At 41.2% G+C, this 136,787-nt stretch overlaps 2 protein-coding genes across 2 annotated transcripts; both read left to right on the top strand.

Annotated features, from left to right (window-relative positions):
- The first annotated feature begins 28,621 nt into the window (after positions 1 to 28,621).
- STON2 (stonin 2) lies at positions 28,622 to 88,685 on the top strand. The gene is made up of 6 exons (XM_050897315.1): positions 28,622 to 28,808; positions 29,255 to 29,509; positions 35,740 to 35,937; positions 78,007 to 79,842; positions 86,129 to 86,331; positions 87,475 to 88,685. Exons 1-6 carry the CDS (start codon positions 28,721 to 28,723, stop codon positions 87,556 to 87,558), a joined length of 2,664 nt encoding a protein of 887 aa, XP_050753272.1. The 5' UTR covers positions 28,622 to 28,720; the 3' UTR covers positions 87,559 to 88,685.
- A 17,500-nt stretch (positions 88,686 to 106,185) lies between these two features.
- Positions 106,186 to 130,752, top strand: GTF2A1 (general transcription factor IIA subunit 1). Its single transcript, XM_050897316.1, has 9 exons — positions 106,186 to 106,334; positions 113,716 to 113,817; positions 115,562 to 115,769; positions 118,233 to 118,297; positions 120,476 to 120,551; positions 122,388 to 122,521; positions 123,397 to 123,717; positions 125,870 to 125,959; positions 130,332 to 130,752. The coding sequence occupies exons 1-9, from the start codon at positions 106,305 to 106,307 to the stop codon at positions 130,437 to 130,439; spliced, it is 1,134 nt and encodes a 377-aa protein (XP_050753273.1). The 5' UTR covers positions 106,186 to 106,304; the 3' UTR covers positions 130,440 to 130,752.
- The last annotated feature ends 6,035 nt before the right edge of the window (positions 130,753 to 136,787 follow it).

Here is a 136,787-nt window from a genome sequence, read left to right as displayed (position 1 = left end):
CAGCATTTCCCCAGCTGCATTTCTAAGATATCTGTGACTTCTGAACACTCCCTCTGAAGTATTTTTGCCTCTGTCACTTAATAGCTCTTTTTAGCTTGGCATGAATAAATTAAAGATTATATCGAAAATGTTTTTCAGTTAAATACCATTGGTTCATTGGTATTGGGTCTCTTAGGATGTTTAACAATTTTGTTACTGCGTTATTAAAATGTTTTGGTTTTTTGATCTACTAGAACTAAATTCTAAAAGCTCTATCCTATTTGCATGAGACTCTCTCAGCATTGCTGCTGTGTGACTGTCTTATAGCTGACTTTCACTGAACCTGATGCATTTTTACATCCAAGAAACCAGCAGAAGAAAACAATTGAAGATCAGCAAGTTATTTCACTTTAAAGAACTGCTTTTTGAAGAAGCAATAAGGAAGTCTTTCTCCTGCTTTTTCCCTTCCACCAAATTACTACTGCTAACTCTTTCAGATGACATTCATTTGAATGAAGTGGTAGTAGTAAAAAGGTACTTACCATAAGTAATGATGAGTTAACTCAGGGATTAAAGAGATTAATAAGTTTTCTAAATCAGTTGTCTACAACATGACTTAAGTTTTTGTGACAATCCCTTGCTACTCTGTTCTGAAACTTGCATTTTGAGGGAAGTATATTTAACTCTTACTAGCAATATGTTTCTTGTTGTGCACTCAGTTTATCAAGCAGCTTTCTTCCTAAAGGAGCTGGGTTGCTCAGTTCAATGCAGTGAAGTACTATTCCATTTTGGTAGTGCACAGGTTGTCTTACAGTTTATGCAGGAGTATTTTAGAAGGGAGACTTGATTTAAGAGAAGCCTTTCTGGGTATGTGCAGCGTGGTTTGAATGCAAAAATTGTATTCTTTGTCTGTAGTAATGTAGGCCAGAGCCTGCCTGTTTGACCTTCCCGGACACATGCTCTCTCCCTGCATGGAGAATGGAACTACAGAGCAGTAACTGTTGTTGGTGGGAGTTTTATATGTAGGAAAACTGTGGAAAGATATGGGGGAAAACATTGTTCTGCATCTCAAATTATTAATCAAACACACTAGCTGTTCTTGCTGGTTGCAAGTAATGCTGAACTGGTGAGAAAACAGGATTCTGGTTTATCACTCTGGTGAAACTTGTCCCAGAGCTGTCTGTTGAAATAATTTTCCGTGCTTTATATTGTCCATCATGGGACAATGTAATAGAAGATAAGGCCTTTGATACAAACTTCCCAATGAGACTCTTATGAGACACTTTTACTCACTTTTTAGTCATCTTCCATAAGTCAGCTGCTCTTATTAAAGTAAAAAAAAAAAACCAAAACCCAAAACAACGTATCAAATGTTATTCTTTTTGGAGAAGAACATTAAAACATGGATTGTGAAAGGACTTTTAAGACTATGCATTATCTAGTTTCCACCTCTTATATGCTAGTTTTGGCCTATAAAAGGGGATCACACTCACCTTTGCAAGTTGCTTCCTTTTTAGATAGGCAACAATGAACTGAAATTCTATTTTTGTTTCAGAGAATATTAAACTAAAAAGATTTAGTTTGATTTGAACTACTGCAAATGCATATGGCAAATAGGGACTATTGGGGGGAACCCTTTGTTTTTATCAGCTGCAGTTCTTTAAAGGGTCTTGTAGGAGTTTTGTAAATTTATTTTGTATTTAAAATCAGTATAAAGGCTGGTCAAATGTAATATAATTGTGTAAACAAATTCTGTTAATAGAAAGTTGTACAGATTCATTTTGTACTGTATCTTTAATCTTGTGAAATAAAGATACCACCTGTGTGGTTACCCTCAGTGTTCACAGTGGTTATGATAACAGAGGATGTCAATTGTTAGTCGTATGCACTGCTATATGCCACTGCTAAATGCATCCTTTCCTATAAGGATACTCACACTTCTTTCACTTCTATTCCTCTTCAAAAAAAATAAATCTGTTCATTTAGGAGGGGCATAGAAAGGGGAACAGAAAGTTATGCATTGTATCTTCAGCTGTGCTAGATACTTGCCCTCTGTGTGTGCACGTGTGTGACCCTTTCTTCAGAGTATACAGCATCTGTACTGTGTGTGGCAGACACAGAACTGCTGTGTGATTTGAGAATAGCGACCAGTAACTTCAGGATTACTATTGCATTTCCAATACTAATACAGGGATAATACAGTGACTAGAAACAGATACTGGGGGAGGGACTACTCCAAGCTGGCAAGTTTGCTTGCTTTTCAGGCCTTTTTCCACCCACTCATCCTGTCAGGCTCCACCTGTTGAGACTGAGTCCTCCCTTGTAAATGTTTTATGTTGGTTTGTTTTCCAATGCGCTTATTAATTTGGAAGGAAACAATTAGGGAGAAGGAAAGTAAGGAGAGTGAGGGAGCAATGATAATGGCTATGGAAAGCATCAATAGGTGAACTGTCTTGGGCATCAGCCCAAGTTACATAGTTTTCTGAAGTATTTGGAGGCTTCCCACATTGTCTGCTGCTGCCAATAGCACTTGTTGCAGGTAAGAAACAGATCTGCTGGTACTAAAACCAGCTTGAGTCTGACTAATGTAGCTCAAGCCTAGTGAGGCCATCCCTCGCCTTCTAAAGGAGCCTATGGCTTGAGATGCAATTGCTGATGTGCTCAAGTGAGGTGCGGTCAGAAGCGTACATACCTTATTTTACTTGTAGCCTGTAGTCAAAAGGGAGTTGTTTTCTGTGGTGGGAATAGAGTACCAGGTATATAAATGATTGGGGGTTGGGGGGGGGGGGATTTGTTTGCATGTTGGTTTTTTGTTTGGTGTGTGGGGTTTTGTTTGGTTTTTTTTTCCCCCCCCTTAAAGAAAGAGCCACTGAATAATGTTCATCAAAAACTAGTATATTTGTTTTCATTTCCTGGCTTGGTTGGTTTTGTTTGGTTTTTTTATGTTGCTTTATTCTCCTCAGTCTAAGACTAAAACACTTCATTTAAAATGAAAATATTAATAGAAAGTATAGTTTGTAAACCTGCCACACCTGTTGCATTAGAATGTGTTATTTGATACAATACCAAAATGTTCTTCCTTATCTCTAGATGATCATGAGCTTAATGGCATTCTGAATCCTGACTTTAGTTCCTATTTTCATAAAGAATTATTGAGGAAAAAATAGTCTACTCTAGTCTACTAGTTGCAAAAAAATTCAGAAGACTGTAAGTGACTTCTTCCAAAGCTAAGTTGTGGGGGTGTACCATCTATCCAGGTAACAAATACTTTAACATCTAGTCTTAACTTTCATTTTCAGAAAGAAAAATAAGTAGAGATGGAGCACCACTGTAGTTGCATTTCAGGTAGCAAGAGGTAAATGTGATTTAACTTCCACAGCAGAGTAACTGGATTCTGTAGTGAGTCTCAGACAGAATGTTTTTGCACTGAAAGGTATTGGTGCCACCGCTGCTTATTGTGGTAAGCTTTTCTGAGTGCAGCAGCATTTCAGGCAGACCTCCACTTAAGGGATAGGTTGCTCACATTTTTATTTCTTTGCTACCCAACTTTTTGGGCTTTCCACATAACACAGGTTGCAATTCCTGATTTTTGAAAATAACTTAGAAGAATATTAATTTTTGTGTCGCAAAACACTTAGATTATATTCCTCCAACTCTGCCGTCAGGCATTTTCTGTATTTCCTTCCTTTTTTCTATACTTGTTTTTCTTCATACTTATCTTTCCTCCTAAACACAGGTCTAAACTGTACTATGAAATTAGATGTTCCAGTTCCCATCTGTTATTTATGAAGGTGGCTCCATTTCTGTACAAGATTCATACTAAAATTTTTCTCTTTTTATTGCTTCTAATTAATTGTTTTTGCTGCAAAAAAAATTGTACCGGGGGGGGGGGGGGGGGGGGTGTTTGCAGCCACAAGGGGGCATCAGATATTAAATGGTGACTTGGACTTGTTAAAAATATTTTAGGTCTCAAAGATTAGGAAGGAAGTGAACTTGCACACTTTCAGTCATTGTCGCATCGTGTGTGTATATCTACACATATATGGATGTGTGTATATATACACATATATACTGAGAGAGAAAAGTGTGTTTGGGTGCAGGACCTTCAGAAATTTATCAAAATGAAATAATTCAGTGCTGTTATTTCTTTCATATTTGTAGAACAAAAGTCCAAAATTAAAAATCACTGTAGCTTCTGGAAAGACCCAGTAAAGAATTACCTTCCCTGGACTGTTAAAGACTTTTAGTATGTATATCCATCGACCTGCTGTTGTACTAGTCTGTCTTGCAACATCTTTTGGAATATTATGCACATATAAAATGTGGGCTAGTTGGGCACAGCTTGCAGGACAGTGGCTATTTTTGCAAAGTTAAATACAGATTTTCTTAGAGTACAAATTCTTTCCCACTAAAGCAAGTGAAAATGTTTAGCAACAGATGATGGAGATTTCTTTTAAACTCACTTTTTCAATGAGACCATCTGGTGAAATATTTGAGCTATCCAAATAACTTGAAATCTATATTTTACAGTATTTGTTTCTGTCCAATCTTACTTTAAAGTTTGGTAGGCTCTGGACTTTGCTATATAATGAAATTCCATTAATTAATGGCATTTTAGGTGCTTCTAAATAACTTTTTTTTTTATTTGGAAAGTTTCCCCAGATCTATTGAACAACAATTTTAAAGGAAAAGCTTGTTTGCATTACTAGTATTGAAAATGGGGGGGGGGGGGATCAAATACACTTCATAGACTTTAAAGTCATTATTATAGCTGATGTTAAAACTACCAAATAAATATGTGGCGTGTTCCAGTTTAAGGCTTATAACTTTGGATTTTAAAAAGGATACTTCTTGGAGAATCATCCAGCTTTGAATTCATAGGCTAAAGGCCTGAAAATCTGCATGTTTGGTGAGTTTTCCCGTAGCTGATTACCTTTGTTACTGATGCTGTGAGATCAAGAGGACTTGAGTTAATTCTTTTCAGGTTGTATTTAGTTTAATCTCTGGTTCTCATCACATTGATTATAGAACTGGACAGTTCATTAGGAAGAATAGCCACACCAAAATATGTATACATTTTATTGTGGAATCCAGAGTTTAGTGTTAAATGTTCCTCTGTAATTGGATAACTAAAGGATTTCATATCTTTTACAAATAATTTTGAGTCTGACTTGATTGTTGAAATTTGGGAAACATTGCACAGAAGGGAGGTGACTATAGTAAGAGAATTCAGACCCAGTGAGATAAATGTGGTGATCTCACTGCACGCAGCTGTGTTGGCTTTTTCTGCCCCTTTGCTAAACAAACAGCCTTACCAAGTTTCCTACTAGGAGTCTGATCTTTTACTCCGTGGAAGGCAAAGGGTGCAAGTAGGTAGGAACTTCTCAAAACAGAGCAAGAAAGAAGGGTTTCTTCATTAATGTATTATCTCTCAACTAGCAAACATTTTCGTGAATGCTGTATATTAACTATGTTTGCCTACTCTGGTATCTTGCATATTTGGTGGAAAGCTCCATAGAGATACAAAAAATATTTAAATTTTTTTGCACATGTAAAATTTCTTTCTGTTACTGTTTTGTTTTGGGGCCTAATTATTACGTTTGAGTTTACAAGCTCCCAAAAGTTTGCTCTTCACTACATTTGTCATTCTTACTTCAGCTCCAAAAGATAGATTGATAGGAAATACTTTTAAATGTTTCTGGTGATACTAGTTCAGCATCATAAAACACAGCTCTCATATTTAGACTAAACAGTTTTTAAATAATGCTTTGGCTGAAAACTGAAAAACTCTATGGTAAATACTGAAAATTAACAGAAAAGTAAACTAAAAATAAATCCCCTTTTTTAACACTTGAAATCTAGTGGCTCATTAGTCCTCTCTTTGGTACTATGAAAGGTGCTAGAACAAAAGAGAGACTGTGCCAATTTAAAATACTATTCCTTATCTAAACACAACAAATAAAATATTCATTTCCACTGTCTCCTCGGGATTTCTAGATGCCAAATCATAAAGACTTTCTTGCAGCTACAGAAAAGAAATTTTTCAAATTACATAAATTAGCATGTTTGGTAAGTCTTTAACTCTCCCTGTGCTTGTTATATGAAGCATTTGATGCTTCCAAATTCCTCCAGTAGCCATAGCACTCCTAGCACTGCTATTCCACAAACTCTTCGCTTGCTCGAATCGCAGGCAGAACACGCTCTGCAGCTACTGAGTACTTTGGTTTGCTGTTACATGGCAAAACAAAGGTGCCTGGGCACCAGAGCAATTTCCTTCCTTGGGGAAAATGCCCAGTCTATGAATGGGAAATGAAGGTGATGGCCTACCATGGTGGAAACAGTGCCTTTATCCCAGAGCTATTGGTTTTAAACTAATCTTGCCATAACTGAGACATACAATTACGCATATCTCTCCTGAAGGATGATCTTTCAGGCTTGCTGGTGTTGGCCGAAGCAAAGACCATTCACGTGCATCCACATGTGTACAAGGTAAGGAAGCTAAGCAACAATCTTTTGGCACAACACATTTATTTTCTCTTACTGCTCTGTGTGTTGTGTCAATATCAACCCATGGGCTGAGGAGCATGCATGAACAAACACTTCTGTGAGGCTGTACTTTGTGATACGGTATAAAGAAGTATGTGAAGTACAGACTTACTTAATCGTGGAAGCAGGTCCAGATGGGTAAAAAATTCTGCAAGTGCTTCCGTATGCTTCTGAATTGGGCCTCTGTTGAGATACCACTAAGGGTTAAATCACACTTCCTCACTTCACTTTATACAATGAAACATATTTAATTCTGTTAACTGATGAATTCAGTTAAATCTGCAGTAAAGCTTGCACAGGAATAGTTATTTTTATATTGGAATAAAATAGCGTAACTAAGAATTTCCCAAGGTGTAATGAATAATTAATATCATCTTTATAATGAAATATTAACATTAAAACCCCTAATTATCTGCCAAGTTGACAGAACAAAAAGTCAGGTGATGTGTATATTCAAAATAAATTAGAATCAGCATTGTTCTAGCCTTTAGTTATTCGGTACGTGTGTTTCTAGTTATGATCTCACATGTTCTAACCCTGTAGAGTCTCATCATAAATACGTTTTCAACATAGGTCAGAATACCAGCAACAGAATGCTGCATTTTTATGATTAATATGCAACATTATGTCATATTCTAGAAAATGGAAGGACATAATCTTTGTTCTTCAAACCCAAACTATTTGAAGTAGGTAAACCAGACTCTCTGGAGTGTGTTTAATTTTTTTTTCTATTATTTTTTTTTTTCCTCCTTACATTGGGGGGAAAAAAGTTCAAGTATTTTCTAACTTCTTTCTATTGTATGAATAGCAGTTTTCAACCAGAAATTTAATGTGTAATTATTTAAATCAAGTCATTTTGTTTCTGATTCTCTGATGTAATAGAATATTTCAGTGGAAGGGACCTACAACGACCATTTAGTCCAACTGCCTGACCACTTCAGGGCTGACCAAAAGTGTTCTCTGTGTTTTTAATTCTGAGAAGACTCAGGAAAACATAAGAACCTGTAACAGGTATGTTACCTGCTAGTCCTTCCGTTCTAGATCTTACTAGTAAAAGTATTTTGGAAGCAAAAAAGTAAAAACTTCTTACAAGTCCAAATAGAATAATCGTATTAAACAGAGCTGTCTGATGCTGTAGTAATGGTGTAGTAACTTTGATGGAATAAATGGTTTAAGAGAATCAAATGTTATAAATCACCTTCCCCCCCCCCCCCCCCCCCATTTTAAAAGGATGTTGAATACAGGAACTGCAATTTACTTAATATCAGAAAAAGTAATCAGTGCTAGAGCCAGCTTAAGCCTATTAATCAATCTACATAAAAGAGGGAAAAGTGCTAAAAAAGCAATAAATTATATGCAAGCCTTTTTTCTTTAATGATTTTTTTAATGGAAGAAACATCCCTTTCCTCAATCTGTAGACCATCTAAAGGCTATCAGTAAACACACTTGGGGGTGAAAAGGACAGCTAAGATGGAAAACATAACTTATACCTCTGGTGCTGAGTCTTAATTACAACCTGATTGATGAAATTTCATGCTGTGTCCTTTAGCAATGCAAGATACGGCAAGCGCTGCCGCTGTTGGACAGCATTTGTAGCTGCCTTTGTGACTACAGGCTCATAGTACTGTTGTGAAAAGTTACTCTGTAATGGCTGATCCTGATGCTGTTATTCAGAAAACAATCAAGGAAAAAAGAAAAGAAATGGGGTTCAGGACTTGACCAAAACTAGGAAAGGACTGATGGCCTTGGAGTCTTTTTCTAGTCAGGATCTCTCCCAGGCCAGTACATCAGAGGTCAGTGATGTTATTCTGGATCCTGGCTTTGTTAAGGATGAGGAAGATAGAGGAAAACAACTGGAAAACTAATCTGTAGTTCTTTTGGCTCATAAAATAATTGTGAGAAGAAACAAAGACGCCAGTCGTATCTGAGCAGAACAATCCTGTGTCCTTGTTGTAGTTAACCCGTACACAGGTAAATGAGTATGGCTACCAGCCTAAATCCGGCTTGGCCCATGAGCAGTATGTGCAACTCAACATATTTTTTTTTTATGACTAGTTTTGTTTGGGAAATCAACATTTTACACTGCTGGATAAGACTCTGCATGACCTGCGAATACTGTTTGGACGTGTTTGAGTTGTGTGTTATTTTCTCCGGACCACCTCTAGTTGGCACTCGTGTCAACGTTCTGTGCCAGAGGATATCCCCCACTTGGGTCACAGGGGCTTTGGTTTTTTGGTTGAGTGGCGGTGTACTTTTTAATGCATGTCCCCAGATGAGTATGTACCAATAGTAAACCTTCAAACCTCTTTGAAAGCTCCTTCAAGACAAAATCAGGTGAACCAGAGATGCTAAACTGCCAAGCGTAATGTCAGTTATCATAATTGCATGGTTATATTGCACTTTTCATTTGAGATTTTCCCAGTGTTTTACACGAGCACTTTAAAAACTGTTAGTTCACCTGGAGAAGAGTTAAACTTGTGTAATTTTTTTTTTTTAGTCAGTCCCTACTACTAATTAAGGCTGTTATGATAATGTTTAATGCAAATGTTAAGGTTATTAACATTTCTGAGCTTGCAAGGTTCAATTTTCTAGGAAGCTCTTTGGTGACTGGATACTTCCTCAGCTCTCCAGAGTCTTTCTCTGAATCTGCTAATGGGTGTATACGTACACATTTGTGCTCACGTTTTGTATGTGTGATGCACATGTTCATTTTCCATAACTTGCCTTTCATCAGAAGCCTTGAAATTGTAGTAGGGTTACAAATTAAAGCCTCCATAAAGACATTTGCATATGCGAATTGCAGTCTTAAATCTTTAAAGATAAGATTAATATTTTAGATTTGTATTATTAGGTCTGTAATGCTACTACAATTCAACAGCTTACAAACAATTTGTTTAATAGACATTGCAGTTAACTTTATTAGTTCTGACTAGTATATAATATGGGGATATTTGCTGATCTGTGAAATTCATCAGGATCTAACAAAAGAATTGAGACACCTATTAATTTATTAGAAGTGGGTACACAAAATCACCGGTTACAAATAAATGTTGTCATATTTAAGCATTTAAGAATGGCAGTTGCAGGACCCAAGCAGAATGATTTTTTTTTTTTGTATTTTTTATCTACACGTTTATATTTATTTTTGCGTTTCTGTCAGAGGAGGCTACCCCGCGGGCAGGAAATCGTGTTTAAAAACAGGCCACGAAAATATTTAACCGGATTAATTCCGGGAACAAGGAAACGAACGCCCGCTTCGGCCCCTCAACCGCCACCTTTCTGAGGGCTGAACCGGCAGCTCCCCGCCCCCAGCCCTCGGCGCCTGCCGCTCGCACGGGCACCAGCCCGGCCCCGCGGGCCGCCACCGGCGCGGGCGGGGCGCGGCGCCCCCGGCCAATGCGGCGCCGCGGCCCCCCGCGCCGCCGGGGAGCGCCCAATGGCGGCGGCCCCGCGCTGCCGCTGCCCCGGGGGGGGGGGGGGTGGGAGGGGAGCGGGGGCGGGACGGGGTCCGCGCCGCCGCCTCCGCTCAGCGCGCTGTCCGCCAGCGCGGGCGGCGGCAGCGTTGCCCCGCGGAGCGGCTCCCCCGCCGCCGGCAGGTAGGTCCGCGGGGGCTCGGGGAGCGGCCGCGGAGCCGGCAGCGAGCGCGGGCCGGGGAGAGCTGCGTGCCCGGGGCCGGCCGGCCGGCCCCCGCGGGGAAGGAGGGAGCGCGCCCCCGTGCTCTCCCTTCCCGACAGCCAAGGAAGGGGTGCCGCGGCTCTGGGTTTGCGGGGAGCGGGCTTGCGGGCAGCGCTAGCGCAGAGGCAGGCGGGGGACATCCAGAAACTGGAGCCGAGGAAACCTAAAGGGAAGGCAGGTGGCCGCGCTGGCGGAGCTGGGGCTCCTGCCTTCCCCTCGGTGCGTTCGCTGCTGCTTACCCTCCCTGCGAGGCAGAGGAGGGGCCGGCCTCCGCCGCACGCCCTGCTGGAGCTGAAGTTTCCCCCCGGCGCTCCGGCCCCTTTCCCTGGCCGGGGCTGATGGCACTGCTCCCAGCCGTCACCATCTGGACCGTGTTTCAACCTGTCCCCCCTTGGTCCTTACGCCCTCCTTCATGGCTGTTTGCGATGGAGACTGTTTATGACAGGCAGCCTAGCAGCCCCCCAGCCATCTTCTCCCAAATGAGCGCTCTCCTCTATGATTTGTAATAACGCACGCTGTGTTTCTGTGTAAGTGCTAGCAGTTTATTAGTCTGCGTCTGTAGAAGGGTTAATGAGTCATTAACAGCAGCATGTGGAAGCTGCTTGTATCCACCTACCCCTCGGCTGCTCTGTGCAATTACTCATGTTTTGGATTTTTCCTTTCTCGAGTCTACTGAATTGTGCTGCTTTTGAAATGTTTTTCTGTGGTTAAGATATTGCAAGGCAAAGAAAAATCGCCACTCATCTTTCTGTCGTCTTGTTTGAATACACTATGTAAATTATAGGTTAAAAAAGCTCAAATTACATATTTCTATGCAAAGTGGATTTTTATCTTGACATATGACCAGACAACCCCTTCCCTGCAGATTTGCCTAGTTCATGTGTTAAATATCCTTTCCATACTGCAGCTCCACTTTTCTCTGATTTTTGTTAATTGTTTTGTTGACTAATTGGCTGTAATCAGACTCAACTTTTCTGATTTTTTTCCCATGGTTTAATCCTTTTTGAGACTTCCATTTTTCAGAGAGAAACATGTTTAAAACAAAGCTCAACTGCTTGACTAGATCAGGTGATGCTTTACAGCTCACGTCTTCCCATACTTAGTTGCACCTTTCGCTGGGAATTATCCTTAGAATAACTTCACAGTATTGGTTTGAGGGCGCTTTTAGTATTGTCAAGGCAAAAATTTGGCAAACATCGGTGTTTCTTTACTTGTGAATCAGATATGAATCATTCTTGTCTTCTGTGAAATATGCTTTTTGTAAACTTACTGGTTTGGGCAAGTAAATTTCAAACTACAGGTTGATTGCAAAACGCTTGTGTTCACTAATTGTGGCACGTGACTCTTGATTTCTTTTTTTCTGCCGAGATGACTGAAACATACCTTGTGTTACCCAGATGAGTGAGCTCTGGACTTTGCCTTAATATTTTTCAGATAAACAGGTTTATGTTAGTAAATGAAGTTTGTGTTATCACAAGGAAGCTCGAAGAGCAGTTTCCCTCATCTCCAGTGAGATGTATTACATGGGATTATGCAACGCATATAACTTTCCTAAATACTTAGTTTCCAAATGGCTAGGTTCTCTCTTCTGCAAGAATTTTCAGATTTGATTGATTATAACATAAAGTGGTATTCGCTATGAATTATGTTTAATCTGTTGTATCATGCTTTTGTCAGGCAAATCTTTGACTTCTTCTGTATAACATTAAAGGCTTTTCGTGATATTCCTATGGAGATCTCAAGTACAAAGCAAGTAGCAATAACTCCCAAGCAGATCTAACATACCGTTTTCCTTAGATACAGGAATACAGCTGGTAACTTTAGTGATCGCCGCTCTGTTATAGTTGTAGCTTTTAAATTATTTTTAAAATATGAATGTCATCGAGAGCATGACCATTAAACTTTCCAATAAGAGAAAAGGTCAGATTTGTTTTTTCTCGCGCGTTGCATTGTATCTCAATTCTGACTAGCTGTACTCTTTTATGATCCATGTCCTTGGTTATCATTAAGGACTTAACAGCATACCTTAGACTTTAACTGCAGATCTCTCCTTTACAAGAGTTCCTTGGATCCCTCATTACATCAGTGGCATAATTAATCATTTGCTGTGTGGTTGGTTTAGATAACAGTCCAAGGGACACAAGGTAAAAAAGCAACAGCTACCTCTCAACAGTGGCCAGCTCACCATCTCGAATCCTTGTTTGTGCTACCTTACCAGCTATCTTGTTAAGAACTGGCAGCTAGTACAGTTCCCTGGTTGAGAAACCCAGACTGTGTGGGGGTTAAAACCGTATTGTGAGTGGGCTAAATACATCATGTTTATAGAGTCCTTAATTTTCAGCTATCTCAAGTCTGGCATCAGCAAATGAAGATGAGAAATGGTATCTGTGTGTGTTACAAATCTCTCAAGATGTTCTGCTCTGCAAGGCTTCTGTTGCCCCTGTTGTAGAAGTGGTGACTTTTCCAGTCAGTGAGGCAGTTGCCAAGGTGGCATCAGCTACAACATTGTGGCTTGTGGATTTTCCTGCTCTGACACTTTGCTCCTGGTAGTACCCTTTCTTCATGCAGCTTTTAACCCAAGCATTGCACTGAGGCTTTGTGCAAAGCACCTGTCATGATCTTTGCCAATAAACTAACAGAATAAGTGAATTTTGAGTTGTTGAAAAGCCCTATTCTTAAGGCAGGCTGAAAGTAAAGGTTTTAGCCTCAAAAGCTTTGCAACAATGTTAGCTTTCTCTTTGAAGGTTGGAAAGCTAAAAAAACATCATCAGGAAATAAGATACAGAACTATAAGGATTCCTGTGGTTGTGGCAATCTTCTAATATAATCTTGGCCATCTAAAAGTTGGATGTAGCTAAGCTAATCAGTTAAGCTCACTCTGCAGTCAGCTAGGAAAGGAGAGCCTTCAGAACGTAATTCTTGGGCAATTTGTCTGAATTGTTAGTTGCATTACCAAAAAAAAAAAAAATAATCCATAAAGTACTTAATGGCAAAACCAGATTTTTTTTGTCCTCTGATTTCTTAATACATTTTCTTTAGAGTCTAACCATGCTGGATGGTTTCTTAAAGGATTGCGAGTTCTGCTAATGGATGTAATAACTTCACAAGTGGTTAACCTCAAGGAAGGAATGCCTGTCTTTGTATGCGTTGGGTAGGAGCATGCGTTGTCTTCAGGATTATGGCTGTAATTGTGACCAGATGAATTTGAGTCCTAGGAAACACAACTAGAAGCCTTACAGCTCAGCTCATACATCTGGAAACATTAGGGATTAAATCTTTGCTCCTTGTAGATGGTGAAAGTTTTGGCAGGACCTTGAACAGGGCCAGAAACCCATCTATATGGGTAAGATTGCTTGCCAGGTAAGGATTATGAATGCACTATTGACTTCTGCGGTCAATTTTCACTGTCTTTTAAATGTGCAAATAAGGTGGATGGTGTGGAAGGTCCTATTTCTTTCAAAACTTAAGGGTGTCCTGTGGAGATAGCAGGGGCCAAGCATCAGGTTTCCAGGATTCCCTTCTTTTCTGAAAAACTATGGATGCAAATATATTAGTGCATTAGTCAGAGCAGGAATGCACTTTTGAAATGAATGTCCTGATCATCTGCACTTACTGCACTTCAGTTTGCATCTCAGAGCACATAAACTGTTTGGGATAAAACTGAGTCAGAACAACTCCAGGAGCGCATTTAATGTACTCCAAGTGCTTATACAAATTCATTCTACAGGATCAGATTGGAGATAATTAGAAGTAAAAGCCACAAAAAAGTAGTGTGAAAGCTATGCCCTTAATGCCAAGTATTTCACCCTACAGCTCTGCTCCTGTTGGTAATGTTTTACACTGCTTGCTAAGTGTAAACTTAGCATATAGCGTCTTAACCAACTTGTTACCAATTTTTAAATGTAACATAATCCTCATTATGTATTTACAGAAAAAATACAAGGGAAAATACAAACATCATAGCATAATGTTAAAAAAGTTAAGAGAAGACATTAATGCCTGTGTCCCTTAGATAACTATAGAAACAAGTAGTACTTTATTAATAGAAAATGCTCTTAAAGGAGGTAGGTTACTGAAATGTATAGGTTTCTTAAATATCAGTTCTATAGAAATACAGCTGGTGAAAGGGAGCCATAAAATTAAAGAGCTTTTTCCCTCACCCATCCTGAAAATCCTTCAATAGGTACTTTTCTGACAGTAAATACTTCCTAAAATGTTGAAAATTTTTTCTCAGCAGTGATATATTAAGGTTTATCAGTCCACTGCAGTGACATGTCTAGAAATATGTGTGAGACTTTCTTGAAGTTTACATTTTTATTTATTGGAAGAGGTCATGCTATAGGAAGGTCTTGATTAGTTGTGCCATTACTTCAAATCGCTGCTTGATGATTTCATCTCATATCGCTAAGGGGCATTCATATGAAATGAGAAATAACTCTCTGAGTAACAAACCACTGCTGAAGTGCCTCTTGTTCATTCTTTGCAGAGTAAGGCAGTTGTTCTGTGTTTGAAACTGACAGGGAAGGTGGGATAGACCGATTGCGATCCTACTGATAAGTTTTATTGTATAAAGTCATTTATCTTGACTATTAAATATGATTTTTAAGCTTTGTTGCAGACATTTCCCTCTGGGAAGACAGAACTAAGTGAAACTCCTAGGGAAGTGTCCTGGAAGAAACAAATAGCAGCCCTAGAAGTAATGAAGGAGGGAGCCAAAAAGCAGCATGGGAAAAAAGCTGAAAATTTGTGTGTGTGTAGATTATCTAGTAATAACAATAAATACCTGCATAGAAGCCCTGTGTGAGCAGGAGCGTGTGCTGTAGAGTTCGGGGATTTAGTTAGACTCCCTGGAAGAGGGGGGATCTACGCTAACACAGCATGTCAGTGAAAGGGGAAATAGAGTATCGGTACAACATTATTTTTGGCTGTGATTCAGTTGCCTTAATTTAGGTGTGAAAAAGACATGTAAGCCTAAGTTAGTTGCCGTAGTCTTTCTGGAGGGGGATTCACCTTGTTCGAAAATAGATCAGAAGAAGGATCCTCTGGAGGTGTTGTGTTCCTTCTGTTGACTATAAACAGAGCATCAGGTGGCTATCTCAGATGTCTAACTGGGCATCCGGAGTTAAATGAGATGTGATTCATCTTGCTTTATTAAGGTAACTGAATTCAACGTCTCGGCACAATTCCTTTGGCTTGAAACAGAGGACAGAACTGACCGGTATGCTTCAGGATACTATGAAGGTGCTCTGGTAGCACAAAACTATCCTAATATTCAGAGAGCAGGCAGTGTGCTCCAGAGCAGAGATTCAAAGCGGAGCTCCTGGTCCAAGGGCAGCAGACCTTCCTGGTGAGCTGGAGAGAAAGGATGTCTTTTTGCTGAGCTGTGTTTCTTGTTTCATTATGCTCTCTTAGGCCAAGTTTTAGTTGGCATTTATAGACATGAATATTTATAGAAACTAATTCTCTCTGTGGGCTCTTGGGTTTGCCAGCTGTGAAATGAAATGAAAGAATTATCTTTAATTTACTTTTGAAAATGGGGGTGGGTATACGATGTAGTAATTTTGTTCTCTTGCTATCTGAACCGGGGGCCTCTTGTGAACAGAAGGTACCATTTTGCAGAACTGCATGGTGGTTTTGTGGTTGTGTGGGTGATGGAAATGCATGGAAAAAAGCACTACTAAGCATTTTTTAAGAGAAAAAGTATTACTAGCTGCATAACTGAAACTTGAGCTGGTCAAGCTCCATAGCACAAGGCCAGTTTATTTTCTAATAAAGTAGTTTCAGTGGAGCAGCTGTAGGGAACAATTTGGCCTATGAAGTTTAATGATTAGTTGCTGTTTAATTGCTAGCTGCTCCTGAGGACAGAAACTTGCCACCAGAAATGCTCCTTTCTCTCTGATCTTTGCTATGTTGTTTCCAGTTCACCGGAGTTCAAATATTTACCTGGCTAAAAATTATATCCCATATATAAAAATTACATATGGTGGAAGCGTCAGGTGCATGTTCCTAAATCTCATTCCAAATTATAAGGTACATGAGTTCAGTATGAGGAATAAGATCTCAGCTGATACATGCATGGATTTTTTGGGGATATTCACTGCAAGAATCTCAAATGTCACTGAAGGGGATAAAACTGAGGTAGAATAGATTGGGCAGATCTGGGCTTTCCCCTCCTAAATAACTCATCTCTGACCTCTGCAATTTAATTGTCAAAGTCTCTCTGAATGGAGGCAGCTGTATTAGTTTACCATACTACATGTGTGCTCGGAGTTAGGCACCAGCATTCAGGTTTTTTCCAGAAAAGATTGCAAATTCTCCCTGTATTCAGTCCAGGCTGTGGATATGAGTATGCTTGGAGCTAAGACTGATTGAGGGTGGCCACAGACCTTTGGGAGCTGCAGCTCCAAACAGCTGCATTAAGCTCTTCAGTGACACTGAAACAGGCACTAACTTTTAAGTGATAATCCCTTCTTTTCAGGAAGTTTGTCTTGGAAAAAATCTGCAATTCTTCTAATTCTGCTGATTTTCATGTAACATCCTTTTGTTTGTGTCTGTGTGAATTATGCTGGTGTCAAATTTACAACTCTGCCACAGTGAGTCACTGCCAGTCTTGGTGACAGAAACAGAGTCCCAGTCCCTTTATGGGTCTGTGCCTTTATGAAAGAGGGAGGTAAATATCTCAAATATTTTAAAATCTACTTGTCTGCGTCCCATTTCCAAAACTTGTCCACTGAGTAAGGCAGTCTTTGCCAAAGGTTAGCTGGACTCAGCTTCCCCAGAGCTGGCAAGAGAGCTCTAATGCTGCATTAACGTTGCCGTGAACTGGTATTTCCACATATCATAATGCTGTGCAACTGAGACGTATCGTGGGCTGAGGAGCAGAATAACCATGGTCGCTTAGGGCTGCATGAGGTTGGGTGGGGAGATGGGGTGACCTGACTGCATTACTTCATTTCCAGAGCAGGCTCAGTAAGCAGCCGTGCTGTCAAACATGCAGCACTGCTGGTAGCGTTACCTAAGAGGGACTGCATAGAGGAGGATATTCAGATTCCAAACTTTTTAATGAAAAAAGGCCTTGCCAGTATTATCTGAGTGCCCAGCATCGATCTCCATGTCTGCAGTGCTTTATATTGATTTTTCAATGAAGTGACTGAAGTCTTCATAAAGTTGGTTGTGCTTTGTTTTCCCGACTAGACTCCAGAGTCTTCAAGGCAACAGTAATCCTGTCTTAAACTTCTGGAGGCTTGCGTGGGAAGGGAGTGTTGGGGTTCAGGGGGTTTTGGTGGTTTTTGGTTTTGTGTTTTGTTGGGTTTTTTTTACACTGTTGCTCTACTAAAGCACATGGATAACACAAAACAGGTCATGCATAAACCAGACCTGATGCCTTCCTTTAAAGAAAATTACCTTTGGGTTACACAATGTCTGACAGCACCCAGAAATGTAACATGAATGAAATTCTTGTCTAAAAATTTGGGAGGCAAGATATCGAGTTACCCAAGTCCAGTTGAGAGCTGAAATATGTTCATGACTTCACTTGTCTTACCATGTGACTTTCATCTTACTCTTTTTAGTTTCCACATGCATGATTTGAAAGTGTAGGTAAGTAGAGCATACTTCTAGATATATACAATGGCTGGTCACCTAATGCAGTTAAACTTTATGCGATTTAATGATAAAACAAATGTCTGCTATTTGAAACTGAAGTTAGTTGTCTGAGAAGGAAAGAATAGTGAAATGTCTCACTGTAGGTTTTTCTTTTTTCTTTCTCTCTTTTTTTTCTCTTTCTCTTTCTTTTTTTTCTCTTTCTCTTTCTTTTTTTTCTCTTTCTCTTTCTTTTTTTTCTCTTTCTCTTTCTTTTTTTTCTCTTTCTCTTTCTTTTTTTCTCTTTCTCTTTCTTTTTTTCTCTTTCTTTTTTTCTCTTTCTTTTTTTCTCTTTCTTTTTTTTCTCTTTCTCTTTCTTTTTTTTCTCTTTCTCTTTCTTTTTTTTCTCTTTCTCTTTCTCTTTTTTTCCTCTTTCTCTTTCTCTTTTTTTCTCTTTTTTTTTTTTTTTTTTAAGAGCATTGATTTGGTGTGGTCAGCTAAATTATTCTATATCCTCAAAACATGGAATTTGGACAGATCAGATCACATTCCTATTTCTGTGTGAAAACTGGAGATTTTTTCATGCACCTATAAATAGCAGTTTGTTTAGTTTTAGATTGTATACCATGTGCAAGTACATATACCTACAGCACTTGTGTACCACTGGCTCAAGCCAGGCATACAAGGAGCTGCCATCACGGAAGCTCCCCCAGCAAACAGTTTGGTCTACAGGGAACCTTCTCCCGAGGGTGTCTGCACAGCTCTGTCAGTGTACCCAATGTGCAGTGCTCCCTGCTATTCCAGTTTTAACAGTTTACTTTGACAATAGTGCCCCAGCCATCGAGTGATTAGCCATTGTCCATGTCTTTTTTTTTTTTTATTCTTAATCATTCTGTTTTATGATCTGTTGGTTGATAGCCTCGCAAATGCATTGGTGCAATGACTGTTTGAGCCATTCCAAGCACCGTGAAACCAGGGACTGTGACACACTCTGTGGGAGCCAATTCATATGAATTTCAATGTGTAATACTGCATATTTGTCAACACCCTGAATACTTCATAACTAGGCATTTGTGTCAGATTGGAAGATGACCATCTCATGGAAGCCATACAATAATGTTGGTGTTAACTATTTGATGCTATTGAGCATGAGGTGCAACTGGTCTTTCTTCCTGCTGTTGATACTCAGACTGGCAGTGGCTCCTTTTGTAGCTTCCTTAGCAAAATACCAAGTGTAATAAAATATGAGTGATTTGCTGCCTCCATATGCCACAGGGGTCCGCCTCACACCGTGTACTCCCGCAGCACTTGCATGATCTCATGTAGATAGATGGCAAAGTATCTTGGATTCCTCTTCTGGAATGCACAAGGTTGCCTGCTGTCTCACAGGCACAGCTAACTATCAAAGGGGTAGTACCATAAAGATGAGCAGCTGCTGCTCGCAGAACCAGACCATGCCAAAGCATTGGTAGTTAGAAAGCAGAGTATTCTGAACTTCATTTTCAGCAAAGGGCTCTACCTCTTTGCACCAGAGGAAAGCCACCTCTTGTCTTCTGTTCCCTGTGAACTTCCTGAGGTAAGTAAGCAGCACTCAGGCATGAATATTATCTCTACTGTCATTTTACTAATCCTACTCTCTGGGTATGGATCTGCTGACAGAGATACTAAAAAACAGGTTCTTTTTTTTTCTCCTCTGAAACATGTTTTATTTTTACTAACACCACTTATTAGTGTGTGTTAGTAAAAACAAAACAAACAAACAAAAATCCCAATAAACCCGAAACCAAACAACAAAAATGAAGAGTTTTCTCATACCCTCTGTTCTGCATCATGCTAGTATACCATGCATTCTTATTTCATGTTTTGACAATTAGACAAATACAATTAGACACAAATGTATTAGTAGTGTTGCAAACGTACTATTTTGTACTGTGTATGAATTTGACTTGTCAAGATCTTCGCTTCTACTTCATATATAGTTTTTTGTAATAGTATATAAAATACTGGGTCCCTTTAAATTCAATTTTTGCTCGAGCATTTTTTTTTTTGCTAGAGTTGCTTTTCATTCTCTTGAAACAGGAGTAGTCATGCTAAACAAACAGCACCATCAAGTCTAATGGGCCTATATTTAGAGTGTCTAAAATAGAGAGTGACAACAAACATGATATTTGTAGGTTGCCCTGAAGGGCTGCAGTGTCCTGGCATCACACTAAGTTGCATAATCTCAATTGACTCTCCAGACACTGGAAACGAGGAAAGACCAGTTGGATCATCCAAGGAATTTTCTGCCGGGGCAGGCTTGTTCCCTGTGATACCTCTTCCAGAGTATTGTTTTTTGTCTGGCTTTAAATAATCTAGCAGGACTTCCTTAAACTGGGAGACAGCCTCACATTTTAAGGTTGCCTTATATATAACCATCAAACAGGATGTCCCTTATAATGAAAATCCCTTTTTAAACTCTTCCTTGGAAAGGTGCTGCTGATACAGCTTAGAAGTTACAAAAGAAGTTACATAGCAGTACAGTTATATAGAAGTTATTTTTTTTATATATATAGTTGTTAGTTATAGGAAGTACAGAGAAGGCTTGAACAGAAGATGGCTTTCTCACTCAGTGTTCCTAATCTCCCTTTCCAGCCAACATTCAGCACAGGAGAACTTCTTTGCTTTCTTTCAGGGCTGCATCACTTCCTCAATGGTCCTTGTCTTCCTGATGCTTTCACAGTTGGATTCTGTGTTTTTCCCTCACTCTGAATCTGTTCTCCTGTTCTGTGCATACTCACAGCTCAGCTAGATGAATGCCCATCCTCTCTGTAGGCATACAGCCTCCAGTGAAGCATCTCTGTCTACAGAATCCAGTTTCTCCCTTGTCTTGAATGTGGCTAGTGTTTGAGGGCTTGACTTCTTTCTTTCTTTCTTGGTTGATTTTTTTTTCTCTCTTCCCTCAGCTTTCTTAGTCCAAAATGAGTTTAACTGATATTGATTGATGGCAACTAATTATACCCACCATTTTCAGTGAAGATTTTTCACCTAACTTCTAGCATGAACTTAGTTGTAATTCAGAAGATAAAGCCCTGATTTCGTTTGTGCAATTGAAACCAGTCCTCAGGCACAGGAGGAATTATGCTGGCTCTCCTTTTTACTAATGGAGGCAGGATCAGTTTTTGACTTGTACAGTGAATACTAGTAAAGCAGTAATTTGTTGCAAGGCATATAGGCAATGCGGGAATGTTATTACCTGGCAGAACGGGATGGCATTTCATACAAGTCAGGATCTGTGTTTACTAGAAGAGTGTTTATCACCCAGCACAATATTCCAGTAAACTTATGATCGCTTACTCGCTTCCCTGTTTCTTTCATCATTATTCCCAGTTTAGAAGAAGGATAGGTACAGACAGGGCTTTGTGACCTGTGTTCACCTCTTGACGGCTGTCTTCAGTGATGTCAGGCTGCAATGACGTAGTTGGTTCAAGGGTGATTAATTGTAGAACATTATGCTTTTTACATCAGTGAGATGATAACTTCAAAACCACACCTTGACAATCATCACAACAGCAAGTAAAGTACAATAGCTTTTGGAGGGTTTGGTAAATGGAATACATCTGGCTAGCTTGTCAGTGCACAATTCAGAGAAGAACATATGAAAGTATCAATATCAGATGTGCAAACCAGGGTGCTCAGTGGGAGCTTTCTTCTGAAAAACATGTTCCTTGTATGATTCAGTTTTTCAGGTTTGAAAGAAGAAACTGGTTTTTAAACCCCGTTCCCTCCCCATACTATGGATTGGAATGTCACTTATTGTAGCATTATGTTGTGGAATAGCTGTGACTGTTGCAAATTCACCATACTGAAGCAGGGAAAGTCTGCAACACATGTAATGGTCAGATGTGGAAGTCTGGGATCAGGGTGCTGCTTTGGAGTTCTGCCTCATGGAAGAGTGGTAAGGACAGTGCATCCGCCCTCTCCTAAGGGGATGCTGCCAGCCTCTCCCCCCTTACTGCATTTAGATTTCTTGTTGCCTACTGCTATTACCAACAGAATTTCATCGAACAAAGAAAAACCTGATCTGTAAAGTGATTCTGCATTAGTCTAGCCCTTGGGAAGTCAAACCCTTAAATTAGTGTTTTGATTATTTTTTCTCCTATTTGTGCAATACTAACTGGAAAAAAAACCCCCAGATTTTAGAGATGCAAATGTTCTGCTAAGCAAATTGGCATGTTGCTCTTTCCTGTGATCTTTTCCCAGTCTAGTTTTAAAGCGCTGTTGCTCTATACGGTAAGAGAAGCATTGGACTGATCTTTGCTTCAGATTCTAGTTTGAGTTGGAAGGCTGGCAGTTTGGGAAATTATCCTTCAAGTTTTAATGCAATTACATGATTGGAGGCTTCAGTTACACTTTGAATGCATCATGGACCCACAGCGAGCTATATTTAAAGTCCTGAAATGCAGAGCTGCTACTTTCTCGATGTGACTGGGGATGTGAGCTATCACTGCCAAACATTTTGTCTGGCATGCTCCTTTGGTTTCTGCCTGTTATACATTACTTCCAATTGTAAAAAAAAAAAAAAAAATTAGATTCCCATTCTTTTTCTGTATTGCTGCTCTTCTGCAGTGCCTTTCTACTTTTCTCAAGTTCTTGGGAGTACAAGGAATAGAGGAAGAGGTTATATGATTTTCCTCCAGTACCAGGTTTTGAATCCCTCTAAACGGTATCTTGTCTGACTGGCTCTCATTATGAGGCATCCAGAACCCACGAAGTATTTCTAAGGCATGGCCTTGGCAGAAGGAGAGAGGCCATTGCCTTCTGAACTGCCTAAATATCCTGGTGTTGCCTGCAGGAGAGCATCTTAGGTGTTTTCTCTCTCTCTCTCTGGAAAATAGAGGAACTTCTCTGGCAGATAAATTGTGGTGTAGAGAAAACAGCAGCTGTTGACCTTTCAGATATTAGCCTTGACGCAGATATTCCTGAGGGAGATGCTTATGACTTTCTTACCAATGCATCCCCTACAGACTCTCTTCTCTTACTGTCAGGAAATGTGAGCTTCCAGCAAAGCCGAGATGTGTATTTGTGGGACATGGTTTTATGTGTGGTGGTTGGGTTCTTGGGGCCTAGAGAAAATAAGGGCATTCCAGGTCACCTCAGCTTTAACACTGCTGCCACTGACTCGCAGTGTGGTTTTAGACAGATCGCTTCATATCTATTGGAATAATTGGGTATGCCCATTAATTAGTGTGGCTGCACTGGATCCTGTGCTCAGGGAGATCTCCACTGCTTTTCTGTCATCCAACGTGCCAGATGGCTCTAGTCATCTTCAGTATCGCTCTGCCTCACTCCATCTCTGTCTAAAATTGCCAGGGGACAGTAGTAGTGACCTACCTTGTAATGGCACAAAGTGGATTTGACCAGGCTCTGAGGACAGAGCACTATCAAGACTCTTGTTACCGTTCACTTAGATGTAATCTGTAATGGGCAAAGCCATCCCTGCTTCCAGAGAGGCTGCAGGAGTTTCACAAGGGACGTCTGTTTGGCTCCCTTTGAGCCCTAATTCTTCCTTACATATTGAGGGCTTTCATATAAGTGAGTGTTACATGCACCAGGTAGTGACTGAGCTTCTTAAGCTACATCTGAAGTCATGGAGCTCATGTAATAGCATGTGTGAATCAGAATTAAAACTGATGTAAATTCTAAAACCTGGTGTTACCAGAGATTTTCTCGGGGCAATTTAGAAGCTGGGAGAGCTGTATACATGGAGAAAATAGGATTGTCAATATAAAGAATACAATGATCGAACACCAAATATGACTTTATTCGTGTCATCACCTAGGTAATCTTACCTCAGGCATTTAGGCAGAGGCTGGTGCAATGATTTTTTCAGTAATAGTAATAAAATCCAAATCCAGTTCCTTTATTTCACTGGGTTTCTCAAGTTTTGGGGTTTTTTTTCCTGTCGTTTATCACGGGGTTTTGTTTTTACTGTGGCACCCTGAAGTACTTGGGACTTTCTTTTGATGCTTGAGAACAGATTTCCAGTTTAGGGTTTGTTTATTATTCAGGTCATGATGTGCTGATGGTCAGTGCTTGTTACAGGCCAAGTTGAGAGGAAGAGCCATGAGCTCTCTCTCACTTGGAAATTTGCCCAAGGCAGCAATCATTCCTCAGTTCATGCTACTAGAATTGTTTTGTCTGTATAGGTTTGCCAAACACATGGTCAAGATAAAATTACATATTTTTCCTTGAGACTTTCCTGGTGTTAGTGAAACTTGATTGTTACAACAAAAGCCATGGTCAGAGTCTTTCCTTTTTTACTGTCCCTTTGGCTTAGTTTCTTTTTCTGCTACGTGGAACTTAACAGCTTGTCTGGTTGTTTTCCCTTCCATGGTCTCCTACAATAACCAAATGCAAAGTAGAGTAACCAGTTAACGTTTAGGTCCCTGGTATTGTAAGGGAATGTATAAGCAAGAAAAACAGCATCACTGTATGGATTATGGGACTTTTTCAGTGGTGCTGCCATGTGAGGCAATATACTTAGAGAGTCTATAAATTTAGCACAAAATTGCTATTGATACTACATTTGCAAAACCTTGAATTTAATCCTCTCAACTTTTATTCTAATTTTTTTCTCCTTCTGTTTTCCATGTGACTGTAATCTAGTAACTCTGAGCAGTGGTGATAAAGCCTACTGCAGGATGCATCATAGGTATGTAACTTGAAGCAATTGGAGAAATGACCCTTAGTGCTTAAAATGATTAACTGTGCTAAGCTGTTTCTTTTGAGCAGAGTTGAAATGTACTAAGAAACAATGTTGGAGTTTACTGTCCAAACACATGAGTAATTAAATACTTCGAATGGTATGTTTACAAAAACACCGTTCCATTACAAATACTTCTCAAGTGTCTCAATAGTCCTATGAACCATTACTACTGTTGGTGTTTGTACTCACGTAGTGTGTAAAAGTCTCACCTAAAGTGAGGGTTCATTGTACAACGTGCTGGGTGTGAGACTTCTGGCACAAGATAATTGTGTCACTTGCCCAAATATATGGTTTTGGCTTAGCAAAATAAAAGGAGAAGGATGAAGATATTTCTTTTCATCTGTTGCTAGAGCAGAGTTGCAAAAGGGCAGATAGGTAAGCATGTCACAAGAAGAAATGGCGATAAACTGTGAATTTACAGAGATTGAAATGAGAGAAAGTTTCTAGTTGTCAAAGCAGTGTTGTCATTTTAGAATGAACCTTCATCAGTTTTAAAAAGGGATTATGTAATGTGATTGATCAAAACATTAGGAGGACTAAACAGGCAAGGAATTTTGTTCCAGCTCTATGACCTCTGCCCTTTGGAGAACTGGAAATAACTGTCACCCGCTTGTCACTCAGATTTATATGTCCCACTGTGAAACTGTAATGAAAAAAGGGACACCTGAAGCAGAAATTTCAGCTTCTTAGAGTTTTGTTGCCTCATGGTCAAATCACTGCACTGGTGGTAAGGATCTTTGGGGTCAGCATGTATAACATCTGCTTTACCTTGTATTTACTGCGTAATAGTAACAAACTTACTTTTGAGTCGCAATTTTTTTACCAAAAATCTGATAAATTCGTTCGTGCTTTTTTTTAACCAATTCAGCACCAAAAGCTTAATGCATGTAATAACACAAACCCAGAAGTAACAAAATCTAAACTGATACAAATCCCATTCATGTAGAGAGGTGCAATGCTGGCCTAGCCTGGGAATATCTTGTTCAAAGAAATGTGTTTCCATCTCCTTTTGCTTGGGCTGTACAGCATAAACTTTTGCTTTAACTGTAGCTCACTTGGAGTATAGAGGATCCATTTGTTCCCTTAGTCCTTGTAGGCTCCGAAATCCATTTCTCTAGGAATAGCCATGGATGTTTGAGAATTCTGAAGGACAGGGAGAAAAACTCCAAAATTTGCTTGCAGAATATTCGCTGTGGTGTTTAAATAGTGGGTGCTGATTGCTTTGCTACAGAGAGGATTCAGGTTTATCCACAGTGTCAAATGGTTCCTCTGGAGACGTGTACCTCTGTAGTAGTTCTGCAAATTGCAGCATCGTTGTGTTAACTGAACGCACAATGGCATTGGTATTGTGCTGGCTAAGGCTCCTTGGTTCCCAGTGGGGTTGGCTTAGGTTTTTTTCTAAGGAGGATTTTGGAAAGTGAAGAGAGGTGAAAAATAATTTGGGGATGAAGTTTGTATCTTTCCACGTAGTCTGCACGGGAGTTAGCTGTACATGATTCCTAATTCTGTACAGGCATTTAGGTCAGGGTGGGATTGAGGCTTTCTTGTGAAAGCTGAGAGAATGCAAAATTCTGTCTTTTTAATATTTTTTTTTCATCCTAACATATGCATCCTCAGAGTGTCTCTATTCTGAGAATCTTTGACATTATGATCTACTCAGGCTGACTTTCCTCTCTTTCAGGCTGCTTGTCTAAAAGTTGTGATAACCCTGATAAGTCAACACAATCTCCTTTATTTACCAAACTGGGAAGTCTGTAGAAAATTCCAGCCATGGGGAAGTTGTATAGCTGGAGTATGTGCTTCATGCTGCACTGCATGGTACTCTGATGCTTTTCTGGGCTCATAGTGCTCACTGTCCATTTTAAGGTGTTTAAGTTTTGCTGTCTGGTACTGAGTGGATTTAGAAAAGTATGCTTGTTACGGGACAGTAAGGTAAAAGAGCAAATCCATCCTAAAATAATGGTATAACTCTCCCACATATCTACACAGCTGAAACAGTCCATTTTCTTACCTTCTTTCATGGCTTTCTTTCCTCGACATTTGGAAAAAAAAAAAAAAGAGGATCTCTACTGGAGTCTCTGTGCATTAAGGGCAAGATAAACTGTTTTCTTTTTTCATTTCCTGCCATTTCATGCTTCCATCAGAACTTTTCCAGGAGAAAGGAGAGGTCAGTATTCATTTGTCTGGGAGAAGAAGACTCAGTTACAGATATTTAAACAAGCCAAAACCAAACAGCTTAATTGGTCACACGAGCAAAGCAAGATACCGAGGTCATCCTTTCCTTCCCTCGTATGGCGTCGAAAGCAAGATACCAAGGTCATCCTCTCCTTCCCTCATGTGGCATCCAAGTGACCCTAAACATCTGATTGTTCTTTTTCTCTTAGCTTGCCTCTATGTTTAGCTTTGTAGTTTCTATTAATAGCACCCAAAATAGATGCTGTGTAAGGCAGGCAAAGGTATCTGCCTTCTGCGTGAAGGCAGGCGTCTTGCTATGGGAGCGGAGGAAAAGGGATTGGGGCTCAAGTGCAGCTGTTCTTCCAGCATTAGGGAACTGGTTGTGTAACAAGGGAAAGATATGCAGGGTGACTGGCTGTGGGGTGCCAGTTAAATTGCACTTAACCATCAGGATTGTCTCTAGGAATCCTTTTTTGTGTTTGCAGGAAACTGTATGCTTTGTGTTCAGTTCTGCTTGGAAAGATTAATCTTCAGACAATGAGCATGGACCCATGAATTCTCTCTGGGTGTCAGGCTGGTTTGTGACTTCCAAACTTTTGAAGTTTTCAGCTCTTTTATGCAGCTCTTATTTGCTGACCTGCCTTCAGCAGACTAATAACTTTGTGGCCCTGAAGAGAATAATTATATTGGAAGCCATTTAATGATCTACTTCCTGCAGAAAATGCTTAAAGAGTGAATGCAGTTAAATATCGGTCTGCTTTTTGGACCTGAACGTTGTTAATGTAGGGTAAAGAGAAGTCTCAGTAAAGTATCTGTTCTTGTACACTAATATGAAGTTTCACCCCCCAAACCCCTTTAGTTAGGTGAGAGACAGCAGGCCAGGAGATGCCACTTAAAGCTCTTTAAAATAGCCAAGTCTGAGTTTTAGTATTTTCAAGTACTTGAATACCATGGCAACAAGAGCTTCAATGATTGAGGGATTGAACTGGGGACAGAATTCACACGCTTCCCTAGGAGGAGGCCATAGTCCTCTGAGAGTTTTGAAGTGGCCTGCAAATCTGAGGCAGTCATGGGTGCTTGTCAAAGAGAATTTCTTTCCCCGGACCTGACCTTCCCAGTTACTAGCCAACAACCAGAGCACTCTGCAGTGCCCCATTCCCTCTAGCAGATTCCCAGATCTGTGTGGGGTACATCCTGTTGGAGTACATCCTAATTAAAGTTGCCACATCTGTGAAAACATTTGCTGGGCTACAGCAAAATCATGCTTAACTCCAGACAAGATCCAAGATGTTGGTTTTTAAAATTAAAATGTGAAGTTCCAGTCAAGCAGCAGAGTTGAAAGTGCAGCTAACTGGGAGGGCATCTCTTCATACCCAGACTATGATGAGAATCATGGGCAACCCATCCTGATCCCAGAACCAGCTACATAAATATTATTGATAATGAGACATGCAGCTTATTGCTTGCTCTTGAGAGAGATCAGACAATGTAAGTAGCAAGATGAGCAAGGACATACTGACATCTTGGAACTGGGATTAAGTTACATCATAATCAAAATCTACTAAACCTGTGGGAATCTCCTCATCATCTCTCTTGCTGGGGTTATGAGAGGCATGGCTCCCTGAGTAAGGAATCAAACATTGTTTTTGGTGATTGACTGTTTTAATGAGGATGTTTGAAGACCCTCAGATGCTTTAATGAAGGAGTTGCTCAAGTGTAGCCCTTGTCTAGACACAGGTGACATTCCTGTCTCAAAGGTGGCAATACTTTGACAGTACTGTGCCTGTGGTACATAAATTGGTTTAACATTCTGTATTATTAAAATGGTGGCACTCATTTCTCCCATTTAATTTTCTAAAAGACATAATTTACTCCTTTCTTATCTTAACAGCACTTGAAAAGAAAAGAAAGTGCAAAGGAGGTGTTTCCCTCTATTGGCTCATCTTCAACATACCTCCCTCCCATTCTGCTTCCTCCTTATAATCCCCAAGTGAAGATGAGTAGCCTGCTGCGAATATGGCGTCTCTGACTAGTGTCATTGCCTCCCACCAGTCTGAGTGGGTGTCCTTCACTGATGAGCTGCTCCTCCCTGTTAACCCACGAGGTAAGCTATCTCTGATTTTCTCTGAACCTTGTGAGACTTTCTTTGTTTGAATTAGACCAATTACTGTCATATATCTAGCATCACAGAGCTTGCCTTCTAAGTGGAAGCAGTATGTGCAGAGGTTGAATTACCTGCTGCTACCCCTATGTAATAGGAGAATTTGCGCCAAAAATGTAAAATACTCTCCTAATGTGAGATTTCCTTAGCATAGATCTATTACAGGGTTTGGATCTGTCCTTCGAGATTCAAGGCAGTATCCAACTGACCATGGAGGAACTCTCACCTATTATAATTGAGTGCAAAACTATGCTCAGTGTTAGTCTAAAAACTACATTAGGTGAAGGAAATTTTTCTACCTACATATAGTGGCAAATTTTACATATTTCAATAAAAACAATGAAGTAATGGTGAGTCCTACCGATCTTTCTATTTTGTCTCTATTTTAGGTAGCACTGAGGAGCCTCTGGAGAAATGTTTTTCTTCCTCAGATACCTCCTCAGAAGAGAACCACAATGCAGATGGAGAACTTCAAGACCTCTCCCACACAGAGCTGGAAGATGCAGCTGACCAACCCAAGGTGGATTTTGCTGTGCTTGGGAACCATGTGTGCCCCAGTGCTGATCTGTCGTCATCCATCAGTGCTTGGGTTCAGTTTGAAGATGCACCGTGGACCAGTGCTCCATCGATCCACCCACAAGCAGGTGAGGCAAATGCATGCAAAGGTCCATTCCAGTAACATAACAGAATACAGTGAGAGCCTACAGGATTTTTTCCTTGCTCTTTGATTTCTCAAAGGTTGAACTTTGATTAGTTTGTACTGTATTTTAACATAATTACTGTTACCAGAGTTTCAAAAAAGGCTCATAATTTCGTTCTGAACTAGCAGTATTTTCTTTTGTAAAGAAAATGAAAGGCTTCTGTGATTCATTCTACCTATGTCTTGACTCTGGAGACTGCCAAAATGCATTCATGGGGAAACAGCATAATGGTGTTTTCAGTAGTGACATTTCTTGCGTACAGGTATGAACAGCCATCTAAAAAGTCTGAGCCGTGTTTGCCTCTGTAATCTGGAACTGAAAGAATGGTGATCACTGTCCTCTGTGGTCAGAGTCTTTATCTACTCATAGTCCCCATATGGTTTTTGCCAGAAGCTTAGTGAGACCAACAACTAGTGTGCCAGTGCCCATCAGTACCTTCTGCTGTCTTTTGATGCTATGATTTAGCAGCTGGAGAATTACAAAGACAACCGAAGTTGACCCTAATGCCAGGACTGCATGTACTTTTCTTCAAATGTAAAAGTTCTTTCTGATATACTTTAAACATGCATGCAAAGCCTCTGGCTTGCCTCTTCAGCTTATGCTAATTGATATGACTATATGAGCTTCTAGCTTTTCTGTATGAACAGACTTCTGTCCCTCCTCGCAGGAGGCTGTGGAGTAATTGCCCAAGAAAACATTAATTTACTTTTTCATGTTTAAATTGAGATTCTCTCTTAATAATTCCACTTTGCTACTGCTAGTTATTAAAGCAGTTTAAAGAGTTTTAGCTTTACTTTTCTCACTGAGTCCATCAAATACTCCCTGTGACGTGAATAATACTTCTGTCAGAAAACTTGGATTGGCAACTTTGGGTTGGGTTTTGGGTAAAACCCAACAGTTTTCCATCTGCTCTTTTTATGGGTGCTACAGACTAGTCCATTTGAGACAGTGGTTAGACCTTTGTGCAGGAGAAGTGCGTGAATCTTCAGGCAAAAAGAAGTTTCTCTTAAGCTCTGTTTAAGACCTTTTTATCTTTATATTTATTTGTTGGTAATTCTTCTTAGTTGTAAATACTTACTGATCCTGGTGATGAGGAGAGAAGGAAGAGCACCCGTAACTGTAAATCTGTAAAACTGAGGTGCTCTACGTCTCTATTATTTAATTTCATGGTTAGGTGATTCTTACTCATACAGATACTTTTTCAAATGGAGCTGTTGGTTGCTCTGACACCATATTTCCTGCCTAATGTTGTGATGTCCTTGTTCACTGGAAAACTCTAAGTGCACCTTCTTATTAGATAAAAAAAAATTCTTTGCTCAGCCTAAATAAAGCTAGCCATAACGACGAGACTTCCATAAAACTAATTTCATAGTGTATTACTTGATTTCCTGTCCTTAAAGGGATGTGGCCCAGTCTTAAGGTATGTGCTTAGCAAAAGCACTGCCTCTCGGTTTGTGTTTTCAGTCACAGGGGCCACTAGGTTGTAGGCAGAGGTCTAGGATATCCAAAAGAGGTGATCAGAGAGGACTTTCCAAAAGCATTGTGGTTTTGAAGAAGGCACCCATTTGTTCCCCTGTAAAGGCTTGTCCTAAGTGATCCATGCCACTGGAGGGGTATTTACACACTAACTTTTAGCATCCGACTGAGATTCATGGAGAAGGATGGTTCCCCAGGCAGTCAGATCAGGATGTACGCCATGTAATCCTTGCGTGGGAGGCTGTTATTCTTCAGCTGTATAGGAAGCCTAAGGAGGTGATGTGGATATTTTAAAATCCTTATTTATGAGCTAGTCCCACTCCTGTTCTGGACCCTGTATTATAAATGGCCAGCCCAGTGCAGCTGACAGCCTCTAAAGGGAAGGTCATGGGGCAGAAGAGACGATAGCTCTTTGTCTCTGGCCCTCTACTCTGAGGGGTGTTTGACAGCAAGAGGTAGGATAAACTTCAGCCTTGTTGTTCTCGATTAATCTGCAGGTCACGTCTTTTTTCTGTGGGCGGCAGCAAAGCTGGAGACTTTGTGTTATAACCACGATACGCTGACATGCTCAGTGGAAAGCCTGTGGTGACAGCAATTATTCATTTCCAGTAGCAGACAGCCCGCATAGGAACAATAGCGAATAGTCAGATGGGGAGGGAAGAGTATAAAGGCCAAGTATGGACAGACGGATCGGTGTGAGAAGGATGGAGATGTCTGAAATCTGTTTCCTGTGCAGGCAGCTGTGAAGAGCAACGTCCTGAAGGCTCAGCACCCCCGGCCGCATTCCTGTCAGGGCTCCAGCGCTGTTAGGAAGTTGTCTGTCTGTCCATGCTGAAGCAGCTGCACAACTGACTAGATAATTACCCACGCTAATGGCCAGGCTGCCTGGAAACACACTGTAAAAAGGGCTTGCAGAGTGGCATTTCCAGAGTGCCGTGACAGCAGAGGGGATGGGCCCTAGGAGAGAGAGATGCTGGCTTACTCTGGCCTTAGGGCTACAGTATTTTTGCATAGGTTCCCCTGAAAGCAAATCTTTGTCCCAAAGTGCTCGCAGTCTAAAAAAATAGTAATTTAAAGACAACTGCCATTTAGTGATTATCCTATAGGAAACACGTTTAAAAGAGAACCAAGGCTAATGCTGGACCCTTGTTGTCCTGGGAAAAGTGAAGACATTATTGGGGGAGCAGAAATTAGGGAGACTGATAGCAAGAAACAGGGATGAAAGCACAGGCAAAGAATTTGGAAGGTGAGAAGAAAGGTCAAAACCTGAGGTATAGAAATGAAAAGCACCCATTGTGAGCCTCATTGTGGAAATTATTTTTATTTAGGACATTCTTTTAGACCCTTCATTCTACCAGGTTCAGGCAGAGTAAATGCTAGGCAAAATCTTTCTTTCAAAATATTTCTGCTTTTCAGGTTTAGGCATAGATAACTGACGGCTGCCAAATCATGTGGATTTCTCCCTGGGAAGGAGTAACTCTTGAGCGAGGCCACAAAAATACTTAGTCACAGAAATGATGCATTGTGGTGCTCTCTTTCCCACTTTCCTTTTGCTGGGAAAAGAAGAAATTTGATTTTTCTCATAGTTACTGTCAGGCTAGTCAAACTCATCAAACTGATACTGCAAAAGTGGAAAAATGAGATTTTTAGGCTCACCCAAATGCTCCTATCACAAACATTACATAATCTGTAAATAATCACAGCCAGATGGTGACATAACATTTGCATTTGTTACACAATGGGCCTCCAGCTCGCAATCTCATATTCTATCGGTGTTAGCTGCACTCTTGAATTCAATGAGGTATTCAGCAAAGCACCAAAATTAGAGCAAGGCAAGATCTGTTACATCATGTTACACGCCCCCCCTGCTTCTTCCCTAGAGCTTTGTCTGGTTTTAAATGGCTCAAGTAACTTGTACTCCTACCATCTCCCTTGAGAGGCTGTCCCACAGTAAGGCAAATCTCAATTTAACCATTTTGTGCTGTTCTATCTGAAAATAGGAAGTAAATGCAACACAAGATCAGCAGCTGAACACTAGACCAACTGTGATGCTGTCCTAAAATCAGAACAATCTGAGGTCTTATGTGATAGGAAAGGAAATTATGCTAACAAGGTTGATTGTAATACACTGTAGGGATCAAGGAACGGGTCCTCAAAACATCAAAGAGGAATGAATGCTTAAAGGTAAATCTGCATATTAAAAGCCGATCCATTGTATTAGGAACAAACACGTCAAGAAAAGTAAAATGCATGTGGAAGGAAACATTTTTCAGTTTGGGAAACAATGAGTTGATTTTCAGTATCCTACACATGTTACAGGATTTGCATGTTAGGCACAGTTCTGGCACTGGTCTTCCAACATAAACAGATATCTGAGAAATTCCTGCAGCTGAAAGGCCATGACTCTGCATCTATTGACGTTAGAGACCAAATTCCAAATTTGTAGGAAAAAAACCCTACCTCATTTAGGAATTTGGTTTCAGCACGTCCAGGAATCTGGAGAGCAGCAGGAGCATCTGAAGAGGGACCTAAACATGTGTAGATGTTTACTTTTGCTTGTCTTGCTTTTTGAGATTGATAGATAGTTGTTTGGCTCAGCATAGGGGAAAATGCGCTTTTACTAGTTCCAGGGGTTAGTGTTGGGGAACATAGAACAGTCATAGGTGGAAGTTGACTGTAGTAAGATTTTAAAAAACATCTGTTGCAGAAAAAGCTCTCTATGGTTATGGTTTTCCAAAGTACAAGTCTCTTTCTTTAGAAAAAACAAATAATTATATTCTTCCAAAGTGGCATAACTTATCTGGAATAACATTAATTTGCCCTTATATAGAAGTATTCTGCAACACTATTCCAGTAGTCAGTCTCCCTCTTAGACAAAAATTTTTTTTGGAAAGCACAAAACAAGTTGACAGTATATGAGTTATTACATCTTACGTGTTTCTAAATGAGCTTGTGTTTTTCATATTGCTGACTGAAAAAAAAAAAAAAGAAACACTTCAAATCTAAGATCTTATTTTATAAAAAACTCCACAATTTCTAGAATTCCAGATATAAAACACACTTAAAAAAACCTTGGCTCTTGCTACTAGTTCACGTATGGAGCTCAGCTTTTCAGCCTGTCCTGTGTGTCCAAATAAAGCACTCTGTCCGTCAAACCAATTTCAGGTGAAATTTTAAGGGTGGCTTTTCAGATGCCCCATGCCATGTTTAACAAAAGGGCTGAGAGAGGGACTGACAGATGATAATCATACACTTGTCATCCTTTCTCTACAGGCATCAAACACAACACAGTGCAGAATTACTGGAAGGAGAAGTGGGGAGTTTTGGTCATATCACTCTAACGCAACAACTGTCAACGTGTGCAATAAGGAGACAGATCTCCTGACTTTCAGCTCCTCGTCCTTAGGGATGACTCTACTCAGAAGCAGCTCAGTACATACGCTCACAGCTGTACAAATATAAATATATTAGTGCCTGCTTACCTGAGGGTGCAGTTACATAAAATAAATTTGCGCTTCTCACCTGGCAGGGCAGGGATCACTGTTTGGATATTCCCTCTATGCACACAGCAAGGTTTCCATAATGAGGTGGTGTCCCATCACACCACTTGGATGGATTAGAGAGAGGTAAATCCTCTTTAACATTAATTTGCCATTCTCTTCCAAAGTATCTGTCATCCTAATAAGGGTTGTGTATGTATTACATGCTGAGAAGAGAACCTCTGTGTCAGTAGTTGTTCTGTAACTGCAAGATTTGGGGTGCATTGAGATCTTTTTTGGTTTAAAAGATAAACATAGATGTACTAACTTAGAAAATAGTTATTATGCTGACATTAAATTAGAATTAGTCTCTACCAGTACACCTTTCCTTAGTTCAGGAAGATTTTTTTACCACTTTTTTTTTTTTTTTTTTTTCCTCACTGGAGTCACCCATTGTTCCTAACATTCGAGTGATACTGTGGGCAAAGAGTATACAATACAAAGAGTATACAATACAAATTCATAGCAGTGGATGTATAAGATTATGTTCTGAACTCTGGATGGTGGTTAGGCAGGACTTAACTGTTTGACGTGCAAGTCTGGCAAGTGAGAAGAACAGGATTTTTGGCCTACACTGAGCAGAAATGTTATGCAGTTTATTCAGATTGGGGCACTCCATTCTGCATGTTCAGAAACAAACGCCATTTCTAGTGCACATCAATAGGTCAGTTTTGGTTTACTTTTATACTCCTCCTCCCACGTAGAGCATTCCTGAGATGACGACTACATTTGAGTGGGTGTCACAGATAGGGAATGCTTAATTAAATATAATAAAACCACCTTATAAAAATCTGTGGTACTATAAAAACTCCACTGTGTTGCACAACACAGATATTCAGATCTTGTCAGCAGTGGCAGAAACATGAAATCTTCCTGTTCTGAAAAGTCACAGCTTCTGCAATACTTGAACAACAGGAAAACATACAGCTGCCAGCAGTATGGGATCTAAGGCAGACAGCTGAGTAGTGCTGGAGGATAACAGTGCCAGGCACTAGTTAAGTTGCTGTGCGTTTGTTATAAAATAACTGCTGTGGATGTTGGAATTTATATTTACAGAGTCTCAGTACACTGATATAGCGTGTCATTGGCGTAGTTGTGATCTTCTGGAAGATTTCCCTATAAGTCTCTAAGCAATACATGTTTGTTTTCTGCATCCAGTGTCTCCATCGAAAGCACCCAGCTGGACTTCCCCCTCCTCCAACTCTTCTGAGAGGCAAGCCCATGCCTCGGAGAGCAGCTGGACAACCAACTCAGAGGACACCAGCAGCCCAAGCATTGCTCCCTCCTACACAGATCTGCAGTCAATTAATACTGAGGACTTGACCAGTGGTGGAACGTCTGCAGCAGATTCAGCTGGTAAGAGGGAAGCCTTCAAGCTTCCATCTCGATCTTTTTGATGCTCCTCAAACTCACTGCTCAGAAGAGAGCTACAGGGAACGGATCCAAAGCAGAACAAAGTCAAGGATTAGGCAGACTAACACTTTGTTCTAGTTCAATTCCCAAAACATCACACCTGGATTTGACACACCCCTGATACGTGCAGGCTCCCAAAGTAACAGCCAAATGCAGCTATGTACCTGTTGGTGGACTTGTCTGAGTGAATTGTTGGAGCATTTCTGGTTTCCACATCAGCTTAGGCTGATCTAGGAGCTAGTTCTCAGTATATTGTGGGAGAAGCTGCATGCCGTTCCTGAACTTCTGTGCAGAAATTTTCTTAACTCGCCAGTGTATTCAGCTGAGGTAGGTCCAGCTCTGCATGCCCCTGTGAGTGCCAAGACACAGATCCAGGCTGCTGGATGCATTCCTTGCACGCTGTGCTTTGCACTGTTACTGTAAAGTAATGCAGAGAGAGTGTAGGAGATGACAGAGGGTGGTTCAGTAGCAAATTTTGATCATTTAAGGATCCTTTATCTGACCTTGTAGGAATCTATTCAGATGGCATCCTGACTGTGGAAAAATGTGCTGTGTGGCATTGTAGCTCGTTGCTCCTCAGTTGTAGTCTAGATAATCTCTGAAGCAGGAGAAATAAAGCAGAGTGGTGCTACCTGTGTCGTGCAGAGTTGGGATGACGAGAACTCCTGAATGACAAAGCAGACTTTCAGAGAGCGTAAAAAGAGGTGGCATGTCAGGACACAAAAAGGAAGAAAAATACACAGCTCCAGGAGGAAGCACCTGCAGTATGTTGGAAGCTGTTCACTCCAAGCTGAGGAAGGTCCGTAGCTACCCAGTTTGGTGATGAAAATTGATTTGCTGGTGTCATGATAGGTCAGACGTGAGGCATGTAATGTGTTTTCTCTCAGGTGGTGAATGTAACAATATGTGTCAAATAAGATCTGTTTTGGGAGAATGGACTTCCTAAGCCCCACTGAGGTCATATGTCCCTTCCATAAGAAACGTATACGTACATCATCTGAAAAGAGTATTATTTGATGGTTCAGTGAAACTGGGTTGGACATCAAGGCAGGTTCATAAACAGCAGCATGGTAGATACTGGCTGGGTGCTTAAAGCAAAGGATTTGTGGGGAAGTAGTATTTACTTTGGATAAGTAGAGACCTTCCTTCCTTCAAATCATACAGTTACCACAAGTCTGTCTGACCGTTTTTATTTTAGAATACTCTGCTTGTCTGTACCTCTGAGTTTGGAAACCACTGGTAGAAAGGTAGAATAGGCAAGCTGGCATAGTGGGCCAGCTGTTTGGATGCCAGCGTGGGCATCAGTTCTGTTCTGATGATCACATGTCTATTAGGGTGAAGTGTAAGAGTTTTCACCTAGAGTATGTGCTGGCTATTGCTGTTTTGTTGATTTTGTATAGGTTGCCAAAGGGTGGCTGTTGTCATTGGGACTGTCTCCACATGAGCAAAGGAAATGAGGGATGCCCAGTTCATATATAACTTTGCATCATATAGAGAAATGAAAGGCAAAAGTGCTGCTGTATATCACTGGCATACATACGGAATTATTTGCTATATATGGCCAAAAGAGAAGTTGATACGTCAGTAAAAGCTTTGTGTGCGACCTTCTTACTCTTCTTTCTTTCCCAGTCAGTCACAAACTGACATAATTATTAGCAAAACAGGTACAAAAAAAATCATTCCAATCACCTATAAATTTTTAAAAGTAAAAAAGTAGGTAATACAGGCAAGGCTGTGTCATTAGCTAAAACATAAGATACACTACCTTAGTGGTACTGGAACTTGAAGTAAGAAATACATTGAGTCTTCCTGCCTCCAGGTATGGAGTTTGCAAAAGGGCAGCATGAACAAAGCGCATCTGTTTGTTCCTGTTCATGGGATGGCTCACAGCCCACCCCTCGAGGTGCCTGCTGGCATCGGGCAAGGTTTGTGGAGGTGAGGGAGCTGAGGACCTGGTGGCCATGGAACTCTTGTACAGTTCTGGCTGCTTTTCTGTTGTTCGTTCTGCCTTCATCCCACCCTCACAGTGCATAAGTGGACAAAAATGCATGATCACTTTCTTCTCTCTTTCCTCTCTGCCCCTCTCCAGAAATTCAGTTATTCAAACGTGACTTGATTCAAGCATTTGATTTGCATTTCTCTTCTCAAAAGACTGGCTGCCTCAGTCTGTAGTGGAGTTTGAAGGCTCCAAGGCTTTTTCCAGGCTGAAAAAGATTTGCTTTTCAATCAAAAAGTGCAGCTGGAAGATGCTGCACTTTATTGCCTGTGCTAGTTTGAACTCTGGCACCAAGAAGCCTTTTATATTCTCTTCATCTTTGTCAGCATGGGGGGCTATTTTGGCCTGCAGCAGCTAGCCAATAAATTCGGGTCGAGTGATAGCAGACTGCCCATTTAACGTGGGCATGTATCTATGGTTGTAACAACAAGTGCTTTACAACAGCTGGGGTTTCACAGTGTGTGTGAAGCTGTATTTGGTGCTGGTGAAGTGGCCCGTTGCCTCAGAGCTTCCTATCATGCATCGCCATGTCACTCAGCTTGTATCAATGAGCATGGAAAGAAGTGGGAACTTTCGATGTTTGTGCTGTACTCTGCAAGGTAAGTAACACAGGACATCTCTGTTACTGATACAATAGAAGTATTTATTCATTCTGAAGCAGATGCCTGTCTCAGCTTTCAAAAAAGGTTAAATCAAAAAAGGCCAAATACCTACATGTCGGAGGAGCAAGGGAGAGGCCTTCTTGTAGCTATGATTACAGACCTGGAAGCTCTGGGATCTGTTCTGAGGTTGTGCACAAATACCTCACAGCTTGATTTGGATTTCTGCATTTCACCATTCATCTCTAAAATCATTTTTATTTATATAAATTAAAATTAAATATTGACTTGTATACAAAATAAAAATAATTATATATACATTACATATATTATATATAATACGTATATAATAAAATAGATAAGATATATATTTGCATAGATCATACACCAGATATTCTATTATAAATTTAATAGCATATATAATAAAATCTATCAGTATTATATAATAATGTTCTCTGTGTGTGTGTGTATATATATATATATATAAAAAGCTGATTAGCCTTGTAGACATAAGTTCCCTGATAGCTATTTTAGGTGCGTTGTTGCTAGTTCTGTTGTTGTTTCTGTTATGATTTGTGTCTTAGGAGAGCTGCAGCTACGCCGTGTTTGATGTTGATGGTTCAATTTGCTGACCAGTTGTTCTGTTTGGCATTCTCCTGAAGCTCTGGGACTATTGGGGTACTGAGGAAATCGCTGTTATTATTTTCTGAGAACATCTGCATGTTTGGAGATAGAAGGTTGCATGTGTGACTCCTAACTGCTCAAAATCCAGAAAGTTAATAAATAACACAAGGAATTAATTCCGAGAATGTTGTTGTTTTCAAAGTAAATTGCATGGTTTAAGGGGATTCTGCTGCTTCTATTTTAAAACTTGGAGATGACAGTTCTGGCAAGCTCAGCTCCAGCTATTTCTTGAAGGTAATGGAGGGCAAGCAGTAACTTTTCAAACCTTTTCCTGATGTTTTTCTGCAGTAGTTCTCTTACAAATATTTTTTTCTGTAACTGTAGTCAGCTAGATACTGAGTCCTGGTATGACGATTGCAAGAATGGCATTCTGTATGTTTCAAACAAGCAACTTTGAACAGATTATACAGCTGTGCAGTGTGTTTGCACTGAATGCCAGAAACAGGCTACAAGTATATCTGAAGATATTCCATGTTAATTACCAGAGCAAGGGGGAAAATAGCATATGCTGATGGTTACCACCTTCCACCCAAAACTGCACTTCAGTTATGCTGTGTAACTATTAAGCAACTTGTTCTGGTGTCCCAGACACATGAAAAAATTTGTATGTGAGAACCTGCCAAAGCCAGCTGGAGAGACTGCAGAGAGGAACATCGAACCCGTGCTTCAAGGAGGAGGGGACTCCACAACACCATGAGCAGATAGCACCTAACATGTTCTTGCACAACTCCAACCTGTAAGGGCTAAATTCAGCACCAGAGGCAGGGGTTTTTTTTCTTCCTCATGTTCGATACCAGCCACCAGCTAGCAATTCAGGAGTTTTATATCCTAGTTGTCATCCCATATTTTTCTCAAGGCATTTCTAATTTTTTTTACGAGTAATGCATTGGTAGGGCAGAACTGGGAAGCTAGGTCTAGATAATTCATAGCAGTAGAAAAGTTTTGATCCCAAATCAGACCCTGTGTATTGGAAATCGGCTCCTCTTCAACACTTCATGGCCACTTTAAGGAATCCACAGTATCCCAGTGACCTCTGCAGCAGTGTTGAATCCTCATCCCTGTTTTGCAGTGAGGGAGCCTGCAGCTCAGTTGTGCAGGGTGGACCTAGGTGAAGCAGAAATGGTCTTTGCCGTATAGGCTGGCAGTCTTGCTCTCTGAAGCAGCTGAAGATTGCAGGTATAAGCAGTGGGCCAGAGTCACTGTCTCAGTCCTTCCTTAGGCAGGAAGGAAAGGCACAGAAAATCTGTCAGGAGGAAGGGGAAAATGTTAGAATGAGGAAAGAACAGGTACAACAATAGAAATAAACTTCTGCTTATCTATTGAGTAGAGAGAATTACAAAATAAGCTTGGTCTGCAGTCATCTGATTCATAGACTTTAAGGTCAGAAGGGAGGACTATGATATCATTGTTATCATCTAATGGCCTCCTGCATGTCTTAGGCCAAAGAACCTCACCCAGTCATTTCTGCACCAAACCCATAACTTCAGTTTGAGATATAGCATATCTTGAGCAAATATCTCCATAATATTTTTCTAATTAACATCAACTGCAGCAAAGTTTGCCCCTCTTCAGCCATCTCCAACCCTTCAAAACTTCAGTTTTAAAAAGGACTGTCCTAGTGATGATACTTAAAGCAGAATTGAGATGTCACTGAGCTCAGCTCTGCCAGCGCTTGTGTCCTCAGCTGGAGCTAAATGCGGTCTCCTAACCTCAAAAAGTTCAATATCTGCCTCATCTATGCCCCAGAAAATAACACTGATTAGTTATCTTCTCTATTACCCTGCCTCCCAAAGAAGAGTGGTTGAAGCTGCTGTAGGACTATCAGATTCTTGCTTTTTCTTCGGAACGATGAGGAATTTAAGGGTGCAGGAGGAGGGGATATAATATTGCTCTCATAGCAAGAAAGGAGTTAGAAGAAAGCTCAAAAGGGTCTGCTCCTACTAATTCCTACCAGGCTGAGTCTTATGCTGCTTACTCCTGTGAATTAATCAGGCCTCCCTTGCTCCTCCGCATTCTGAGAACACCAGGTCTAAGACAGGGAAGAGGCAAAGTGTGAGACGAAAAAGTGGTAACATGAAAGAACTGACTCTGATTTTCATTATAGCTTAGAAATGTTTTAATTAAAAACATTTTTATTAAAAAAAAAAAAAAAGTAGTTTTGCTGTTTAATGGAATGTTTTCTTGCCTGCATGCCGGCATAGAATCAGTTCTGATCTCATCCATGTCATTGGCCCTGTGCTGCAAACAGCTAAAGGAGCATCTCTTAGTTCAGATGCTGAGTTTTCTCCTCATGGCTATTCTGAAGTGCAGGCTACAGTAACTGTGGATTTGTAGCAGGGTTATACTTTGTTATAAAAGAGCTAAGTGCTGAGCCTACGTGGTATTCTTGATGAATTTCACTCTTTCCACACCTATTCGCTGATGGTTTTACATAGTCAGATCAGCTGAAAGGAAAGCGGACAGAATTCCAGCCCCAGTCATGGGAATGACCTGCTGATCTCCCCTTATGTATGCAATATCCCAGGAGAATAGATGTGGGTAGTTGCTTTGTAGTTTATCCCATGCCAGTGAGGCAGAGTCGGTGGTATGGAGCCCTCTATTTGTGTTTGTAAGGCTGTGATTCCTCAGCCACAGTGTTTACATTGGCTCCATTTGCTTTCTAATGCAGTGCAGAAAGCCGCATGCCTATGTGATAAGCCAGAGGAGTTCAGTAGGAGATTTTGCAGCTGGGCAGGACATTTCAGTTTGAAGCTTAACTGGAGATGGAACACTTAAGTGCAGCAGCTATCTGTGATTGCTGTGTTGAAAGAGGAAAGACTAGGTTTGTTTGGAGCAATTCTGCAGGATGCTAAATAGCTTCTGATCTTAAAACTGCTGGGAGGGAAGAGCACCAAGGCATCTGCTGACATCCAGCTCCTTCGAAGTGGAAAACATCAGTGGCAATCTTCAGCGGCCTTATCTCACCTTTTGCATTCAGTTCCTGGCAGCATGCTGCTGTACCACTGACAGGAGGCAAAAATGGCACTATAGTGATATAGTAGCAGTGGTGCAGCACTGTCCCAACTTCATGCTGCACGGTTATGTAGCTGGTGCCCCACGGAGCTGGCTGCACCCAGGGGAACCCGATTCTGCAGCTCTTGGACAGCAGTGGGGTTCACTGTGTGGAGAAATTACACACCTGAGAACTTGCATTTTCCACGATCAATTCTACGTGGCAGAGAATTAAGCAAGGTTTCAGCAGTAGTACTAATTAACAGGAGCTGTAAATCATTTCATGTGCTCTTAATTAGAGATCCCAGTTCTGTGTGGAATTTCCTTTCTGAATACGAAGGGGCTGAATAGAATTGGCAGTGTAAAACAGCAAGTGAAAAGGCTGGCAGGAGCAGACAGCAAGTAAGAATGAGAAATTTCATGATGCCCAAATGCATGGATTTGCTTGTTTCTCCCTTACTGTGATATCATCTGAAACCTAAGAAAGGCTCAGGGGATCACTGGACTACGCAGCACAGGAATTGGAAAAGCGATGATGAACGCCTTTAGGGGATCAGTTATAGAGCCGTCTTCTCAAAGAACAGTGTGGGATAAAATGGGAAGTAGGTTTGTTAAAAACAAGAAGAATGTAGGAATCATTTAAGCAAAATCTCCAGCTTCTATGTTGACAATGGGGTTTTTTTGTGCCCACTTAGAAACTTTTTGTAATTATTTTTAATGTCCATTTTTATCAGAACTTCTGCCTCCTTTATCCTTTTATTTGGCCCCAATGTTAGGGAAAAAATGTAACACTTTCTGCTCTTTCAAGCCAGAAATGAACAAAGTTGGATGAGAGTACTGTAGGGAGATTGCTGATTGTATGTCTTTACTTCAACATCTCCATTTTCTAGCTGATCTACCATTGATCAAACCAAATAATGCTGGAGCACAGATATGACTTGAGTCTTGCATAATGAGCTTGTTCATCTGTTATTAGAAGCAATTTGTTCTTAATTGTCCTTATGTTTGACAGATGAGACTGAAATCCTCTGCCTAATCTTAGAACAGATGTAAACTGGTATTTGCATTATGACCATGCTCGTTACATGAGAAGAAGAGGAGACTTCACGCTACTTTCTTCATTCTGATCTTGGTTACCAAGAATGAGAATTGTGATCCTGGATTTTGTGATGTGGATGCAAGTCCAATTTACTTGTCGTAAACTTCCAAGTGGTATTGCAGTAAATCTCGTGGAGACTGATTTGAACTAATCACTTAGGATTCAGTTTTTAAAAACTATTTAAAGTGCTCAGCACCAATTGTAAAGGAGTCCAGATCTGGATTTGGCACCTAGAACTGCTTCCAAAATACTCAGGTCCCAGCTATTCCTATTTTGACATGGCAAAATTTTCAAATAGCTGCAGCTCAGTGTGCTCCTCTCCAAATCTAGCCATTTAGTTTAGTGCCTAAAAGGAGAGTAGAGATCCTGTCAACATACGTCCTGTAGCTCTGTGTCCTCACGCATATTACAGGCTTTGTAGAAATTATGCCATTTAAGTGCAGATTTTAGTCACCAATTTATTGAAGCTGGTGTATTTTCACATGTAGACATTTCAGAGAACTTTAAACATGATTCACTTAAGATCATAGGAATGGAAGCTATTTCCCAGGACACTGGTGTAAATGTATTCATGACCATTTCCTATCCACGTGTTCCTGTGCCAATATTGTCTTTCAAATAGCTTTTTGCCCTCTCCAGTGTAAGCCCTTTAATATAGTTATACAGTGTAATTATATCTCTCTCTCTTTTCATTTGCTAAACTGAATGCGACAAGCTCTTTAGTATTCTGGTTCTCCATTCTCCTCCTCATCCTAGCAAGCCCTTCTCAGCTCGTGTTCCTGTTTTTGAATTAATTTTTCTTGGATGTGCTGCCCAAAACTCTGCACAGACTGAGGTCTCACCATAGCCTGATATAAAGATATTACTGTTTCCCCATCTTCTGGAATTCTATCCTTGATACATCCCAGGATCTTATTTCCTTTTGTGCTAGTGCATCAGGCAAGTACCTTTTTGCTATATTCAGATTGACTGTCTATATCCTAGATTACTTTCTCTCATACATAATTGATGAGTTCCTTCATTATAACAAATGTATCTGTCCTTAAATGCCTGATTGTGAACTTTATACTGTTTATTACATTTCATCTTATTTCTGTTACTCCAGTCCTCAGGATGAACCACTCCTTCCAGTATGATGTTCAAAGCTTCCTTTATATACCCAGTTCCTCCTAATTGTGTGCATTCAGTAAATACCATTAGCATGTTCATTTCTGTGCCATGATCGTTATTTGAAAATATGGATAAACATAGTCTTAATCATGTAGTCTTAATCAAGAAATTCTACTTGTAGCTGCTCTGACCTATTTGTCTTAAAACTCAATGGCTGTTTTCCTTTTAGCTTGGTTTTTACTTTTGTCTTAATACTGGTATCAGTCTCCATTTTAACTCCTTCCCAGGTGGCACCACATTAAACACTTTTTCTAATACAGAAAGATCTGTTTTTTGTCTAGAAAATCTGTTGTCAATGAAATCTGTGAGGTTTGGCTGGAACAAACTACCTCTTTTAAAGCTAGCTTCCATCCCCTTTTTTCTTAGGCTTTTCACTTTTTCCTTCCAAAGTCTTGCATACTATTGCAGTCAGACTTCAGCCTTGTATTTTCTGAAGTAATTTTTACCCCTTATAAATATAGTTACTATATATGCTCTTCTCCAGTTGTATGGTACCATCCCCGAACACATTCCTTTAAAATCCTTGTGATGAAAGCTGTAGTTACATATGTCAGTTCTTTCAGAGTTTAGGAAGGGAGCTTGTCAGACCTTCTGATCTGAGCACAGTAACCTCTCCAAAATGTTTTCTTACCTCATTAATGTTAATTTCCATTTCCGCTCCCTCCTTTTGGTTATCTAGCCTGCCTGCTGTGCCCTTATCACTACGCTCTGCATCATCATTCCTATTAAAGAGCAGCGGCAAAGTATTCATTAGCTTTGGCACAATGTCTAGATGTGTTAATGTTTAATTATCACCACAGCCCCACTTCCTTGCTCTTTATATATGCATATATGTGGTTTGCTTTAGCTCCAGTATGTAACATTACCACTAAAGATTATTTCTGAGACAGGTAGGGCCCATTGAGACCCAGCTTTCCAGGTCAACTAGTCCTGTATTGGCTTTATTGAGCTTTTATCTTCAATAAGAGTTCTAGTTGTAGGGGAGAATTAAACAGCAAGACTGACAAAATAAGTAATCTCTGTAACAAACAAAAATATCCCTCATTTTGGTGGCTTAAACATTAGACCAGGGATGAAGCTAAACCTGCTTTGAAAATCAAAAGATTAGAGCAGGATCCTTTTCTGTCAGGTTTATGTGCTGATTAGTGCGTGCATAACTAAACTAACATTTGGGAGTGAAGGGAAGAAATTAATCTTCAACACTTGTATTAGTGCAGTGGCACAACGGTATTACCGTATACTGTGCACACTGGTCAAGTGAGGAACATGAGGAGAGGAGTTGGAGCTGGGCAGGGGCGTCCGATGGTGGGGAGAGGGGCTCCGTGCGGATCTGGTGTGCCAGGTTGCTGAGGACGTGGTCAGGAGTCCCTTTTCACTCTTCCTCTGCTTCTTTTCCCCTCCTTACTGCCTTCTGCTTCACCATGCCTGAGGATACAGGACCTGTCTCCACAGCATCCCATGCTTGGCTTCTCATAGTGGAGGGTGGGAGCAGGAGAGGAGTTGGGGCCAGGGTCCGTTTCCACTGCAGGGAGGGGAGAAGCAAGGCTAAGAAAGATGTGGAGAAGAGCAGGAGCTGGAGGTTTTCTGGTCCTCCTGCTGTTAAGGGTGTGGGAACTGCTGTTTGCCGGAGAACCTCCCACACCCTTGGCAGGACTGGGGCAAGGACCAGAGGGCTGTGGCAGGTAGGAATCGGCTGTTGGGGGCAGAGCAAACAACCTCCGTCTCTGGCACAGGGCAGCCAGCAATCTGCCATGCCTGGCAGTTCAGTACCGTTGGCTGCCATTTGCTTTTTGCTTTTAGCTGGCTTTACATATGCAGACACAAACATGCACACTGGCACTTGGAAGAGGCATAAACTCGCTGAGTGTAGACTGTGAGATTGTAACATCTGTGGGTGCAACTGCCTGCAGGAATCTCCTCACTGGTTGAAATCTTGCTGTGGATAGCATTTGAGAAGGTAGGTGCCTGTAACAGACACCTTTTGGCTCCAGCCCTAGGGTTTGTTGCTCGTTTTCACAAACACAGTAACTACAAAGTGCACTGTTTCCTGAAACATTCTAAGGTGGATTTTTGAGCAATGGAATAATTTAATGTTTGAGCACCATAAACAGATAACTTAACACTTAGGTGTCTTCAATGCTCCATACCAAAAGTGAGAAGTAAAGTGTAGGACAAGAGATCAGTGGTTACTAACAAAGGGTAACTCATAATATAAAATGAACATGTTGAAGTAGGCGTTTCAGCAAGTAGCTGTTTTGATTATTATCTGAAATGCAGATAATGTGTAAGCTTAGACTTGCCACTTTCCCAGGTTTCAGGTTATGTTAAAACGGACCTTTAAAAGTCTTGGTTTTCTGGCAACATGAAGAGAATGGCTCTCCACAGCAACACTGACATGGCCAGAGGGAGCAGGCTAGCTTTGAGTCTGTATTCAGACTGATCTGATAGATCTGTGAGTCTTTTCAAAAGATGGGGTATATGCCATACTGTCACTAACTGCAGATGTCTGATAGTAGTTAAAATAATCTGTACAACTATCTGTACAACTCTGTCTCTACATGTCCTGGTTTCGGCTGGGACAGAGTTAACTTTCTTTTTAGTAGCTGGTACAGTGCTGTGTTTTGGATTTAGTGTGAGAATGATGTTGATAACACTCTGATGTTTTAGCTGTTGCTAAGTAGCGCTTATCTTAAGCCAAGGACTTTTCAGTTTCCCATGCTCTGCCAGCAAGCAGGTGGGCAAGGAGCTGGGAGGGAGCAGAGCCGGGGCAGCTGACCTGAACTAGCCAAAGAGGTATTCCATACCATGGAACGTCATGCCCAGTATATAAACAGGGGGGAGCTGGCCGGGAGGCGCGGATCGCGGTTCGGGAACTAACTGAGCATCGGTCAGCGGGTGGTGAGCAATTGCATTGTGCATCACTGGTTTTTTTTCTTCCCCCCCCCCCTTCTTTTGTTGCATTCCTTTTCATTACTATTATTATTATTTTTCATTATTACTATTGTTAGTATTATATTTTACTTTAGTTATTAAACTGTTCTTATCTCAACCCACGAGTTTTACTTTTTTTTTCCTTTGCTTTCCTCCTCCTCACCCCACTGGGAGGGGGAGGGGGAAGCGGCTGCGTGGTGCTTAGTTGCTGGCTGGGGTTAAACCACGACACTACACAAAGAATAGGTACCTAGCACAGGCAGCTGCCAAGCTTTAGGCCATTTTCCGTATGCTTTTTTTAAGTATGTCCCAAATCTAAAATGAATCCTTTTTTTCTGAAAATTTTTTATGTGGTTGCATAATGGTGAGTGTGGTGCTGAGATATACGTGTTCTTACAAGAAATGTGTGGTAAGAAGAGGGTCAGTTTTGAATGAAGTGAAATAAATTAATGTTCTTGCATAAGCACCAATATTCTTGATTCTCTTCACCAAAACATATAGCTTGGTCCTTCTCCCGAGAAGCCCAACAGAAACATTCGTTCGGTGCAAAAAGCACAACGATTTCTATGTGGTTGTGCCTGCTATGTTCTGCCTCCACTAAACATGCATTTGTATGCTTTGTGGTAGGCATGAGTCTTCGGGAGGGATCGGGATGGAAAGGGAGCACATGCTAGCGTGCAGGGTACAGAGCAGCACATGGGCCATCCGGCAGAGCAGACAACTGGGGGGTGTTAGTAGATTTGACACGCCAGCCAGCATGCCAGCTTCATTGCTTCGCTGCACTTCAGGGCAGCACAGCGAGTTGGCTCTGGAAGTGGGACACAGGGTTGGCCCAGGGTGCTTCTCTGTGCCTCCTCTGCGGCAGGCCCTTCGTCAGCCAGCCAGAATTAGGATCTGGGTGGGAAAGCTTACACAAAAGAAGTAGGGGGACTTTACTGGAGGCTTTGCTTTCATGAACCCATCACTCCTCCTCCCTCGGATTGATTTGTTTGTTCAGGCTTGGTTGCCTCCAGCAACGTATTATTAGTGTGAACTATGGTGTATCCTGGGAGACCTGTAGGATTCCCTGCAAACCTTTTGAGTTCTTCGTCTCCGAGGAGGGAGAGACACAAAGGCATTTCACTCTGTTGACGCAGTTGCATGTACATTGTTCCGCTTCTTTGAATGCTGGTGTGTCTCTTCGGCAAACGCTGTAACTGGACTCCACAGTCTTCATCTTGCTTCTTCCTCTCAGTCAGTAGAATATATTTTTCTTGGTAAAGCCACCAAGCTGCACTGCTTTAAAGGCTGTGTTTGAAACCATGCTTAGCTAAGGAGGTTTCAGCAGGGCTGTGCGCTTGTTATCTCTGTACACACAGGTCAGTCCTTGCTGATGGTAGACTTCAGGCTTTCAGGGTAAAGCTGGTCTTAAGGTAAACACAGATTGCGTCATTCATGAGCAGCTTTCTGCTTGATTTAGTATGGCTACAAAAGTAGTGAAGACACAGTGACATGGATTAGTAACATGGGTATGTACTCGGGGCTCTGCTAAGACCATATATCTCTCCTAAAATCTGTGCCACTGCAAGTTCTTTAGATATAAACAGGTGTTATGAGAGCCTCCCCATGGTGTGGTCAAACCCTTCAGATATGCTTTCCATTTCTGCTCAGTTTGAAATTACAGGACCAGAAATCTGCTTCAGCTCCTTTGGCTGTTCTGTGTCCTGTATGTCACAGCATAGTTAAAACATCATGAAAATCACTTGATTTCCTGATTAGTCACATATGTGTCCAGAGATGGACAGTGTCAGATGAACTGATCTCCCATAAAGGTCAAGGCAGGTTAGCTAAGAGAGGTCAGTGCTCCAGTAGTTAAGGCATCAACGCCAGATGGCATCTCGATAACAGAGCAGAGTCAGTCAGAGGCAAGGCACATGACTGTTCCCACGAGAGTGATGCTGGTGGTAATGGGGGACTACTGGGAGGGCGAGGGGGTTAAGGAAATACAGAGGTGTGTCTTGAGCGTGATGTACCAGGTGGTTCAGTTAGCCAGAGACTTCGATGCTGAAGAGCCATGCAGTTTCTTCCCTGTGCTCACATTAAGGCTGCATGCATTTTGCAGGAGTTTTCACAGTGAAGGACGCCGGGCGCAGCTGGTTTCTAGAGGCTGCAATGCAGAGCTGTGGGCACGCTCACGGCCGTGCCCCGTGCCCTGCAAGGCTGCCCTGTACCTGTGTGGAGCTGGCTGCTGCCTGCAGCTGAGGCTTCAGCTCTGCCCTCCATCCCCCTGCCAAGCTGCTCCTGGCCTGGTAGCTTGGGGCGAAAGGGTTAGCTGTGCTCTGTTGAGATTGACAGTCCAGCTGCGTCCACAGAACAAAACCAGTTTGTCTCGCGTGTCTGAACAACCCAAACCTGAACTAATGGAGCAAACAGGTGTGAAGGGAGAAGGGTTTTCCCTGAGCCAGTAGCTCTTTGTCTGCTGGACAAAGGAAAAGCAGGTCAGTAGGAATCAATGCATCCCTCATCAGATGGCAGGGAGAGGAGTTGCTCTTCAGCGAGCAAAGGCACTTGAGATTAACCCGTTAATTCCCAGGGCTTGCTTCTGAGGAGATCTCAAGTCAAACAGCATGGGACCAGGTCCTGTCAGGCTTCTCCTCTCGGACCTGGAAACCCAGCTCAGGTGCCTCTGGATTTCTTTTGCCAGGGAAGAAGTGAGGAGGAAGGAAATACGAGGATAGATGGCTAGGCTGTACTTTTTCTGCGTTTGAATTCTTTCTTACTATGTTAAGTAGGGAACAGCTTTAATCCACATGCTACAGCCCATCCCCTGTTTTAGAGAAAAGTTTCAAGGTGGCTCTTGAGCCTCCTGGCTGCCAGTACTTTCTGAAGAGAAAAGGGAGCCAGCAAAGGCTTCCTGGTGAAAGGCAGCTCTGTTTCAGGTACGATAATTGTAAATGATACTGCCTCCTTACATGTTCTTGCAATTTTAAGGAGAAAAAGCTATTTTTCACTTGCTGACCTTTGTACACTTCTAGAAAGACTTTATATTCTCTCTCTGAGGTGACTGTTATTTCATGATACAAAGTTTATACTTCAGTTAGTGAAGTCCATGCAGTGCTCTGGGATCATTTTGGTTGGAAACTGCCATGTTTTATGTAGACAAGATCATAAGTGAGGTCATTCTTTTCCTCCAGAATTGCCAGCCTTATGCATTTACTAGATTTTAGTGAAGCACTTGTAATACATTTTCTGAACAGCCCAACAGCCTGTCTGTTGTACAAACTGCACTGAAACACCATCTTAACAAAGCCAGGTAAAACTTCTACCTGTGTGGGCTTCATCCAAATTTCTAGTGTTGTCCAGGATTTCTTTTGCTATGTTACATGACTTTTACATACCTATGATGCAGAGAGATTCTGGGCAGAGATAAAATTTTGCCTTCAATTGCTGAAATCTCTAAAATACATCACCTAGCTCTAAGAAATGCTCTTTTACCCACAAGGTCGCTTTTCCCTTCCTCCACGTCAGGATTTTCTCTCTTCCTGTCCATTTTTCCTCTTGTGGGTGCTGAGTTACTTCTATTCCTTTCCAATTTAAAATAACTTAAATGCTTAAGAAGTGCGATGCAGGCAGTTTCAACTTGTTCCTAGTGGGTGAACCTGCTGCATGTTGCCTTCTGGCAGTGAAGGTAAAATGGGTAAAGGGACTGTGATTCCCCTTTACTTGGCAGAAGCCCACTCTGCATGCAGAAGAATTTCTTCATATTCTGCTTGAGAACTTAAATTGCTGTTCATTGCATAATTACAGTAGCACTGTTGCAAAGTAATGAAGTAATGGTACTCTCTGAGAAAATATGTACCAGTTCTAGCAGTAGCTAATGCTATACTGAAGTGCCCTGCAGTGTCATTTAAATTTAATCAGTGATAATAATTTTTGCACCTTACAGGAATCTGAAACTGCAATGTTTTTTGAGCCGTTTTCTCTTTCTGTATTGTGCTCTAGGACTTTGGCTCTTGTATCTGGTTTTCTACTGTTGCATTAGAAAAGTGTGTTATCTTTAAAATTCAGTTTTCTGGATGAAAGTTTTATGGATGTTTTCATTTTTCAAAATTCATTAAATCATTCCCCCACCCCCCAAAAAAAATCTTTATTTCCTATACTCTAACACCATGACTCTAGTCCCACTTAAATTAGCATAAATTGGGAAAATGCCACTCAACTCAGTGAACAAGTTTTGGAGGCAACTGATGACTACGCTTAACAGTGTAATCGCCTACAGTGCCCCATGCAACATGCTAGAGAGCCACATAATACAGGCAAATTTGCTAGAGTCGCAGCAAACATGTCATATAACCAAAACGAAAGTGTAAAATAAGTTCTTGTTCCATTTTTAATCTAATTACATAGTAATCATCGGGAGGTAAATATTCCTCACTATTTTTCCTCAAAAATTTAAGAACCTAACACTCCTTTTATATTCCTTTAGTTTTTTGTTTTAAAAGTCTTCAACTCAGAAAATCACAGCTCTGTTTGGAAAATGCTATATTCTGTATTTTTTCATATAAATGGAGTTGGCTTTGTGATGTGTTTAACGAAGTCAGTTTCCACATTGACTATGTGCAACCAAAAGGGAAGATGTTTAAAAAGAGGAAAACATGATGGTGAATATACAGAAATGTTTAAGGTCTCTAAGCTGTATGCTGAATCTGCCAGTATAGTTTATTTTAAAGTAAATTTCAAGTTAACACCTGTACAAAATGGTGAGCAAATGGTGAAAATGGTGAAAATACAAATTGTTTTGAAAAATAATTGCTAGCATCACTAAGGCAATGAACTACGGCCACGGCATGTCCCTTGCTATCTCACTGTCCTCTGTGATGAATGGCAGGACTGTTGATAATTCACTTTATTACTAGCACTATAAGGATAAAGTCATTTTGAATTCCTGTGATGAGGTAAGATGGTGGGAACAGTGAAGATCCTCCAACATAATTTTCTACTCTGTGGTTTCTCCCACAGAAGTTTGAATACAAAGGCTGCCTTTATCAACTGCATGTTTATTTTCCTCAGCTTCTCATACTTTGTAATTTGGCTATGAATTTTAAAGATCATCAAATGGAGCAGAGATTAGAAATTAGCACCCTTTGTGTCCTATAGAAAGCAGAGCAGCCCCTCCTCTTTAGGCACTGCAGAGTTCTTTGCTAATAAGGCTGACTGAAAAGTCTTCATTAAACTTCATGTTGCTGGGTTGGAGAATTTATTTGGCCCCATCATCCATTCAGACCATGACCTGGGCAAATCAACCGTGGTGCCTCAGATGTGAAAAGCCTTTGTTTGGCTTCTCGCGTTTTTAACACAATTAGTAGCTCTGCAGCTCGTCTCCTTGGGCAAGGTAGGGTCAAGCAGCCCCTTGATGTAACTACTGCGCTCAAGGTAAGTCACTTGGAGCATCCCTCAAGTGATTCAGTAGCGTGTGATTTCAGCCCTGTAACTCCCAGTCCCATGGAAAAGAGTGGCAGATGAGGATAAAGCTGGTTACACCCAGTTGTCATAATCACTCTGTACTGTCTGTGCTGGCAACCTGCTAGGAAACGTAATAGGCCAAAATTTCTTCTAAATTGGTGTAAAGAAACTCGGTTATGCAATATGTCTGTCATTAGGGTAACTGAGGCTTTTCTCCACTTCCAAACACTGTGGTCCAGATGTTCACAATCTCTTTTTTCAACCAGGAGTAAGTTATAATAGGTGTGACTTCTATGTATCATGGCAGACTACATATGAGTCTTTGATTAAAAATCACCTTCCACTTGAAGATAAAGTTATTACAAATAATACCAAACAGAGCAGACAGCTTTTTGTAATAGACATTAAAGCCTTAGGAGTTGTTTCACAAATATGTAATTCCTTGAGCATGTCGGAGTTTGCTTTGCTCCAGAAGAATGAAAGGCCAGAGTTTTAAATTGTATTTCTTCATCATAAATCCTGAGGATGATGCATTTACTTTGGCACTGGTTTTGCTGCTTCTTCAAATTAGGTCTCTGTTCCCTTCAGTGTTACTGCACTGGAGGGAGTGGTATGATTTCCATTCATTATGGTCAGGAGTTGATTTCAGGTTTCTTCCTCCAGGCACTGGTTGAAGCCTTTCCCTTTTCTGTGCCTTAAAGTCACAAGGCAATGGAAGCATGCAGCAGGTGAGCCAGGGTGCTCCCTCTTTCTGTGTGTCTATGCGTATAATTATATATATTTTTATATATGTGCGTGTGTGCATGTATACATGCTCTTATTCGTAGATTCTTGCAGGACATCAAACAAAAATCTAAGTCGCCTTTTTTGTTGGAAGGGATGGGCAAGCATCAGACAAACCCAACTGAGTGGCTGTTGAATCAGATAGGTCTTAACAGTGCTACAAATAATACCCTTGTCCTACCCCTGGCTTTCTGGCCCACCTCCATCCCTCTCTACACACACAGATCCAGGTCTCCTCAGCCCGTAGCACAGATTGCTTTGCAGCACCAGGAGAACCATTTTCTGTCAGGTGGCATCCAACCAGTGTGTGAGGAAAATAACATTCTCAGACTCTTCTGAACCAGCCTCGTCTTTGAGGGGGACAGAGCTCCTGCCTGTAACTCGGAGTCGGAGAAGGGCTTGGTTACATGTGATAGGAGATGCATCCAAAGGGATCCATTTCTAACCACAGCAAGGTTAGTGTGGATTTGAATGGCAGGCACGGTTAGGACGGCCTTGGGGGTGAAGGAGGCATCTCTGAGAATTCCCAGCATGAGAACTGGACCAGCTGGGCAGTGGTCTGTGGCCTGTGAACTTCTCTACACACTCTTCTTCTCACAGACCTTAAATGCTAATTGGCAAAACACTGCTTCAACCATGTGGAAGCATGTAACAGGCAGAAACCCATCTGGGACCATGTCTCATAGAGCTCCCGGATATTAGTGAGTTTGGCTGTTCATATTTTCAGTCATGAGAAGCCGTATGTAGCTCTGACTAGTGCCTGGATTGAGCCATGTGTTATATAGCTGAGGATTATCTGGCTTTCAGTTAATCTTTCCTCGCAGTGTATCTTGATGTCTTTCATTCCTTATGTGCTTTTTTTGCTTTGAATATATCCTGGCCTAAACCATCTTGTCCTGCCAGGATGGTACTCCAGAAACTCATTCTGGGCCACTGAGCTCTAATTTGGCATCTTTTCCTCCCAAGAAGAGGATCCTGGGATGCTTCCTGTTCAGAAGTTGCTGGTTGCAAGATAAATTATAAACACAAGCCAAATGTGGCTGACAGGGGATTGTGTTCAGCTGAATTGTACAGGCAGGGCCTGGTTCCTTCTTTCTCAACTGCTGCAGGATGAACACAGGCCAGCAGTGACAAGATACTGCTTAAGAGCAAGTCCTTATCTGTTATCTATGTTTCAAATGCCTCAGGAAACAGAGCTGAAACAGACTTTCATCCAGGTTTCGTATTTTGTAAGGATGAATATGAATAAAGCCTGGTGAGGTGTGATGAAAAATAGACCTTGTCATGGGTAGCTGGGAGAGGTTAGGGACTCTTCAGCAGTTTGTTCTGCAGTGAGATACATTAGGCTGTCAAACCGGCCCCAGCAGTAAGAGTAAAAGCTCCACTGGTTAGCTATCTACAACAATATCTGCCAAAGAAGTGTCAAACATCAAAAGGACAATTTTGGAAGGGGTGAACTAGACACCCGATACTGATCAGCTGGTTTTAGTTTTTCTGCAGGGGTAGTTGGAAAAGTTTTATGGCTGTACTGGTTTTGACAGAACTTCCATCAAGGTCTCGGGTGGGGTTTTGACAGACTGGACCCAAACTGGCAATAGCAGGGCGGGTAGGGTCCTTCTCTAGGATGAAGGACATGAAGCTCAAGTTGAGCTCTTCTGTAAACAAGAATAGAGTTGAACCTAGGTTTCCCACAGCCAAGCAGAAAGCGTGAGTCACCAGCCTAACAGGCATTTTGGAGTGAGTTTATCCTTCTGATTTTTTCACAAAGGCTGTTGAGAGTCTTTGAGGTGTTCAGCTTAGAGATAACAACAGCACTTTAATGCATGTGTTATTTTTTGGAAAGCAGAAATTTTTTTTCCCACAAATCTGATTCTACTCCTAATTTGAGTTAATTGCTGTGCACATCTTAAAATTTTTTTTTACCAGACAAAGGGTCAAGGGACTAATACCACGTGAGGAAAAAAACTCTATTTCCTGAGAAACAAGTTTGCTTCAGTATGTCCACGACATCCCAGCACCCCATGCAGTGCTCCGTCGTGGTGGCCAGATTAATTATGGCCTTTAATTGGGAACAAGAAACAAAAGAGGGAGTCTAGGGGAAGATGACTTCATCTCCCTGCTCATCTTACATTGCTGTTTCACACAAAAAGATCGAGGCAACAGACAGAACAGCAGACAAAATTATCTACATAAAGGTTTCCCTTGGCTGAGGAGAGGAAAGGAAGGATAAAATGAGAAAAGGATCATTGTTCATCTGGAAAGTCACAAGAGCAGGTCTGAGTTTTCATCTTTTCCAGCCAGCATGTTTGTTTAAGCCCCACACCTTTAAAAGTTTTTGTTCAAGCAGTTTGTCCTTGGGCTAATTTCTCCATCTCGTTCTGCCTTAGCCTCAACTTGCTACAAGCCTGGGAATTTTTAGCCTCTGAAACAAAAAGTGCTTTTTCTTACACTGATAGAGAAAGCCCTATCTGCTATATGAAGCTGTTACAACAAGGTGCAGGAGGGAAGTGAGCAGTGACAGCGTTGCATAAAGGACAACTTCATGGCTGGCAGACCTGGGGGTATTAGAAAACAAATGTTCCAGCTCTGCCATTAATTATCTAATTTCAGATGAGTAGTGTAGGCTCAAATTTGCAAAGGCCTAGACAGAGAGGCTGGCACAAAGGGGGACAGTATGTGGCCACTCTTTGTTTAGGTTTTTTTTTTCCTGAGGAGAGGCATCTAACCACCAATTCAGCCCCCTCGCATGCCAACACAAATGTACCCCATTAATAAGCAGTCGTGTCTCTTCTGCAGACTGGCAGGCACCAGCTTTGCTGCATGCTGTTCTGCACCTTTCCCACCTGAAAGACTCCTGTACAACACACTTGTCCCTACAGTACCTGATCACACAGTCATTCATTCCATCATCTAGTCCCCCCTTCATCATTTAATTCACACTCACCATTAGACCAAAACCCAAAAGTCGTAGCTTGGTCTTTCCTTGTTGATTCTGCACACTGTCACGCTCCACCATTCAAACCATAAAGCCATTTACCTTCTGCAGTTAATTCAGTGTACTTAAAGTGATTTCTATACTGATTTATTTTAATGGTTAAATGTGAAATCAATAATCTATTTGTAAGCCAGATACTTTCTGGCATGATTTCCAAATTATCCAGATAACCTTGTCTTCAAACAATCTGTTTGTTTTCCTTAGTATGTCAAAATCCCAAATATATTTTGTTTTTCCATAGTAACCGCTAAGGGGAAATCAGAAAAACCTGAGTAACCCTAGAAATGTCACAGTGGAGCGGAAGGATGCTGGCTGTTCCTCAGAGGCACTGACAGATTGTCCCTGTGGTTTTCAGTCTTACATCCAAACTGTTCGGGGCAGGAGTGAGGGCAAGGACAGAGACGACATAGGCTAAAATGGGACATTTGGGAAGACCTAGAGGTGTATTTGGCAGGTGGAGCACTCTGTGTTGGTGGACCTGGCTGTTTGCTGGGTAGGTTAGGTTTCCTTCTTTTATTTGGCTTTTATGGGAAGAACTGGCAAGAACTTCCTGGATCGTGAAGTCTAATCCCCTGCTGTCACAAATGGACGTATCCTGTTATCAGTGTCATAAATTTGTCTTGTTTGGTCTTTAAAACAGGATTTTTATGCCCTTCATTTTCCTTCTGTAAGACTGCACTAGGATCTCATGTACTTCCAATGATCAGAAACTGCCCTCTAATTTCTGTCCTTTAGTTTAAGAGAGACACAGGAAAATATTTCCAAGGAGGTGCAAAAGTAGAGATTAAAAATGACTGACTGACTGACTTCTTTAAAATGTGGTAAGTACTTGCATTTAAAAGTTATCTCTGTATTTACCCAATCTGGAGTAAATCCAAAACAGTTCATCTGAGGGGACAAAAGAAAATCCCAGTCCTAAAACCAGCTGATACCTGAAGAGTTAACTGGACACGGTGATTCAGCTGCTGACACAGGGAGCAGCCAGCCTGCTGCATGTCTTGCAAGGTGATCAGTTGAAACGTTTTGGGGTTTAGTTTGGTTTAGTTCTGCTGCCAAAAAGGTAGCTTTTATATGAAAGAGGAAAAAACAAAACTTGGGTTTTTTGTTTGGCAGGGTTTAACATGAAGTTTCGCACCCATTCAGCCTGCAGCTCCCAGCCTTTCTGCCCGTCTCCCACCTCCTGCTTTTCTGGGTGTGCCAGATCTGAACGTAACCTGCACATTTTTTCATCTCTCCGCCCTGCCCACCCGGGGGAGAGGGGCTGATTGGCAGGCGGCGAGCCACGGCTCCTGCTCCAGCATGCAGGGTGCATACCTCCCCACTCAACTCCCACAGCAGGCAGCCATGGACAAATGCAGGCAGAGGCAGCCAGCCGGACTGACGCGCCAGCGGCTGGCACCGCGAAACTAAAGTTATCTGAGCCCCGGGTAAGTGCAGCAAGGAGAGAATCCATTCATCTGAGCGGTCTGGATTTAGTTTTTTGTATCGGTGGGAGGAGGAGCGTATAAACTTCATTTAAAAGAAGGTACTGTAGCAGCAGGGGCCGGTAAGTGGCTGGGTAGGCGGGTGGGTAGGCAGAAGGATGGCTGATGGAAGAACTACAGTGAGAGAAGACTGGAAGAAATGTCTCAGCCCATGAAGTCCAAGGGAACCTCTAACACGATACCACTGACTTGGGAAGGTTTTATTTACAGGAGGAGTTTGATGCTGTGAACACTGGTAGGATGAGGCAGAGGGTTGACTTTTGGTCCTCTGGGAACAAGTGATTAAAAAGGGGATTGTAAGTTGTATGTATACAACTAAATCGGCATGTAATGTCCTCCTGTGCCTTATTCATAGTGCTTACTGCACTGATACAAATGCACCGTGTTTTAAAGCTGAGGAGGATGTGGGGGAGGAGGGCAGTTTGGTTCATGAACTTTTGTGGGAGGTTATTTCTTTTCTGATCAGATGGAGGAAAAGTAGGCTGTTTCCTTCTTGATAAAAGCTTCTCTGTGGTATAAGAATATAAACTGAAACATACAAAAAGAGCTATAATAATTTTTTCCAAATATTGCTGAAGGGATAATGGAAATCTGTGTCTGTGCCTGCTGAGGTGTTCAAGAAAGGGAAGGTTTGGAAGCAGGTTTTGCTGTGAGATTAACAGCTCTGAGCTGCTCCGTATAGAATTTCAGTGTGTGAGTGAGCAATTCAGATTCGTCAAGCGCTGCATTGTTAGGGGACTTCAGTGTTTCGGTATTTGTTGAAAACACAAGAAATGCATTGCCATCGTGTACGCAGGAATAAGCAGCTGGATTTACACATAAGCGTACATTTGGAACCGAGCTCTGAAGTGCAAAAAGCAAAATTCAGCAAACTATGTTGTGATCTATAAGAAAGGATAATTTGATGCAACTCCTTTTTTCTTCCTCTGTTATTTTTAAACAGCAGTTTGTACTGCAGTATCATTATGTGTAGGAGCATGTATGTCTGAGCACTTTGAGATCAGGTTGTGTGAGGACATCCTCACAGATATGATTATATTTGGCCTCTTGAATACTGGCCTGGCTTTCTTTGTAACTTGTACTTTCCATTCCTTACAGCCAATTCCAAAATGCTCAATTCAACATCAACTCTCCATACTTAATCTAGTTACATTAATGTTTTTCTGTGAGGGAGCAGCACTGAAATTCATTCAGCAATTTCTAAATTCATCATGCAACAGGAGAGTGAGATGGAGCTATTTAAATAACCGTTGCTATATTTTTTCCCATGCAGATTAAAAGGTCAAAAAGCTTTAAAGCGGTCATATAGCTGGAGCTTCTGCGTTATCACAAACCATAGCACATCCCTGACTTAGTTCCTGTGGGAACTAGAATAATCATACCTGCCTAAAGCACTCCCGTGACGTGGGACTTCACTGCGCAGAGTTTTTGGTAAATCGGTTCAATGGTTAATTGCTCTTGCTATTAAAACTCTGCATGATTTCTAATCTCAGTTTTTCCATGTTGCCTTCCAACTATCACATATCACTTCTTAGATCACAGCAATTTTTCTTTTATAATTTTCTGCATAGGTGCTTACAGACTTACTGTTCCTGAATCTCCTGCAGAGCAGATTACATAGATGGAGCTTTTGTCTTTTGCTGTGTGGTAGGGTTTTTATTCCTTTATAGTTGTTGTGAATCTTTTCTGAACCCTCCTCAGTTTTTCTACATCCCTGAATTCTGGACAAAAGATGAGGCCATGCTACACATGCAAGTGAAATGATTTCCCTTCTGCTTCATGTTTCTCTGTTCCTAAATCCTAATATTACATCAGTTCTTTTAGCCTCAGGATTGCACCAGAGGTGATAATCATCCAAATCTTTTCTAGAATCACTGCTTCTAAAGGTGCCCTCCATCTCATAACATTGCCCTACTTCCATTTGACCCTCCTTACCTGAGTGAAATCCATGCACATTATCCCTAAGTATATACTATTGAACATGCCATTCATGGTAAAACATACAGACAGTAAATGAGATGTACAAAATTATTTCCATCTAAAAGTGGCTGCTACTGGCTCAGTGTAGCAAGAGAGGCTCCCTTTTGTCTTTTGAGCAAAATTGCTGCTCGCAGAATACAGGAGTTCTGCGTTACACCTCTCTTATCCTTTGCATCGTGCAGAGTGCAGACAGCCTAACCAGCCAAGGAACGTCTTCACCAAGTACTGAAATCTGCTTGGCATCTGGCCATCTACGGGCAGACATGGCAATCCCCTTTCCAGGTGGTCCCTTGCTAGGAAATGAATGAAGTAATGTAGATGAAAAGAATCAACCTGAACTTTCTCCCTCCCAAATTTAAGCTGAAGTCCAGAGCTTTTTTGAAGCTGGAAGCTGTTTGGTTGAGCTTAGCTTATTGTCTGTTTTGCAGCTGCCTCAGCATGTACAGGTTCCAGCTGGGACCAACAGAGAATCACTGAAATGTTGTCAGGAATGCTGATCCAGGAGACTTTCTGTCCTGACCTGAAGTTCAGATACTCTCATGAGAGCTCCTGTTCTCAAGGGATTTTTCAGTCTGCTTTGCAGGCCAAAAAGATGATGAAGAAACACTCAGACTTCGGTGTACTTACATGAATGTAGTTTACAAACTGTTGGAGTAGACAGCTGCTGCAGGCAGGATCCTTGTTCCTCCAACCGAATCAAAAGTAAGGCTGCTCTTGACTGAAAAGGGAATTGCTTTGTCTGCTGGACGTTGTTCCCTCCATTTCTGTACCCAGGCATTAGAGGATAACAATTGGTATTTTTTCTTTTCTTTTTTTTCCATCAAAGATCATAAAAAAATATCTTGCCTATCACAAAAGTAACCAGAAGTTTTCAGTTTGGACAGTGAGTCTTAGGTGTGGACTATATAAATCTGCATACTCTAGAGCTGCATGTATGTACAGAGACTCGATGCTGAGAGCCAAAAGTTAGTTAAAGATACAGGATTCCAGTAACTGCCCTCCTGTTAAACTCTACCCTGAATGTACAGAGGATAATGCTACCAATGCTATCTATATTTATTCTTTGTGCTCAGGAAGTGTTTGCCACTTCCATTTAATGACTCGCTAATGGTTCACACTGTAGCATGCTGTGCAGGAGAAAGAGATAAAATGTGCAGGATTAGTTCTTGCTGTAAGTTAAAGTTGCAAAACCACCACTCAGCATCCCTGATCAGCCAGAGCTTCCTAGAAAATGACTACAACCAAGGACATCCCGTGTTTTCTCCACTCTTTCTGGTGGACCCAGAAGGATGCCAGTTCCAGGCATGCTGCGTTTTTAACCTGTTTGGTGCTTGTTATTGTGATCTGTTTCAAATTCTGTAATTAGCGCCAGGGCTTGCCTCTACAAGCAAATACTCCAGAGGAACGCCTTTCATGAAAGCTAACCTGCATCCACTCTGCACCGACAGCGCACTTCAAGCCTGCTGTTTCCGCTACCTTCCCCATCTAGAGGAGACCCCGTTTATCCCCAGCGTAGCATAGCAGTCCCGCCTCCTTCCCCTTGCTGGCAGAGGGCAGGCAGGCGTTAACATTTCTTCCTGTTCGCTCGTGTCTGCGCGTAGCCGGTGGGCAGGCGGTGGGGCAGCCCCGATGGCGGGGGCAGCCCCCGGCCCGGCGGTCCTGCCCGTTCGCCCCGCTGCTATGGCAACAGGTTGGGAATGCCTCTGTCTCGGCCATCCCTGCCTCCATTCAGAAATGTCTGGTTTGCAGACAGCTTTATTGTCTGCCGGACAGTTGTCTTTCCATCAGCTTCCAGCGACGCAGCCTCTTCCCGAAGACAAAAGGCCCGGCACAAAAAAGAAACTAAACAGGGCTAAAAGTTTAAAGGGGGAAAAAAAAAAGTCCCCTTAATTTATGTTTTAACTGTAGGGGAGAGAGGAGAAAAATAATTCTGGCTTCTCCTAAATGATAGTTCGTGAAGGAGGACAGGGGGCATAATTAGGTTTTGCTGGGCTTTGGTAATTGCTTCCTGATGCTTCATGAAACTATTTACAAGGAGACTGGCTTGCCCACAGGACTGTGTGGCACAGTTTTTACCCCAGCATAGTCAGGCTGCTGCCATCTGACAGCTGCTCAGATCCTATAATAAAAGAGTTGGGTTTCAGTTTGCTTTATGGGTGAACCAATTTTCATATCCAAAATCATCAGCAGAGTTGATTCCAAGGAACAGTTTTGTTCCGATCCGGCTCAGAGAGCTCAAGCACAGATTTCGCCACGTGTCAAGCAGATATCTTGTTTTCTAGGGTTGCGCCCTTATGTTGTGGTGCACAGATGATGGGGAAATTTAGAGGGGAGGATACTGCTGAGTTAGTAAATACAGGATTTAATCTTCCAAGCTGTCAGCATTTCTAGAACATTAAAATTCTGGTTCAAATAAACACACTCCCTTCCAGTACAATCTCTTTCCTTGTCCCAAGCAGAAACACGCCTTCATTAAGCCAGAGCAAGGGCAGAATTCTCCTTCATGACTTCAAGCGTTCATATGCGTGTTCCTTAACAAATCCTACGAGAAATGCCATTTCACGTGAGATGTTAAATTCAAAGCTTTCCATAAGGTGCATGTCCTTGTCCACATGACTGGCCTTTTTGTTTCCACCATTTGACCTTGACATGACCTAGCTGAGTGGTACGAACCTGCAAACTGGGGAGATGGCAGTGCAAAAGATTACATCATGTTCCTAAGCCCCTTTAGATGTTTCTTCTAGACTTCTTAACCTAGTAGAAGTCCACTGGTGGTACGTTTTCATCTGACATCTATTTCTGACACTTTTTATCTAAGTACTTTATCGACTGTACCCAAGAAAGCAAGTGGGCAAAAAAAATTCCCCCCACCCCCCGTTTCCATAATGTACTGAAACAATTCTGCAACGTTATCTCATGAAGAAAAAAATCTCATTTCCTAGGAAGTGATCAGCTTATTTCTTGAAACGTTAGAATATAATGCTCACTAGGGAACTGAGGCAGTCATTCTTGTCCGTAGCAGTGTCGTTCTTCTTAGGCAACTCCTTTCAAATCTCGTCCACCAGTCAGTGCCATTATATAATAAGATACTGCTTTAGGGTACTTTAATTACCTGTTAAGTGTTTGTTGCCCCTTCATTTCTTGAATGTCCATTCGATCTGTTTATAGGAATACATTAATAATTATTTTTTCATTTTATAGTCTGGGTACCTTTCTTTTCAGGCTCAATAAAGTCCTCATCTTATTATCCCATGTTCCTCGTTTCTGTAATCCCTGTTGTTTCCTTCGGGCAGACCTCTGTTCTTTCAGGGCTCTTCTGCAAAATCTCACATGGCCCTTCAGAAAGCCGCGCTTTGTTTACAGGGCACAGCAGCTGTGAGGCCCCTGTTGTTTTCCTTCACATCAGTCACATTCTGTGCTCAGCTCTTGTCTCTCGGCCGCCACCAAACCAGCTACGCAGTTTGGTGATACAGGCAGTAAGGTTTCCTATCACATTGCCCATATGTTTGTTTTTTTTTTCTTTCCCTAATCTTGTCCTGTACCCTGAAGACCTGCTAGGTCTCGTCCACATTTCAAGAATGCAGAAGTTGATTTCCACTTAGCTTTCTGTGGTGTATTTCGTACAGGGATTGCCCCGATACTGTCAGAGCCCCGTCCCATCTGGCCTGTACCCTGCCTAATTCCTAGTAACTGCTACCCCAGGGCAGAAATTTCAGGATTCCTTGTTCATCACCTTTAAAGCTGACAGCTTACTCTCACGTATATATGTGCGTGTGTGTGTATATACATATATGGCAAGGGGCTCACTAACTGAGATGGCTGACATTTGGGGTCTCTTCTTTACTTCTCCACAGGATTATTTTAATGTTTTCCACTCTTTGTTTCTATCTTACAAAGAAAAAGAGATGACTTGGCAAAGCCACTAGCTGAATTCCTCCCCCTCTGCACCCCCATCAAAAGAATGGGGAGCATCATTTGGGGAAGAAAAAGGACACACAGCTAAGACTAGGCGGTGCTGGGGGGAGCTAAAACTTAACAGCAAGAAAAGAAATCAGTGTGGCTGAGAAGTTATGCAGGACTAGCATAAGGGAATTTGGGCCCCGTATACCCTGTGTTTTGCCCCCAGGCAGAATCGTAGCTTGGAGGGAAGATGCCTGCTACAGATGGGAAGATGGGAAGTTACAATTTGTGCAGAGAGGAAGGAAGTATGGATTTCCACTTCACTTCTCGCCACAGAGCGCTGTGATAACATCATGAGTTATTTCTTTCCATTCTTCACGCGCGGGTCTTTTGGTCAAACTCTCACATTTAACAGTGAGGCCTGTGCCTTTCTGTTCGCTGTAATCACACCAGTATGGCCCAAGGCAGAGAGGAAGAAACGGCTTGTTGGATCATTTCTGTTTGGCTGCTTCTATGGAGTGACCCTGAATAATACTGCGTACCGTGGTGGCTCCACACACACATCGAAAAAGGAAAAACAAAACTCCAAATGACATAAGACAGATAACAGCCCAGTATTTGGTTCTGTTGATTTCCTGCAATTGTGAATAGCTGCACAACAGCTGGGCTTTTATGGTGGGAGCCTTGGCTGAAGGAAAGGCTGCGCTAAGAGAGTCCCAGACCTGGAACAGATGAGTGTGGAAAGTGGGGAATGGCCTCATCAATCAGAGCAATACATCGTAAAACAAGCCATTCCCTCATAACGGCCTCCCGGGCTGGTCGGCAGCTGCCTTGAGGTTGGAGATGAGGTGCTGATAGCACCATGGGATGATAACAAGACACTCAGACTGGGTCAGAGGGCCATATAGCAGGAACAGTTAACTAAAATGTATTTGGATGAACATGCTGACAGGTTTTCTGTCTTCTGCCATCCTTAGGAGTCCTTTCGTTATATGCATACGAAGGGTGAGCTGGGTCAGCTCCAGTAGTTTCCAAAGTTGGCTGAAGTTGTCCATAGTATGGTTGTGCCAGTCAGACTGGCAGGGCAGGCGCAAACTCTGCCGATACAGCCGTGCTTTTAGAAACACTCTCCAAGACAGCCCTTGTAACATCACTATAGTTTTCCTGGATGGGCAAAAACTGAGAACAGTGTCACCGTAAAGGAGGCTGAAATTAGGTTACCACCAGCAGGAATATTTCTTCTTACTACTTACTGTCTCCCTAAACCGTCTTGCTCAGCACATACCTAAAACACATCTTTAAAGGCCTCAAGAGGTGAAAACCAGCAATGCAGCACCCTGACTCAACCCTGCCACCACTTTAGCAACAGCATAATATGGATTTTGAAGACAAAGTTTATTTCCAGAATAAAGTGGTGCCTATTTGACTGTAACAAGCATGTTTCAGTGTCTATTGCAGCAAGAGTTTGCTTTCCAAGGTCTTGGTAACTGTTTGGAAACTATAGGGTTTCTCTCAGTATTTTTACTCAATGCAAAGCTTTTCTTGTTTGGGATCTCTGAGCAACCTACTTTTGTCATCCCAATTTCTACCTAAGAAAATATTTAGGTCTTTCAGGTGCATAGTTAAAATAGCAGGTATAAATAGTCTTCACGCCCTTACAGTCCCAGGGTGAGGGGCAACCCCATGCTCACCTTACACTCCTGGAAAAACTCCCAAATCTCTTTCCATTTTATAAATGTTCTCCAGCCCACCCTACCACTCGATCTCAGTGTCTCAGGCCTTTCTTTGTCCCAGTCCTTGCCATTTATTTGAAGCAAATCAAGCATGAAATACTTTGGTTTTTCTAACAAAATAATAGGGATATTTTCTGTATTTTGTTTTTGTATAAGAACATGTCTCCCAGATCATAATTTTTAGTGTTCTAACATTGTGCAAGGCAGATGCATTAAAAAATAACTGGATTTTAAATCATTAATTCATATGATAGTTTCCATTGACAGCTGGAGAGATATATTCTTTCTATCATCAGTGTTGCCCCCAATTAATATGAGGTCGGTCTTGGCAGAGGGAACCACGCCATACACTCTTTCTCTTTAGAAAAACCAGTATTTGTCATACTTAGATCTCAGGCGAGAGTATTGCTGACTGGTACTAGAGGCCTTTTTGGCTTACCTCCAGTATTTTTGGTGGAATCCTTCTTGCTTGTAAATAATGTGGACAGTGCTCTGTTTCTCAGCATATGGGAGGAGCAAACAGTAAGAAGCAAATGCCCAGCATTTCTCCTTGCAGTTCACAGCCAATCCTATACTTAAGCATCCTGTCTTAGCTGTTTACTGTAGCTTCTCCACCTTTCTATTTGTTCTCATCCAGATACACGTACTTGCAAGCAGCCAGTGCACAAGGAAATTCCTTGGCACGCATGAGTTAAGTTTTGCTCAGCCAAGGGCCACAGCTTCTACTGTCTCCAATTATTTTATTCCCTACAGGAGCTCCCTTGCTTATTCCATTTATCCTGCATGGTCCCTAGAAAGCCCATAAGCTTTCACATGACTTATGATAGCCTATTCATCAAATGCACTTGACAACAGCCATTAACACTTTCCATTACCTCAGTATTTTTGCTTTGCTACAGAGAGTAAACTTGCGGAGCAGAGGGCATAAATTTCTAGCTGAAGGTCGCTTAGACAATCACATAGTTCAGATTAGCACCTAAGCCTTTTGCAGCCCATTCCTATGTCATATCCTTTGCATCATGCTGCTTCTCAAGCACCTGTAATTATCATTATTTGTTGAGGATGGGGGTGTTGCATTGGCAGGTGCATCCTCAGTGATATCTACATGGGTCAGGCATTACACGTAGATCAGGCTGTCCTTTCTGCTTTCTCACACTATTTCCAGCCAGTCTCCTTCAGTCCTTTGTGTTATGTGTCAAAAATCCCTCCAGGAATTAAAAAAAAAAACAAATTCACCTACACGTGGCTTTGTTATATCTCCTCTCGCCTTTGCATTGAGCATCTCACCTGTTAATTCATAAAACTTCACTGTAGCCTGGAGCTCCCATATGCTTTGAGTCAAGAAGGACTGGCCAAACTGGCTACCCTCACGTAGTTACATGGTCATGATCTTCTCTGCTCTTTAAACAGAAAATGTTTGTATAACAAGCTACAGGGTGAAAAAATACTACCATAAGCTTCAGGCAAAAGTGGAGCACTGTTAACTCCCATAATTTGTAAGTATGTATCAGTTGTGTTGTCTATGGAACAAATTTGTCTTTACAGTTCGTCAGGTAACTAAATTATTAAAATGTGTGGCTGAAGTTGAAGTTTCCACAGAGCCTTACATTAGAAATGGGGAAGTGTGTCTTTGTGTTTTTTGAAATAACAGCAGTGGCATAACTTGTAAATCATTTTGATATTGCTCAGGGTAAAGGTAGTGTATAAATATGAGATTACCTCTTGTCTGGATAACCTGAGCTATGCAGACAAATCTGGCAGACCGGATGTGAGCTGCTGACTTGATATGATACAAAACTTGATCCTGGGAAATGCCTTGGGTGCAGGAATGAGGAAGTTAGTGCTGCTATTTTTAAATGTTGTGGGGAGCCAGAAGTGTTGGCAATAGTGCATTTTGAAGATGTAAAATAACAAATGTCTGGGTTTTTTCCTCCTTCCCCCATCACTTTTTTCTCTGCAGTATAGAAGTTTAAATCTTTGTCTATCAATATAAATTTTAATTTTGTACCTTCTTATGTTAGTCATCAAGCAAAACACATTCCTTCTTTCCCTGATACACCTTGTCCTGCCTCTTTCTAAATGATGTGCAGAGATGGCCATCAGTGTTTATTTTTGTAAGCAGTGAATTGAGCACTGGTACAGGCTTATTCGACATCCCCGTGTACTGACTTGTCTTTTTTTGCTACAGAATCAGCACAAGACTGAGCAGATAGTTGGGGCGATGTTGGCTTCAGTCATGCAGGAACTGCCCACCTAGGAATTAGAGATCAGCCAGTTATTTTGCACTGACTACCAAGTTGTCATCAGCTGGTGTTACCATTTGTGGTCACTACTAGTATAGTTTCTGAACTGATGGACTGGCAATAGCAAACCCAGAGTGTTTCAGACTTCTAACGCACATGATGGTCTCCTGCCCTCAGTTTTCCTATGGCTGTGGGAACATTTCTCGCATTTATTCAACAGAGTCAGACCCCCGTGCTTATGCAATACTGCAGCTGCCTTTTGGATCCATAACTTGATGCATGAGACCATACTGTGTTGCTTTGCAGTCAAAGATTATGCTGCTTAATGAGACCCCAAATTCTGAGAGGATCCAGTAGCTGGCACACTTCCACCTGCAGTCTGGCACTGCAAATATCAGGCTTATTCCACATGGTACTGTCTCAAGCACTGAAGACAAAACTTAAGAGGTCTGCAAACCTCTGTATTTTGTTACCAGTCCATTATACATTGCTTGTAAAATTATGGCATAATGAAGTAGCGTATTGTCTGTGTATGAGAGATTGATGTAACTGCTCTTTGCAAAACAGAGCTTGTTCAATAGATGCTAGTATCAGCTCCTCCAAGATGGAGTAGGATTGTCTTTGCATTTGTAGGATTGGCTACAGATTTATTCTGCTTGCTAAATATCATTATCTTCTTGAAACATCCTGGGCTAGCAGGAGCATTTCTCTTCCCTTATTCGCTCTCAGAGTATTTCTTCATGAGCTCCATGGTCTCGTCTCAGTGGCAGTTCCACTGTTGAAGGATATGCTGTATGTACTGCTGGTTAAAATCAGAGAGAGAAGCAGACCTCTGTGGATAGAAGCAAAGTCCAAAGTACATTCAGAGGCAAACTGACTTCGTTTATCTTCACCAATGTACTTTGAAAGGAACTTCTTTTGAAAAATGCCATGCACGTGTCTTCCGTTGTTCTCGCTTGCTCCTTGTTCTCCTTTTGGACGAAAGATGAAGCAGAAGGATTCATTCTTCTCCAGAGAACCTGTCATTCTCTTATTGATCCCTCTGCTGGAACAGGTTCAGCTTTGTGTTTCCCAGCTCTGCTCTGTCCCCTCACACACAGGCTTTGTCTAGCCTAGCCAAACTGGGAGTGTAAGTACTCCAATGGTAGTAATAATGACTAAGGCTAGGGTGTAGTCCTAGTCTTGGTAACCTCTGGACTGAGCACACCTTGCTGAGAACAAAGTTAGATGGCATAGTGGTAAAAATATGTCAGTCGTATCTATGCTATGTCTTCAGGGGTGGAAACAAAGTTGCTTTGTAATGAATCATGTAGGTATGCTTAGTTGCTAAGATGTTTACTTTATGAGTATATTATGTTTGTTTAATAGAAATTAGTTCTAAGGAAAAACAAGCAGGTTTTAATGCTTTCTCCACCACTTACGTGAGATCTGTTCACAACTTGGCTCAAAGGATTCTTAATTATAAAACAATAGTATTATGTCACATATAAATTGTGAATTCTTTGAACAGGCATAGTCTTGTCTAAATCTTCTAAAAATCTTGAAGACTTCTAATTTTATCAGTCTTAATGTACCACCTTCTGGCCAGCTAATGGAAGCACATAAACTGATCTTCAGGAAAAACACGTGCTTTCTAGATCTGTGACTCTCAAATGAGTTTAAATCAAAAAGCTGCCTTTTCTGTAATAGTTTTGGGACCCATTCACTACCATTGTTTAACACCTAAGAGAAGAACTCCACTTTTTGTAAGTATGTTACAAGAACAAAATGTATTTACTTCAATTTCTTTTTAAAGTAGCCTTCTTTACTGAAAAAAAAAAAAAACAAAGCTGGGTTTAAGTGATAAGCAATGCTTTTTCCTAGGGTACCTAATGTCTTCTAGCTATCACTAGGAGAGTTTTATTCCCTTTTAAAGTTCCTTATTGCCTCTAACTTATTGCCACGTAATTCCTACCTGACATGAAGATCTAACAGTTTCTTGAAGACACTAACAACCTTGTCCATGACTTGCATGAATTATGTTTAATTTGGAATCTACTGTTCAAATGATAAATTGGTATTAATTGGAGACCAAGGCATACAGGCGCTTATATTTCAAAGCTATATATCTATCTTTGCTGCAATGTTTTGGTGCTTTCTGGATAGGTTGTGTGTTTGTTCTTGACTGTAATTCTGTCTAAGAGTATTAGTACACTAACTTCTAAGTGTTTATAGACTAAAACCTAAGCAGTATATTTGGAAAGTACATTTTCTGAATATGGCTATCTGCTGTAGGAATCTAATTTACCAGTTTTGTGCATGAGGTGTGTTACAGATGCTTGGTTTTGTTTTAAGACTAGCCAGATGCATTCTGATTGCCCAGCCTACTGCACAGTACAGACTGCGGAACATGTAAGAAACTTTTACAAAACTGTAGTTACAGTCAAGAGCAAACAGGATAGCTGAGATCTGTACAAGGAAAAGGGGAGTTAACAGTACATAGATTATGAGTTGCTGAAATATTGTTTCAGTTATTCCATACCACATCTGAAATGGTTTTTTTCATGAGCCAGAGTTTTAACTACTCAATAAACATAACAAAATAAAAATATTGAGTATTTTTAAATTAGATCATGCTGGAAAGTTCTAAGTGGCAAACTAATTTTGTTATCTTGAACATTTTCTTTACTCAAGGAATAATGACAGGGCTCTGATTTAATTTCAGTCTTCATTTAATTAGTTTCTCCAGTTGAATAAAGATAAACAGAGGAGAGGAAAACAAGTGAGACAAAAAAAGGCACTCAAAAAGCGTCATACATAGCTGGTTGCAATGAGACTTCCAGCCGCAACTACCACTGTTCTTATGGGTCGTCCGATATCAGTTTCTTCATGGTTAGGTCAGGCTCAGTTGTTGGGAAGATGTTCTCTTCCCTCTCCAAGCAGCAAGAGGCAGCGTGAGTGAAGGAGACACAAGGGAAATAATTCAGGGCAATGAAGCACAGTAAGCACGAATGCCTGAAATGCAGTAGTCCTACCTTCCCATAAATACATGTGTTTGTGTAGATACAGAATAATAAGAAAATGTCAAAACATCTACGAACAAAGTCCACAAAAACTTCTAGGGTCCTTTAAGATAGTACGTGGAGGACAGTCCTTTTCAACAGTTTTCTTGCAGTATGAGGGCTGCTGCAATCTAGCCGTGAGAGGCTGAGTCATAATTTGGTTGTATTTCATCTTCAGTTTAGTATCTGCATGATGGCTTACATTTAAAATGAAATATAGCAGTTCCTATAAAAATTAGAGACTTATGGGGATAAATTAATTGAACGTAGATGAAATTCATTGTGTTTTAAATAGAGCTGGAAGCTCTGTGATATAACTTCTTTGTAACTTCAGATGATTTAACTTCTTTTGACAATTAAACTTCTTTTGGGACTTGTGATGAATTTGCAATAGTTAACCAAGCAACAGGCATCATATTTAAGTAGTCGTTAACCCACTGCTGGGAACAGACTATGTAGTACTGCAGATTTGGGATAAAACTACACTAGGTTTAATCAGGCCACTGATTTACATAGCCTAAATTTAGACACCCAAGTTCAAAGAGATGTAGTGATAGAATAAGACAGTATGATGAACTGAAAAATTATCTAAGGATGAATCCATTCAAAATTACCTGAGAAGCCTGTCAAGTGGGAGGAGAAGGAATAAGAAAGGGAACTGTAGAGGTCAGGTCTGTGACTTCAGTCTTTCATCTTGCACCGTCTCCTGCTGGTTACTTAGTCTGTGATGATTTTGAAATGTGTCTTAGCTGTGCCATAAAGTACAAAGTTAAAAACATAACTTTTGTATTAACGATTTGTTGTGGTTTAACCCCAGCCAGCAGCTAAGCATCGCGCAGCTGCTCCCTCACTCCCCCCGCTCCCAGTGGGATGGGGAGGAGAATTGGGAAAAAAGGTAAAACTTGTGGGTTGAGATAAGAACAGTTTAATAACTAAAGTAAAATATAATACTAACAATAGTAATAATAACAATAATAATTGTAATGAAAAGGAATATAACAAAAAAAGAACAGGCGGGAGGGAGGAAAAAAAACAGTGTTGCACAATGCAGTTGCTCACCACCTGCTGACCGATGCCTGAGCAGTGATCCGCCTCTCCCGGCCTACTCCCCCCCGTTTATATACTGGGCATGACGTTCCATGGTATGGAATATCCCTTTGGCTAGTTCAGGTCAGCTGCCCCGGCTATGCTCCCTCCCAGCTTCTTGCGCACCTGCTTGCTGGCAGAGCATGGGAAACTGAAAAGTCCTTGGCTTAAGATAAGCACTACTTAGCAACAACTAAAACATCAGCGTGTTATCAACATTATTCTCACACTAAATCCAAAACACAGCACTGTACCAGCTACTAAGAAGAAAATTAACTCTATCCCAGCCAAAACCAGGACACAGTTCAACACACTGGAGAACTAGATTGCTGTTCAGTTTTTGTATTCAGCAGCAGGAGTAGAGGGCAAGGACTGTGTGAGCAGTCATCTCTTCCACATGTCAGATCTTGCAGAGACACTCAAAATCTGCAAGAACGCTTACAAATCTATGTTCCAGCCTGTAGGGTGTTGGTGGTCAAGGGGTTTGGGGCTTTCCAGCCCCTCCCCATAACCCTCTTGCAAGGAGGCAAGGTGATTGCCTCTTGTCTCCAAAGTCTATTGTGAAGCTCATGGGAAGAAAGTGTCCTGCAGGTTGGGAGGGGACATTTCTAGGTATTCCCTTAATGTTACCATACGCTGATTGGTAGCATAGGTACCCAGGAAGCATGTGGAGGTAATAACTGTTATCCTCACAGGGATATCGTCGGTGCCATAATAAGCAGGTAGTAACTTCCCATTGACAAGAAGTCTTCTGTGCTTTGAATTGCAGATGCTTGCAACCGATTTCCATGGCACTTTTCTACTATAGATTTATTTAGCTAGAGAAAGTTACGCCGATGTCTGCAGCAGTAACAGATTTGACCTTCCACCATTAACAGAGCTGTGATAAACAGGAAAGCTTACAAAAACAGGCCTGGCTTCATAGCTTGTACCAAACTTGAAACTCTTTGCAAGTGCATAGATATAACAGAAATATTCATTGAATCAGTTTATAGGTTTATATCCAACTCTGTGATGTTTACACACTTACACTGTGTTCTGTGAGAGTCCCAGAAATGTGCTGGATACTGCAGTACAGAGGAACAATCACTGTTCCACATTTAACACTCTTGGAGTCAAAAATTACAAAAAGTGGGAAGAGAAACAGAAGCTGTGATGTGATCCGACAGTGATGAAGCGTTTTCCCAGAGCCACATAGCAGGTCAGTGGCAAGGCTGGAAATAGGAGTCCAGTTGTATCACTTGAGAGCAATAGCCCACTCACTTTAAATATCTTTTAAATTACGCTGGCTGTCTTGGGAGGATCAGAAACATGACAGACCACCAAAAAAAGTGTAGAGACACGGTTGTTGTGACTTGGATATGGAAAAGAAATGCAAGGAAATGACCAGATACGGATGTCACAGAAAGTATGTGAAAGTATAACCTTTGTCATGGAGAGATAACTACAGAACAACCTAGTCCATGATTTCTCCCAGATTCTGTCTATCTGCGCTTTCTGCTTTTCTGTCATTGCTTATACAGAGACAGTACAGGTTTTGTAACTTGCATCCTCTCAACCTGGCTGATCTTTAAAGGCCAAGTCTGGAGTATTACCTGCCTGTGTATCAAGGTCTGGGGGCCTTTATGTAGATTACTTTCCCAGCAGGAGTCCTAAAATAGATCCAGCTATGCCAACAGCAAACGTAGCAATGCTTACTTTGTCTGAGGGACTGGTGTTGGCTACATCAAGGAAGCGAGTACCCCGTTGGAAGGTGTCACCATGTTAAGGGTATGCCTGTACTACAGACTAAAGTGTAAAATAGAGCTATTTGAATTAAATGGAAATTAATATATTCAGGTAACAGAAACAGTCACGCCATGAAGCTCTGAGCTCATTTCTATCAAGAGGCAAAATAGCCGAGTACTCAGAAATTTGAAAATCCAGGCTTTTGCTCAGATCCATTTCTTAAAGTCTTTATCTGCCTTTCTTTCTGAAAGGTGTGTAACACTCTCAGATCTTCTTCCTACTTCTGTGGCACAGTTTTGGTCATGAACAGTTTGCAATATCAATGCCCTTTAGTAGCTGGATGGCTGCCTTCCCCCCAGACGTAAGTAACATGATACTACCTGGTGGGTTTGGCTGAAACAGTTTAAATAGAAAAATGAAAAGATGATACAACAAAGAGAACCAAAGCCTTCTTTCCTTGTAGTGAGTCACAAGAGGCCGATCACAGTGAGATGTTCTGTATCCATTATAACAATGCTGTTTTCCAGTTTATTGTACTGAAATGATTAACCATTTTGCTACTGAACACTTGCAAAGCCAACAAAACATTAAGAGGCCTGTGGACCAAAAAAAAACCTTACAATGCAGGTTGGCATTTTATTGTTCACTGGAGACTTAAGTTTCCAAATTATTTAATGGCTTGGTAATGCTGTTCAGGCAGGTATGTAGTAAGGTATGGCCAGTGCTGGTTGCAGGCACGACTTATGTGGGGGAATGAATGCAGAGATGCATAGTTGTGTGGGCAGCCTGAGGCTGCTTGCCCCAGAGCTCACATGGTGCTAGTGTCACTGGGAAAGGAGACAGAGCTACTGTCCCCTTCACCTCCTTGATAAATCTGCTCCTGTGTTTTGTAGCTGGCTGGAGCAACCTGTCAGGTTGGAATCTGGCAAGGTCAGACAATTAAAATATTTTAATTTTGCAAAGTAAACACCTATCAAAGTCATTTGGTTAGGAAAGCAAAGTCTATCAGTGAAGAAGGAAAAAACAAGTGCTTTGTTTTGATGACTTCTTCCTTTTTTTATGCAGATCTAGTCTTTCTCAGTGAAGAGTCACTCTGGGTTGAAGACTGTCTGCACCCCATCAGCAAGCTATCCTCTTCATTTATTTTGTAGGAAGAAATTTTGAAAACAGTTATGAAAGCAAGAAGTTCATCTAGGGAATCGCTTTCTTAAGTGTCCTCTCCCACACCCACTGGGGTGCTGCCAAATTGAAGGACATTTGCATTTTAAACTTTATCACCCATGTTCAGGAACTCATCAAAAGTCAAGAAGGGAAAAATCTGAAGTAATTGTCTAAGCCATCGTCTAGCAATGTCAAGATTTTTCACCATGCTGTATTTGCTTTTGCAGCAGAGGTTCCAATATTTCTCTTGGGATACACACACTATTGCATCTAGTTCTCAGGAACTTTCTTTGGATGCTTAGCTGCATTAGCATTTTGTTATTTTTATCCTCCCTGCTATTAGTCATTCTCTTACAGACAAAGCTAAAAACCTGTCTTTTCTAGAACCATCTCTGTATTCTTCAAATATTTGTAAATCCAGACATGTGGTTCTTTGGCAGCAGAAGAATGTACTTTTGATTTTAGTTTGGGAAAGAAAGATTATTTCACTTCCCAGATTTGACACTTCCACATATCAAATCAAATAACAGTTTATTGATTTTTTTCTAGAAAAAAAACCTACACAAATGATTACATATATGAAACCATCTTCTCTTAATGCTTCTGCTGTATTTCTGGGCATCTGGACCAAAAAAGCAATTCATTTTATAAAACTTGTTCAGTTTAGAAAGAAATTTTTCAGGTGATTTCTGTGTGTTTTTCACATGGACTCTCAAGGAGGTCTTCTCATCTGCCTCTCTCAAACTTACCAGAAGTGTTAATACTTTATTTGTGGAATCACATTTGGTTTCTGCAATTCAAAAGCTAGAATACAGGAAAGGGGAAAATTATAATTGCAGGCAGGGAAGAGGTGGTCCACTCTTAAGAAATCCTGATCTCATAAACACAGGACTTTTAGAAGTCCTAAAAGAAATGGGGAACGTTTTTCCAGAAATACCATAAAACCAGAGACTCTTACCACATCTTTTCATTGCCTTTGCTTTGCTTCAAAGGACTATGTGCTTGCTGACCTAAGTACTGGAAAGGCATGCGAAAACATATAAGGTATTGGTCTGGACCTGAAGATCAGAACAACATCAGATTATTCTTGGTGGTTTTTTTCTTACTTTCTCACTGAGGGTGTGGTTATGGATGATAATCAGTTGGCTTGTTTTTTTCCCCCATAAATCTATTTATAGTCTTGCAGCAAAACTTAACAGATAAAGGACCCACCACTGTACCCAGTAGTGCAACCAGTAGCAGGAACTACAGAGAGGCATTGCGCAGAGCTGGGAGTGAAATGGCAGGATAGAGAGGAAAATCTGAGAAATTGAGATAGTGCACTTCTTTTCAAATACACTTTGAAATGCATGGATACTCTGTAAAAGCTATCTGTTCTTGTTATTGCTTTGTTACTATTGTGGCTTGAAAAACAAATTGGTACCATTCTGCTTCATATATAATTCTCAATTATAATAACCCTTAGAACTTGCATGATGTGTTTTGTCCTTAGATCAAAAGGTTAGGTGAACTTCCATACAGCTGGGATGAGAGGCCCAGAAAATCAAGTTACCCAAGACATTATAATGAGCTAATGGCAGGACTTTGGCTAACATGAATATTCCCTGTTTCATACTCTAAATGGTAACTGGAATAAAAATTCAAATTGTCTATTATGGTTGAGGCAGAATGGAAATCAAGCTCATCTTTTTTGGGAACTGGTGACAATTTAAATAATTACTTAAATAGTTTGTTGTTGTTGTTGTTAATATTGTAAAATATGCTCAAACCACAGGTGTACAGCCATACCAAAGTGCTACATTTTACACTCACTTTTCTGCTTGTGCTGAAGAACGGTGACTTGTGTAAAACATGGGATCTATATATCTATCAGAAACAAAAGGCACAAATACTAGCACTGCTGTATCATATGTAGAGCAAACCCATGGTGCAGCCACCGAGTATAATTTCATGCTGGCTGCTCATTTTGAGGAGCACTCTGAGTCATTAGCTCAGTGGGAAGAAAATGGGAAGAAAACCCTTTAATTTCTGAACTCTAAGAATTTATGCTCATTTTGGAAAACATCTTATTACCACTGCAGCTATCTCCTCCAGAAAGAGCTGGGATTGAAACAGCACAGTATGATGCAGGCTTCTGGGAAGTGTCTTGGCAGAGCCTGAGACTAGGAAAATAGCGGTCAAAGGTGCCATGTCCTGACAGAGAATGAGGACAGCTTCCACAATGCAAGTCAAAAATATGTTTTTCCTTATCCTAACATACATCCCTAGATGACAGCTTCTTTGAGAGATTTTTCAGAGACACCCAAGGACTGGCAGACTCTTTCCCAGTGGGTGAACCAAAGAGTCGCTTTGCTGAACACATCCTGGGCAAAATGCCACCTAGCCACCTTTTATGGTGCCTTCACCATATGCCCACGTGCTTTTGTGATAACAGCAAATGTGCAGACAAGTATGTGGGGACAGAATGGAGAAGTACTCTTCCTCAGTGTTCATTCCCTCTCCCTACTGGACTCTTCTCTAAAGCAAAGGGTATGGGGACAGAAAGGGAAAAAATGAGAACAAGAGTGAGAGGGAACAAAACAGGCAAATGACAGAAGATAAGTGGAGAGAAGAAATGCAGCCTGAAAGTTTAGAGAGGGAAGTTTTAAAAAATCACTACAACTTGTGGGCTAAATTTCTTTTTTAGGTCATTATGTTGGATTGAGAGCAATACAATCATTGCTGTCATTCCTTTTGTATATCTTCCTGGATTCCTTTTCTATGTTCAGCTCTCTATTTCTTCATTAATTCTTGCCAGACTCTTTAGCATTTTAGCCAAGTCTTTTGACTATCTTTCTTGCCCAGCATATGAATAGGCCTTTCTTGAGCATGCAAACTGTTGTGCAGACTGTGGTTTTCTTTTCACAGAACTAGGTAACTTCAGAATAATTAGCTGACATTTCCTCCCCTCCCCTCTTTTTTTAAAGACAATTCCTCGTCTCTCCAGGAAGATGAAGAAATAGATATGGAGGCTGTCAACTGGCAGCTGAACAACACCTCCATGAATGGGCATTCATCTACCCCAACCACAGTTCGCTTTCCCAGCTGGGTGACTTTTGATGACAATGAAGTCAGTTTTTCACCGCAGAACCTTTCTCCCTTGAAAACAGACACCCCACCTGCAGAAACACAGGCTCCAGATGTTAACTTTAACCTCACTACATCCTTTAAGAAAAGGGAACGCCCTAAAAGCACATTGGGGGACCTCTCCAAAATTCAAAAACTAGATCTCTCCTCCTTAACCAAGTTGCCTTCTGTTGAAACACCACCATGGAGTGCTACTAATCCCTTCCTGGATGAATCTCTGCGAGATGTCCAACCCTCACCCATCAATCCATTCAGCTCATTCTTTGAGGAGCGAGACAGGCGTTCCAAAAGCTCTTCTGTTTCCAGTGCTCCAGGCAAAAGCCAAAGAGACTCTCTCATTATTCTCCATCAAGAGCCTGATACCATCAGTTTCCATGAGGCAAACAGAAGTGTAACCCACACGGATGCTGTAGAGCAGCTCAAGCAACTCCAGATTGGAGACCCAGATCATGTGAGCAGCCCTGCCTTGCCTGATGATGACCCCATGATGCCGTATGATCTGGATGCAGCCTTATTTAACCTGGCACCAGCTCAGCCAAAGGATGGATGGCCAATGATGCTCAGGATCCCAGAGAAGAAGAATATTATGTCATCCAGGCACTGGGGACCAATATACGTCAAGCTGACTGACAGTGGATGTATACAGCTTTTTTATGAGAAAGGACTGGAGAAACCTTTCCGGGAATTTAAACTTGAAATCAATCATGAGATTTCAGAGCGCAAACTCCAGAACTATGATGAGAATGGAAGGATACACAGTGTACGGCTGGACCGCACAACCTACAAGGAGAAAAAGAAGTATCAGCCTAAGCCAGCCATTGCTCACACAGCAGAGAGAGAGCAAATCATCAAGCTTGGGACTACAGACTATGAAGACTTCCTTAGCTTCATCAGTGCTGTGCAAGACACACTGATGAACTTGCCAGCCTCATCAACAGATCTGAGCACAGTGGGACTAAACTATCAAGAAGAAGAAATCACGGTTGACGTCAGGGATGAGTTTCATGGCATCTTGGCCAAAGGAGACAGTGCGATTCTCCAGCACAGTGTGCTGACCCATATCTATGTTCTCAGCTTCCTTTCTGGCCTGGCAGAATGCAGACTGGGCCTTAATGATATCCTGATCAAAGGGAATGAAATAGTTGCAAGACAGGATATTATGCCCACTACTACCACTAAGTGGATTAAATTATACAGCTGTCGGTTCCATTCATGTGTGGATGAGGATATGTTTAATAACTCCCGTATTATCCTGTTCAACCCCTTGGATGCCTGCCGGTTTGAACTGATGCGATTCAGAACTGTCTTTGCTGAGAAAACTTTGCCTTTTACTTTGAGGACAGCTGCCAGCATCAATGGTGCTGAGGTGGAGGTGCAGAGCTGGCTCATGATGTCCACTGGGTTCTCTTCCAACCGTGACCCTTTAACTCAGGTCCCTTGTGAAAACGTGATGATCCGCTACCCAGTGCCAAACGAGTGGGTGAAGAACTTCCGCAGGGAGAGTGTCCTGGGGGAGAAATCTTTGAAAGCCAAGGTGAACAAGGGGGCCACTTTTGGATCAACCAGTCTGTCTGGTTCTGAGCCAGTAATGAGAGTAACTTTGGGAACTGCCAAATATGAGCATGCCTTTAATTCCATCGTATGGAGGATAAACCGACTGCCTGACAAAAACTCAGGTGAGTGGTGCATACCGTCTCTGCAGGAGTAAACTAAAAGGAGTTATGTATTTTGGAAGACAGGAAATACTGGGTTTACATGGTGAGGGATAAATCATCCTCTGTAGTATACCAAAGGACATCAGTTAGTTGCATGAAGCATTTATCTGACCCTTCATTGCAGTAGTTTTATGTATCCTACAAACATTGCTAATGATAGAAACAGGTTTAGGTTTTCTGGATGCAAAAATATGCCTTCTGTCTCTGCTTTTATGCGTACATTATGGGACTTAGGCATCAAACATCTCTGTGTGCTTAGCGCTGTTATCGGAAGCAGGGCTTTTTCAGGTAACTTGCAAAGGCTTAGATACTATGCTACGGGGCTGAATGACCGGACCAGATAAATTGCTGTAGTTTCAGCTCATGCAATTTCTTTTCCATGCATTGCCAAGCATACTGGGCCAGTGCTATATATTTCAACACATATACCACAACTAATGCCTATAAAGTATCTGGAATGGGGATTGTAAGAGGACAGAAGATACTGTGCAACCATTAAAAAAAAGAAATTTCCAAACACCAGTTTGTGGCTATGTTTCTGTAATCAGTGCAGACAGGTAAACATAGCTTAAACCTGAAGAGAGAATACCAACATAAAATCCACAAGTCTTTGTATTTCTAGTAAAATGTTCATAATTAAACATTCAGATAATATGGGCAGGCTACTGTTCCCTTTGGCCATTGCTGCCAGTCATTCCACTTCCTGCCTTTCGTCCATGGTGTGCAGTAAAGCTAGACAACTCGGTTTTATTTTTATTCGTAGTGAATTCTACCTCTTGATTTCTCTGATCTAGACTAGCTTTTTACAAATGAGATGGGCTTTTTAGTATTAATGCTGTAGTAAGGCAGCTGGGTGACTGCAGGGATTTCTGTATTCAGTGTTCCCTGAAGGAAAGTTCAGTGTTGTACCAGATTTGGCACTTTCTGAGGACATATGTTTTTCCTGAGTTTGAGCTATAGTGTCAGCAAAACAGTGATCCAAATCTTCTAATCTTTTGGATCACATTTTGGCCCAAGGACGCCAGCTTACACCATAGGTTACAAATTTGGAGGGATATCACTGACAGAAGTGAAGACTCCATGTTTTCTGTAATGCGGGGCATAAGAAGAGAGAGCTTGGGGACTCAAGAGAAATACCGCAATGAAAAATTAACCTCATGCTGTTTATGAGCAATAACATGCTTGTGAGGAAAATCTCACTATGCCATCTGCATGAGCTCTGGGAACGAGATGCTGTGAAATTGGGCCTTCTGTGGCATCTTCTCTCCAAAGATCTCAGTATACCGTATAGACATTACAGCTGGGGAAACGAAAGCCCCCAGACTTTAACACAACCACAGAACATGCCAGTGGCAAACCAGGAGAAGAGGCAGAACTCCTGGGTCTACTGCCTCCTGCGAGGTGATGCTCCCTTACCCATCGCTACTTTGAGGGAGATGTTGATCTGTGTCTCTTGTTTCCTTGCTCTCATCTCTCGCAGTGTGAGGCTTTATTATACATACCCTGTGTCAGGGGGAAATGCATCACAAACTTGGCGCTGCTGTTGGAGCCCTGCCACAGAGCATCTATCCATCAGTGTCACCGTGTGGAACGCAGGGCGGTTAGTATTTGTTTACATCCTGAGAGGAAGAGTGTCCTCACCCCTCCGGTCAGATCGGATGTAATTTCAGGAAAAGGAAGGGCCTTGCAAGCACTGTCTTGGCCAGGACACATGAGGTATGTGAGAAGGAGGGAATCCCAAAGTGATGACAGGGCAGGCCAAGTGTAGTTTAAATCTGACCTTGCCTCTCAGGGACTATTTACATTTCTTGACGGTACTTGTCCAATGGTTTTCCTTACTCAAAGTATATGGCAAACAAAGAGGGATATAAATGGTACTCAAAAGCATTGATTCCCGCTCCTTCTTAGATTTGTCTGATGGACCACATACACTTCTGACCATGTGATACTGATGTGTGGTCTACTCCCAACCTTGTGCATGCTTGGCTGTATCCAGCCCCTACCCACAAGTCGTATAATAACTCACCTCCACCTATTTGCAGAAGTCCCTATAAATGGTGCAGTTCTCAAGCGCTAAGTATAAAAATATTCCCTTGACTCGCACTTCATGGTCTCTTACTGTGGCACCCGCAACTCACCTCTAAAAGTGCTCTGGGTCCTCTGTAAATGTCTGGTCTGCTAATGAACTGCTCTGGTGCCTGGGACTCCAGAGCAGGAGAGAGGTAGTGGCATTGCACTGCAGCTGGGGGGAAATGCTGCAGGTGGCCACAGTCTCCAGCTCCATCCTGCCTCCAGAGGCCACACAACCTGTCCGCATGACCTGGGCCATATGCATTGCATGGCTCCCTCCAGCACACATGCCTATCTGCCAGACCCGTGTGCCTATCAAAGGAGCACATATGTAGGCACACACCATGGGACCCTTCGTTCATCCACGTGTGCTCTGACACATCAGTCCCTTGCAAGTGCGATCCCAGGAACTCCAGAGGTCTCCAGGTAGCCACTTGGAGCTCTTGTGCTTCACTCCATTCCCTAAATGCAGACTGGTGCAGGCTCTGTGTAGACATGAGGCGTATGACTCCATCAGCCCTGCCTGTGGTCTGCCCTGATGGTCAGTACCACAGCCCCACAGGGGAGGAGAGCTGGTCCCTCCCGAAGCTCACTGCTTGCATTCAGGTTGTAGTATCCTTGCACCCAAATTGTTAGGAATTATTTCAGCAGCTTCACTGTCTTATCCAAATGTTTTCTCTTTGTGCTTTCTAATAGGATGGGGCCCTTTGCACTCTCACTATAGGAACTTGTTATCAGCACTGTCTGTATTATTTTGTAGCCAAAGCATCTGCTTATGACTGTACATTGAAAAGCATATGACAAATGAAGGACTGTGTGTACTCTGGCTATGATTTGACCTAAGAAAAAACTGCGGACTGGATTCTACTGAGCACATTGCTGAACCCATTTCCAAAATAGCTTGTTAAACTTTATTGCCCTTCTCATATTCACAATTAATATGATCAAAGCAGTAGATAAAGAAAGCCTGTTTACAGGCTCTGCAGTGCTTCAGTTGCAGCTGGCTGGGCTCCATATGTTTGGGGTTTTTTAATCCACCAGCAGAATATTAGGAAAACATCCACCCGGTCTTCAATCGTGGGAAAATGCTCTTCCAGCGAAGCAGGGATGTAGCCTCTATGCAGATCCCTGGATCTGGATATTTGAACTTTGCTCTAGTTTGGCTGTGGATCCCAGGCATGCTGCCTGGTATACTTTCTGAAGTAAAGTAAATCCTTTAATCCAAACATGTTGGGACATCAGAGTCACTTGGAACAGATTCCCTCCAATCACGGTAACCCGTGCATGTATATGAATTATATTATCAGATCCTTGATTGTCAGAATGAAATGTTAGTAGCTCAAGGAAGCAAGAGATGCAAAACAAAAGCAGTCTGTTGATTTCCTCCTGATTTTACTAAAAAGTGTACCTGTCCGTTAGAGAAAGAGCTCTGAATGAGCCTGCTGAGCAAACAGAAAGTCTATAGAAGTTGTGCCTTGTGTGCCTCACACTGAGGATGCTAGTGAACACTGATGTGCTTGGTATTTTTGCTATAGCTTCAGTGGAGGAGTTGCTTTCTTAATCAGTTCACCTGGTTGCCTACCATGCTGAGCTGGTTTAAATTAATAACTTCCATATTTTTTTGAGTGTTGTGCATGGTCTTTTCTGTTATTGAATATTCCTACTAGATGAAATTAAATTATTGAAAAATTGCTTTGTTAATTGCATTGCATTAATTTTTTTTCCCTTTATTTCCTCCTCCCTCCCGCTTTTTTTTTTTTGACCCTGTGAATATCCACCAACATTCAGGTGTGTTTAGAAGAGTGCTTGCTGGTTCCATGTGTCCAGTTGAAACTATGAAGAGTTTAAAAGCTGACATCTCCAAAGCACCTGTCACGCAGTGTGCTCAAGCCCAGTTAAACACTTCCCAGTGTTACCTTCCCATGCGTCCATCCCCAAAGCAACTGAGCACATGCCAGCTCAGGAGCGTAGCGGCGCAAGCTGAACATTTTTTAGCTGTGGATGCGGCTTGTGCCAGGGCACAGAGCCGCCTCTTCTGGGCTGCTGTGGGCCTCCACTGCAATCCAGGCAGTCTGAAGGAGGGAGCAACCCCTGGCAAACTAGAGGAGAGGAAAACCATAGCAAAGCAGATGAGCGGGAAGGATTACAATGAGGAGTCTGCTGACACTGGTATAGAGTGAGGAAAGAGATATGAATGGATGGGGAGCCTGAGACTGGGAGTTGGTTGCCAGTACTGAGTGCTGAACACAGAATTTTTGAGCCAGGAATGACTCATTTTTAGGCATCTTCATAATGCGGTACCAGAGAGCAGTGATTTCCAGCTATATGCAGCGGCACCTGAGTGTCCGATGGCAGAGGCTGAAGTGCACTGCCACCACAGGTGTGCCCACCACAGCCAAGCTCAAGAACTGGCCAGAAGCAAAGTCCCTGCAGTGCTGGAGGGCACAGTGATCTCCCCAAGAGCACGTGGAGCTGCTGCTAGCCCATGGTGGGTGGGGTCATCTTGAAGGTCTGCTGTGCGCCACTGCTTTTTATCCAGAAAAAGTGTACTCCAGGTATGAAAAGCTGGGAAGCGCTGTCAGAGAGAGATCCCAGCTTGCTCTAGAACCGGAGCAACCGAGTCAGCACTCTGCTTGGGATAATTAATCCTGATGAAATGCAGCTGATGTATTTTAATGCTTGCAGAACTCGAGCTTTTATATCTGCTTGATACTGCACCCACTCATTCATAACTTGGCTCCAGCCGTGGTGCTACATATCTCTGCGGTCTCTGCTGAACTGCATAGCCTCTCGTTGGATTTGCTGCAGAGGTATAAGTTTATAAACCTTCCAGTTGTGAGGACACTCTGGCTAGACTGTTTGGAAATATGAGGCTGACTCTAGATGAATTTTTTACCCAGACTTACACCGAGTTGAAATTTTTTTCCAGCTCTAGTTCAGAGCTTAAGTGGGATGTTGCAATCCCTAAGCCCTCTAAAGACTGCTCAGTTTCATCCTGTTGGGACAAGTAACATCTCGAAATCCCACATCTTGCTTTTCAAGCTTCAGCTCAACAAGGCTGACTTTTGGGCTAAGCTCTGGATTAGGAGCTGACTTCCTTTTCAAGGCCCAGGCTTGCAAGTCCTTTGCAGGCAGTGTTTTCCTCCTCTTCCCAGGGTGAGCTTCTGGGCTTTCCCCACCCAGTTCTTTTTACTCTGCCTGCCTTCCTCCTTCCTTGTCTCTGTCCTGTACATCTTGCTGAGCCGTATGGAGAAGAACTTTCCCAATGAACAAGTAGTCAGAAATCCTAAAGCCTATAATAGTGGCAGACAAGGATTCCATTCATTTATTTATACATTACTTTCATTTACCCATACTTAGATAGTAGGATCCCTTCAATCAGAAAGCCCAAGGTGGCTTTGAAGGCTCTCATCCTCATTTTGCAGAGACACTGAGGCGCAGACCTTAAATGACTTTGCTTAAGAGCTTAGGCAGTTGGCAGCAGTCGGAAATAAAACCAACCTAGCTTGACTAGCAGTCCTTACTTTAACTTTTAAACATCACTGCTGTCCAGCAAAACAAAGAGGAAAAAATAATAACAAAGGTGATCATTTACAGATGACAGAGCTAAAGATGATTACTTCCTCACCTTGCCATCATTAATGACTAGCCACCTTGTCATGGATTAGAGTAAGGAATAAACAGTTATTTCCAAGCTGTGAACAAATTTGCTTTTTGAACCCAGGAAAGTTATTTAACCTTATCCAGTATATTTTCTTTTGCTAAAAATGGGGATAACAATTTCAAATAAATGTGAAATATCTGCCAAATACCACCTTTCCTTATTATCAATACGTGACATTTCAGAAGGATGTGCCACAATGTACTTAGCATGTCACATACACTGGGGGAATCGGAAGAGGGGAAATACCTTTACCCTACTGTGCTTGATTTACATCTTGTCTTTTCACCCACTAAAAGCAAAGTAGCATGATTGGCAGTCCTTTTTGCAGTTTGTTTAATTCCTCTGGAAACTCCAACAGCATTGAAACATTTAAGATACTGTCACTTGCTATGAACTAGTTCACCCAGGCAGATTCTTGGTTTCTTGCAATTTTGTGATGTTGTGTCCTCCTAGATGTTGTGTTTTCTGATCCCTCCAACACAACTTTCATGTCTGTCTGCTCTCTTTTTCCAGCTTCTGGCCATCCTCACTGCTTCTTCTGTCACCTAGAGCTTGGCTCTGACCAGGAAGTGCCTTCCAGTTTTGTCCGCTATGTAGATGTGGAATTTGACATGCCCACCACGTCTGCGTCCAAAGCCGCTGTTCGGTCCATCTCTGTTGAGGACAAGACCGATGTGAGGAAGTGGGTCAACTATTCAGCACACTACAGTTACAAGGTAAAACTGAGCATGTGGCAATCACCACGGTTACTTTGCATACTTCATTGTCTTGAAAAGTGTGGGCAGACAAATAAAATACCATGGGCAGATGAGGTGGGAATTTGGCACGTGCCAGGCTCTGTGCAGTAGCTACCCATGCGCAGCCTACTGATTCATGGCAAACAAACAGTGGATTATCCCTCAGCGAAGATGGAATAAACTTGCTTGCAGTTGCTTTGTGGAAGAGCATACACACAGCCAGCTACTGGGGATTAGCTGATACAGTAAGAATGTGAACAGGGAATTTTGCTGCTTTTCATAGCAGCTACAGTGGGAGTACTACAGTGGGAGTGCTACAGCAGACAAAAGGATTCCATTATTTCTCTGCTTAAATATTTCTTCTTCCTGCCTGCCCTAAGGAGAGGAGCAGATGGGAAAATGCACTATGTATATACCTGCCAAGAATCTCAGTATGCCAAAATTTGCACGTTAGCTGATCACTCAGTAGAGAAATTGGCATCCTACCTGCCTTCTTTAAGAGCAATGATGAGAGATACTGAAAAGATTCTCATGACAAATATTTTTAATGGTAAATGTAATTACATTTTTAGTAGTCCCTTAAATTCCCTGGAGATAGTATTTGATCTTCCCAACTATCCCTCTTAAGAATTAAACATTGGATTATCCCTGAGTTTTCAGAGGTGTTGAAGTTTAGAACACAAATGTAGATGTGCAGTTTGAAAATTAATCTCTTTGCTTTATACATCAGTCTTTGCAGAGTTTAAAATTGAGGCTGCTCTTCTGCTGTCACTTAGGAAGCCACCTATCCTCTGCAGATTTGGTTCTGGGTTTGGACTCAAAGTACAGCTGGGGATGGTAATGAATATAAAATCATGTGAGACTGGTTCTCTGCATGACATTCTCTCTTCTGGAAATGATGTCATGACACTCTTGAATCATAAAACTGTTTGGATTAGGCTGAAAACACTTAGAGTAAATAAAATCCAGCTTTCCGTCCTCGGTCTGTTTCTCTTCACAACCTTCTCAGTTTACCAAGAGTTTCTTTACCTGAGCAGGACACAAACTGCCACTAAGGAAGATATTTGAATCTTTTGTTTTCCTTTCTCATTACAAATGTTCTCCCTCTTTTTCCTCTGCCAGGTCGAAATAGAGCAGAAAAAAAGCTTGAATGAGGATCTGAAGGGAGAAGATACTGCAAATGTCAATGAATGTGCTACACAGTGAAGGAAGATCAGTCTGCAAGTCCCAAGAGGGGTGGCCAAATTAACCGAACTGGAAGAAAGGACTTGCAGGGTTTTGGTATTTTTCTTTAAAAAAGTATGGAGTACTACTTTTAAAATAATGCTCTGAAGAGTATTATTTTTCCTTACTTTGAGAAGAAGCTCATACTTTGAGAAGAAGCTCGTCAGTGGTTTGTTTGGAGCGGACCCATGGGCTTTTTCTGGAACGATTTAAGTACAGTTGGGGTATAGACAGAGTGACTCGTATTACAGTCAAGGCTGCCTTTTCTGCCTCTTCATCATCTAGGTTCTGCACTGAAGTATGGTCTGGCCACCATCACAGCCAAACCAGAAAGCAGCCTTTATCTCACTTACAATCTTGCCCTCCTACATTAAGCATTTTTTTTTTTATGCCTGTTGGTTTGATCATGGGCAGACTCACTTCCTTCTGAACTGCCAAATAAAACCCAGGGAGCATCGAGTGAAAAATGATATAAAATCTCATTTCTGAAGTGGTCAACAGAGTGAAAACCCTGAGCATCATTCTGGAGAATCAACAGACTCTGCATCTTAAACATTGTAAACGGTCAAGTGGATGAACTAGAGACAGCTAATCACGTAGCTGTTCTTCTATTCACCCTTCCTGTCTCATCCCCTGAACAACACCATGTCATTGTGCGCATTTTCATGGGGTCTGCACAAGATACAAGAAAGCCTCTGCAATTTCTTAAAATTTTTGTTAGTCTGGGCTGTTCTGTTATCTTGACTGAACGTGGTTATGGCTGCTAGTAACAGGGAATGTGTGTTATAATAGAGGTGATAGAGGAGGGACTTTGCTAAGATTAGATCATTCCTGCCTAGAAAGATATTTAAGGGAAAAACATTGGGGTTTGGTTTTGGGTTTGGGTTTTTTTAAATGTTTTCTTGGATGGGTAAGGTGGGTGACAAAATATTGAAAATGTCAGAACACGTTTACTTTAATAGACAATGTTGTTTGCCTTCCTGAAAATCCTTGGAAGTCTGTCCAACGCAATATTACTTTCATGTTCTATCTTGAACCTACAATATAAGTAACTTGTATCTTTATAAAACCCCCACTAACTGGGACCCAAAATCTCTTTTAAAAAATTAACGACGAGCTTCCATCATGGAGATTTTTTTATCTCCACTTAGCTGAAAGTAACAGCAAGTCTTAAAACTTCTTCCTAAATAAAAATGCAGAAGGCAAAAATCACTCATTCATACATATTTTCAGAGAAAACAGTGTTCAAAGTACCCATTTTTTATAGTTGTTTCTATGGCTTGCCTAATATTTTGTCTCGAGGTAATTTTAAATGTAAAAAAAGAAGTAATTTATTAAATCATTTATCTTTTGAAAGGTTACTGCTGACTTTAAAATCACACATTTGGAAAGTCTTGGCAATGTAATTTAAAATCATAATGAATTAAAATGAAAGCTTTTAAATAAATTTATAAATTTATTTTATTTTACATTTCATATAACAGAAAATTAATACACTCTCGATTTACTACTTTCACTGTGACTCCTATAAAAATCACTACAATGTTAAAATCCCAAATAAAACATGAGATTAATTACATTGAGTCTAAAACTGATAGTGGAAGAATTTAAAACGAATTATAGGGAACCTATAAATGCCTTTTTATATGCACCTAAATTTCAGGCCTACATCAACCTAGTGATACGTATTTACACAGGTACACCGCTGTAAATACGTCAAGTCTCAGTCCTTCTAGGACTTCTTAATAAGCATGTAATATTCTATTGCAGGTAGTCCTACTGAAGTCCAGGGAGCTCCTCAGAGCACACCAGTTAGTACTAAGCATTTGCAACATCTCTCTGTAAATGGAAAAATGCTATTAACTTTTATGAAGAGAAAAAATATCTCTTTTTGAGATCAATGGATTAAAATTACTGATGTGCAAAGAATTATTATTTATTAAATGAGAACTTGTAGAGGTTGTGAAATATCTGAGAGCACAGGGCTGAATTTGTGACTTATTCTCAGCTCTGTTACAGGCTGGCTGGGATGAGTTGCATGGCAACTCCTCTCTACAAAATTCACTCTTCTTTTCAAAGACATTCGAAGAACTTCTGGGTGTTTCTCCTGTTTTTTCACTGCAGCTCCTAGTGTACAGTTTCTGAAAAGGACCAGCAAGAAATCCAATAAAACCAAGCTGAAGGAGTGCTGAGATGTTGCTGAGGAAGTGTGAGAATGTTTTGTGAAAGAAACAGTTGGGAGATTTCCTACTCTGATCTGCAGGCTCAGTGTCTGAATTTTTGCCTATTGCCCCCCAGCCCTTGAAAACACAAATAAGTAATAGCAAATAAACAAAATTATGTTGTACTCTTTAAAGAGGGGAGAAAATCAAAGGAATATCATTTTCCATCTCTGTTGAATTCTTAAACTATTCAGTCTCTATCATACTCCAGCCACAGAATATTTCATGCCGCAAAAACTGAACGATGAACATACTGGAGGTTTCTGGATTTACTTAATTTCTCTACCTCTTCATCACTGATTCTTTTTTTTAATTCAAAGTTAATGAATGAAAGAAAGAGTATGTGCCTGACTTTGATCTCTCTTATGTAGTTAGTTGTACAACAGAAGTATCCCTTCCAATCCTCATGGAGTTATGCAGGCAAAACTGGAAAAGTGTTCTGGTTTATAAAAAAAGCTATTTTAATCCATTCTGATCTCTGGAGAATATTTTTCTGATGTACCTGCCACTGAATTTTCAAGAGTTTAGGATTAATACGTCCGCTAGAGTTTCAAAAGATCTTATTTCCCATTGAAGCACTAGAGTAAGTAGTTTGATTTTTCAAGAGCACTAACAGCCAAAATAATCTAGTGTTGGTATCACCAGGTGTCACCACTGAATTCTTTTTTCAGTCCAGCACCATTACCAGCGCTGAGCATTTGAACACAGGGGTCCTAAGTGCCCTTTTTGAGGCTTCCACTGTTCTTGCTTGATTAAACAGTGCCAATTTTTCAGTGTTAGATACTGTCACGTATGAACTTTATGTACGCGAACCATATACTCTTCATCCATAGGGGTACAGTAGTAATTTGGACAGACTGTTGATGGGAGCGAGGGGAAAAGAGCTGAGAGGTTTGTCAGTTTTAGAGTAGCAGAAATGATTTAGATACAAGCTGTGCCTGTAGTGGGGATGATTTTTTTTTTTTTTTATTTTGGGGAAAAATCTCTTTGAATCGTTTCAGTTTAATACTCCTTTTGAGAAAGATATAATCACTGTCCTTTCGTTTATTTGAAAGCTTTGTAGTACTCAAACACTCTGTGCAGGAAATGTGCCTTCAAGGTAAGCATACATTTACTCCCTGAAGCTATTCCCACTTTCAGCCTTCTTTCTATTTCTCATTATGGTTTTGTTTCATTTTTGTACTGTGGTAAGACTTGAGGTATTGCAGGGAATTTTGCCTAGAAAAATAAACTTAAACACTCTTTGATCACAAGAGGTAAAGATGAACAACATCTCTGGGCAGCTGAGCTTATTTTAGTGAATGCCTCTTACATTTATTAACTCTGGACACTCTGCTAGCTAAGGAAAATGGGCAAATTTAGCTGAGAAATACTGTAACTGACTGATGTTATTTTTGTCCTTTATTTTATTTAGACTCAAATTTAGTCATCCTATGAAGGAGACAGATTTTAGGTTCTTCATTGTAGCAGTACCATAAGAAACATTGCAGAAATAATTTACCTTTTCTGGTGGGTTGCTGGCTGACGTACTTACTTGACAGGCCATCCAATACCTGTTGGTCTACCTGTCCACATGACTTAGTAGCTGCTAAAACTCCCTCTTGATCATTCACCTCCCAGGATAGAAAGCAACTGCATGCAAAAGAACATGAAAGCAAGAGGAAAAGGTGTACAAAGTTCAGCCTGGAGGTACTCTGTTGCTTGCATGAAATTCTCAGTAATTTCCTTGGCCCTTGAATGCACACAAACTAATCAAGCCCTTGATAGGTCACCTCTGTTCCAGAGGGTGAAAAATTCCTTTCAGTGACTCTCAGCAGCTTGTGTTTATAGCTGTGTTCATCTCCAGAAATGGCCAGCACAAGAACTTGCAGCACACAGAGATCACTTATGGATGAAGTACTTACCCTCTTCTGCCACTAAAGTTAAATCTACATCATGAGTTGTCAGATACAAAATTTTGTGCGATAACAGGCATAGCTGTTCTAGCCTTCTTGTTTTGTTCAGCCATCCACCCACCCATCCTCCCATCCGTCCTACCCTCCCTCTCTCTCCTACACTTGCAATTCATTCTTTGCACTATTGACAGATTGGTTTGATGATTATTTTGTAACATGTTCCTACCTTTTTGTTTTGTAAAATAAGAAAGTCTATACACTGGCTAACTTTGTAGAAGTGGTTTATTATTTTTCATCAGTTGAAATGGGATGTCATGTTTTGTTTGAACTATGGGAAAACTTAAATAAATGTTAAGATGAAACAGCATATCCACATTTTCACTGTGAAATTGAAGTTGTATGTGCTGTATATTCCGGTAAGTCAGAAGTCTTGAATTCAGAAGAGGAAAAGGGAGTGTTTTGAATGGCATAAAGAAGGACATAAATTAGAAGTAATGGGACTATATACAGAAAAGAGATTATTTCATTTGATCGTCCAGACTGAACAATAGACTGCAAAGGAAATGGAGCAGGCCTAGAGCTTGAGCCACGTAACATACATGTGGAGCAGTGCTGACATAGTATAGAAGAGGATCCAACATTTGAATGAAGCCATCCTGAAACAAAGTAATTGAGAACTGAAGCTTCAGCTCAGTGGGTCTCTTCTGTTCTCTGACCGCTAAAGCAATGCGAGGGCAGTGTCTTCCTGTGATCAGAACATCTGTTTGCAAAGCAAGTGTAAGGATAGGGTCTGAACTATTTACAGAGTCTTCTGCCATGATTCTCTGTGTTCTTTCAAACTTCAGTAAGCCATGTATCATTTCATACATCTTTCCACTTCTCTCAGTCACTGAGACCAGTTGCAGTCTGCTGTTTTTCTCAAAAGCACTCCCTGAATCAGACTGAAGAGCTAGGCAGTCTCATTGACCAAAGAAAATCAGATGATACCCATCATAAAGGCTGCTCAGATTATTGCTCTGAGCTCAGCACATTCTCCATAGTATGTGCCTCAGTACAACTGACAGTAAGTCAGTAATTTTACAGTATAAGAAAATGGAGGTACACAGGGAACGATGCCTCATGTTCCTCATTCAAGAGTAAATCAGGTCAGCCAGAAGAAAGAAGGAAAGTTAAATAGAAGGATTCAGGGGCTGTTAGTAATAGCAGTTTATTTACTATAATTCAGTTATTCAGTGACATTTGGAAATGATACTATCAAATTGGGAGGGTAGGATTATATTAACCATGATAGCTTGATAATACGCAAAATGGTTTTAAAAAAAAGAGTTATAGAAAAAGCTGAAAGTTTGAAACCAGGGAGCTCAAAGTGCCTTGGCAATAGTGCAGTCCTTCAAGACAAGCCAAAATAACACCCTACAAGAGATGGAGAAGTCAGAGTGCCAGCGCAATGTGTACCCAAACAAAAGACGTCACTAGAGTGAGAGAGCACAATTTGGAGAGAAAAAACCCCCACAGTTTTCTTTCAGTGCTCTTAGTTGCCATGATTGCCCTTACCACATAATCCAGATATGTTGTAAATTTATGAGTGGGACAAAAGCTGCTGAAGCTCAGCTGAGGGAAAGCAAAAGATAGAGAAGCAGACCATTGTTTCAGCTTAGGTGCAGGTCTGTGTCACAGCGGATGTGTCTGAAACATGAAGCGCACCAGTCCCAGGAAAAACTGTCCTTTTGGTCACAGTATTAGAAGCCAAACAGCAACTGCCATATATAAAAAAGTAGTTGGAATAGTATTTTAAACACCAGCTATGAAAGGTGTCTTTCTCAACCCTGAATAATGGGACAGCAAAGCCTGATAGAGAGGGGTGACGATATCACTGCCTGCAGCTGCGCTGGGGTGCTACAACAAGTGGCAGACACATGCTGGGGTTCAGGGGGTGTGGGCAGACTGGTCCTTCGCTGGTCGAGGGCCTTCTCCAATCTCCCAGTTGCTACTGTCCCAGGGGCTGTAGACAAACTGGGAGCAATCAGCTTGGCCTGAAGAGCTTCTGAAGGAAAAGGATGAATACAGGGTGAATACAGCTCAAAGTAATTTCCTAAGGTGAGAGCCTCTTTTGTAAAGGTTTCCCTTACGCAGAACAGAAAAGGAGAGCTCTACTCCTCTGTGTGGAAACGAAGAAATTTGTTAGGGCATGGTCAGTTCAGCAATTTTATTAATACAGAGAGTACTCAGATTAAAAGGGAATGAAATGGGAAAACCCCATGTCAGTGCACAGACGCAGGCAGAACTCTAGCGGAGTTCTGGCTTCTGGTCAAGAGAAACAAAAGCAAAATTGCGGACAGTTTTCAACTAAGAGATTAATAGAGTTCAACCACTAGGGCATCCTCTGTCCCCACCTCTCTTCGATCAAAATCTTGCTTAAATTGCACTGCATCGGTCAGCAGGCTTCCCCCCCCAAGCTGTTACAGGTACCCAGGATGAAGAAATGTCCCTGGCAGTCAGGAAGTGACAGTTGGTGCGAGAGGAACAACCAGGGGAGTGCAGGTGGCAAAATAGGATATGTTGAAGTTACAATCTCAACAGAGAAAAATGTGTGCTAATACCTCATGAAGTCCGGTGACAAGGCAGGAACTACACAAAAAATGTGACTTGGGGAGTCCCAGTCTACACAGACTGACCCTGGGAACAAAGTAAAAAACAGTAAAAAAATTAATATGAACATTATGAAAGATTGGAAGGTTTGTGAACAAATAGAATTAGATTTGGAACTGAATCACATCATTGTCAAAAATCAGCTCTCAAATTGTACAGGGCCAGAGGACCTAAAAGACATAGGATGATGAAAGTGAGAGTTGACTGTGACATTTCTGCTGGGTAAGTTGTGTTTTGTGGTACACGTCCTACCTGGAGGAGTGAACTACAGATTGGAACGATAAGGCGTTTAGCTGTGTGTTCACGCTCCCTAGGTTTGCAGGAGCTAAGGGACTGTTGCTCTCTAGTGGTCACTGCAAGCTGCCAGGTTTTTGCCTGGACTACTGACTGCATCGAGCAGACTCCATGAAACACAAGTCTCACTGGTTTTCAGGACTGGGAACCCCATGCAGAACTTGGCCCGTTGTTGACACACCGAAAACCAGTTAGATCTCAAAACTGGGTGTAAGAGTTGACTACCTCAATTGATTCCATATTTAGCTGAGAAAAGGCCATCAAATTAATTTTTCAGTGGTGTTGACTGCTCTTTTCACCCAAGTAGTCCTTACATATCTGCACAGTCATGCACAGAATCAGTTTAAATTTATGTCCATAAAGCACTTCAAATACCTCCAATAGAAAACACTTTAGGAGGACAACTTTTAACTACTATTAAAAAACAAAAGCATACGTGTGTGTTGTATAGGCATGCACAGGCCTATACAATTAAGCATTGTATGATGGAAAGAACAGTAGTTTGACCTTTTTATTTTCTGTCCATTCTTCAGAAGACAGACCCCCCCCACTGCCCTGAGGTACACCAGTGGGGCTAAGTCCAAGTCTGGGCAGCCAAGCCCACTGCTCCCATCTGGTAAACCCCCATGCAGCTGCTGCCTCATTCTGGAAGTACCAAAATTCCCAGGAGCTCTCATAAATTTGCATGAAGAGATGTCTACATACACCTACTGCTCCTGTGCGTGCCTCAAACTACTACAGTCCTAGACGGTTTTCGAGCCAAGCGTTCTCCTGCCTTCCCTCTCTTGAGGATTCTAATCTGCTGCCGTGCTCAGAATGAGGATTATGTGCTGCTATAAACCTGCTCAGTGGTCAGAGCACTGCACTGCAGGTAAGCGAACGGGTTTTGGCTCCCTTTCTCCTCCTTGTTTGGGGCTACCCAGAGGGCCGGGACAGAGGTGGAGACAGTTCAAGACGGAAAAGAGGGACTGAAGACTTCAAGGGTTTAGAGTACTGACCACGTTTGTCAATCCTTAACTGCAGTTTCTGAAATGCTGTTGAATAAATTATGGAAATAGTCCTTGGAGCAGGAACTAGATACCAGACCTGCCCTCTCCCTCCAGACAAATCTCTTTCTCTGCTGAGCTCACTGAACCTAGGCAGCCTGCTGCCCAGTGAAAGTACTTTAAAGGATATGTAATAGCACCATTTGAGGACAGTGCCTTATCTGTTTGCTGAGGTGCTATGGAAATAAAAGTGTTTAAATACATCCTTGTGCTATGTTTCCTAAGAAGTAATTTGTTATAAAAAGTCTCCTTCCTGAAACAAAATGATTCTTCTGTATGAGAGCCTGGCAAGAATACAACTATAGGCCTTTGAAATAAATCCCTTACAGCATGGGGACAGTTTTCCTTCCCAGCGGCCACAAAAAGCACATGAAAATCAGTTTCAATCTGTCCTGAAGTAATTTCTTACCTAATTTTTAGGTTTAAGAAAGAGCTGTACTAGTCAACTAATTTTCAGCTTATGTTAATCATTTAACATTTACTATACATCATGAACCTACTTTTATAGAAGTTACAGCCAACAGTCATTGCTCTCAATGGGAGTGCTACTGGACAATTTTAGCACAAAAAGAGAAATTTTGAAAACTTATTTCTTTGATTTATTTTGTTTTCTGCTGGGGTTACTATACCAGCATCTGTTCTGCCTCCCTCTTGTGGCTACATCTTTTACTTTCGACTTGGAAAAGAAACATTTACAGTGCAGCCACAGTCAGAGTTCATGGTAGTAGCTACCTTCCTGATGTAAGTCTCCTCCTCAAGTTTGCTAGAAAAGCCCCATTATGTTGGGAATCGCCCATACAAAAACTCTCTACCTAAGGGAGAGATTCTTTTTCACGTTCATGTAGGAACAACTGAACATGTTTGATAAAATCAGTGGTAATTCACGCTGGTTACATTTTAATTGATTCTAAATGTTCAGATTCAAGTCAGCCAAATGTACGAGCTGCACCTCGGAGTTATTAAGGTACATTCCAGGTGATGTGATATTTTCAAGTAGTGCTGGAAAGTCTAGGCAATTAACTTTGGAGTCAACTGCTTTGATACCACAAACCTGCAAAAACTCACTGCCTATACATTTTAGGATATCAGTTTGTCCTTTCCTATTGCCTTCCATTTAAAAATCACATAGTCCTTTTCAAACATTAAGAAATTAAGCTATCTGAAGAGCTAACTGAAATAAAAGACTGTACCTCTCAGATGATAAGAAAGCTAAGATAGCATTAAATCACTGCCTTGGAATGATAGAGCCCCAGCTGAATGCAGATCTAATGTCCCTCCATTGTTTCACTAACCCAGAATAACATCTTCTCCCTTCAAGGTCCTTAGCAGACTTACAGCATTTGCAGCATGACTTACCTTGAATGTCTCTGTTCTGTGCCCTTGTATTCTTCACTCCTTAGCAATTTACACTGATATCAATATAGCACATTGCCTGCCGCAACATTCAGAAAGACACGCGAGTTCTGTCTTGAAAGCCATAGCTGGAAACTGGGCAGAAGGGACCTGGAAATTCATGGCAGAGGTCTACAGTAATGGAAAGAGAATAAGCTGCACAGTTTAAACGCTACTGCTGGTCTTCTTGCTTTGTTAGGTTTAAATGAAAGTGACTCTGTAGTACTGCACCACTGTTACTTGTCACATCCTCCAGCTTCATCTCCAATTTCAGCTGGCTTTGGCAGCAGGGCAAGGGACTTGCTTTGACCACTCGTATGTTTATGTAACTCTCCAGGTGATGTGGATAGAGATATTATCACTTTGGCTTTGAAGGTACTCTCATCTGCTTCACCTTAGATGCTCATCATCCACCAGCACCTCCTTGGCAGCCTGCCAGTGAAAACATTCACAGGAGCTGAGCCCAGCCCCGTGCAGACTCTGCCAGGGGCTGGCTGCACCAACAGCTAGAACTTCTTGGGAAAAATCATCCCTGGTGCTTATAGACCACACCCAATAAAGGCGGTGTTGGGCCCTCGCCCCATAACCATTCATACTGCTTCTGCATCTGGCCAGATGGGTCAGAGCATGGATCAGTCCCTCCAGCACAAATGCAGCTGTCTGAAAACTCTATAAACTGGAAGTGCTGTTTTCTGCTCATCATGTGCTCTGCCCATACCATAAAACAGGGTGCAAGGAAAATTGCAGGTATAGCGGGTGCAATGGGATGCCTCACTAGATATGTTTTCTTTCAACAGAGACACAGACATGCTCACTACTAATCGGCCTAGAGTAAGTCTGTGGATGAAATGAGATGGCTGATGACAGCAGGTCATATTGCAAAGCTAGGAAGATTTGTAGTGGAAGATGATGCTTAAGATGGAAAAACAATCTTTCATCTAAAGCAGCAAGGCAGAGAGTAGGAACAAGCAGCTGAGGGAAAATGTGAGCTCCAGTCTGTAAGCACAGCTTCACTCTTTTTTTACATGTTTGCAGCTGTCAAAATCTTGGTATGCCCAAGACTCACAGGTTACACATCATTTAGCATGAAGACTCAAGCAGAGAGGAGCTCTGGAAATAGGTCACAGGTTAGAAACGGCAATAAATGCCTAGGGTCCTATAGCTCCATTACAGGATGAGTTGGGCTGGCTCATTCCCGCTGTTTTCCTTTCTCTCAAAGCCAGGGACTCCGACTGCCCAGCAGTCCTCACGCTAGTACAGCTTTGCCAGTTCGATAATTAGCCTCTGCATGGGAACTGCACATTAACTGCTCATAAGCCATAGGTTGGCCACAACTGAGTTCATGTTCACTGGTCCTCGCTGGGAAGGCTGAACACAGCCAAAACTGAACTGGAGTTGTTTCCTGCAAATTCCACCCAGTCCTATGAAAAACAACCCTACAACTCATCTCGGGGGGGGGGGGAAGAGAAGATTTGCTTTCTCTGCCTGATACCTCTCATGCTGGGTCCCAGAGGCGACATATGATCACCTCTGAATAGGCTGTAAAGTGTAGGGCACACCCATGGTTTTTCCATGAAAGCTGTAGCCTTTTTGCACTTAAAGCAGCTCTATGTGATCCTCAGCAAGTCAGAAGCTTGCATGGTTTGCAAGGCCACTCACTTGGGCGCAGAGGAACAGACATACTAAGTGGGAGGCAGCGAGCATCCGAAGTGGAGCAAACCTGCCTTGCACAAAAGCATTTTTAGTTTATGGACACATGAATGTGTGGCCGCGGAACAAACTACTGGGTAACATACAGCACAGCACATCTCTGCTTGGCGGTGGCTGCCTGTGTGCAGTCTCCCACCCTGCCAGCTGTGTGAGGGACGCCAAGGCTACACACACACGCACACGCTCCCAAAGGAATCACAGGGTTATCATGCACAGAGACCAGCACCATGCATAGTTACATACTGCATATTTGTATTCTGGCACACTCTAGGGTGATTATTTTATCCTAAGTCACCACGTGGAGCCTGAGGTATGTAAGGCTTGTGAAGCCACACTATAGATCGCTCTGTGCAAATTTTTCTCTGTGAATATTTCACTCTCCGATGCGTGTATAAATCAGGAATAACTTTGCTGAAGTGAATTCAGTTTTGCTGTGGACCTTTGCGCATCATAGCCGTTGGCTGGAATATATGGCAGTAATCAGTAAAAACATTTGTCAGCATGCTAGGTAAAGCTTTGCTTTAGATCTGTAATGTAGGACATTGCACGTAGAGAGAATCTAATTGGTATTTTAAGTGCAGATTTTTTGTTACCTGACTTCTTTGGTGCTTGGCTTCATGGATCAGAGCCAGCAATATTTTGGCTGTTGTCAGAACCTCATCAGAGTTTAGTAGCTGTGATTCATAACAGTTGCAGTTACGAATATGATTAATGTTACTACTTTAAAAGCACTTAAGCAAGGTAGTACTGACAGAATGTGTAACTTGAAGGTACTCCTTTAGCTCACACTCCTGCAGAGAAGCTCTAGCCTTCAAAATTTTAGGGGCTTTTTTTAGCTATTTAAGAATCAGTACTCTGTATTCAAATTATGATTCATTCAGTCTGTAGAGACCTAAGCATTAGGCCAAACATGTATACACATGCGAAGAATAAAGGCATGGTCTCTGCCCTAAGACCAGTAATCTTCCTACTACAAGCATTATACCTTGCTTACAGCAAGTGGGGTGTGCATTTTAGTAATGGCCAATTCTTCTTCAATAAAAGGAAGCCTGGAGACTTTTCTACATGACAAAGCATTTGGCAACAATGTTGTTTTGAAGCATTTCCTCCTCTGGTCACTTATTTCTACTCCTGTCAGCTCTTTCAGTCACACTAACAGGTCTTTTGTGGGGCTGCCCTATGAACCAGATCAGGAAACTGATCCAGATTAAAAATTAGCCAGCACAGGGAAAAAAAATAAAAACGGCACAGCAAGGAACTGGCACAACTGCAAAAGCGGAGCGTGGTGGCACAGGGACGGAACGAGCACACAGTGGTAGGCGAAGGAAGTACGAATGCCTGAAATCCTCATTATCACTGAGTGCTTGGGGGTCATGGGAACGACGGGGTCAGCGTCTCTGTTAAGTTTTGCCTTTACAAACTAAGCGTAGTTTTGTCAACCAGAGACATGAAAGAAACAATCTCTGATCCACAAATCTATGATGGCAGAAACCTCTGCTAAGGTGTAAATAAATGCAGCACATGGCAACAGCCTAGAAAAGAGCTTGTTGCCTCCTCCAGCCGTAACTGATCATTTATTAGAAACAGCTGTTCTAAAGACCACGGTGCAGCTGCATGAAGTGATTTTTTGAGGGATGGGCTGAGGGAGGCTAAGGAAAGGCAATTCCTTAAGCAGAGGAGGCACAAGTGGTCCCAGAAAAGAAATAGTTTTGCAAAATCTGACATGGAGCTTGTGTATAAAACAGAGAGGGAAGTGTGATTCTGCTAGAGGAGAAATCATAGTGTTGAGAGGAGAGGGTCTAGCAGTTAGTGGCAGCTTTAGAAGAAAGTCTTCTGATGCGTGTACAGGCCTCTGGGTTTTGCGGTATTGTTCCTCAGTCTTTGGAGGCCTGAGACATCTGTTGGAGATGTATGGGGACAGAAGGAGTTACAGTAATGAAACAACTATAGTAGCTGGTCACCTGCTAACATGGTTTTCTATGTAGATGCAACTTATGTATTTTATTTGGAGGAGGGAAGATGGCTTTCTAACGTTGGTAGCTATGTGGTTTTGACTGTATAACTAAGCGCATAGTTTTATTGTCCTGTTTAGACATGCCCTAATGAGAAAGGTGTATATATAAGTTGTTTCCAAACAACTATATGTACTCTTAACAGTAAACAGTCTTAGTCTATATTAAAGAAAAATTCTTTGTGCTTCCTACTTTGCTTGAGTAAGCACTTGGTAAGAGCAGAGCAAGCCTGAGATTCTGAAAGTCTAATCATGAAATAAAAGCTTAATGTGTAGCAACCTTCTCTGAAGGCCTTGCCTGCTCTAGCACTTCAAGCTGAGAATTTGCTGAAACATTAATGTCTGCCCTCTGAAAGGTCACTAGAGACAAACCACGTTCCTCTAGGGTGACAAGGTTTGGTTCTCTGTGGGCTGTGAGGAGGGCAGTTGAATTGTGCATATGTTAGACCCTTAAAACTTGTGTTAGTGTGCTTTGGTAGAGCATATTGCTGTGCTTCAAATTCCAGATGTGAGAGTAAATCCATGTAGAAAAATAGAGATGCCTTGGAATAAGGCTGATGGGAGCTATTTCCTTCCATTTCTGCCTTGCTTAAAAATTTTGGGGGCGAAATCTAGTGCTGAAGGCAAGAGGGATGTTTACTGGCTTTTGTTTCCAGCTACTAGATCGTGGTGAGCAGGCTGTTAGAAGGAAAATGTCTCTCTCTCTCCCCCCCTCTATTTTTATACCTTTTAATTAAAGAATGTTTATACAATACCTGAACACTGTCTGAAACTAATATCACATAAACTCCGTTATATGTCAGCATCTCTTCTGACTCTTGAGGGCTGGTTGCATGCAGAAAAGCTTCGGTATGATGTGTCTGTTGTTAACTTCTGCCTGTGCCCAAAGTTTTGGATTGCGGCTTGGGCCACTTACTATATTTTTTGAGCTCTGTAGGGACACTTAAAAAAAAACGCCAAAACCCCCACATTTTCTCAAATTTTGTTTAAGGTTGTAGTCTCTCTTTGGCACGGTGAGTGGAAGCAGCGAGAGCAATTAAACATAGAGGTGAACATAAGCTCTAAACTCAGAATGTGTGAGCATAACTTCAAGCAGCTTTTTCCCCTGTTAACATTTTCTAGACTGACTTGGTTCTGTGTATGCTCCTGTTTTATCCTTTTAACACATGCTGTTGCAATTTAAAGTTCAATGTGTACCTCCTCATTCTTCTGGAAAACTGCCATTTCAGAGATTGGGGCAGAAAGCTTACTTCCTTGACTAATAATAATACTATGTTGCCAAAGCCTTCTGAAAAGTGTTCAATGGCTTAGCATGTTTTTAAGGAAAGACGGTAATATACCGGCTGAACACTGTATGTTGTCTTCATGCCCTCAGTGGGAGACTTTGCCAGCACAACTACAATAGATTGGTAACGTGGACAAGACTTACGATGACAGATCTGGAAGGCGTGCTAACAGAAGCCTCATTCTGTTACCTATGTTAAGGTTTGCACTCCTGTAATACAGTTAAGACCAATTTTTGTTTTCCTTGCTTAAATGCCCCTCCCCCCCCGGAGGGGGGGGGGGGAACCAGTCGACGTTGATCACACTTAACAAGCTTTTCTATTGTTTCAAGAACTAAGAAATTATAAACCACTGTGTCAGCAACACCTCATACTAGGTACTCTATGCTTTGCTGTATGATCAGAAGTGTTTTCAAAGAAAAATGAGGGCACGCTCATACTGATTGGGTACTGATTTCTCCAGGTGTAGATCAGGCATACGCATGGTCTGCTCTTGGGAGACAGAAGAGTAGCTTCGGATTATTATTATTTTTACCATTTTCAGATGAACCAAAAAACCTCCATTTAAAAAAAAACCACAAAACAAATAAAAACTGAAGAGCACAAATTTAATGTGTTTTGACTTAACATCAGGATTTTGTGGTTCTTATTTTCAGCTGAATTGCTAGCTGGTGGCTTTCAGTGGCAATCACAGGTACTTAGCACCTTTGAGTTTCTAGATTCAAGTGTGCCGCATCCCTCCCCCCATTAGCAAATACTTACACATCAGTTATTCCTTTGCAAAATATCTTCTTGAAAGATATGCTGTGAAGAACAACGCATTAGCACTTGCCAAGAACTTTAGAATGGAAGTGCAATCAACCCAAAAATCATAATGAAGAAAATTTATTCCCTGCCCCCCTACTTCCTACTCACAAGTTCAAAAATCTCTCTTCTAAAAGATGCAGTTCTCCGATGGACCACAAAGGAGACAAACTAAAAACATCTCCATATCCTACATCCTCTATATTAACTTATCAAGCTCCTGTTGCAGTAGTAAGTCACTTCCTCTGCTGAGGAGAAGCAAGGGATGCTTCTGGTACTAACAGGACAGAATCACCCAGGGCACTTGATGCAGCCTGTGTGCCTCTGAGTGCAAAGTGTTGGCTATAAAAGACGATTTGTTTGTCTTTGTCTCAAACATTTGGTAGAAAAATAAAGATGATTGTGCCTCGGATTGAGTGAGAACTTTTTTATTTTATTTCCTCCTCGAGCACTCCAAGGATCAGCTTTTGATCTTGTACACAAATGTGCTTTTCCCTACAGTATCCCATCTTTGGCAATTTTTGCAGTGAAGGAGAAAGTTTACCCAAATGTCATTGTCTTTGCTCTGGTTATAATGTCCACCATCATCGTGGAGTTCAAGTCCAGACAGTACAATGGCTAAAAGAGAAGTGTCCAGCCAACAGTAAAGCTGACATTGCTAAACCTGGTGAAGCTACCCTGAGTTGTCAGTGGTAACTCTGACAGGATAACACACAAACTTAATATAACTCATGCCTGACTGGCAAACAAAGGAGAATGCTGGCAGAGAATACAGTTAACTATAAAAGTAATGCTCTTATGTAGCTTATACCTATTGATGCTATCCAGATTCTCAGTGTTGCTAATGCACTATACATAAGCATGTATGTTATTCCAGTCTAACAAAATGCTGAATGAAGTAGAATCCCCTAACATCGATACAGTAGGCAGCTGTGATGCTGGGGAAAAACAAGATGAACAGACTTCAGCAAGCGGCTAACTCACTCGGCTCTCCCCAAGCAGCAGCTGAATTGCCATGAATTAGATGGACCATTAGTCTGACTCAATGGGGCATTTCTCATGAGGGCTTGATTTTGTTCACAACAATATTCTTCAGAGGCACTCAGGGGGTTTGCAGTGCTGCACCGCAACTTGATATTGGTGCCTGAGAAACTGTGACAGGGCTATGCACACAGGTCTTACCTTCTGGGAAGACAGTCTGCCGAACTACGGAAAGGAGCATGACACCAGACTGAGCCATTACTGCTATCATGCTCATATGTTAAATTTTTTAATTATTCAGAAAGCCACTCTGAAAAACAGGGAGGGGGTTCCAGGGAAGGAAACTGTAGCTATCCAGTGCCTCATGTCAAAAAGAGGAAGGGTATGAATGGCAATCTGATTCCTTCCTGGTGGCACGCCAGTCACTTCAGCAGTTTCACTTCACAGCAAAGTACAAACTCTCTGCGAGAGATAACTACCTTCTTATCGGAGGCATTGGAAGTCAAGTAACACTAGCACCTCCATCAATCCCCGTAGTTCATTCATCAGACCATGAATTACGGCTTCTGAGGGGGCAGACCCTCTTCAGTCCTGTTGGCTGCGCTATGCAGGTGGAAAACTCCAGCAAAAAGGTGGACAGCTGAGAATGGTAAAACTCTGTAAACTATGCTATTTTTCAGCTGGGGCTCCAGCAGTATGCACAGTGAACAGTGCCTTCATCAGCTGGCCCACTGTAAACCAGTCATGTCCCTATACAAAATCTGCACTCCAGAAGGGAAGGAGGTGTTTATTACTGTAGAAATGAAGGAGTTAGAGGAATGGGATGGCAAGGTCTCCTGTACCCACTAACAAACTCCCTCCCATCAAAAGATACCAGACAGGCGTTCCCTTGTTGCTCGGGCTACTTAATAGGTGGGGCTACAGGCTGAAGGTAACACATAGTCTGTAGCGCAGTAGCTCAGTATCTGTTGAAGAGATGTAACCTGCTATGCCTTGTGTATGCAGAGTCAGAATTCAGCGCTATTTTTCTCTTATGCTCGAGTGGGACTTACACAGCTGACTTACCGGTAAAGACCTAAGGGATGAGCGGGGTTCAGAAGTTGTGCTAAGAAGGACTGAGCGAAGGTGGCAGTGCTGAAGTTAACTTTGCTGGAAAAATACTCATGGTTGGGAAGATTTTCCTGTATTATGTGCGTCTCAGATTGCCATAGAGAAAGGGGATAAAGAGAATGGAAAAGGAAGAGAAGGCAATGAAGAGGGGAAAATGGAAGTTAAGCCAGCTGGCAGGGCTCTGACAACTCCTTGCAGAGCTGGGAGATCCTATTGCCACCGATTTGGTGAGGAACTGCTAAAAGCAACCATTTTGCAAACTGGTTAGCGCCCATGTGCCGTAGCGAGTCCCTGATGGAGGACATCAGTCATTTCTTAAGATTTTGCTGCCTCTCTCTCTCTTCCAGCGCAGCTCTGGACTCAGTTACCAGCCTAGGTGGTGGCACAGAGCCCAGCAGCAGTCTGGGGCCTGTGGCCTACAGCAGCGGCCCCTCGGCCCACGGGGCCTTTCTTTAACGGCTTGCGAGGGAAGGCGCCAGCGCTCGCCGGGCCAAGCAGGGCTGAAGACCCCCTTCTCGTGGGCCAGGAGGAGCCGCCGCTGCCCGGAAGGAGCCAGGTGTGCGTGCGGTTTTCGACCGCCAAGGAGGAAGCAGCTCCCAGGGACTAAGCCGAGGTGAGTTAACGTCTCCCCAGTCTGGCGCCGGCCGTGACCGGCAGCACGGGCCGGCTCGGTCCCAGTCGTCTCCCTCTTAAAAGCTGCGGCCCCGCGGGAGCCCGCGGCCTGCCCTCCTCCAACCGCCGGGGCCGGTCCCGGTCCGGCGCGGGCCCGGGGACAGCCTGGCGCCGGCGGGCCGCGGCGGCCCTCGGCGGCACCGCCTCGCAGCGGCTCGGCTCCCGGGCGCCATGACGTCACGCGCGGAGAGGGGCGGGGCCCCGGCGCCGCCGGCCGCGGACACGCAGAGACTTCCGCCTCGGTAGGCCCGGCTGCGCGGGAGCCAGGCGCGCGCCCTTGCGCAGCTACTTCCGCCTCAGTAGGTGTCATGGCGGCGGGGCGGGCGCCTCACGTGACGGCGCCCGGCCCGGCGCGCTCTCGCGCGCAGCTCTCGCGGTGCGTCGCCGCCGCCCCCCCCCCCGCCCGCGTCCCCCTCTCGCCCTGGCCGCTCGCGCAGCTGCTCGGCTCTCGCTATATAAAGGGGCGAAGCGGGCAGAGCGGGCGGCTGGCGGCGGCGGCTGCAGCCCCAGGGCCGGCGAACGAGGCCGGGCCAGGCCGCGGGGCTGCCCGTGAGCCGGGGCGGGACGCGCGGGCTCTGGGGGGACGCAGCCGGGCAGGTTTATTGTTTTAGGGGCGACTCCCCCCCCCGCGGTTGGGGGCGTCCCGGGGGGCTCGGGACATGGCGAGCTCGACTAACACAAACCCCGTGGTAAGGACTGGGTCGGGGGGGGCGAGGGGGCCCCGGGGGCAGCGCGGGCGGAGGGGGCCGGCGGGGCCCGCCGCCCCCTCCCCCGCACTCCCTTCCCTCCCGCCGCCCGCCTCGAGCGGTCCCGGCCCCCTCCCCCCCCCCGGCGGGAAGGGGCGGCGGGGGGCGCGGGGCAGCCTCACCCCCGCGGCGGGGAGCCAACTTGTGGCGCCCGGCGCCGGCCGCCTCGGCGGCGGGGAGAGAGCGGAGCCGGGGGCGGCGGGAGCGGTGGGCGGCGGGAGCGGGGGCGCGGGGCGGCGGCCCGGGGGCGGCGGGGCGGCCCGGCGGGCGGCGGAGCCCCGCGGGGGAGGCCGGGGCCGCGCCGCCGCCCGCTGCTGGGGGTTTGGCGGGGAGGGGACGGCTGGCGGGCGGGGGGCGCCGCCGCCGCCGCCGGAGGGAGCCGCCCGGGGAAGGGGCGAGAGCCGGAGCGAGCGGCGGGGGAGCGCGGGCGCTGCCGCCCGCCCCGCCGCCGCCGTCCCGGGGCGAGGGGAAGCGGCGCCCGAGCCAGGTTTCGGTTTTGTGGTGTCGGTGGCGGCGAAGCCCGCCCGGGCTCCGCTGGAGCCATTTTATGTTGCTTTATAAGAAGGAGACGATGGTTGAAAAGCACTTATCCCAGCCCGGCCGGATCGGCTAAGCCGGGCGAAAGCCCTTAACTTCTCTCTGGCGAGCGAGGCAGTATTTATTTTAAAAAGAGAAAGAAAAAAAAAAAAAACCTCTTCCCCCCCCGTTCCCTTCTCGTGCTTTCTGCACCTTGGCGGGTGGCTCGCTGCTGCACTTGTACTCACAGAGGTTTGCAACAAGCAGTCACACAAACCTGCGCAGCCACCGAGCCCCCCCGGCCGCGGCTCTCCTCTCCGCTCCTCTCCCCCTTGCGCGCCCCCCGGCCGCGACCCCCGCCCCGAAGCGCTGGAGGAGACAAACCCGGCGTCCCGGCGGCGGGCTCGGCCCCCTTGTTTGTGGCTCTCAGATCCATCATGGCTTCCCCCTGCCTTTCTGCCTCCCTGCTCCTTGTGTTCCTCCTCCCTGTGGCTGCCCTGTTTATATAGAGCTATTGCCGCTCTCTAATATAGACTCTGCTAGGATGGGAAGGTGCTTTCCAGCCCCACGTCACCGCCTCTCCATTTAAACACCACATCAGCCTTTAAATAGGGAGCGAGCCGCGGAGCGCGGGCTGGGAGGTGCATGCGTCCGCGGCGGAGGCTGGGAGACGGGCGGCTTGTCCCTCGGATCCCGACCGGGCTTTCGCCGGGTTTCCCTTCCCTCCGCGCCGCCCGTCCCTGTCGCCACCGGCCTGCGGAGCGGTGGTGCTTTCTGCCGGCTCTGGCGGGGGCGGGGGGGGTGTCTCCTAGCCGGTGTAAGTGGACTTTCCCTTGCTTTTACGCATTGCACAAAGACGGTTTTCATCCTCTCGTGCATTTGAAACAGTTTACCTTTTTCTTCCTTTTTTCTTTTTTTTTTGTTGTTTTGGTGTTTGGTTTTTTTGGTTTTTTTTTTTTTTTTTTGGTCCCTAACATACAGCTAGCACACGTTCCTGTGCTCCCATAAGCTCTTCGAAGTAGTTTTTCTGCTGGGTGGGGAAAGTAGAGTTTAAGCGGTTCTTAGCCAGTACATCAAGGAGAGATGTGGTACTTGTTTTATGGCGCTTTGCCAAGGTCTGACTACAGCTGTTGCCCTAAAAGTAATGTTTAATATTAAAGTTTTGTCTGTGCGTCATGGGCCACATGTACTGCTCAACGATTTCTGTGCGTTTCTGGTGACTGAAGCGTACAAATATTTTATTACAGTCCAGGCAGAGCTAAGGTTTTAGAATTTTCACTAATATTTGGTTTAATTACAATATTTGGTATACTGCAAAACAGTATACAAAAGAAAATGCGAAGCATCCTAGTTTTCCTTTCCAAATCTGAAATTTTACGCACCTGCCTGTGAGTTAGGGTCATGCAATTGCAAAGTAGCATCATTGCTTTGATATTTTGTCAGGATTTGTATCAGAAAATTTTTAAGAAAGTAGTCAGCTGACACGCGGGGCTGTTACTCAGTAGGATGCATATCGAATGTGCGTGATCTGAATCTGTTAGTTGTCCTTCTGTTTATAAACTTCGGGTTTTATTTTTTGATTGCAAGAAAAGGATCTATTTCTGTATAGTAAATTAGAGGGTTTGCTTCTCTTTTTCGACCAAGTTAGTACTGAATAGCAAAATGTGTATATATTGAATAATCTTCAGCGTACTTGTAAATATCTTTGAGTCAACAATATACTAAGACTTGCTTTCTCTCAGCTGTATTTCTGTACTGACATAACTTCTGTAAAAATCTCTTGGAAGGTGTCTGTGGTTGAATGTTGTATTTGGAATAGCAAAAGCCAAGCTTAAAATGAGCCTGCTTCAAATAGGTGTGCTTTAGGCCAATTTTCAATTAAGTAGTAAAACCTTGCAACAGCGCATGGTCAACTTTGTCAAATTCAGGTCTCATTCAATAGCAAGGATCACAGTGCTTGCCCTAGGGTTACCAAAGATGAATAGGAACACTTTGAAATACTGCAACCAGGTGATAACTTTAGGAAGCTAGACTTTGAGCGTGATGTGTCATAGTATCACGTCAGCATCCGATCGAATCTGAATTGCTAGAAATCTGTTCTTCCTAATAAAGGACAAATATAAGACGTTAACAGTTATATGCAGTATTAGATTTTGTAGGTGACAAAGGTAATTTATTTGTAAAAGTCCACAACAACATAAAAAAAGCTCAAATTTTAATGCTTACAATGTAGATTATATGTGTTACTTCTTTTTACACACATCTTTGATGTAATTGTGACTAAAACTGGTTACCTTTACAGTGTGCTCTTCTAGCTGTCATATAGCTAGCTTCCAGCTGTAACTGCACAGACAAGGAGAAAGATTAGCGACATTTCAGGGATAACTGCAGAAGCAACCGGGAACAAACTGCTGTCAAATGCACAAAGCCTGCCGTGGTGTATTGCTCTGTAATGTGTTGATTATTGGAAACCCAAACTGCTGAAATGCCAAGTGTTGTGATGATAATTAGAGAGAGATGCAGTTTTTGTGCCCTTGAAACTGAAGGAATGTAGGAAGTGTAAGCCCCCAAAGGCATGTGGCGTTTCTTAAAATAGCTTGCTGGTTGCTCCTCGGATTTGGAGTGTGTATGCGTGTATAGCAGTCTCACCATACTCGGAGTTTTCTTTACAAGATGCACAGAGAAAGTGAAATATAATCGGTTCCTTATGTTCTCAGAGTGGGAAGTACTAGATTTCAAATCTTTCTTATGTGTTTGTGGTTGTAGCTAATAAATCAGGAATTTTAATTGTTGTCTTTATAGTAAGTGTTTGGAATAGTGTTTATTGAAGAGTGATTTGAGTATTTTGCTCTTAAAAGAGCTCGAAGTTTACAGCAATGTACTCTTTATGAGGGAGGCACTTTAATGTAAACCAGATGAAAGCATAATTATTTTAATAGCAATCTTTAAAGTTTCCACTATGTTCTCATTGCTTTCTCTGACTGAATGCGTAAATTTATTGAAAAGCTTAATTCACTTGCTGTCCCATCTTTAGACTTGTTCAGTAATTGTTAAGCAGTGTATGAAAATAGTTTTGTCATTCAACTCCAGAGTCTTAGGTGGTTTGTGTAAACAGCTTGAGCATCATATAAATAATGCTTAAAGCCAACACTTAGTGTATATCTAAAACAATACAGTGTGCTTCCTTTTAAAGACCAGGGCTTAAGGCTGTTTTGTAATTTTACTGGATTTGCCTCTGTTGAGATAGGAAAAGAGTGTTCTGTGATATTCTTCAAAATTCTGCTATGGATAGCTCTTGAAGGCATTGCTGCTCCCTCTGTGGAGGGCATTGTGTCCACCTGGGCTGGAAGTTCAGTAAGAGTGTACACAAGAGAATGTTTTCAACCGGACAGGATTTTTCTGAGTGTTATGTAAACATGTATAGGTAAAATCAGACAGACACTGTTTCATTATAAGTGTGCAGATACTTTCTTCTCTGTTCCCTTCCTTCTAATCATACAGCCATGAGCATATCATATATTGTGATACTGCGTGATTAGAACAGCATCCAAAACTTCTGACCCATCTTTAGATCCAGTGCACTGTGTGGCTCATGCAGAGAGATAAATGCACGTACAAACTGCTTGTGGGTTCGTTAACCTGCATTGCACTAGGCTCACGGCACCCCTGTGGTGCTGTTGTCTTTTGGGGGGCTTAGCCGCTTGCTTGGGCTGTTGGAGGTTGTGCGGAAGGACGCTGTGTCAGTAGCAGAGTGAACATCTATGCTCTTAACCTGCCTTTCTGCTCTCTTGCTAAACTAATGCTGGATGCTAGAAACCAGTATCCTGCTGTTTGAATTTGTTTTTTCCCTTACTACACAGGGAAAAAAGGAAACATTCCCAAGCAGACCGTTGGGCTGTAGGGTCAGTTTGTTGTATCTGAGCGTTGATATTTTTTCCTAGGGCTTTATAGTCTGAGGAGGGTTTGTGAATAAACCTTACAAAAATGCCTGACTGTGGAGATAGGAGGAGGTAACTGCTGGTGGAAATTATTAGGGCCTGTTTGTGTAAAATCTGTTTTATTAGAAACGTGGACCTAATAGGTGATTTAAGGAGAGGAGGATTTAAGGAGAAAATGCAGTCTCCATCCTGCAGGAATTTTGATTGTGATTTCAGACATACAGGTCGTTCTCTTGACTTAAGTAAAGTAACTCACATGCCTGAGGTTAAGCATGTTTGTTTGCAGAATGTGGTTTTGGCATTAAGAAACAGATGCTTTTAATACAATAAGGAACAATATATGGAATCGGTTAAGTAGCATTTCTGTGCTAGTTGAATCGTATAAGCTTTATGCAATTTGTTTATTTATAGAAATAATAGGACTTAATATTATTAAGTAGAATGTCTTTTTGCATCTGCTATGAATTAAATCTAAGTGGAAAAATAATCCTGTTAATGATGCTTGGTATTTCTAAGTTACTCACTATGCAGATTTAAACTCCTAGCATGACTTTGAAAGTCTTTTCAAATGTCTCTAAGCACAATTAGTGCTGTACTTGAAGCCTGGATACGTGAGCATGTGGCATTGTTTTGACAGAAAAAAATCTGCAGGTAGTCTGGTATGTTTTGTTTCTTTTGGAGAAGTTAAGTTTTGGACATAGGTGCTGTAAATGTAGTTTGCAAGGACGGCAAACTTAGCATATTACTTGAAGCCAGAAATTTTTTTGGAGAGACAAGTAACAAATGGATGAATTCTAACATTTCAGCTACTTGATAGCAGCAGCATGTTTTAAGCTGAGAAGTGGCAAACTGATGAAATGTAAAATGAAGAAAAAATCAGGGAGCTGATAGCATGCTATTTGCCAAAATATTGATGTGTGGTTAATAACACAGAGTGGTATGTTGGTTTTTGCTGGGGTTTTTTTTGCTTTTATTCCACCACCCCACCCCCCTTTTTTTGTTGGTTGGTTGGTTTTTTTGTAAGAAAAATCACTTGAGTATGCCCAGATGCAGAGTTTGTTTTAAACACTAAGGACATAGTGCACTAAGCAGCCATCAGACTGCTCAGTTCTTAGTTCTAGGCTTCCAAATAGGTTCTTTTCTCCCCTTGTAATATCAATGCATTTCTTTAAGGTTTTTGGGTTTGGATTTTTTTTTTAAACATTTAAAAGCAAAGGTATTCAGCTTCTTTTTGTGCTTATTGGCCACTCAGCTTTTTCCTGGACTAGTAAATCATGTGCTGCTATTCCCCCTCCATTATTCCATAATATAGGCATAACAATTTTGTAACGTGTGCCATATAATCTTTAGCATATCTGTAACAAATTCAACAATTGTGGGATGCATTAAGCAACTGCATATGCATAAAATAAATGTTTCAAGTGCGTGCAGTAAATTTGTGTAGTTCCAGCACTGCTGGACTAACTGCATATGCTTGGTGTGGGTTTTCTGCGTGTGTATTGAAGGCACAGCCCTCCTGGGGTGCCAGACGCACTGCACGAGTGTAGAATGATTGTTTTGCATATATACAACATATCTGATGTGCGTGGCATCGTTTGGGATTTATTACTTAAGGAAGTTATGAATGGGGTAGAGGAAGATGTCAGCTTACAGAAAGCTGTAGCTACTTTCAGATCAATTTAAAAATGGTCTGTCACCAGCCCAAGGAATGGTCTTGGTCAGTGAAGTATATATGGTTCACAGGCTGCAGATTGAGCAACCCTAATGTAGAGCTCATAGTGCTACCTTGCAATGAGATAGCACAGATATTTAAACCCAACCAAAATATCGTTGAGGTTCATGTTGATGTATGTAGAGAGTCCAAGCTGTACTGTTTAAAAGGTACAGCATGTGCATAGTGCAATTATCCTATGGTCCTATGAATTAAATTTTGTGCTTTAATTGATAAGGTTAAGTATTTACATTCTCTTTTTAAAATTGTACCTGCATTTTAAAATTCACAAAATGGTTGAGGTTGGAAGGGACCTCTGGAGGTCATCTTGCAACCCCCCTGCACAAGCAGGGCCACCTAGAGCCAGTTGCCCAGGACCACGTCCAGATGGCTTTTGAGTATCTCCAGGGATGGAGACTCCACAACTTCTTTTGGCAACCTAAAGTGAATTGACAATTCATTTTATCATTGGCAGTTTAGGCATGAAGTCAGCGTAACAGAATAATAATGTATTTGTAATATTTCGCCCTGAAAAATTTCTAATGTAAAAACATAAGTACTGATTGAAAACAGAAGTCTGTCTAGCCTAATATCCTGTCTTCAGTAGTTTCTATAAACAGATGCATAAGGAAGAGCAGGACATTCACATGAATGCTTCCAGTTTTCTGAGCCTTCAGTGTTTTTCAGCTCAAGATCATTCTGAGCCATATTTAGTTCCTGTTGAAGTAGCAAGCACTAACAAGTTTCTTTTCTCTGTATTTAGTATCCTTTTGAACTTTTAACGTTCTTTGACGTGAATATTTTGCACACATGCAAATATTTTTGCATATTCAGTATGTACATTGGCAAGCAGGAAACAAATTTACTGAATGGAAAACAAAGTGCTTTTCTCTGTTTTGAATTACACTCCTCATGGCTTGAAAGCTCTTGTGCCATAGTTATGTCACAAAAGATAGTGAACAGTCCTTTCCCTTTTCATCTCATTTGAGCTGTTCTTGCTGATTTATACCTCCTTGGATATTTTAGTCACTCGGAAACATGCAGTGTATTCTGTAATGCAGTTTTCAGAGTTTTTTTGTGGGGGGAAATCTTATTTTAACGTTAAAGTGATAAATTTCTTTCAAAACAACACTGACTAGTTACTTTTTTTTTTTTAAAGCCTAAATTGTACAGGTCTGTGATTGAAGATGTCATCAATGATGTCAGAGAAGTTTTTCTGGATGAAGGAGTGGATGAACAAGTTCTTATGGAACTCAAAACAGTAAGTTGCAACTTAAAAGTTTTTTTTAATAGACCAGTGCAGCAATTAGTTTTCAGATCTGCTTACTGTTGTACACAGTAAAAATACTAATTTTTAGTTAGCTAAGCATTCTATTAATCTGCATATCTGTAGCCCCATATCATTTGAATTACACTGCTGTATAGAGAGGTCTGCTCACCTTGTTCACTTTCCCTAATCTGGCATGTCAAACTTGACATAAACTAACAGCAGGCATCTGAATTCACAGTGTTATTTCAGTCCCTGAAATATTACCTCTTTAAAAAAGAAAGGCGAGAATGTGTTTATTTTAGAGACAGACAATTCTTAAGTTTTCTCTGCAGGAAAAATGAAACACCTGCTCTGCTTGATGTTTTTGTCTTTCTGAAGAAGAGGGATTGCATTGTCAGATGCATTGTCAGATTTTTGCGTGTATGGTTTGTGATTTGTGGAATTATTGGTTTTCGGGGGTGGCATGTAATAAATTGCACTGTGTGCATCACACTTTTCTGAAGCTCTCAGATTCAGAATTGTTTTACATACAGTGGGTTTGAACTGTTACCAAGGATCCAAACGAAAGGCAGTATGTTGACCTGAGCTCTAATGGGTCTCCTGTGGCTTTCTTCAAATTCTTCCTGAGTGAAAGAAGCCCTTCAAAAGGGAAGAGAAAAGGCGGGGGGGGGGGGGGAACCCAGGAAGAAATAGAGTAAAAGGAAACTGGGAAAGTAGGTGCCTGCTTATCTCAGGTGTTGAATAAGGACTTCTTCAGAAAGTAGGACATCTCGCACTCCCAGTATTTTTGAAGTATTAAAAAATGGATGGAGTGGGAAAGGAATTGTGAGTTTGGCTAGACAGAAACAGGTGAAGACTTTTTTCCATGAAACCATGACCTGGCTGGGTGGAAATGGTGTGAGTGCTATAAGAAAAGTACCTTGGTGTTTGTGTCACAAACGTGTTCTGCAAATGATGTCAGAAAAGACTGAGGAAAGAGACAAGAAGGAAAACGAAGTATTGAAGAGGAAGGCTTAGGGAGCCCTAAGCAGGATTTGAAATCAGGAGTCCTGGGTGCCTGTAGTCTTTTTGACTCTGATGTATTATGGAATACTTGTGTTTGCTGTCTTTTTGCAAGAGCTGCTTTTTTTGCATCTGTGGCTTTTCTTGGGAGACATGTCAGCTGACATCAAGAGCTGAAGGGCTGGAGAAACTGAATTTGATATTGCAGTAGAAACTGTGTAAGTGCTTGTACAGAGGCATTATCTTAGGTATACTCGTAGTTTCTGTTGAAGTGTGTTACGAGGCAGTAGTGTTCAAGCAACTTTTATTGAGGAATTCCAAGAAGAAATGGCTGGAGGAAAGCTGTAATAAAGAATTATTTTTGTGATTAAAGAGGTAAGAAAGAAAGAAAGAATGTAGAGAAGTGAAAACTTGAAGGCTAATTTAAAGTTACCAGTTTATGTCTATTCATGCTTCTGTTAGGGTTGTTATGAATCTTCCACACTTGGAAGTAAGAAAGAAGCTTAAGCTTGGACTGACAGTTCTTAAGGGATATTTAATTCCTCTTCTTAAAACATTACCTCTGTGGAGTTATCTCTTCAGTCTGTATTTGCCTAAGGGCTTTTTGGCCAAGTAGACTGCACAAGATGAACAGTGAAAACAAATTTGATTTTGGAGTACAGTCTTTATATTGTTAAAAATCCTGTTGAGTAAAAACTGTACACAGAGATTTCTCTTTCCTTTTCCAAACTAGCTGTGGGAGAACAAGCTGATGCAGTCCAAGGCTGTAGATGGCTTCCATTCAGAAGAGCAGCAGCTTTTGTTGCAGGTGCAACAGCAGCAGCAGCAACAGCAGCAACAGCAGCATCATCACCACCACCATCACACACAACCTCAGCCACAGCAGACTGTGCAGCAGCAGTCTCAGCCACAACAGGTCCTTATTCCAGCGTCTCAGCAAGGTCAGACTTACTCTCTAATCTCTCTGGCAAAAGACTCAAGTTAGACCAACTCCTTAGCATATTCTAAATCTAGGGCAGGATGTTTATCTGATGCATAACTTTGTGTCTTTATGGTAAACTTTGTCTCTACTTGCCTCTATTTAATGGGTCAAGAGAGCTGTCTTGGCGAAAAATATCTTGGTATTTGTGGTAGTCATATTCTTCAGCAGGTTTTGGAAAAGCTGAATTCTTCTCGTGGTCATCTCCTACGTAACTTATGTTTTCAGAATACACGACTTTCAGATTCTGTCAAAAATCCATTAGCAGCTCTGTAATTTCAAGCCAGTACACATATGCAGTTGACAATTTAGTCATAAGGTAGTAATGTCATTAGGAGCGAATTAATTTAAAAAAATATATTGTTGTTTAGCATAAGTGTATGCTAGGACATGAAACATACTTGTATAACAGTCTGAGTATACATAGGAGATGGTTTTTCATGTTAGAACAAGTTTCAAGTGAAAAGCATAATGGCTGGGTATTTTTGTGGTCTTAAAAGATTGCACACTGTGTAGGTGTGGATGTTCAAGGTATATTTTAGCTAGCCATAACAGTATTGTTTCTTGTAATTACTGTCTTGTGTATTCTCCATTAATAATTCAAGGGAAACATTTGCACCAATTACAATCTCATTTGAAAACTAAGATAAATACTACTGGATTTTACTGCATATATGCTGTGTAAACAAATCTGCCACCTGTGAAATGCTTGAATTGAGTTTTCAGTGTGCTATTAAAATTGTGGCATAAAATATTTATCTGTGGTAGTCAGTCACAGACTTCAGTCTTGTTATCAGATTTCATGGATCAGAACCTATGTTGTCATCGGCACAAAAAATAGCTATGAGTTGATTCCCCCCCACCCCCCAAAAAAAAAAAACCCAAACCCAACCACCATATATTCAAAACAGAAGAGAACTGGTGTGGCAAGAACTTGTTGTGGGGGCTTTTTTCCTTGGTGTGGGTTTGGGGTTTTTGTTTTGTTTTGTTTTTGTCTTCTTACAGTACTTTGTATTTTCGCTGAACATAAATCAGTTTTGACTGTTGGGATGAAATTCATTTTGAGATTAAGACCCCTAAATACGTGTGGCTTCAAATGATCCAGGTGTCTTTGCTTAATTTACAGCCAGCAGAGCCTGGAAAGTCTACTCGCCAAGATCTCTAGGGGCTCCTTAGCTGAATAGCTGTGACTCTACTGACCAGGTTTCCCTCCACTAATATGGAGGTCCCTGTCCTCCCGTTTGTGTCTTAGGGTAGAATAAGATCCTGCCTGTAGTGATACACTTAAAACTGATTTATTGTTGCCCCATGTTGTGGCTTGTGGCCAAATGACAGTGTGGAGGCTAAATGAAATTAGGATATCAAAGCACTTTAATCGCAGACATGCAGTTTTATGAATGACTTGACTTCAGTGTTCCATGGGGGAGATGGTGTAGTAGTTCCTTGCGCGACCTGGTGCGGTCCCAGAGAGAGATCAGGATGATCAGCATGGTGATTCCTGCTGTCCTGTGTGTGGTCCTGGCACAGGGTCACGAGATTTCCTTGGGCTCTTTTGCCCTCCCTGGGTTCCCTGAAAGTCGGAGAGATGGCCTCAGATCTTGGTGCAAGGTTGTGGGGCTTCCCTCCTCAGAATCTTTTCCAGAAACTCTCAGTTATCCCCAGTATTCTTACGTGTCCTTGGTTACAGGATTGAATGGAGAATACCTTGTCGATGATGAGTTTGTTCAAATTGCTCTGTCATTTTCCAATTTACTGTCACTGACACTAGCACTGGCAACCTGCTTGTTCCATAGACTTGGACACTTTTGCACTTATAGGTGATCCACAGGTTGTTTGCATAGTTTAGCTATCTATTTCCTTTAGCACCCCAAAACTATTTTGTTGTTTGGGACAGATGGTTGATCATATTTCGTCTGCTTCTGCTACATTAGAAAGACAGCGAAGATCATGGGCTTATGCTAACAGCTATGCTAAGTAGACCTAGCTCAAGCTAACTGCTGCATCCTGTTAACATACTCTTCATCCTGCAACAATCCTTGCTTAAGCCTGTTGTAAGAGTTAACCCCTGTCAATTGATGTTTTTGGAGAACTCTGATACTGGACATCAGCAAGTTTATCAACATTTTGCTAATACCTTTAATTTCAGAAATGTATTTTAAATCTTGCTTTACCTGGGGTCAGAATAGGTAACTGAAGCCCTTGAAATAAGATCTGTAAAGCCAAAATAGCCATATTGCCTCTCAGAGCTGCAGTTGTATATTGTCTTGAGACTAAAACTTAATAAGATGAGAGGCTGCTCAGTAGCTTGTTTTGTTACGAAGCTCAGCTGATGTTTGGGTGATACTTTTTCTAAGTTATTCTGGCTTGGATGGTATTTTGGGCAGATTGGGTAGTGTTCATGAAATGCTATTTTTTTTGTTTCTAGCACCTCAGCAGCAGGTTATTGTGCCAGATTCCAAGCTGATACCGCACATGAATGCATCGGGCATGGTAAGAAAAGCAGAAGTTTATACATGCATACGCTGTCATTATGTAAGTTGTTTTGATTAAATAGTAAACACAAATCCGGTATTAGTCATCAGATGCGTAAAAGTAATTTAGGACACACTGGTAAAACTGTCTGCCATCTTTCTGAGTTTTGCTGCTGCACTGACAATCTAGGAACAGTAATCGAGGACTTTAGTTTTGATAACAAATCTAGGACTTACCTTGATCCTCTGCTTTAAATGTGTTTAACCAAAACTTTTTTTTTTAAATCAGAAATTGGAGTACTGTTGGTATGAATCTGCATGATGATGTGCTTGTCATATACCAACACAACACTATTAACTGATGCAAGCATACTGTATTTGCTGGATGCCGAAAAAAACCAGTAACTACTCTGAAACTTAAACTTATATCAAATGAGAGATTATTTAGCAATTCACATCGATCTTTTCTGGTCACATTAATTTGATTCACTAATTTTGTAATAGCATATAAAACTGAGTCTAGTCATTTACCCTTTTCTTGCAGTTTTTATCTCTAGAGATTAATTTTCATTATCTTATCTTGCTTAAAATGCCCTGGCTTAATTAAAAAAAAAAAAAATTGCTTGCAAAGCGATGAAAACAGCTAATACGAGTTAAATATGTGTATTAAGACCTGAATTCATTACATTCTTACCACTTTCATGGTAAAAGCACGTGAAACAAAGTTTCACGATTAGTCAAAGCTGCAGCAGCTTGCTTAGTCTTCACTTCTCCATTACCTGCTGACCTTACTATAGAAAAGAACCTGAACTCTGTTACTCAAATAGCGTGATTTACCCAGAGGCTGAGAGCACATTGACACCTACCTTTTTCTTACATGTTTTACAGCTGTTTCAATGTGATTTCTAACTTCCGAAGTCCAGTTAAACATTTTTTTTTTTCTGTCTCATTCAGTTAGATCTTGTTGATGGGTACTGCAAAAATGAGTACGCCATGCTTGTAAAACTCTGCTGCTGTCAAAATGTAGATGAATTGTATACTGCAGAAGACTACTGTTCAGTAAATAGTTACAGAATCAATTTGGAATTACTGTATGTGTTTATTAGAAAAATTTAAGTTGGTATTAAAGAATGGATCTCACAGAGCTTGAATATCTTGGAAGGCAGAGAGTAATGAGAGTTTATTCATCTGCATTTGTCTGGGACGTGAGGATGCAGACAAGCACTTCTCAGTTTTGCTTGGTGGTCTCTAATTTTGGCAGTTGTAACTAGTATATTGAGCAGTCAATACAGGGAGATCATATTCCTTATAAACAGGAAGTATGCACTCTACCCAGTAATAAAGTTTAAATCCTTTCAGTAGCAAAGAGTAATCGGCCATGGTTCCTTTATAGTGGGGAAAGGGAGGCTTTTCCATAGGCAGCTGAAGTTAGACCCTTGCAATGGAGAGGCCTCTGGAGAAGTCCATCTCCCTCTGCGAGTTAAGGACTTAATGCAGATTTTTGTGTTTGGAGCTCCCATAATTGTGTTGGAATTCAGTTTCCTTGTAAGTTCAAATCATCACCCATTGAGAGTCTTCGGCTTTCTCTTCTAACCAGCTGTCTTGAGAGAAAAAATTAGCCATTCTGTGAACAAGTCAGTACACTATATGCATATATTCAGTCAAAAGAGCTGTGCTATCTGGGACTTGAAATGCAAATAATTTATGGAATGAAGAAAAGTGCAAACCTGATTACTACTCCTTGTGAAAACAACGACAGGTGAACGTGATCATTGCTTCAGTACCTTATGTTTCTTCAGGTTTGTAGGCCCATATCTTTAGCTGCTTTGAAAAAGTGTAAGTAAAATTGCCACATAAGCAATGCAGCATTGTACTCTATTAGTAGATCAGCGGAGGAGGCAGAGGAGAAAAAAAATCTGCTGAGCTTGCAGATAAACCAAGAAACCACGTGGAGCTGGGTTAGGCTGTGATGCTTAGTGATTGTTGCTTCAGTCTTCTTCCTCTTAAGGACAAAGGAAAATAATTTTTATACATAGTATAATGTACAATTGATTAATGCCTGCATTTCAATAGCTGCAGAAACTTGTGTGCAAACATTGTAAACAGCAATAAAAAGGTATATATTTTCAGGCGGTATGTTGTGAGATGAAAGACTGGCAATAACGTCTGTGGTTAAAAAGCTTTTCTTGTATTTCAGAGTGCTGCAGCCACTGCAGCTACATTGGCTCTCCCTGCTGGTGTTACTCCTGTTCAGCAGATACTTACAAATTCAGGTAACTGTCTTAACATTGAGATCAAACAATGGTTTTGAGGGTGCTTGGGAGGGAGAAATTCTGGGGTTTACTCCCTGCAATATATTGTTAAAAAGCAGAACCTGGGGATCGACCCTTACAAGGTAGTACAATCTCTTCACTACACTCCTGGACTCTTTTGCTCACTGACTTGCTAATCTTACGAACCTTGTGGTTCTGACCTAACAGTGGTGTGGGTTAGATTTTGTGCAAGTTTTCCCCACTTTTTAGAGAAGCGCATGAAGCAAGAAGACAGGCATTGCTGTCTCTCCCCTTTGCATATTTCTGAGCTTTGTGGTGCACGATCTAAGCACAAATACTAGACTGGTTATAAGAGAGCAGGATCACTTCATCTGTAACTTCAGATGAGGAATGTCTTAAGGTTTCTTGTACCTGCTAAGCACACACAGTGGAGATTCTAATTTTGCTGGCAATACTAATTTTATTTTAGATTTATAATTTTTAAATACTGTCATGCTGTACATTTAGAATATAATTAAATGTTACTTTTATGAACTGCATATCTGATGCTTCATGTACTTTTGTATTATGCTGATTTTATAAGCTTGATTCTAGATCTATTCTGTGTGCAGAGTAAAGGAAGATCTGAGAAAGTTCATTTTCTAGAATCAGTTGCTGCTTTTGCCAGAGTAATTCATCTAGTCTGCTCAGAATGACCTGGGACTTAATCTCCCTGCTTTAAACATTTGAATGTTTAATAGATAGATAGTTGAAATAAAATTTCAATGTGTAGCTGTTCTGGAAATTCAAATCTTTCCAATTTTTAAGGAAGCACATCTGTGTTTGTCATAGCATAGAATAATCTGCAGCTCACATTTGTTACTTTTGTTAGAGTCATAATTTTTTTTCTTCAGTTACAAAGATTTATAGTATGTTTTCTTAAACAAGGGGCTAGGGTAGTCCTTTCGGATGTACTTAGTTATTTCAGTAAATAGGGCTTTGCATTTTGCTGTGGAGGGAGAGCAGGAAATAAAATCAGTCTTTGGGGGAAATATATGAAGTTCAGGATTATCTAATTGAATTTCTCCTCCTCCTCCATTTTTCTGATAAGAAATGTGAAAAACTAATGTTGGAATATATCTTAGCTCTTGCTTTTCAGAGTTGGAGGCCATCTCCAAAGGTGTGTGAGTCTTAAATGTATTTTGTGAAGTGAGGAAAGGTATAAAATGATAAAGCTATAGAACAATAAAAGAAAATTGAGTACAGGCATTATGGGAACAGAAAGGAGAGGTGGATAATAAGTGTAAGGATAGATTTTTCAAAAAGGCAACTGCACGATCATGTTGCAAAGACAGTTATGCATGGAGGAATTTCTTGTAATGTGGTAATTGGAGGGAAAAGAATCTGAGGAAAGGACATTGTCTGACAGGATCCTGGAAATACCACAGTGTTAGCAGTGGATAGAATTTTTGTGGTGTGAATACCTGTATTCCTATTTTGGTGTATGTTCATTTGTCTTTCTGTAAAATCTATCTTTTGAAACATGAGGTATGTTCGTAAGTGCGAGCTAATATTTAAAATACTGTGCTGTGTTAAAGGATTAGACTTTGGCTTGCGCATGTAAACTTAGTTTTGGATTGCGTACCTCACGATCGTATTTAGATGGTAAACAACCCTATTAGTTCTTTGTTTCTGACACAGCTGCTATAGCATAGTATCTTTTCACTGGTGAAAGTGAAACATAAATGCTCTCCTTTAATTGTCATTGGTGTTCTTCCAGGAAACAAGCTTCAAAACTAAGATAATTTTAAAAGCTAATTTCTACATTTGATTAATTTGATATTTATTTTATTACAGGCCAGATCCTCCAAGTAGTTAGAACTGCAAATGGAGCTCAGTATATCATTCAACCACAGCAGTCAGTTGTTCTACAGCAGCAGGTCATACCGCAAATGCAGCCTGGTGGAGTACAAGCACCTGTTATACAGCAGGTAAAGAAAAATTTTTGAATAGGTGCACTTGAAAGAAAAAACATTCTAGTAATTACTAAAGAGGCTTGCATTTTTGTGAGCAAAGTGAAATAGAACACAAAGTCAGAAATGGTATGTTTAAAAAAAAGAAGAGAATTGTGTTAAGAAGTGTGTTTTTTAAAAATGAACAATTTTGAAATGGCCTTTTCAATATCACTTTTATTCTTGCCAAATTCTGACTGTCTGCAGTTTAAAATTTCTTTTGTGCGTTCCCTGATGACAATTATATTATGTGCATAATCCTACTCTACATCCTTTTAAAAATCTGTTTATCGGTTAAAATGATTCTGTGTCACATAACATATAGAAGAAAATACCTAAAACAAACACACACGCACACCCCTTGATTATTTTAGTAGTGAATACAGTATGTTTTACAAGGATTTTTGTTCAGCTACATCAACTGTGTGTCCAGACTGTGTAAGCATTGAATTTAGCATTGTGTCACAGTTCTGCAGTTTAAGCATGAATAACAATTTGTAGAGAGTTTAAAGTTAAATGTTTTATAGAGAAGGTTTAAAAATAATCTTCTACTTGAATTTAAACATTCCTCTGCTGTGCTTGGAACTCAGGTATGGTGTTAGTGCTAGCATTTTAGCATGGAAAGACAGTAGGTTTTCTTAGCTTTAGCAACGCAAAATGCGGAAAATGAACACCAAGTAGTGAAAGAAGGTATGCTATTGAAGATTAAATTATGTATCTGATATAGGTGGAATATTTGTAACTCGTTTCTCTAATTAGTGCAAGTCAGATTGATATGCTTTAATTGTTTTCTGTAAGTGATGTGGTAGTCTGTTACATTAGCAGCCACAGTACTTGCAATGATATTCCATCAGGTTTTGGCTCCTATTCCTGGAGGGATTTCCCAGCAGACAGGAGTGATTATTCAGCCTCAGCAGATCCTGTTTACAGGAAATAAAACACAAGTCATACCTACAACAGTGGCTGCCCCGACACCAGCTCAAGCACAGATTCCTGCAGCTGGTCAGCAGCAACCACAACAACAACAGGCACAACCACAAGCACCACTTGTTCTCCAAGTTGATGGAGCAGGGGACACATCGTCTGAAGAAGAAGAAGATGAGGAAGAAGACTATGACGATGATGAAGAGGAAGACAAAGAAAAAGATGGGGGTGAAGATGGCCAAGTTGAAGAGGTAAACTTAACATTATTTCAGAAGACTGGAGCATGCGTGTGTTTCATTTAAATTTTTTTGCAATATTTGAAAGAAAACTGTGTGCTTCAAATAATATTATATTCCAATAATTTTGAGAATATATTAACTTTTATCCTTGTACTTCAAGTTCTTTACCGTATTGAAGTTGTGGAAACTGTGTGTATTAGCAAAGCACATTGAAATGCAGCTGGGGAAGGTGGGGGACACAACAAAAACTGTTAATTGTTGTGAATGCCCTTTTAAAAACTTCAGCAGTAATATTTCTGATGTTATGGGGAGGTCAGCCATGAAATTATGAAACCTTCATAAGCAAACAGAAATAGTCAACTCCACTTGGGACTGAGTGTGTACAAAAGCAAGGTGTTAGGAAGATTGACAAAAAGGAGAGCTTATATTTAGTTCACTGAGGGGACCAATAGATGTGGTCTGACCTGTGTCTCACTGACCGTTCCGTTGCTTTCTGTTACACTAGAACAAGCCCAAGAACTCAAATACGGTTGTAAAGCACCTTCTAGAAACACATCTGACCTTGATTTAACGAAATCGGGAGACCGGAGCAGGAGTGAATATTCTTCGTAACTTGTTGCATTCTTAACAATATGTGCTTAATTTAGACTTTGAATTGGTTGGTTTCAGACTTGAGCCAGTGGTTCTTACTAAGTTTTGGTGTGTTGCACCAAAAAGCCCCACAAGAATAAGAAATTTAAAAAAGAAAAGGGGGGGGGAGGGATACTAATAAGCTAAAAGTAGTTACTTCAGTCTCTGACAGGAAACTTGGTACTCCCTAAATCTATCCCTAAAATGCATTTTGCACTGTCAGATCACTTCCACAGTTCTCTGCAGCCTTTCCAATTATTTTAAGATTCCATTTAAAGTGCCAATATGAGGAGCATATGTAGCATTTCAGTGTGCATCACACATGCAGTATATGCAGGTAAAACTTCTAATTTTTATCAAGGAGTTAAATCAGGTTTTCTGTAGTACATCTACAGTGATGCCTAAGAGTATTTTTCTGTTATAACTTACAGGTTGGGTTCACATCACTTTTCCATTATATTGATCAGCATTGATGTCAGTTTGAATGTTTTAATAGTTGCCTTATTAAGTATAGGTCATCATGCTTAAATACTAAGTGTTCTTTAATAGTGCCTTAATGCTAGCATTCTTGTGGAAATATTTTTCTATGCCAAGACTATTATCAGCATGCCAGAGATCTCCTGTTATTTTTGCTACCTTGGTTCATCAGCAGTTACTTAATGAGTGGATCAGTTCCTTAAAGCTTTTGAAGTGACTTGAATATAGCATTACTTTGGAAGGAATTAGGACCTCTAGTACACCTTTTTCTTCTCTCACTAGTGTCTCCCCCATTTAGCTTATATATTTGGGAGTAGGTGGGACGATGAGGATTATACAGAAGACTTCAGAAAAGTTGTTTTGCATTTATTAGAGGTGGTTTTAGCTTTTGAAATGTTTGTTATTTACATGAGATTAAAAAAAAAAATTTCTGCTGGAACAGTGTTAGCAGAAAGAGGAAAAAATGAAAGTAATTTTTAAGGGACATGAAAATACATTCTGGAAGATCTGGAGAAGTTATTTTGTGCGTATCTATGCAAGATCATCTTAAAGCATCTTTTCTACCCTTCCTGTAAAAACTTTCTGCATGTGTTGAGGTCTGTTTCTGTTTGTGATACATCAAATATGAATAAGTCATGGAGTTTCTATTTTTACTGGCACATAGGGAGTGATGTGACTAACGTCGCCTTTCCACTGCTTAGATGCTTTAGAAAAATGAAAATCTGCGTAATGATAAATTTTTTGTAAAGACAGATTGCAAACACCAGAACATTTACAGTAAAGGAGCAAGAATGGTTGTGGTGACAAAAGGCTGCAGTGCCCAGAATCTGGCCTGGACACTGAAGTTCCAGACTAAAATTGGTAAGGACATCTCAGGATGGAGGGCAGGAAGGAAGTGTACGTACATCAGCCCTCTGCTGGAAAGCCTAATATTCCCCACCTCAAATGCATTTTAGGTCCTGTAGTTCACAGACAAGATTGTAGCCTCAAGTAAGTTATCAAAGTAACAGCTCTGATCTTACTAAACAGCATAACTTTTTGCATGTGTTTCTTTCAGGAGCCTCTTAACAGTGAAGATGATGTGAGTGATGAGGAAGGACAAGAACTGTTCGATACGGAAAATGTGGTGGTGTGCCAGTATGATAAGGTAATCTCTACAGAACAGAATCCAAGAATTCTACTTTCTCTGTTCTTCCTATCAAGTCATAATTTTTAAGTAATATCTTTATGACTGTTAAGTAGAGGTAAATCTGTAAAGATTATAATGTGAATGGTAATATAAGAATTAGCTACTGTTTTTTTTTTAAAACAGGTTTGTGTGACATGTTTGTACTAAACTTGGTCATGAGTAAAGCTTAGGAAAATTTGGTTGCATTTTCTTCATCATGTCTTTTTGTGACCTTTAACAAAAGGTCAGTCCTCTGGGCTCAGGAGAATTGAACTATTGTAAGTAAGTTTGTACTTTTGCTGTGGCCATGAATAGAAAAAGTAGTCATTATGATTTAGACTTGTGGAAAACTGTTCCTTGATCACTAAAAACATCTCTTCTTGATGACAGAATAGTTATCAGAGGAGAAGGTTCTTTCTGTGCTATGCATTCTTTACTGAAATGGCAATGTGGAATGCTTTTGCTTATTTTGCTTTAAATTCTGCTGAACTCTTGCCTCCTCTATAATGACTAATTTCTTCTTGCGTATTTGCCCTGGAATATGCAAGGATTCATCCATGTCTGGAATTGTTTTAAATGTGTCTAGAGGATATCAGACACCTTTTTACTGAGGTAGTATGTGGAAAGATTATTCAATGCGGATTTCCTTTCTTTTCCTATGCTAGATTAATTGGACTATGCTGAATAAGTATCCTTTTTGAAGCAGAAAAAAGCTGTAAGCTTGTTGAATAAAAACTCCAACATTGTGAAGAATGGCTTGGTTAGAAAATCTGCAGTTATGCCCAGACTCTGCTTAGCCTTGTCATCAGATTCAACAGAGAATTTAAGATAGAGGAAAGTGGTATCAGTATCTACATCCCAGCCATCTGTCTCCTCCAGACTGTAATCCAAAACTGTTAGTTTCGAGGCAGTTTGCGAGCGTAGTGAGGGACCTCAGAATAGCAGTCAGAAAAGCTTGGTGGGAGCTGCTAAAGCTGAGCAACAGGAACTACTCTGAAATTCTCACCCTCTTAAAAGTTAAGAATGTGAACTCAGTAGGAAACAGTGTCTGTCATTAACCTCTAGTGCCACGTGCTCTGAAAGGACTTCATTTATCAAACAATCGTTGTACAGTTTGTCTCTCTAAAAGTACACAGGATCAGCTCAGTTGTTCTGAGCAGAGTTCCCTCTTGCACCGTGTCCTGCATCAGCTGATGGTGGGTGCCTCTGGAACAATGAGACAAGGGCAAACAGGTCGCGATGCTCATGTAGAGCGTTTTACCATCCTTCTGTGGACTGTCTCTTGAGGGAGAGATAGTGGCTTTGTATCAAATGGCCAGCAGAGGATTTTTTCCTTGATTTGTCAGAAATTGATTATTTTTTTGAATCCTTGTAAACTTAGTCTTATGACAAGAAGTTTCATAAATGAATTATGTGATGTGTGGAGAATTACCTAGTTTTTAACCCATTAGTTTCATATGATAACACCTAGCTCTTTATTTAGAAGAGTGTTTCCTCTTTGCTTTCTTGGTGCCTTTTATAATATTGCAGACCATCATAACCCTCCTCAGTCATCTCTTTGAAATCAGAGCTACACTTTGCTTGGTTGTTATTTGTACAGCTGTCCAAACATTTGATTATTCTTACTTTCATTCTCCAGATCTGTTTTATTCTTCTGTATCTTATTTGATACAGGTAGATAAGGTTGAGGGAGGATCAGAGCTATTCGTAACACAGGTGAACCTTCAATTTATTAATTAGTGTAGCAATGTTCTGCAGTAGTTCATGTGTGCTTTTGACCCCACTGAACACAGAGCTGATGTTCTCCTGGAAAAGTCTTAGAACATTGGGATCTCATTCCTGACTTGTCAACTGAAACCCATCATTTTTTCTATCCGTGTAAGCTGGAATTGTTTTTTCCATCGTTACTACCTTCATATACATTGAGTGCCACCGTTGTTTTGTTACATAATGAGTTAGGGCAGTAACATCGTTTTGCAGCTCTTCAGTAACTGTTCTTTTGTATCATCAGTGACATTTTGTCATTTTCCAGATGATTAGTGAATTCTTAAACCATGCAGACTCCAGCCAGCACAAATCTCTTCTGGAATGATCTCACTTCACTTTAAAAACAGTGTTCTTACCCTTGTTTTCCCATCTTTATTCAGTTATTTATTCATCTGAGGACCTTCCTTCTTACCTTATAGCAGCTCAAATGCTTCTGATGAGGGATTTTTGTTGAATGCCATTTGGAAGGGCAAGTAGAGTACATAAGCCAGACCTTTCCTTGTTCATTTATTTGCTGTTGGCATTGACGTGTTAGCTAAAAGTGAGCACAGACCAAACAGTAGTACTAATAATTGATTGAGTGCTATGGTCGTATCTGTTCCGGTGCTACTTTACTGTTTGTTTCTACAGCACTAATAGTAGATGGTAAGACTTCCTGTCCTTGATGGAAATTGAAAAATTGCAATGAGGTTTCCTCGGTCTTGTGCCTTTTGTAAAATTTTCTTAGCTTTTTTTAGATGGCCTAATTACACTTTTATGTTTTATCTGCAAAAGTTTATGATAATCTTTTCTCTTTTGGACAGCATTTCAGCTTTCTGAAAGATGTTTGCTTTCTTTGAATATCTTGTTGTCCTGCTGCTTAATTGTACTGGTGGTCTTTTGGTCTTTCTGATGCCCTTTTTGATAGGGGGCAAGTATTTATCTGCTCTGTGCTTACAGTATGGGGGGGGGGGGGATTTCTTTTTTCCCTAGTTTTTTGCAAAATTTACTCTTCTACCTTTAGACTGAATTTTGTTCAGTTTCCTTTAGTTTTAAATTAAACATAAGAACAGAAATTTAGTTAAACGCTCTTCTAGTGGATTTACTGACTACTTATTACCCCTGGGAAAATGTTTGTCTTACGTAGTTGCTGTTAGTTCTGCTGATATTTTCTAATGTAAGCCCTGCACACTGTCTTGAACCAAGAAAAGGACTGTGTTTTGTGGGTTCCTGACTTAGCTTCTTTATGAAGTAGGACTTGACTGTATAGTATCTAAAACAGCCTCAATGCTGCACATTGATGTTTACTCAGTAGGCATAAGATAATTGAAGTCTTCCAATACTACAACTATTTCTTGTCCTTGTATCTTCTCTGATCTCCTTCACCACATTGGTCGACCTGCTTCCTGTAGTCAGGTAGTATTTGTTTGGGAATATGCATGAAGAAAGAAGAGTTACTTCTGTATGGAGTATTTTTGTAAAAAGAATATGAATAAAACTGTTGTTTTATTCTTTGTCTTATCCTATGTCAACAGGAATATCCATTAGAACCTGAAGATCCATTATGTCACAGGTTCCTGTAATATTGGCTCCCTGGGGAGCAAGAATGGAATGAATGTCACCTTCCCCCCCCCCCCCCCCCCCCCCCCCCCCCCCATCCTAGTATTTCTTGGGTTGTTGCAAATAGCTGGACTGATCTCCCAGCTTAATCTTACAAGTTTCTTTTAAACAAAGCCTTAAAAGAGCCAATATTTTAACCGGGAAGACTGTAGGTTAAAGTTGAAGCTTCATGCCATCATCCCCAATACTGGAGATGTTACTTTTCTCAGTTGACAGTTTATGATAAGATCTGGAATGTAAATCACATACAATGACTCACTGTTGAGGAGAAATTATAGAATATAAGGCTAGTACATACATTCTATATCAACTTGTGCATTTTGTACCATAGAGATTTTCAGACGGAAAACCTTCTAAATAATCCACTTGCCTTTTAACCAAAACTTAACTTTCGGAAACCCAGAGTCAAACTCTAACATTAGAAGTAGAAAGTTGAATAGGCCTGCTATCTATCTATACATGACATAAACTAGTTTTCATGCAGAATGGAGTTTAGACAAGAGGTGCAAATAATAAACCTTAGTGTTTGACCCTTTCAGGGCTGGTTTAAAACGTTAGTCTTTCTGTTACAGTGGTTGAAATGGGGATTTCTGGCTTTCAAGTGGAGTTTTGTGGCTGTTGTAATCAAAGATAATTTAATCAAATTAAAGTAGCACAGGTGGATATATCTCTCTGCTTCTTCCTTTCCAACCACCTCTAAAAATGTACTATATGCTTTGGATTTTGGAATGCCTCTGTACTTGCATGGTTTTGTGATAGTTGCTGTCCCTGGTTTTAAAAAATGAAAACAGAAAATACTGCTATATGCATAATTACTTTTTGTTTTTCATGGCTAAATGCAGAATTGATTTTCAAGATATTTGCAGTAATTTAGTAATGTATGTCTAATAGTTGTTTTCATTCTTTCTTGCCCTTATAATTTACTTACACATTATTACCCATTTCTGATGCAGAGTAATAGTTCAACTTCTTTCCCTGTTTTTAGATTCATAGAAGTAAAAACAAATGGAAATTTCATCTCAAAGATGGCATCATGAATCTTAACGGAAGAGATTATGTATTTTCCAAAGCCATTGGGGATGCAGAATGGTGAAGTTTTAAAAGACAAAAAAAAAAAACTCCCTGTAAAAGGAAAAAAAATCAAAAGCAGGAAAGGTTGAGACTTGGACGTATACTCCAATCAAAATGTGTATCTGCACATCAGAAATAAACAATAAACAAAAGTATTGGAACAAAGGTAAAATGTGGCAACAAAGACACTACTTCAGATGAGCAAGCCATGGACTGTAGCAGCTTATAGCATTGTCTGGGAGCTGGTTTTGTGTGTTAGGAATTCCTTAATTATCAATTCTACATACAGGTACCTACAGCTGGTATTTAGCATGTAAGGCTTTGTCCCGTCCTGTCCTGCCCCCCCCCCCCCCCCCCCCCCCCCCCCCCCCCTTCTTCCCTTGATTTAAGATTTTAAAATACTTCTTCCACTGATTGAAGGAACTCTTCCCTTTGATAGATTATTAATCTGAAAATGCTTATTGTGTGTACAAATCTTTGCTTTGAACACTTCCTTTTGGTAGTGAGGATGGTCAGAATGTTACTTAAACTGCGTGCAAGCTTTGTACAGAAGGGTAAGAATTAAGGTGTTAAATTTTAAATAACTTGTATAAGGAAAATATTTTTAATTCTGATATGCTCATTAATTATTATATCTATTTGTTGTTTTCAGTTCAGTTCCCCATAAACAGGTGGTTGTTCCTAGCAGTTACAAAATGGTAAAATGATCATTTATATTTCAAAATTATTTTAATTTCATGTAAGTGATACCTTTTATTTAGGGCTGTATTTTTTAAATACTAAGCACCTGTAGCTCCCCCCCACAAAAGTGCTTAACTTGTTAATTATATTCTTGCTGTTTGGTGGTGGTTCAGCATCACTGAACTGAAATGAATAACATAGTTTCCATTGATTTTTTTTTAAAAAGGCTTTGGAGACCTTTTGAATCAAATGTGTAGGTAATGGCATAATAGATGCATTCCTTCGCCTGCTTACTACATACATAGTCCAGACATCCACAAATAATTCAACAGATCACAAGAATGACTAAATTTTTAATATAGAAAATCACATAAAAATTCTAATATCCTGGCTGCAACTCTGTTAATCAAAGATCTGCTTTACTAAAAACTATAGCCATAAGTTACCTGCAGCAGTTAATCTCTCTAAAGTTTCCAGGTGGCATGTAATTTCATGAAGAGAGCTGCACAGCTTTGAGAACACAAATTTTGTTAGAGTATCTTTAGACTGTCTTGGTAACAGAAAATCAAGCAGTTGGATGCTCTAAACCTTGTGTAGTCACTTTTTCACTTGCCTTTTCCAGAGGTGTGGTTTTGTGGTGGGTTGGTTTTGGGTTGGTTTTTTGGTTTTTTTTTTTTTGTTTGTTTTGGTTGGTTTTTTTTTTTGTGAAAAGCAACAAGGTTGCTCCCCCCTCCTTCCCTTCCTCTCCTGAGAAGTGAACACCTTTTCTTCATGCGTCGGTTATTCTTGCAAACCGTGCTTTCAGAAATGCAGTTACTTTTGAATGAGGAGAGGGAATGGGCATTATACTTCAGAAACTGTTGAGGAAAGAATGTTCATGTGGCTCACCATTTCAAAAGAATTTTATGTTTCATTGGGTGCTTGGAAAGATGATGAAAAAAGGACACAGCGAAGATAATTTTAACTAAATTGGGGAAGACTTTCAGAAGCAGACATTTGAACCATGATTTCTGACCTTTTGCTTGAGAATGAAACTTCTTAAACATTATTTAACAAAGTCACAAGTGTATTTTAGCAGTATATAACGACTGCTCTATTTTTCATTCTCTGATTTACTTGCCTCCAAGTGCATTCATAGTCTCAGTAGTACATAGAATACTCAACACATTGTAAAGAGGGTTTTTTTCACTGTGATTTTTTTTTTATACTTGTGCTCTCATTTATACAGACTAAAACTGCCTGTAGGCTATGTCTAGAGCCATATGGTTGTTAGTAAGCCATCTACATACATAAGCTCTATGAAAAGTTAATTGATGTTTCTTCTAATTCATTAAGTAATGGAATAGTCATTTAGGGTGCATTTTTTTGGCTTGGGGCTCCAAGGTATCTTAAACTGATTGGCGTTTGCTTTCTTGTGAACAAAGCAGATATTTTTATTTTTTTACCACTTTTGACCCTTCTATGTACAACTGCAATGAAATCAATAACGTACCAACTAATTCCTTCCCTCGCCTTTTCCATATCTGTTATCAGTAAGTCTTAAGTAGCGGACTTCAGAAAAATTCCCGTAACGCTGCACAACCAAACCAATAAAAGGAAAAAAAATCCCTTTAGCTATAGATTCCTGTTTATACTACTGGAACCCAGATTACTTGTACAACACTTTGTTTTCATACATCTTAGTGATTTTTTCACCCACATACATATACTAGAAGCTGCATAGCCTTTTTATTTATTTTTAAGGGATAGCAGAACTTTATAGGTAACTTAAGCTTAGCCTGTTCTGAAGGATGTTAGAAGCTTTCTGAACTTGCACGGTCTCTTGCAAGCTAATTGTATGGTATGCTTTTCGGATAAGAAGTTTTGTCTTCAAATACAAATACCTGTGAAGTTTTCGGAAAGCCAGTCAAACATGAACATACCAAACTGTGCTCTTATTGCTACATCAAGTGTTCCTTTTTTTAAATCAAAAAGCATGTTTTAATTTCATTTTATTGTAGCAGCTTGCTGTAAGAATGTAGTTTGCTTAATTTTATTATTGTACTTGAATTTTTAATCATGGTTTTAACAATGTAACTGAACAGACCATTTCATTAGGTTCCAAAGAAACCATTCCTTTCAGAGGGCAAGGGATTCCCATGTTCATAGTTGCATAAATGATTCCACCCCACCCCACCCGCCTTGGAAACAGGTTTTTTTGGTTGATTCCCCGCGCCCCCTCCCCCCCCCCCATTTAAATAGTTCAGTATTATGGAAACAATTAATGATTTCAAGAGGGCTTATGTTAAAATTTGCACAGACAATGGAGCACCTTTTTATGATGGAAAAAATGGGGGAAGATAACTTCATAATTATAACCATGATGGCTGATGGAAACTTGTAGAGCAGCTGGGCAAAATTGGGAGTCTTGTGCCTTTTCAGTTTGCAGAATACCTGTTTTGCCAGTATGACAATACTTTATTTTGATTGCTGAGAGAGTAAATTTCCTGCAGTGCTTCAATGAGAAAGGCGACTTTTTTGCTCTAATTCTGTTGGGTTTTAGTGTGTGCAATCATTTGAAAACATCTACGTTGAAAACAAATTGAAATACGTTTTCTGTTAAGGAGATAGAGAATTTAGTCACATAAGGAACTTTATATTGGACTATTTAAATAAAATATGTTTTTATTGCCCCTCAGTTGCTGGTTAGCAACAAGATTTCTTTGAGGCTTCATACTCCTTGTTCCTGCATTGTACTCACAAGTTGCATTTGAACATCGTTCAGTTTCCTAAACATGATTTAAAGTGATAATTGTGGTCCAAGTTTATTTCCAAGAATATGATACGTGATTCTGAAGCACAGTTTCTAGAAAAGAGCAAAGAACATGTTGTGTCATGTAACAGATTTTTTTTATAAATGTTTTTTCTATTTCTGCTGCACAATTAGGAGTGTTGAAGTAAACTTCATTGAGTCTGTGAAAATAATTCCACTGCTTGACAGTTAGCAGTAATTATGTCACCACATAACACTACCGGAATAAAATTTCTAAATCCCAGTGAAGGAGTTAGAGACCTTGTTAACTGAAGTTCATTTTGATTTAGTCTCTTCAATTTGTAAAAGGTCCTTTAAAAATAATAAAGCCCCCCAAAATTTCCCCCAAAGCAAAAGCTTCCTAATAGAATGCAATAAGATGTCCAGGAAGTGAACAGTGGTTTTAGGATAACGCACACTGGATTGATAATGGGCTGCCGTACACGGCATTGTGGGGTTTACTGCGTGCCACCCCACCCACGCACCCCCAACTGAAATTAGATTTCTTTTCAGACTTTGAGATTAGTGACTATACAAGATGAAGAATTGCATATTGTTATGTATTGGTGTCTGGCATTTAAAGTCTTGTTTTCCCATTGCTGTGATTGGTTGGGAAATGTGTAAAAACCGGTCCATTGGTTTCCCTGTTGTCTACTTTTTTCAGGCAGTTCATGCAGTGTGTCTTTTAAAATTATTTGGTGGATTAGATATTGTGGAACAAAAGGAGCTTTTTTCACAGGAAGAACTACCTTGGGTTAGCTATATGTACAGTCATCCAATGAGACGTGTTCCAGAGTGCATAGGGTACCAATAGGTTACGGAGTGGGGGAATATCCTTTTTTGCTGTTCTGAGCTACTATTGTCAACTGCTGTTGTACATATACTGTTATGTGTAAGGGGGTAAATATATTTATTATGTTTGTAAAATTCATTCTGTACAATTGCAGATCAAGGTTGCTCCTCTGTGATATACAGGATATTATGTTTCAAAGGCCATGCTTGGAATACGATTAGAGAACTTAGTATTTTGATGTACTAAGACCTATTTTAAGTTTAATATTTTGCCTTTGCAAAAACTTTAATTAAAGATGTTATTTAAAAATGTTTGCCACTTCATTTACTATCTTGCATGTGCATTTGTTTAATATAGGAGGCTTAATGACTATTATGTAATAACACTGAAGATTCTGAATTTATTTTCATCACTTTACTGTCACCTACTTGTTGAGTTTGCCTTGCAGACTCCATTTAATATCATCACAATGTTATAAAAAAAATTCACATTTGAATCTTGAGGCCAGACTTCCATATTTAAGAATTTTCTCCCTATGGTAACTTGAGACTTAGCTCTTGAGACAAGATTGGTTGAATAACTTGATGTACCATCTGGATGTTAGTCCTGTAATGGAAATGCAAGACAATACAGAGTTCTTGGATGGTAGCTGGCTGATCATAAAGGTTTCATCTTCATCAGTGAAACTGATTTGACAGAATTGCTTTCTAGTGTAAGCAGGTGCCATCTTTTTAGTTCCTGGTGAAAAGCAGTATCTTGAGATGTGACTTGTGCGTTATTTTTAAACCTAAATTTTTGAACTTGAAATTCTAAATGTAATTGGAAAGAATGTAAGCTATAGGCTATACTGCCTGTATAGGGGGTTGTATTTTGGAATGCAGTGATTTCAAAGTAATCTTTTAGCTGTAGTGGTGTAAAGGTATAGCAAACCAAGAATCATAAGGAGTGGTATTTTTTTTCCTAATACTCAAGGTTTTGTTTTTTTTTTTTCCCCTGATACTTTTCTTGCCCTCCAGCCCTCAGCACTTGGGCAAGTCTAAAAAAACAGTACTGCTTTTCCCATAAAATTTGCCTTGTCATCTTGAAAAGGATTTGGAGATGATTCTGGATAAATAACTATCAGAAGTTACGATGTTTTACTAAAAAAATGTCTGAGCTTGCATACTGTGTAAGAAAAAAAACAGCTTTGAAAAATGGCCTGTTCTGGCTAAAATATTTTCGAAAGGACCCTAAAAAGAAGAGGGAAAGCAGAATGCTGACAAATTAGTAGCAAACTCAAGTTAAAGCACAAAAAAACTGGATTTCATCCCTGTAAGGAAAGATGAGAACATTATAATTCTGAATGTTAATTGTACTCTCCCAGCTGTGCATGAACAAAGTATTTCAAGGATATTTTGGGGGCAAAATCAAGTATATTTAAAAATACCTGATTTTTTTTTCCTATCAATTTGATTTCTTTATGGCTTTATTATTTTAATTGCAGAGGTATGAGAGGATAATAATCTTGGGATGCTAGCATAGCTTTCAGTATATCCCCGTTTAGTTTCAACTACACATCATTCCTTACAACTTGTCTGTATCAGCTTTGGAGTTTGTGTTTTGTTTTGTTTTTTCTAACCTGGACTTTTGTTTGTAAAATACTCTGTTAGAGACTTGCCGCTTGTTTTCGGAGCAGACTCTGTCACTCTTTTTTTTCAAACTACTTTTTTCACCACTAATAGGATTATGTCAAAACCACTCTAATCCTTTCAGATGTAATGACATGTATAGTACAGTCAAATGAACTGCAGTTGAACTACTTCTGACCTTCAGTGTGGAAATATTCAGAAATTGGTTTTATGACAGTTTCTTTGTTTAGAGTGAAGACTTCCCCAATTATTTTTGTGTGAAATGCCTGTGCAATTATATCTTTTTACATAATATAAATGTGCATGTCCTTGTGTGACCTGAAAGACGGTTATCTGAAATAATGAGGTAATATGGAGAGAGAATAAATAATTGAAAATAACGCTTTGCATTACAAATGATACTGAGTTGCCCATTTGCTTCCATAGGTCAAAAACCCTTCTCTGAAGATGGATATTGGTGAGCTGGTATTTTAAAAT

This window comes from Gymnogyps californianus, chromosome 5, assembly GCF_018139145.2.
Source record: "Gymnogyps californianus isolate 813 chromosome 5, ASM1813914v2, whole genome shotgun sequence".
NCBI lineage: Eukaryota > Metazoa > Chordata > Aves > Accipitriformes > Cathartidae > Gymnogyps > Gymnogyps californianus.
This window is presented reverse-complemented; position numbering and strand designations above follow the sequence as displayed.

What these genes read in the sequence shown, in the direction of transcription:
- STON2 (XM_050897315.1), top strand. Translation starts at nt 28,721, where the DNA reads ATGGCGTCTCTGACTAGTGTCATTGCCTCCCACCAGTCTGAGTGGGTG. An exon ending in ATCGATCCACCCACAAGCAG is followed by an intron (nt 29,510 to 35,739) that starts GTGAGGCAAATG and finishes TTCTGCATCCAG; the next exon opens with TGTCTCCATCGAAAGCACCC. An exon ending in CAGCACACTACAGTTACAAG is followed by an intron (nt 86,332 to 87,474) that starts GTAAAACTGAGC and finishes TTCCTCTGCCAG; the next exon opens with GTCGAAATAGAGCAGAAAAA.
- GTF2A1 (XM_050897316.1), top strand. Translation starts at nt 106,305, where the DNA reads ATGGCGAGCTCGACTAACACAAACCCCGTG. An exon ending in ACATGAATGCATCGGGCATG is followed by an intron (nt 118,298 to 120,475) that starts GTAAGAAAAGCA and finishes CTTGTATTTCAG; the next exon opens with AGTGCTGCAGCCACTGCAGC. An exon ending in AAGATGGCCAAGTTGAAGAG is followed by an intron (nt 123,718 to 125,869) that starts GTAAACTTAACA and finishes TGTTTCTTTCAG; the next exon opens with GAGCCTCTTAACAGTGAAGA.